This window comes from Trichosurus vulpecula, chromosome 9 (assembly GCF_011100635.1).
Source record: "Trichosurus vulpecula isolate mTriVul1 chromosome 9, mTriVul1.pri, whole genome shotgun sequence".
NCBI classification, from domain to species: domain Eukaryota; kingdom Metazoa; phylum Chordata; class Mammalia; order Diprotodontia; family Phalangeridae; genus Trichosurus; species Trichosurus vulpecula.
In genome coordinates this window covers 207,367,956-207,512,134 of record NC_050581.1, presented here as the reverse complement: position 1 = coordinate 207,512,134, position 144,179 = coordinate 207,367,956, and the positions used below count along the sequence as shown (strand labels likewise).

The 144,179-nt window shown below is 47.9% G+C and overlaps 1 protein-coding gene and 1 pseudogene across 1 annotated transcript; both read left to right on the top strand.

The window, feature by feature from the left end:
• Positions 1-77,413: 77,413 nt before the first annotated feature.
• On the top strand, positions 77,414-143,266 carry CALCR (calcitonin receptor). Its single transcript, XM_036738794.1, has 12 exons — positions 77,414-77,455; positions 86,857-87,013; positions 88,603-88,713; positions 90,381-90,493; positions 99,686-99,777; positions 113,332-113,458; positions 125,185-125,338; positions 126,905-126,965; positions 127,052-127,118; positions 130,834-131,052; positions 132,427-132,468; positions 141,584-143,266. The coding sequence occupies exons 1-12, from the start codon at positions 77,423-77,425 to the stop codon at positions 141,806-141,808; spliced, it is 1,401 nt and encodes a 466-aa protein (XP_036594689.1). The 5' UTR covers positions 77,414-77,422; the 3' UTR covers positions 141,809-143,266.
• On the top strand, positions 136,906-137,785 carry LOC118831089 (annotated as a pseudogene).
• Positions 143,267-144,179: the final 913 nt, after the last annotated feature.

The window sequence follows — 144,179 nt, the reverse complement described above, 5'->3', positions numbered from 1 at the left end:
TGAGCCCAGCACTTGACTCTGGCCTTCCTCGGCCTTCCTTGGCCTTCCTGAGTCACTGACTGCTGGAGACTGGCCTGAAGTGTTTCCCTTTCCCTTAGCCAAGGGCCTGGGAGACACCACCTCCATTGCCCCAGGATTGATAGCTCCTCTCAGTTTCCTTAGGGGTCTTATTAAGCCTGCCATAACCTTGGCCCCATCTCCACTCCCTTTGGCTGTCTTCTTCTCAGCATCTCTTTTCTCTCTGGACAATGTGTCCTGCCACTGACCTGGCTTCTCTGAGAATCAGACATTCACCAACAAATTCAGCATTTCCCAGGCTGGATTCCCACTGGCTACCCTTGGGAGCTGGTGGAGAATTAACACTTCTGAAAAAAGCAACCCTTGTAAACACCAAGTTTCACAGGATCCCAATGAAGAGATGCCCCTTGGTGGGTCCAGAGATGCCAAGTGGGCTCTGCCAAACTAGAAGGATGCAGGCAGCCCAAGGCATCCTCAGAGATCAATGGCATTGGGGGCACTAGGGGCCCACAGGGGCTGCCCCAGGCACAGAGACAGACAGGAGATGGTACTTGCCCAGCAGCCTCTGGGGCAGCAATTGAGAGATAGGTCACAATTCCTGGAAGAACCCTTTCTTCTGGGATGGAGAGGTAGAGTTCCTACCCGCATGACTGAGTGAGAGCAAGGATGCCCACAGCAATTACAATCCTCCCTTTCCCTCAGATTGACTGGGCAGCCAATGCCCTGAGCTCACTGTGTGCCCGCAGCACCAACCTTGTACCTCAGAGTGGCCAACCCCAGCATCCCCAGCAGCCTCACCTCCAGCAATGCTCGTGGCAGCCTCATTGAGGGACCAGCAAGACTTTAGCACATGCTGAAGTCCTGGTCTGTGGCTCTAACCAAGGCGGGCTATCCTCTCTGTTGGGCACCTTCTAAACTCCAAATACTGTGATTCAGCTGAGGGACCTACAGGGAGAAAACTGGTTTCAAGATGGATAAACTGCAGGGGCTTTTTAAGCAGATGTGTGCAGGATGGGATGGATGCTCACAGTTCATTTTAAGAGGATTCCTGCCCTCGTCCAGCTTTCTCCTCCAAAGAATGAAACCTGGAAAATCTCCACAAAGAAAAGAGGGTGAGAGTCCAGTCTGGAGATTTCCTTGCAGGTTGCTGTCTCATCCAATGCCCTGGGCCTGGATCTGTGCCTCTGGGCATCACCTCCAGGAGAGAGGGTTCTTCTGAGTCAGCTGCTCAAGGCTTCTGAGGACCTCAGGGGTTCTCCAGCTTGTTTCCACTGAGCATGAGCTACTGCCTCCATATGTAAAGGACATATATGTAAATTTAGGTCCAGACGTGTTTAAGCATATGTGCAATATATACATCCAGATGGTACATGTGTGTGCACTCAGATACATAAGCAAAGGTGCCCATAACACACACAAACACATGATGTGCATAAATAGTGTGAGGCATATGCATGTGTTAGCAAGTGTCACGTAGTAAGTGACTGATAAATACTTGTGCTTGGATAAATGAATACCCGTGTGCACATGTACACAGACTACACACGTGATGCACATGAACATGCAGAAACATAAATGTGTGTACCAATATATACAAGCATAGCATAGGCAATCTTGGCCCCATGCCTAGGAGCCTGGGGGGATTTCATCATGACACGGACTATGCCCCCATTGGATGGGGAACCCCTTGAGGGCAGGGACTGCTATTTGTCTTTTTTATTTTTTGATCATCAGCACTTAGTATAGGACCTGGCACATAGTAAGAACTGAACAAGTGCATCTTGACTCAACTTGACCATGCCCATGGTCTGTTCAACGTCTGCCTTGGCCCCTTCTCATGAAAGGTTTTCCACTGTGCAAGTGACCTTGCCCTTGTGTGTGCAGACTCTGTGATGGGGCAGTGGAGGGACTGAGCCCTCTACTAGAGAAGGAATCTTGGCACCTGACCAGCTAGCGCCTTCTGGACATGTCATGTGTCAGAGGACCCTCCTGGCCCTGTGGCCATGGTCATCTTAGCCTCCCCCTCCTCATGCTGACAAGCTCAGGTTTACCAGCAAGGTTTTACATGTGCTGAATATAAGCCCTGAGTCAGAGCCACATGGGTGGGAAGGTCAAAGGTCTGTGTTCTAGTCTTCACTCCACTGACCCAGTGGTCTAGCCATTCACCTTCTCTGGGCCTCAGTAAGGGGTAGAGTATAAGCTCCCTGGGGTCCTTTTGGCTTACTCCACTGGTAAATTTCCTGGCCCAGGTGGGCTTCTGTTCTCTCTGTCTTCACCATGCCTGAGGTCCCCGCATGGATCCTCTGTGGTGCTATAACATAAAGAAAAAGGAATCCATTTGACATTTCTGGTTCAGAGAGTGTGTCAGATGGAGCGAGGTGTTCACTATCACTCTCTAACCAACCAAGTTATTAAGTGGGGACATAGTGAGAGGGAGGAATTGGACCCAGCTGGAAGGCGGGTTCCTCCTGACAGGTCCAATGGAAGCTTCTCCCATCACAGTGTTTCAGCAGACCAGGGGGGGTCTGTCCTGAAAGCCTTCATCTCTGGAAGAGTGACTGAGCAACTGCCAATATTATTGCCCCATCTCCTGAGAGGCAAAGGCACAGGTCAGGGGCAGCATGTGGCATATGTTTCAAAAGAGGGCTTCCATCAAAGGGCTAAATGCACTAACTGCGTGTGAGCTCCCCAAAATCGCTACCTAGGGAGGCACTAAGTAGCTGTGGCTGGGCTGAGGACTAAAGACCCTCAAGGTCCCTGCGGGATCCCAATGAACAGGACTTGGCAGGCAGCAGAGACACAAGCAAGGCTGAACACAGACCAAAGCACCACCAATGAGGTTGTGCCAAAAGAGGGGCATGTGTGCCAAAAGAGGGGCACAAAGGACAGCAGGAAGCTGGACCAGCCATTAGATGCATCTGATTCAACCCTTCAGTGTGTATCCCTCCCCTTCATCCACAAAGATCATAGTCCTCTAGGAATGAAGAGGTGTCCCTCAGAACTCATTGTGGAAGAAAAGTTCATTAGGAATGAAGAGAGAGAATTCTAGGCATGGGGGATAGGCAGTAAGCATGCCCAGAGGCAGGAGATGGCGTGTTTGGTATCCCTCGATTGAAGAGTATGTGGGAAAGGAGTGTAAGGCATAAAACTTGAAAGGCAGAGAGGCCAGGTTATGAAGGGCCTTGAATGCCAAACAAAGATTTTGTGTGGGATCCTGGAGGCGATGGGGAGTCACTGACTCCTTTGAGTAGAGAGAGGGTTGATGTGGTCAAAACTGAGTTAATCAGATTGCTTTGACAGCTGCGCATCTGGACGGATACAGGAGGAGAGATCAGGAAGATCAGTCATTGGATTGTTGCAGTGGTCCAGGTGTGTGGGGCCTATACCAGGATGGACTGCAGTGTCAGAGGAGAAAAGGGAGCAACTGAATATGGGGGCAGTGAGAGAGTGAGGAACTGAGGATGATGACACCTCATTATGAGCCTGGGTGGTTGAAAGGATGGGGGTACCCGGGACAGCAATGGGAAAGTTTGGAAGAGGGGAGGCTCAGGGAAGAAAGTGATTTAACTATGGAAACATTGAGTCTACAGGATGTCAAGTTCAAGAGATGTGACAAACAGTGACAAAGAGTGATCAGATAGGGGGGAGGGGAGCCAGGAGAGAGCAGGCTCATGAACAACTAGAACGAAGAGTATCAGGCACAAGAGAGTGCCTGAATGTGACTGCAGAGGTCAAGAAGGACAAGGGGAGAGCAACATCCCTTAGATGTAGTCATTAAGGGGGTCATTGGCAACACTGGAGAGCAGTTTTGGTGGAACGATGAGGTCTGGAATCAGATTGTGGAGAACAGACGAGAATTGGAGGAGAAGGAAGTGGAGGCCTTCACAAGTTGGCTACCAAGGTGAAGAAAGACAGGGAAGGTAGCCAGTGGGAGCACATGGCTCAAGTGAGATTTCTTGCTGATGGGGGCTGTGAGCATGTTTGTAGGGAAGCACCCAGGAAACAAGAGGAGATTAGTGATTAGAGGGAGAGCAGGAAGGACAGAGGGGGCAATCTGATGGAGAGACAGGATGGAATGGGATCAATTGCGCATGTGGATAGTTTGCCCTTGGAAATGAGAAGGGCCACCTCTTCATGGGACACAGGTGAAGGTGGAGAAGGTGGCAGAACTCATCTAGGAGATGTGAGCTGGGGAGGAAAGGAGAAGAGGAGATCTCAGTGAATGGCCACATTTTTTTCAGTGAAATCGAAGGCAAGATCCCCAGCTGAGAAGGGGGAGAAGTGGTGATCCCTGGCATCCACAAGAGCTGAATCCCTCTGCTCCTTGGATAGGATTCCCAGGCTAGTGGAGCAAGAGCACATCCCTAGCCTGCAGGGAGACAATTGGTTAGGTCACTCACAGACAAGATGGTTAGGCCTGTGCTGGAACCGCAGTCAGCTGATTGACTCAGAACTGGTCCAGAGCAGGACCATCAGCACTAGAAGAAAAGACCTTCATCCACCCTATCCAGCAAGCCTGTAGGCACCACCTGCCAGGGACGATGATGCCCCATGGTCAGTGCTTGAGGTACAGAGACAAAACTGTCCCTGCTTCTGGGGAGTGTGTATTCTGTGATTCCTGGGGAAATGCCACAGGGCTCTTCAGTGGGGCTGGTTCTGTCCAATAGTTTTAGCAATGGCCAAGATGAAGGAAGCCATCTTCATGGTGTAGTGAAGTTGGGAGGAGCAGTTGAGGAATGGACTTAGGTTTATTCTGCTTGGCTCTAGCTAGGCAGAAGGAGGAGCCCTGTTTGGGTACCTTTCTGCTCAATATGAGAGAAAACTTCCTAACTATTAGAGCTATTCAGCGTAGAATTGGCTAACTGGAAAAGTAATGAGCTCCCCATCTCTGGGGGTCTTAGAGCCAAGGCTGGATGACTATTTATATGTATGTTGACATGGTAAGTGTTGAGCCAGATGGTCACTGGTCTTTCTTCCCCTTTGGACTTTCTAGGGCTCCAGGACTCTGACAATAAATAGGAAGCATTTCAGGGTCATGCCCAGACACCTTGGTCCCATCTCTTGAAGCAGTAGGTTCCTCCCTGTGCTCAGCCTGCTGCCCTTTCTGTCCAGCAGTAGCCTGCCTTCCCTTGTGGTGATTTCTAAGCTTTAGAATCTAAACCACTACTTGACTTCACATGTCCAGGGAAATGAAGGGCCCATACAGGTCAATTAGAGCATCCCAGTCACTCTCCCAGGCACCTCATAGCTTTTGCCAACCCTGATATGACTGAATGGTTCTTGTGGTATCCAGTGCTCTGTCAAGTCCCAAGTGATGCCTTTGGAATGGAGGCTGGAATGCATCTGAGCTGCACAGAAATGGCCTTGCTTCTTATTCTCATCCTGTCTGGCCTCTCCCTCTTTTCTTTCGTTGTCACTAGTCTCACCCTGTCCTAAGCCTTGAGTCCTCACTTTGCTTGGTCCCAACCAAGGCCATTCTATCTTGGCCAGATGGAGGACAGAGAGCCACCAGACAACTGCAGTCATTCCCTCATTCATTGTTGGAAGCCTCAGCTGAATAAGGCCTGGGAGAATCACTCTCAGTACCTCTCAGTAGCTGGGTCACTTCACGCATCCCCATTCCCATTAGGGGAGTGTAGGGTGAATGTACATACTCACAGAATGGCTCCACTGTGTTTTCTCTGTGCCCAGGGCCCTGCCTGAGTGAATCTGCTGATTTTCAGGAAATAGCCAAGAAAAGAGCAGGATTTCTCCCATTCGTCACCTCCTCTGAAGCAAGGACAGGCTTTGAGTGCAGAGAATGTCAGGGTGGCAGCTATCCAAATACTTCAGCAACCCTGAGTCCAAACCAAAGAGCTTGGATTCCAAACAGATCACCTGTGATTGGCTGTGCAAACTTTCACTGGTCCAAAGCTTCCCCCTTTACCTAGGGGACTCACAGCATTCATAATGCATATTCCATTGATTCTGTCATTTCTGCTTTTCTCTCCTTCCTTATGAGCTGTGAGCTCCAAATGAAAAGTTAGTAGTAAGTTGAGATTAAAGCAATTTCCATCAATGGCTACATATTTTTGGTAACACAATTTTTTGATGATAAAAAAGAAAAGATGCCAGCCTACATTTCTTCGATGTTCTAATAATTATCTTCTTAGGGAGGTGTCTAAGTAATTCCATGAAGTGGCAGTTGCCAGTCAGATAAATGGAAAATAACCCACTGTGACACCCACTTGCACCCTGAAAGCTGTCAGAAGCTGAGTTAAAAGAAATTAGGAGCTAAGATGAGTTGTCAGGAAATGATCATGGCATATCCCTTCCTACATATGGTCCACCTGGATAGAGGCTTTTGCTGTGGTTAAGGATAAGGGTCACTTATCTCCTCCCTGGCTCACAGAATAAGTTCCCTTGTGCTTCCTTTTGTAGCATTGGCTCCCTAGCATGTGAGGACAGAGTCTCAAGGTGGCCCCCTCATATGCTGGAGCTCCCTCTTGGCCATGCCTCTGAATCTCTGGGAGGTTTTTTTTAAATGTTCTTTTATTTAATATTTTTAGTTTTCAGCATTGATTTCCACAAGATTTTGAGTTACAAATTTTCTCCCCATTTCTACCCTCCCACCCACTCCAAGATGGCATATATTCTGATTGCCCTGTTCCCCAGTCAGCCCTCACTTTGGTCACGCCACTCCCCCCCCCATTCCCTTTTCCCTTATTTTCTTGTAGGGCAAGATAGATTTCTATGCCCCATTGCCTGTATATCTTATTTCCTAGTTGCATGCAAAAATAATTTTTTTATTTTTTTTGAACATCTGCTTTTAAAACTTTGGGTTCCAAATTTTCTCCCCTCTTCCCTCCCCACCCACCCTCCCTTAGAAGGCAAGCAATTCAACATAGGCCACGTGTGTATCATTATGCAAAACTCTTCCCCAATACTGATGTTGTGAAAGACTAACTATATTTTGCTCCTTCCTATCTTGTCCCCCTTTATTCAATTTTCTCCCTTAACCCTGTCCCTTTTTAAAAGTGCTTGCTTTTGACTACCTCCTCACCCTATCTGCCCTCTCTTTTATTATCCCCACTTTTTTCTCCTTCCCGCTACTTTCCTGTGGGATAAGATACCTAGTTGAGTGTGTATGTTATTCCCTCCTCAAGTCAAATCCAATGAGAGCAAGATTAACTCATTCCCCCTAACCTGCCCCGTCTTCCCTTCCAATGAACTGTTTTTTCTTGCCAATTTCGTGCGAGATAATTTACCCCATTCTATCTATCCCTTTCTCCCTCTCTCAATATATTCCTCTCTCATCCCTTAATTTCATTTTATTTTTTTAGATATCCCTTCATATTCAACTCACCCTGTTTCCTCTGTCTATGCGTGTGTGTGTGTGTGTGTGTGTGTGTGTGTGTGTGTGTATTCCCTTAAGCTACCCTAATACCCTAATACTGAGGTCTCATGAATTACACACATCATCTTTCCATGTAGGAATGTAAACAAAACAGTTCAACTTTAGTAAGTCCCTTATGATTTCTCTTTCTTGTTTACCTTTTCATGCTTCTCTTCATTCTTGTGTTTGAAAGTCAAATTTTCTATTTAGCTCTAATCTTTTCACTGAGAAAGCTTGAAAGTCCTCTATTTTATTGAAAATCCATATTTTGCCTTGGAGCATGATATTCAGTTTTGCTGGGTAGGTGATTCTTGGTTTTAATCCTAGCTCCATTGACCTCTGGAATATCATATTCCAAGCCCATCAATCCCTTAATGTAGAAGCTGGTAGATCTTGTATTATCCTGATTGTGTTTCCACAGTACTCAAATTGTTTCTTTCTGGCTGCTTGCAGTATTTTCTCCTTGATCTGGGAGCTCTGGAATTTGGCAACAATATTCCTAGGAGTTTTCTTTTTGGGATCTTTTTCAGGAGGCGATCGATGGATTCTTTCAATTTGTATTTCACCCTCTGACTCTAGAATATCAGGGCAGTTTTCCTTGATAATTTCTTGAAAGATGATATCTAGGCTCTTTTTTTGATCATGGCTTTCAGGTCGTCCAATAATTTTTAAATTATCCCTCCTGGATCTATTTTCCAGGTTAGTGGTTTTTCCAATGAGATATTTCACATTGTTTTCCATTTTTTCATTCCTTTGGTTCTGTTTTATAATATCTTGATTTTTCATAAAGTCACTAACTTCTACTTGCTCCAGTCTAATTTTTAAGGTAGTATTTTCTTCAGTGGTCTTTTGGAGCTCCTTTTCCATTTGGCTAATTCTGCTTCTCAACGCATTCTTCTCCTCATCGGCTTTTTGTAGCTCTTTTGCCATTTGTGTTAGTCTATTTTTTAAAGGTGTTATTTTCTTCAGTATTTTTGGGGTCTCCTTTAGCAAGTCATTGACTTGTTTTTCTTGGTTTTCTCGCATCACTCTTGTTTCTCTTCCCAATTTTTCCTCTACTTCTCTAACTTGCTTTTCCAAATCCTTTTTGAGCTCTTCCATGGCCTTACACCAATTCATGTTTTTCTTGGAGGCTTTTGATGTAGGCTCTTTGACTTTGTTGATTTCTTCTGGCTGTATATTTTGGTCTTCTTTGTCACCAAAGAAAGATTCCAAAATCTGAGCCTGAATCTGAGTCCATTTTCACTGCCTGTTCGTGTTCCCAGCCAACTACTTGACCCTTGAGCTTTTCATTGGGCTGTGACTGCTTGTAGAGTAGAGAGTACTTTGTCCCAAGCTTGAGGAGCTGCACTGTTGTTTTCAGAACTATTTCTATACAGCAAGCTCTGCCTCACCAGCACTCCTCCTCTCCCAAGAACCACCAACTGGGACTGCAACTCAGATCCAAGCAGACTCTGCACTCACGCTCTGATCCGCTGCTTAATTCCTCCAATCAGGTGGGCCTGGGGCTGGAAGCAACTGCAGCTGCAGCTCTAGAATCAGGCTCAGAGCTGCACCACCTCCACTGACCCCGGGGCAGTGGCCCAACCGTGAACTCCTTTCACTCTGTCCCAGCAGCTTTTCCCACTAACCTTCTCTATTGTCTTTGGTGTTTGTGGGTTGAGAATTCTGGTAACTGCCACAGCTCACTGATTCAGGGCACTACGGCCTCTTGCTCCTGGTTCCCAGTCTGGTTGGTTCAGGCGCAGCCCACGCTGGGCTCTGCTCCACCCCGCTCCCAGCTCTATGTGATAGACCTTACCCAGCGACCATCCAGGCTGTCCTGGGCTGGAGCCCTGCTTCCCTCTGCTATTTTGTGGGTTCTGTACTTCTAGAATTTGTTCAGAGCCATTTTTATAGGTTTTTGGAGGGACCTGGGGGAGAGCTTTAGGCAAGTCCCTGCTTTCCAGCTACCATCTTTCTGGAAGGGTCTTAATGATTTCTTAGAGCAGGTCTATATCTAGCCTGTCTCCATGACAGACAAAATGGTCTCCAATGGAGCTTCCAAGGCCACCTGGGGCACATCCCATCAATGTCTCTGTTGTGTCTGTGGCTATAGCTGATAATGGCAGCAGGAAGTGTCCCATCAGTGCTTTAGCTTCTTCTGTGGGATCATCCTCCACTCCAGTCAGCTACATCAGGGGCCTGGAGGACTGGACTAGAGTAAGTCCACCTCTGTGTCCTTTGAGCTCATTGCTGAGAGAACAAAATGTGCTGAAGTAAAGCCACTTTTACTGTCCACATAAAGCAGAAGAGCACTAGCTGTGAGTGGCCACTCACTCCCACCTTTCTTATTCATGTGTGTTGTGTCAGTGACAAACCGGGATAGGCCAAAAGGACCAACTGGCTCCAAGTCAATGGAAAGGCCCCTTATGAAGCTCCACAGGCCAGGGGAGTGACCACCACAGTCATACAGGCCTCCTGTAGTGGCCCCCAGCCCTAGATGGGGCCTCCTTGGTGGTACTGATCTCTGCCTGTGCTGCACACAGCACTCTTCTACTGCAAGTTCCTGAAATGAAGAAGGAAGAATAGAGTGTTCCCTTCTCCACTCTCCCAGACCATGGAAATGGCCAAGGATGCCTGAGTCCTGCTCTCCCCAAGGTGGCCTAGAGCCAGACCCAGGCCACCAGCCCAACAAGCCAGAGTTGGGAAGCTCTCCAGGCCTGAGACCCCCAGAGGAAGCCACTAGTTCAGCTCTAGAGGTTGGATTGTTGTTGAAATAGCTAACATAGATGTTTCTAACACAGCAGGAAGCTTGCTGACATTTACAAAATGTTTGAACCTGGAGGTTATTGGAAATTTAATTACAGGCTAGTTCCTTATCAAGTCTTCCTTATCTTTCATTAACAAATCCATTATCCTGAAGAAATTATCACTGATGCAGCTCATGGGGCTCACCTAGTCATGGTAAGAAGACAGACGTCCAGCCCTCTCCACTAAGATGCTTCTCTCCATGGGAGCCTATGCAGAAAGGAAACATTCAGCAACTCCTGGCTTCACTTTTTGATTAAATGCTATTCACATTATTTATAGGAAGGAAACACACTTTGGCAAGCTGAGATGCCTCCTCCTGGCCAACATCATTAAGTCAGGGATAGGACAAGGGGGCAGCCTGATCAGAAGGGCTGTTTGGTAAGGTGCATGAGTCATGGGATCAGGGCAAGAGCTGGGCCTGGCAGGGGCAGAGCATGGGGCAAGGAGTGAGCACCTACTCTAAGGGAGTCTGTGCAATGTCAGTGTTCTGGCAGAGACCCTCAGCACACTGGGAAGATGCAGACAAGAGGTGCCATGGGTAAGAAGGGAGGGACAGTATACAATCTGTGTTCCTGGAGGGAGAATCCACATTGATGAGATCCAAGACCTATCAAGAAAACAAATTAAGCAAATGTAGACTCCTCCTCTTTGACAGTATAGATGTGGCCTTAGTGGTAAAATACAGTGAAAAGATCACCAACACAAAAAGAGAAAAAAGCTCTCCCAGACAGCTGAGACAAAGGCCATTTAGACATCCCATGGGAAAGATAATCAGCTCTTGACACACTTGATTTGGGCTTTCCACTTTGGGGTCAATGACATTTTGAACAAAATGGAAAGAGGCCTATAATGATGGAGAACTATGTTCCTCATGAGCAGCCACTCATGCAGAGACAGACACCTTTCACCAAGAAATGGAAGGAAGATGAGGACTGATGGTGACCCAGCCTGGGCATCGGGCTGCTCAGAGCTGGGCCATCACCAGGCTTCTGGCCAAGGTCCTGGAGTTTAGCTACCACCCCTGCTGCTGAGGGTCACACCAGAGAGGCCCAGAGTCAGGAAGTAGGACCCACAGTGAAAGAAGGTTCATTCTGGGGGATGTGCCTGAACCCTGGGAAGAGGCTTTCCAAGAGGTCTAAGGGGAAGGCAGGAAGCAGTGCCCAATCTTGTTCAAGGAATTGTTCTGCTCTGTTCCCCAAGCATTCATGCTTTTGACCTCTGAAACCCAGGTAGGACATTCTAACTGTGCTCTTCTTGTTCCCCTGATTGAATTTTTATCTGAGGACAGCACCCACAAAGCTAGAACATCTGAATGCCAGTAGATAACCCAGAAAATCTCTGAAGAAGGGGATCAGGTTGAAATAGCTGTGTCTCCACTCATTTTATTTCAGTTTAGAAAACAGATTTCTAAATAAATGGCATGCAACAAAGGGCACAAACAGGGTTAAAGGTGTTGCAACATAGAGATGTCAGAATGAAGTCTTCTCTGTGTGGAGGCAAGAGCAGGGCTCAGCCTAGAATGATGCCTGGTATGGAGTGGCCATTTAAAGAATACCAGGATGGATGGAGGAAGTGGCGATGTGGTCAAAGTAGAAGAAGTCCAGAACCAGGAGGCAGGACCTGGATTCCTTGCTCTGCCACTAATTAGCCATGTGTCCTGGACAAGCCACCTCCTTTCTCTGGGTGTCTGTGTCCTTATATAAAACAAAGCAGCTGGGCAGGTTTGGTTCAGCCCTGACATTTCCCCCACCCCAGAGGTTAATGCAGGGTCTGGCTTGCACACACCAATGGTTTGGAGAGTCTAACTCAACACACCCCATTTGCAACCAGGAAAGGGAGCCCAAGACACACTCTGCAGTGGGCTTCTAAGCATTCATACCTCACCTGCATTGGCAGCTCACATCTTAGATAATGAAAAAGTGGAAATAAAATTCCTCTGCTCCCACATGGCTCCCCCACCTCTGAAGTCCTTTGAGACTGTGGGTTCTGGTTAAAGACAGAATCAGATTCTGTTTCCAAGGTCTTCAATGAATGTATTTTATAGAGGGAGAAGAAATAAACACTTTGGCATCACAAGGCATCCTCAGTAACCATGAGCCCCAAGGGAGGGACAATGTCAGCTCTCATGGCCTCAGTTAAGTTGCAGGAATGAACATTGGGTTGGAAATAGGATGGGGAGAGTACCTGAAGAAACCTGCCATCAGGATAGTCTTTATACCAGCCGAGGCACAGCATCAAACTGTCTCTGACATGTGACAAGAGACTCATTCCTTAGGCCCTAGCATTAAAATATGTGCATTAAGAGGATATTTAATTAAAATTAACTGCTTTTCCATAATATTTACTCTAGGCCATTGGAGATGGCTTTCACACACACACACACATGCATACATCTGTATTAATATTCCATAATGTATTACAATATAGAACACGTGGATTTACTCAGACAGCCCCAGGATGTCATCTGTGTGAACATTTCCTCCCCTTGTGAGAGTCCAGCCCACTACGGAGCCCACAGAGCCACTCTCTTCCCTACTCAAGTCCTCCGGGCTACCTGTGACTTCATCAGTACAGGAATCCACTCCACTAATGTCAATCATGAGTTGCACACCCTGTCACATCCACACACTCCCCAAAAGTCACTCTTGGACATCCATCCACCAGGCTGGGAGCCTTCCTCACCTTCTCCCAAGCTTCCTCGTGGGTACCAGTGAGGCCTTCTAGCCAATCTCGCTGCATGACCACTCAGCCTTTCTTCCCATCAGACGGTCCCTTCTTCTTGCTGTACTTTCCTCTTCTTCTTAGAGTTCCTCCTTAGTTAAATGGCATAGCCTGCTCGTCTTTAGTTCATACAAGATAACGGTGTTTCACATCTCACTGTCATGCAGCAACACTGGTAAAACGACTGTACTGAAAATATGGGCCTTTGCTTTCATGGGAAACTTGGGGTCAGTAATCCAACCCACATTCATCCCTCTTTCCAACTCTGTGACCAGATCATTGTCCATCTATCCTGTCTGTCACAGATATACATACTGTTGGGCAAACTCTAGAGGGTGTTCATCCAAATGCATGTTGAAATCTGGGAAGTCAACATTCTTCATCCACTTGATCTTTCCTGTGTGGATGGCCATATGATCAAAGATCTCTTACAGGAGTCTCTGTGGTGGCTTAGGGTTTAACAGAGAGTCAAGTCATCCTGGACTCTGCACTGAATCTCATCCATCTCCCCATTTTACACCTCACCTGGCATTGTTAGACGTTGAAAAGAGTTCTTTCTATTGTTGCATCCTCAAAGGTCCTGAAGGTCTTGCCTGTATTGGAGGGCAACACTTTACTGTAAAGGAGCCTGTCAGGAAGCATTTGGGTTAATTGAATCTTTTTTTTCATAATCAACAAACAATAAGCCCGATTTGAATCCTATACTCTCTATACCTTTCAATGAGCGGTGAAATGGTAAAGAAGTAGTCCATGGCTGAATGTTTGTCTCTTACTAACACCATCATCCAACATAACTCTTGATTCAGGGACAGATGATCCCCATTCCGATTTTGTAGGAGTGAAGAGCAAGCATCACAGGTGGTATTTGTTGGTGTTCTCTCCATGGCCCTTTTGTTGGTATTGATAAAGACGTTTGCCCTGTCTTTGGTATCTTTCCTCCTTCAGAAGCCTCAGCATCCCCACAATAGCATCATCTCCAGTACAGAACTCTTCTATAGACTCCAGTGGTGAAGTCAAAATGTGTGGCTCCACAGTCTTTGATTGCCCTGAAATGTTTATTTTGTGAATCTTTTCCATTAAGACTGCTATGAAAATGATAACCTTTCCATCATTCCTCCACAGAAAGCAGACTGACCCCTCCTGGATCTTCCTTTGGTCCAGGGTTACCAGTGGAGCAGCCCCCAAACTGTCCAGCTGTTGTCTCTTGTCCTAGATACTTGAGCACTCTCACATCCACGTGCGTGTCTCTCAGGGGACCTAGAGGAACCCCTCTTTAGGAGAAGCTGTTCACAATTTGAGGTAACATGAATAATCCCATTCATTTACCTCAGAGAGACTTCTTGGGATTTAAAAGTGATGATTAGAGGTTTACCAGGTCTTGAACAAGTGGGAGGCTGGACCTGGAGTTGATGACTGGGCATCTTCTGGACACATGGGGCTAAAGGAAGCCTGCTTTTTGAGCACACTTTTGTGATGCCTGAGAATGTACAACTTGGGACTAAGTGGGAGAAGCTCTTGAGAGGAGGTCCTCAGTCAGCTGCTGTCACTGAATGGTGGATGACCAGAACAGAGCAGTGTCTCCTTCCTGCCCAAGCAGCCAGAGGACGTTCTGGAGATCATCCCCTCTGTGCCCAGTGACAGCCATGGGCTCCTCTGGCAGAGCAATCACCTGGGAGGAATGCCTGGCACCACCTTCTGAGAGGGGCAGACCCTCTGCATGGCCACCGAAGGAGCCAGTAGGGAAGAGCAGTCAAATCTGACTCCATCTGATGGTAGACATTGGAATTGCAGGAGATCTACTGTCTAATTTGTCCTTGGTGTGTCTCCCAGCTCCCAGTGCTGAGGCGGTCATGGGCCATCACTGTTCCAAGGACATTGCAACCAACCCCAAGAGGAAACCTATGTCTTCTGACCTTAAGGTTCATGAGGTCATTACCTGGTCACTGTAGGAGGTGGAGGAGAGAGAAAGAAAACCCCCCCAAAAATGCTGTCTCAGGGGGTACTTAACCACCACTCAGCTGCCCTGCTGCTCCCCATGGCCTTAAGGGAGGCATCTCTCCTGCTCCCCACTGTCTCCTCCCCTCCTGGTCACTGTGCAGCCCCTTCCCCCCAGGTCATTCCTCCAACAAAAGATATTGATTTGCTTTGAGTGGATCAAAGGATTGAGGCCACAGAAGATAAATTTAGTTCCTCCTTCCCTTCTGATTCTTTAAATTCCTTTTAAATCTTTAGCCTTTCAGGGCATTTTTGTCCCATTTGAGCTGGCCTTGTTTTTTCTTTTACTCTTTGATTTATTTTTCAAAACAGTAACCTAAATATGTAAGAGAATAGATTTCATTACTTAGTCTTTTCTTGTTGATTGTATTTATTTAGGGTTTCTCATTTGGAATGTTTGCAAGTCAAAACATCTGCTCCCTTTGGAGCCACACACTTAGGAAGAGACTGGAGCCACACGCTTCTCTTAGGAAGAGGTCGCCCTTCTTGCCAAGGCCACCCCCTTGACATGCACAAGTGGTCCCTTCTATCCCATCTTTTCCATTGTTCCCCTCTGCCATACCCCCTCTCAACGATCTCCAGTCTTTCCCTGTCTACTGGCTGCTTCCCTACTGCCTGCAATCACGCCCATGCCTCTCCATCCTCAAAAAATGCTCATGACACACCCATCCTTGCTAATTGTCATCTCACCTCCCTCCTCCTTTTTATGGCTAAATGCCCCAACAAAGCAGTGGATAATCATTGCTCCCATTTCCTTCCCTCTCACTGTCTCCTGAACTCTTTACAATCTCATTACAGACTAATAGACTCTTAATCAGCAAATCCAATGCCCTTTTCTCAGTCTTGCTCCTTTTCAACCTCTCTCTGCAACCTTAGACACTGTCAATTGCCCTCTGGTCCTCCATACACTCACCTCTCTAGGTTTCCATGACACTGCTCTCTCCCGGATCTCCACCTACCTTCTTTCTCAGTCTCCTTTGCTGCAGCTCCATCCATCTCACACTCCCTAACCATAGGGGACCCCTAAGACTCTCGCTCAAGGCTTCTCTTCTCCCTCTATACTATTTTTTCTTGGTGATGTCCTCAACTCCCCATGGATTCAATTATCATCTCTAAGCTGATGATTCTCCACTCCATTTAGATGGCCATAATCTCTTTGTCCATCTCCAGGCTTGCATTACCATCTGACTATTGGATCTCTTGAACTGGATGTCCCATAGACATCTTTAGCACAGAATGCTCCAAATGGAGTTAATTCCCTTTCCTCCCACATCTTTCCACCTTTCCTTTCTGCCCTATTATACAGAGCACTGTCATCTTCCCAGGCACAGGAGTTCACAACTTTGCTGTTACCCTCGACTCCTCAATCTCTCACCCCCCAAGTCCAAGACCTCTCAATTCTACTTTTCAACATCTCCCAAATAGGTCAGATGCTGCCACATCTCCCCCAGATGCCCTCATATCCTCACACCTGAACTATGGTAAGAGCTACTGGGGCTCCACCTGCCTCAGTCCTCCACTCCAGTCCATCCTCCATCAGCTTCGAAAGAGACAGGTGTGATTTTGTCCCCCTCCCCCTTACTGAATACATTCTAGTCACTCCTTATTACCTCCAGAACATCTTTGTTTTGGTCTTAAAGTCCTTCATAACCTGTCCTTTCCTACCTTTCTAGTCTTCTTACATTTGTCTCCCTTACTCTGCCAATGGCACTGTGTAAATGAATCAAAAGAACTTAAAGATTAGCTTTGGTGGGGTAGGGGTGCAATGAGCTCGGGTCAAGGGTCACAGCCTTCAGCTGAAGGAATTAATCTCTAAGCTAGACAAGCTGAAGGCAGGAGATAAATATGTGGATAATCATGAGTGGGGGCAGGGGCATCATGCTGTCTTCCAGACTTTTTGCCAGAATGGAAACTATGGGGATTGTCAGATAATTGGCTGCATTTTCCTCCTGGGAACATCACTTCTTGCCAAGGTCCTTTGCCTTTGCCAAAGAGGGCTCAAGGTAGGGCCCAACCAGCCACTCCTTCAGACCACAACCAAACTTTCAATCCTGCCACCAAAAGGCATCAGATGGTATTGTCTAGTTTAGAGAACCAGGTCCACATCTGGCCTCCAGGCTTCACACAGTCCTCATCTGAGTGGCACCTCTGGACTACTGTTGGCCAAGAAGAAAATTGTATTCCCAGGCTGGATTTCTGACTCCCACATGACATCCCACACCTCATCCCTCACTGCTTCACAGACTCAAGCTTGGAATGCACCCCCCTCACCCCTACCTCCAGAGTCCTTGTTGTCTTTTTGGCTCAGCTCAAATGGCCTTTCCCTGATGGGCATCCCCACCACCCTTTCCTCCTCCCCCCACTGATGCTTACTACTTTTGTTTATTTATTTAACGGTGTCCTTCAGGGGCCAGCATCACCTCAGGGTAAGGTTGAATTCCCAGAGCTTTATCCTCCATCCCCCAATCGCAGGGCACCTATGGGCAGAAGACACAGCAGCCAGGCTCCAGGGGAAGTCTGAACATCCAGAGGCTCTAAAAGAATGGTCAGTTTGGTAAGGGGGACCCTTGGCAAGGATTCAGAAGCACCAGTCACAGATTGGCCACAGGAAACCTAGCATAGACTATGGGGCCATGCTCTTCTCTTCCCATCACACCATTGATGAGGCTGGGAAGAAGAAAATGGGCTTTTCTAACCCTTTCCTCCCCCCTCTCTCCCTGACATCAGTATTTGTTGTCTTTTTTCCACTCTCCACCACCACCCCTCCAAGAATGTGTAATAAATTGTTATCAACTCAATAAACATTGATTAAATACCTACTGTGTGCAAGGCTGAGGGAAGGAAGATAACAAATGCCAACACTTTCTACTGAAGGGTCCTCCCCAGGGAGTGGGGGACAAAGCTCTGGGAATTTAACCCCAGAGGAGACATGGCACAGACAAGTGTGGGGGCGGTCTGCCCCAGGAAAAGCCCCTTTCCTTCTACACTTTGTGCCCTGAGACTGCAGGTTGTCTCTACAAACTGGAAGCCTGATAGCATCCTATTGCCAGCAGATCCTACATTGGATGCTGTTGTCATGGCAACAGGTTAGGCATTGATGGTGGCTGAAAGGGCCCGGCAGGGCTGGTTGCCTGAATGAGGAAGACAAGTAGAAGGAGAGGGAGCTTGTGCTCAGATTCCCCAGAGGTGGGGGTGGGGTTTGGGGGGGGGGGAGGCTTAAAGGCATGCAGTGGTGGGGAGGGATTGGCCCTTGGCTCAGCTCACTTTCCTAGACCCCAAGTGTGACTTGTGTTTAACTGCAATTGGAGCAAAGCCTCCTCTGGGAACATGGAGGAGAAGCTCCCATGCCCCAGTCTGGGCCTCTAGGCCACAAGGCAGGGCCAGTGCCCCAGGAAGCACCCTTTTTTCTGTCCCCCAACCCCCATACTCTTTCTCTGTCACACAGCCTAGCAACAAACTGCCAGATCTAGTCACTGTAATGAATTCAACAGGGGGAAAAGGAAGTTAAGAATTAAATATGTAACCTGTATCTGAATAGCTTTCTTCAATCATCTCTCTCAGGAGCGTCCTTTCCAGAGGCCCTGAAGGTCACTCGTTGACCCATCCAACCAATCGACAATAAGAATCGACAACCAAACCCCCAACCAAGTCCTGAGGTCATTCTGTAGAACGGCTAGCAGAGAGCTGGTGCTCTGAGCCAGGAACCCTTGAGAATCACAAAGCTCCTTAGTGGATTAAAGGCCTCCAGTCATTGGGCTTGCCACCAAAAGTACCATTGAAATTGTGCTGAGAAAGGTGGCTGATCTCCCTGGGTTTGTGTGAGCCTCACTCTTGATGCTGCACAAAGACCAGACCACGCTGGGAGACCACACGGCCTTGAGGCAAGGGAAGAGTCAACCCCATTCAAGGAGGATGCCATGGGCTCTTCCTTCTGCCCCTCTGCTCCCTGGGCTATGCTGGGACACCCCGCCCTCACCTGGCTCAGAGCACCAGCCTCATTTCTGCTCATTTCCTTTGCCTTTCATGAGGCAGCTCTGCACCTCACCCTGATGATTTAGGTTGTAGAAAAGCTGTCGCCAAGAATGGCTATCACCATCAAGGAGGCAACCATCCACACAAGGACTCTCTCTCCCACGTGCCAGCCCCAAGTCACCACTCACCTATCGGATATTTCCACCTGGGTGTTTCATGAGCATCTCAAACTGTCCAACATAGAATTATCATTTTTCTCCCTAACTAACCCTTTTTGTTGTTGTTCAGTAGTTGCTTTTCATAACCCCATACAGAGTTTTCTTGGCAGAGACACTGGATTGGTTTGCCATTTCCTTCTCCAGCTCGTTTGACACATGAGAAAACTGAGGCAAACAGGGTGAAGTGACTTGCCCAGGGTCATACAGCTAGGAAGTGTCTGAGGCTGGATATGAACTCAGGTCTTCCTGACTCTAGGTCCAGGACTCTATCCACTTCACCACCTGGCTGCCCTATCACCTACCTTGTAAACAAATACAAACATCACTGTTTGCCATTTGTCACAATCCAGCTTCAGGCTGATTACATGTCATTGCATTCCATACACTCATCAGACTCTCCAGGCCTAGCTTTCCATATTCTATCTTCCCTCCTCTGCACAGGCTCTCCCCCAAACCCAGAAGGCAATTCTCCCTGACCCCAGCCTCTTAGAATCCCCAGCTTCCCTCCCAGCTCAGCTCAGGCAGGGCCCCCTCCCTCACATCCTTCCTGGCTGCCTCATGGCTGGAGCCTTTCCCTAAATCACTCTGTATTGACTTTGTCTTTTTAAAAATTTACCATATATGTGCATCTAAGCACACCTGGAATGGCAGGTGGGGACTATTTCATCTTTGTACCCCCAGTGCCTGGTCTCAGGCCAGCTTCTGTCGAGGCTCAAAAGTTGATTTGTTGGTTGTCTGAATAAAAAGCAATAGGACGACTCCAGTAGGATTTTTTTTGCCCCAAAGATAATGCCCATCCTAGTAAAATCTCAGCCCCTCCTTTTAGAATGTCAAAGTACCTATAACATTATCTTTCCAGTTATTCTTTCAAATATTCTAGAAAAACAAACCTTGTAAAGTGATTTAAGTCACATGCTGTTGCCAGGTGTTAAAAAGAAAAGCAGTCAATACTACCACTGGATGAGAGTGAGAGACAGAGACAGAGAGACAGAGACTGAGTGAGAGGCCCTCTGTCTCCCCTGCCTTCCTGTCTCCCCTGCCTTCCTGTCTCCTCCACCATGGCACTCTTTTCCCTTAGCCCTTTTCTATGCCCAGTGGTCAGTCTTCCTCACTCAAGTTCCGTGAGCAGCCGCCTCCTTGGCTGGGTAGCTGTGTCCTTGGTGACACCTTTTCTGCTGCCCATCTCTGCTACTGCCTGAGGGAGGCCCCTTGGGACACCAACCAAGATGGTGGCAGTCTGTTCCACAGGTCCATGGCCACACTGGGGAACATCAGTGCTAGAAATAGGTTCTGTGGTAGCTGAGGGTCATTCTGAGCATGGCATAGCCAAGCACAGTACCAGTCACTCAGCCTGCTCTCCTTTCCCCATTCAATTTTGGGCTGAGGGAGACAGAGAAAGAGAGGTCAAAGAGACCAGATCCCAGGGGATCCAGGAGAAGATAGGACCAAGAGGTCTTGTAGAGGGCTGGCCTCAGCAAGAAGAAGGACCAAAGGATGGAAGCCTTGTGAGTGATGTAGAGGGGGCTGGAAATATAGAAGAGGGAGCTTGTGACTGGTGACTCCTATTTTCCAGTGTGATGTGGGGCCAAGTCCTCTGCTGAGAGGAGAAGGGAGGCTGGAGATGAGCAGAAAAGATGTGGATGGACACCACTGTGGGGAGTCTGGAAAATCAACCAGAAAGGAATGGAAGGATTGCCCACAGCAGAGAGGGCCCATTGAGAATAGAAAACCTCAATACAAAGAGGTCCCCATCAGCAGGGTTGGGGGCTTCCTCCAGCTCTGCTCAGCAATAGGTGAGTCAGGGGAGAAGGCTTATGGCCCGGGCCCATGAAGTCAGAAGAAGCAACACAAGGATGCTCTCAAGATCTCTCTGAAGAACTTTGGAATCCATTTGTGACATGGGAGACACTGGCCCTGGATGGGCCCTTTCTGGTCTCTTCCACCATGGAAAGGGCTCTGAAGAGGGGCATAATGGCATTGGAGCAGTGTGTTGACCGCTTCAACAAGCACTTATTAAGATCCTATTGTGTACAAGGGCCCATATAATTCACATATGATTGCTGTTTCCCCCAAAGACCCAGAAAAGCCAGCAGGGTTTTCTCTTGAGTTGGGAGGCTCAGCCACCAGTAAGTACATGTGTAATGAGCGGATCTATTTCTCAGGGGTTGTGTGACCATGATTGCATAGCTCTGTGCTGGTGCTTTCTCAGTGGGGACCATTCTGTTCCATTTTTTCAGTCTTTTCATGCAAGTTTACACTTCCTCATCATATACCCAAAGCTAAAGGCCCGTGCATGCCCTTGGAGACCTGCAGTGGCTCCAAGCGGGGCGGTTGTATTGAGTGATGACCCTCCAGTGAGGTTGGCCTCTTGTCGATGTCATCCACTGGGCTCCACTGTGGCCTCCCTCTGCCATGGGGAGGCCAGAGGCTACTCAGGAAAATTAATGAAGAATTGGGAAGTTTCCTTCCTCTTTGCTCTCTGTTCCAGCCTGTGTGAGAGGTGGCGCCAAGCTTCAAGGGGGAGAAAGAGACAAAGGCAAGGAGAGGTAGTGTCCCAGGCATGGAACCCATTCAGTCCCAAGGTGTGGAGAGAGGGGAGGGAGCATCACGTATGAGACTTCATGTGCAGGCCAGCTCGGCCAGAGCAGAGAGTACAGATGCAGGGAACCGCAAAAGTGAAGGGGGACCAGGCAGGGGAGTTTTTCTTTAATTCTGAAGACACCCCAAAGATTTTTGGGCAGGGAGGGACAGGGTCAAACCCATGATTTAGAAATATCTCTCCAGCATCTGAGGGGAAGGGGCATGGCATGTAGACTGGGGAGACAATGAGGTGGCTTGTGCACTATCCCAGATGGCAAGTGACCCATTGGGCCCCCATGTGACTGGCCCTTCTTTCTCTCCAGTTATACATTTCTCTAATGACAGCTCACTGGAATAACAACAGCAATGAAGGTGTTTCTGTAAGGACTCTGATTGTGCTTGTTTACCTGGAGAACATTTAGAAAACAGTGACCAGATGTGGGGAGGGCCTCCCCAGAAGAACAGCAGTGAAAGAAACTGGGGATGCTTAGCTTGGAAAAGAAGAGCTAAGGAAGAGGGCAGCTGCAGGGACACAGGGACTCCATTCAAGCATTTGAAGGGTTGTTTGGGGGTGAGAGGGCCAACTCCATCTTTCTGACCCAGAGGGCAGAGCCAGGAGCAGTGGGAGAAGTCACAGAGGCAGATCGAAACTGATGTCAGGAAAAATGCCTTGGCAGAGTAGAAGGCACTGCCTTGGGAGGTCGGGATTCACCCTCCTTGGGGGCTTCCAGGTGGAGGCCCGATGGACCCCCATTGGACATATGGGGGGCTCTTATGTGGCTCTGAGCTGGACTAGAGGCCACTGGGAGCCTGAGCTACATTGGCATTGAGACTCAGTGAAAGCCACAAGGGTTTTGATCACTGTGCATATCCCTGAAATTGAAAGAGTGCACAAGACAGTGGGTGTCTTTGATGGTTCATCCTCTGGAGTTTGGGGGTGTTTGAAAGCATGGTCCAATCCTCCATCTCTGCACATCCTCAGGAGAGCACACAGAGATGCCCTTGATGGCTTTGCTTTAAGGTCAATCACCCACCATCTGAGCCCATAGAAGGTACCATTGGCTAAACATGGGAAAACACATCTGAGCCTCTGTGTGAAATCTAGGTGGCTGTTCTCTCATTCTGAGAGGCAGCTGCCTGATCATGACCCTTCTGAAGCTACAGAGTGCCTGGCACCCTCTGCCTGGGACAGGATGAAGCAGACTCAGGACTGGGCATGCCACCACTGTGCCTCTTGGGGACCCCCGTATCACCCACTTTCAGGGACATTTGCTCATTTTTAGACTTGCTGGCATCACTTAGTGACAGCCAGTCAGCAATATTGAAAACCACAGAGAACAGCTCGCCTCTAGATGAAAAAGTCCTTTGAAAGATCACGCTTCCCCTGGGTCCTCCTCCTGCCTGCGACTGCTGCTTTTCAGTCTCCTCTGATGGTTCTGTGTCCATTTCCTGCTCTCAGAGCACGGGGGTCCCTGGGGCCTCATTCTCCACTGGCAATCTCAGCTTTTCTCATGGTTCTCTTCTGCTCCAGAGCTCAGGATCACACATGTGCCCAGTGGCAGCTCAAATTCTCCTTCCTGACTCCCTGAGCTTCCGTCACAGGTGATGGCACCACTGTCCTCCCCATCACCCATCCATCCCCCTCTTCTCTCCTCCAAACCTTGTCTCCTATGTCTTTCTTGTCAATTCTGTACCCACATTCCTCATAGTGCCCATGTGGCCATGACCAGGTCCTCCCCCATCTACTCTCAGCCAGACTCTTCTGGTAGACTGGTCTCCTTCCTCCACTCTCTAATTCACCACACACACACACACACACACACACACACACACCCACACACACACACACCACTCAATAAACTCTAGGATCAAATGGAAAATCCTCTGTTTGACCTTCGAAGCCCTTCATAACCCAGCCCCCTCCTCCCTTTCCTGTGACCCCAGTCTCCTGGCTGATCCATGAATAAGACCCTCCATTTCTTGGCTCTGGGTATTTTCTCTGGCTGTGCCCCACACTGGGAACCCTCCTCAGCACCACCTACTGACTTCCCTGGCTTCCTTTAGGTCCCAATTAAAATCCCATTTTTACAGGAAGCCTTTCCCAACCTCTCCTAATTCTAGCACTCTCTCTCTCTGTTAAATTTTTCCTCTTTATCCTGTAGATAGCTTGTTCTTATGTATTTGTTTGCATTTGTCCCCCCCATTAGATTGTGAGCTCCTTGAGGGTAGGGAGTGTCTTTTGCCTCTTTTTTATCCCCAGCACTTGGCACAGTGGCTGGCACCTAATAAGTGCTTAATAAATGTTTGTTGATTAATCAGTTAATTGCTATGATCCTGAGCCATCCCCTAATAGGCAGAGAGGTGGTCAAACTATGTGAACAGTTTTCAAAAGATATGGAAAGTAGGAATTAGTATCGCAAACGTGCTCTGGATCATTCAAAGTAAGAAGAATGGAATGCAAATTCAAACAGCTGGAAGCTCTCACCTCCCTTCCCTGCAAATTGGGAAAGATGGAAATATCCAACATGGATTGTTGCAGGATGATAGACACACATTCATTGTTGGTGGAGCTGTGAAGTTATCCAGCCATTCTGGATTTCAGTTTAGAGTCATGTAAGAAAATTGACTGAGGGCCTCAGGGGGCAGAGCCAAGATGGCGGCTGGTAAGCAGGGGCTAGAGTGAGCTCTGTACCCGAGTCCCTCCAAAAACCTATAAAAAATGGCTCTGAACCAATTCTAGAATGGCAGAACCCACAGAACAGCAGAGGGAAGCAGGGCTCCAGCCCAGGACAGCCTGGATGGTCTCTGGGTGAGGTCTATCCCACTCGGAGCTCGGAGCTGGGAGCTGGGAGCTGGGAGCTGGGAACGGAGTGGAGCAGAGCCCAGCCTGAGCGGCATGGACCATCCAGACCAGAGGCCGGGCGGAGGGGGCCCTAGCGCCCTGAATATGTGAGCTGCGGCGGTTGCCAGACCCCTCGACCCACAAACACCAAGGACTGCGGAGAAGGTTAGTGGGAAAAGCTGCAGGAGTGGAAGGAGTTCGCAGTTCGGCTTCCAGCCCCAGGGGCAGCAGAGGTGGGGCAGCTACAGCTGTTGTTACTTCCGGCTCCAGGCCCACCTGGTGGGAGGAATTAAGTGGCGGATCAGAGCAGGAGTGCAACAGCCTGCTGAAGATCTAAGCCCAGTCTGGACTGGGGGTTCTTGGGGAAGGAGGAGTGCGGGTCTGACAGAGCTGGCACCTCCCCCACAAACGTGGAACATAGAACTCGTTAGTCTACAAGCAGTCATACCCCACTGAAAAACTCAAGGGTCAAGTTAGTTGGTTGGGAATATGGCCAGGCAGCGAAAACGCGCCCAGATTCAGTCTGACTTTGGATTCTTTCTTTGGTGACAAAGAAGACCAAAACATACAGCCTAAAGAAGACAACAAAGTCATAGAGCCTACAACCAAAGCCTCCAAGAAAAACATGAACTGGCCCCAGGCCATAGAAGAACTCAAAAAGGATTTGGAAAAGCAAGTTAGAGAAGTAGAGGAAAAATTGGGAAGAGAAATGAGAAGGATGCGAGAAAACCATGAAAAACAAGTCAATGACTTGCTAAAGGAGACCCCAAAAAATACTGAAAAATACACTGAAGAAAACAACACCTTAAAAAACAGACTAACTCAAATGGCAAAAGAGCTCCAAAAAGCCAATGAGGAGAAGAATGCCTTGAAAGGCAGAATTAGCCAAATGGAAAAGCAGGTCCAAAAGACCAATGAAGAAAATACTACTTTAAAAATTAGATTGGAGCAAGTGGCAGCTAGTGACTTGATGAGAAATCAGGATATTATAAAACAGAACCAAAGGAATGAAAAAATGGAAGACAATGTGAAATATCTCCTTGGAAAAACCACTGACCTGGAAAATAGATCCAGGAGAGATAATTTAAAAATTATTGGACTACCTGAAAGCCATGATCAAAAAAAGAGCCTAGATACCATCTTTCAAGAAATTATCAAGGAGAACTGCCCTGATATTCTAGAGCCACAGGGCAAAATAGAAATTGAAAGAATCCATCGATCGCCTCCTCAAATAGATCCCAAAAAGAAATCTTCTAGGAATATTGTCACCAAATTCCAGAGCTCCCAGATCAAGGAGAAAATACTGCAAGCAGCCAGAAAGAAACAATTTGAGTATTGTGGAAACCCAATCAGAATAACCCAAGATCTGGCAGTTTCTACATTAAGAGATCAAAGGGCTTGGAATGCGATATTCCGGAAGTCAATGGAGCTAGGATTAAAACCTAGAATCACCTACCCAGCAAAACTGAGTATCATGTTCCAAGGCAAAATATGGATTTTCAATAAAATAGAGGACTTTCAAGCTTTCTCAGTGAAAAGACCAGAACTGAATAGAAAATTTGACTTTCAAACACAAGAATCAAGAGAAGCATGAAAAGGTAATCAAGAAACGGAAATTGCAAGGGATTTACTAAAGTTGAACTGTTATGTTTACATTCCTACATGGAAAGATGATGTGTATGATTCATGAGACCTTAGTATTAGGGTAGTTGAAGGGAATATGCATATATATGTATGTATATGTTTATGTATATATACAAGTGAATGTGTATGTATGTATATATCTATGTGTATATGTATGTATGTGTGTGTATGTGTATATATATATATGTGTGTTTATATATATATATATATATATATATATATATATATATATATATATATATAAAAGAGAGAGAGCAGACACAGGGTGAGTTGAAGATGAAGGGAAGATATCTAAAAGAAATAAAATGAAAATTAAGGGATGAGAGAGCATCATACTGAGAGAGGGAGATAGGGAGAGATAGAATGGGGTGGATTATCTCGCATAAAGGTGGCAAGAGGAAGCAGTTCTGTGGGAGGAGGGGAGAGGGCAAGTGAGGGGGGAATGAGTGAATCTTGCTCTCATCAGATCTGGCCTGAGGGGGAATACCATACATACTCAGTTGGGTATCTTACCCCACAGGAAAGAAGAGGGAGGAAGATAAAAAAAATAAAAGGGGGGGGATGATGGAGGGGAGGGCAGATGGGGGTGGAGGTAATCAAAACAAACACTTTGGAAAGGGGACAAGGTCAAGGGAGAAAATTCAATAAAGGGGGATGGGTTGGGAAGGAGCAAAATGTAGTTAGCCTTTCACAACATGAGTATTGTGGAAGGGTTATACATAATGATACATGTGTGGCCTAGGTTGAATTGCTCAACTTCTTAGGAAGGGTGGGTGGGAAGGGAAGAGGGGAGAGAATTTGGAACTCAAAGTTTTAAAATCAGATGTTCAAAAACAAAAAAAGTTTTTGCATGCAACTAAAAAATAAGATACACAGGCAATGGGACGTAGAAATTTATCTTGCCCTACCAGAAAGGAAGGGAAAAGGGGATGAGAGGGGAGGGGGATGATAGAGGGGAGGGCTGACTGGGGAACAGGGCAACCAGAATATAAGCCATCTTGGAGTGGGGGGGAGGGTAGAAATGGGGAGAAAATTTGTAATTCAAACTATTGTGAAAATCAATGCTGAAAACCAAATATGTTAAATAAATAAATTTAAATTAAAAAAATAAAAAATAAAAAAATAAAAATTAAAAAAAAAAGAAAGAAAATTGACTGAATTGCCCAGACTCCTTTACCCCAGAAATTCCCTTCCTAGGCACATACCCAACAAGGTCAAGACAGAAGCAAAGATCCAATATATGCCAAAGTATTCTTCCAGCAAAACATTTCTATTTGGGCTGCCCTCCCAGGGTGCACCTAAGATTGTCATTGTCCTTAACCACAACCCCAATGCCTGAGCACAGTGTTCCCTCCGGATGTGGTCTGATCAGGCAGAAGATAATGTAGGCATCATGACCCCTTCATGCAGTCCAAGGATCATTGTATTTCTGGTCAGTTTTGTCCTTGATGAACATGACACAGTGCATGGACACTAGGCTTAGAGTGAGGAAAACCTGGGTTCCAATCTTGCCATAGACAGTCACTATTTGTGTGGCCCTAGTCATTTCACCTCTTTATGCCTCAATTTCTTCATCTGTAAAATAGAGTTGATTCAGTGACCTTCCAAGGTCCCTTCCAGCTCCACATCTAGGGTTATTGCTTCCTTGTCTCAATATTCGCTACTCTTCTCTTTAATAATCCATTTTAAAATCTTGGTCAGAATATGCTCCACTCTGATCCAGTCCAACAACCTTGGTTTTGTTGTGTAGAAAAATAACAGCAAGACAAGACCTGAGTTCGAGATCAATTTAGATGTGGATTTATTGCTCAAGCAAGCACACGAATACCTGGAGTATGCACTCAAATCAGGCAGTCCCGAACTGAGGGACTACAATGCTTATAAAGGCAAAAACCACAATTACACAATTAGGGAGGGTTGCTAGCCGAAGCAATGACATACAGAAGCAGAGATCAGCCATTGGTTGGATCCATGGCTCAGGGCTAATTTGGGAATATGGCGCAAGGGTACAAGGGTGCAACCTTCCTGTGACAAGGGGGTCCCTCCCTAGAGGTGGGAGCTTCCTAGAACAGGGTGGAGGGACATGAGGCAAGGGGCAATGGAATTCCCCAGAACAGGCCAGGGTCATATTCTGGGTGAAGGGTGGGGGACTTCTGTACCCTCTGCTTGATCAGCTATGTTCTGGGTGGAGGGACCTAGCTTGGTCAGCAGAACAGTTGCACCATAACCCAGGGTGTGGGGACCCTATTTGGTAACAGGGTGGTCTCTCCTTAAGATGAACTTGTACCCTTACCTTGGGATCTCCTTAAGATGTACATAAGGCTGAAGTAAAGGAGAATACAGAATGCTGATTCAGGAGAAAGGGGGGTGGGTCAGGGGACTAGCCTTGGGCAATCTACCCAGAACTATGCCTTAAGCTGTTTCAAGCCATTACAGGGTATAGGACAAGGACAGAGACAAAAATATAAAGGGAATTAATGGTGGGCTCCAATTTGGGTGTAACAGTTTCACCCCTCCTATGTGTAATGAATGGTGCTAGGCATTGGTATTAAAAACAAATCAACCCTTGACCTCAAGGATCTTGCACTGTATTGGGGGAATATGCAACATGTATACAGAGAGAAGTACTTGCAAGAGCATCTGAGAAGGGAGAGAGCCCAACGAGAGGAAGGCAACAAAGGCTTCCAGGATCAGGTGTGCCATGAAGGAAACTTGGGTTTCTAAGAGGCAGAGGGATGGAAAGAGGGCACTCCAGGCAGAAGAGATAGGCAAAGGCATGGGGAGAGGGAATGCCCTGCTTAGAAACAGCAAGAATTCCAGATTGATTGGCATGTTAGGGTATGTGGAGAGGAGCAATGAGCCATAAAACTGGCTAGGTGGCTGTGGCCAAACACAAAGAAAGATTCCACATGCCTTGCTGAAGAGTTTGTATTTTATGCTAAAGACAGAGGCGCCACAAAGCTTCGTGACTTTGAGTGAATCCAGCCTGGTGGAGAGATTGGAAAGGAAAAAGAGTGTAATCCAAGAGATGGGTGCCATTGTCCAAGGATGCCCCACAACAGTGACCTGTGAAGAAGGGGAGCTAAAATGGCAGGTGTGAGATGTGTTTGGAGGCGACGTCAATAGGATGTGGTGAATACTTGGATGGGTGGGACATGGAGCAACAGAGTCAGATATGATACAAACGTTACAAACCTGTGTGACTAGAAGGACAGAAAGAGGGAAGTCTGGGAGAAGGGGGAGTTAGGACAGGAGAAAGGGTTCTGTTTTGGCTGTGGTAAGATGCTCATGGCACAACCAGGTGAAACTGGTTCTGGGTAATGTGGGACTAGAGCTCGGGAGAAGACAATTTGGAAGTTGCCGTTATAGAGATGTTAACTAAGAGAAGAGAGGTCGGGAGAGAACACACACCAAGTGGGCAGGATGTGGAGGGTGATCTGCTAAACTGAACTGAGGAGGTGTGGTCAGACAGATGGGGAAGAACAAGGAGGGGCAAGTGTTAGGAAAAGTCAGAGAGGGAGAGTGGCCAGGAGAAACAGGAGAATCAAAGTCAAGCTCACTGGCCTACAGTTTGCAGGCTCCATCATCTTCCCCTTTTTTGAAGGTTCTCCATCATCAAGCACCTCATGAAGGATATGCTAAACCTGTGCAGTTTGTCTGGGATAGGTGCCTCATACACATCCAGTGTCCTGGCTGTCTCCTCCTACATAGAGCCCCCATTATCTATTTCACTTTCTAGGCCAAATATCACTCCCCTTGGCGTTAAAAACAGAATGAAAAATATGAGTCAAGCACCTCTCTCTGCCATTTGTTATTACCCCACCCCATTTCTCTCTGCCATTTGTTATTACCCCACCAACCCTCAGCCGTACATCTAGCCTTTATCTTCTTTTGCCCAATAAAGCTTCGTTTTTAAAGCAGCTCTTTTGTGGTCCTGGTTTTCCTGCACCAGAATCAACCCATTTGGAACTTCAGCGCCTGACACTTTCCTTAAGAGATTATGACACTTTTCAGAAATTCATCCATCTTTTGTTACCATCCGAGTGGGCTGGTCAGTTCCCCATCTATTCATACATTTACACCAAAACAGCTTTCATCAAAGCTGTTTACATCTTCAGAACACCATTGCTGGGATGTTCTCTTTCCCTTTGGGTCCAGGAGCTTCTACCTGCCTCCTCTGAAGTCTTCAGTGTTGCTCCCCCAAATGAAGGGCATTTGTTACAGATTTCCTCAGCTCTGCTATTACTTCTGAGATTGAATTAGGGTCACTTTCCACAAACATCCCTATAATTTATACTTTAGCAGCCAGCTGTCCTTTGTTGGTTAGAATTAAGTTCAATATAGAAATTCCTCCCACTGTTTCCTCCGTCCTTTAAAGAACAGGTTCTTCTCCTGAGCTTCATGAACTTGTTTTGGTAATATTTTGCTGACAGCGTTACAATATAATTGGTTTCCTTTGCAATCCTACATATTCTGTTTTATGCACTTAAAAACATGATTGAGAGAAGAAATCACAGGCTTCACTGTACTGTCAAGAGTGTACATGACAGGAAAAAAAAGATAGAGGACCCATGTTTTAAAGGATAAAATTATCTTTAAGGAAAATCACCAATATCACACCTGCTCTGCTTTTTACAGAAAGCTCTGGAAGAGAGTAGAAGAACTGAAGCTTCTGACCACTAGTATATCATGCTTCTGTATGGTCTGTAGTGCACTCTCAGGATGATACTGTTTCTGTTTCCTCCTTGATCTTCACCCAAGCGCACTCTTATGTCCCCTCATGGACAAAGCTACTTGCTCCACCCTACCTCAGAATTTGCCTCTTTTGTTTCTTTTTTAAAGAAGTTTTAGTGTTGCGTTTTTCCATTACTATAATTTCCCCCAGTATCCTTCCCCCTCTCAGGGAGCCATCTTATATAACAAATAGTATTATTAGAGATAAGAAAGAAAAAAGAGGAAAAACCACTATAACCGATCAATACATTGAGAAAGTCTAAAAAGGCATGCAGCGTACTTGTGGATTTTCCATCCCTACAGAGGGGTGGTTTTCTGTCACTTCTTTCATTCCATGCTTCTTCTTTATGATTTTGCCATATTCATTCTTGATTTTTTTGTGGTTGTTCTGATTTACATTGTAGTCATCATTGTGCATACTGTTTTCTTGGCTCTGATTACTTCACTCTGCATCAGCTCATGTAGATTTTCCCAGGCTGCTCTATATTCATCACTGTCATCTTTTCTTACAGGACAGTAGTATTCTATTACACTCATGTACCACAGTTTGTCTAGCCATTCCCCAATCAATGGGCATCTACTTTGTTTCTACTATTTTTTTGCTATCACAAAAAGTGCTACCACGACCATTTTTATATATTTGGGGACTTTCTTCTTTTGGTGTATAAGCCCAGTAACAGAATCTCTGTATTTAAGAGTATGGACATTTTAGTCACTTTATTTACATAATTCTAAATTCCCATCCAAAATGGTTGTATAGATTCACAGCTCCACCAACAATGAACTAGTGCATCTATCTTCCCACAACTTCTCCAACATTTACTATTCCAATCTTTGCCATCTTTGCCATTTTGGAGGGAGGGAAGTGAGACCTCAGGGTGGTTTTGATTTACATTTCTCATTACTAGTTATTTGAAGAATTCTTTCATGTAGTTTAATTGTTAGCAATTCTTCTTTTGCAATGTTTTAATTCTTTTAATTCTTCTTTAATTCTAATTGAATTCTTTGATATTTCTTGGTCATATCCTTTGACCATACATCTATTACAGAATGGCTCCCAAATATATAGATATGGATATGGATTGTGCATATATATGTGTATGTGTGTATCTGATAATTGTTTATTTTGGACAACAAATTCTTCAGAGAAATTTGATACAAATTTTCTTCCCATTCAACCACTTCCTCTCTTATCCTGGAGGTAATATCATCTCTGCAGAAGCTTTTCAATTTCATGTAATCAAAGTGATCTACTTCATCTTTTGTAATGCTCTCTCTCTCTCTCTCTCTCTCTCTCTCTCTCTCTCTCTCTCTCTCTCTCTCTCTTTCTCTCTCTGTTGTTTGGGAAAGAATCCATCTCCTACCCACAGCTGTGAGACATATATGATCTGCTTTCTTCTAATTTTTTTCATAGCGTGATCTGTAATATTAAGGTCATGTGTCCATTTAGAATGTATCGTGGAATATGGTGTACAGGACTGATCTAAGCCTAATTTTTGCCGACTGCTTTCTAGCTTTTCCAGCAATTTGTTATCATATAGGGAGCTCTTTCCTAAGTAATTCATGTTTTGTGGGTTTTTTTTTTACTTTTTAAAATTTTATTATTTATTTAATATTTTAGTTTTCAACATTGATTTCCATAAGGTTTGGAGTTACAAATTTTCTCCCCATTTCTACCCTTCCCCCACTCCAAGATGGCATATATTCTGATTGCACCATTCCCCAGTCAACCTTCCCTTCTGTCACCCTACTCCTCCCTGCTCCATCCTCTTTCCCCTTACTTTCTTCTAGGGCAGGATAGATTTCTATGCCCCATTCCCTATATATCTTTATTTCTCAGTTGCATGCAAAATCAATTTTTTCTTTTGAGCATCTGGTTTTAAAACTTTGAATTCAAATTCTCTCCCTTTTTCCCTTCCCATCCACCCTCCCTAAGAAGGCAAGCAATTCCACATAGGCCATATATGTATCATTATGCAAAACCCTTCCACAATACTCATGTTGTGAAAGACTAACTATATTTTACTCCCTCCTATCCTGTCCCCCTTTATTCAATTTTCTCCCTTGACCCTGTCCCTTTTGAAAAGTGTTTGCTCTTGATTACCTCCTCCCCCTATCTGTCCTCTCTTCTATCATCCCCCGCTTTTTTCTCCTCCCCACTACTTTCCTGTGGGGTAAGATACCCAATTGAGTGTGTATGTTATTCCCTCCTCAAGTCAAATCCAAAGAGAGTAAGATTCACTCATTCCCCCTCACCTGCCCCCTCTTCCCTTCCCACAGAACTGCCTTTTCTTGCCACTTTCATGTAAGATAATTTACCCCATCCTATCTCTCCCTTTTTCCCTCTCTCAATATATTCCTCTCTCATCCCTTAATTTTATTTTATGTTTTTAGATATCATCCTTTCATATTCAACTCACCCTGTGTCCTCTGTCTATATATATGTATATTCCCTTCAACTACCCTAATACTGAGAAAGGTCTCATGAATTACACCCATCATCTTTCCTTGTAGGAACGTAAGGAAAACAGTTCAACTTTAGTAAGTCCCTTATGATTTCTCTTTCTTGATTACCTGTTCATGCTTCTCTTGATTCTTGTGTTAGAAAGTCAAATTTTCTATTCAGCTCTGGTCTTTTCATTGAGAAAGCTTGAAAGTCCTCTATTTTATTCAAAGTTCATATTTCGCCTTGGAGCATGATACTCAGTTTTGCTGGGTAGGTGATTCTTGGTTTTAATCCTAGCTCCATTGACCTCCGGAATATCGTATTCCAAGCCCTTCGAGCTGCCAGATCTTGGGTTATTCTGATTGCGTTTCCACAATACTCAAATTTTTCCTTTCTGGCTGCTTGCAGTATTTTCTCCTTGATCTGGGAGCTCTGGAATTTGGTGACAATATTCCTAGGAGTTTTTGTTTTGGGATCTTTTTCAAGAGGTGATCAGTGGATTCTTTCCACTTCTATTTTACTCTCTGGTTCTCGAATATCAGGGCAGTTTTCCTTGATAGTTTCTTGAAAGATGGTATCTAGGCTCTTTTTTTGATCATGGCTTTCAGGTAGTCCAATAATTTTTAAATTATCTCCCCTAGATCTATTCTCCAGGTCAGTGGTTTTTCCAATGAGATATTTCATCTCGTCTTCCATTTTTTCATTCCTTCATTTCTGTTTTATAATATCTTGATTTCTCATAAAGTCACTAGCTTCCACTTGCTCCAATCCAATTTTTAAGGTGGTATTTTCTTCAGTGGTCTTTTGGACCTCCTTTTCCATTTGACTAATTCTGCCTTTCAAGGCTTTTTGAAGCTCTTTTGCCATTTGGGTGTTTCAACAATCCGGGTAGCAGCTTCTGTGGGGGTATAAGATTCACCCACAGCCAGAACCCAGAAAGCTGCCAACAGCACAGGTTCTTTCGATCTGCTTGATTAAGGAAAGCAAGGTGAAGGGGTTGACAAGCTTACTTTTAATTCAAATATCATTCAGTTAGTTCAGGGGGGAAAAAACCAGCACCCTGAACTTCAAAACAAAATGCAAACAAATTACAGACATCAACAGACTTTGTCTGATTCAAGTCCCAACAGATAGTTACCACAGTTCAACAAAGTTTCAACATCCAGGTTTACAAGCTGGAGGGCTCCTTAGCTACAGCTGCCCGGAGTCTCCTCATCAACACCATCTCCAGAGCCCCACACAAATGGCTCTGTCCTCCCTTCTTATAGGGCTTCAGACATCAAACATCATCTGAATCACCAGAGCTCAGGCTCTGGTGACTGGTTCTTGAGTTGGCCCTTCCCCTTAGGACCCTGGAAGGTTCACATCCACATGGATTACATTAACACCTGATGGGGTTTGGGCCTGGGGCTTAGCACCTAGTAAAGCTCACTGAGATAAACTGAGTCACTCAAAGAAAACAAAGACAATTCTGGTTACACTCCACCCCTTTTTCTAGGATACATAATCTAATCAGCCATGTATCCTAGAACATACATTGTGATCCAATTACAAAGAAAACTAAAACATATCGTTCACAATAAAGCAAAACATATCATTCAGTGACATTCCCAAATATTGGTTTACAATTCAAATGTGACCCACCCCAAGGTCCCAGTAAGATAATTTCTTCAATCAATCATTCCCAAAATAATTGTTAACTATTCAAATGTCCACCCCTAGGTCAAAGCAAGTTAATCTCTTAAACTCATAAAGTGTCCAAATAAAGTGCTTATTCAGCAGCACACTGGCATTGCAGGCTTCCACGTGGCACCCAAAGTCCCAATTTCAAAGAAAGAGTTCAAACAAAGTTCTTTTAGGGTCTGTTCTCCCCATTAAGTTCCAGTCCCCGGTTCCAAGTCCGGAGGGTCTGCTGGGCAATAAAGCCAACAGGGTGGGGTCCCTGGGGGTCCAAGGCACTTCCCCCACCCCAACAAAAACAAATCCATGCCGCCCTCCTGGATCCCAAGCAGCCCAAGCTGAAGGGACCAAAAAGGCAGACTCAGTGCCTTGCTGCAAAGTTTTCATCTTGCCCCAGGGCTGGATTTCAGGCTCCTGGGTTCCAACTCCAGCTGGCCTCACCTGGCTTCTCCTGGAATCCTGATGTAGGTGGCTCCCCATCTTTGTGCTCACCTCACCAAAGTCAGCTGGAAAGCAGCTCACTGCTCTCACCTTTCCAAAGTTCTTATGCAGGCAGTCTCTTGGATCAATATTTTGGCAGCCGCTGTCTGCTTCTTCTTTCTCCTCACAAGCCCCTCCTGCCAAATCTGTAGGAAGGCCATTCTCCAACTCTCCAAGGCCATTCTCCACTCCTGTTTCAAAACTCCATATACAATATAATCTCAAGACTTTCACCCTTTCAGCACAGTCCTCCAGGGCCAGGCTTATCAGCTTAAGCCCTGGGAAGAAGGGATTATCTCCTGTTCTGGGCCCCTGGGAAACTATACCCAGCACTTCCACCAGCCTGTTTTCCTTCAGGACTTCGTTGCTCCTGAGGCTGCACAGAACCATAGCCACTACAAGTACAAAGAGCAATCCAAAAACTGGGAAACATTCAACCAACCTAGTACCCCAACACGCCATGCTTCCTTGTTAAAGACAGATCCTGCCGACTACGCCATATGTGTCAACAACCCGGCTGGCAGCTTCTGTGGGGGTATAAGATTCACCCACAGCCAACACCAGAAAGCTGCCAATAGCACAAGTTCTTTCGATCTGCTTAATTAAGGAAAGCAAGGTGAAGGGGTTGACAAGCTTACTTTTAATTCAAATATCATTCAGTTAGTTCAGGGGAAAAAACCAGCACCCTGAACTTCAAAACAAAATGCAAATTACAGACATCAATAGATTTTGTCTGATTCAAGTCCCAACAGATAGTTACCACAGTTCAACAAAGTTTCAACATCCAGGTTTACAAGCTGGAGGGCTCCTTAGCTACAGCTGCTCGGAGTCTCCTCATCAACACCATCTCCAGAGCCCCACACAAATGGCTCTGTCCTCCCTTCTTATAGGGCTTCAGACATCAAACATCATCTGAATCACCAGAGCTCAGGCTCTGGTGATTGGTTCTTGAGTTGGCCCCTCCCCTTAGGACCCTGGAAGGTTCACATCCACATGGATTACATTAACACCTGATGGGGTTTGGGCCTGTGGCTTAGCACCTAGTAAAGCTCACTGAGATAAACTGAGTCACTCAAAAAAAACAAAGAAAATTCTGGTTACATTGGGTTAGTCTATTTTTAAGGTGTTATTTTCTTCAGTATTTTTTGGGTCTCCTTTAGCCAGTCATTGACTTTTTTTCATGGTTTTCTTGCATCATTTTTATTTCTCTTCCCAATTTTTCCTTTTCCAAATCCTTTTTGGGCTCTTCCATGGCCTGAGACCAGTTCCTATTTTTCTTGGAGGCTTTTGATGTAGGCTCTTTGATTTCATCAACTTCTTCTGGCTGTGTGTTTTGATCTTCTTCGTCACCAAAAAAAAGATCCTAGAGTCTGAGTCCAGATACAAAGAAGTTCACATCTGACTGTTCTCAGCCCCAGTCAAACTTCATCTGGAGGTTTGGGGCATCAGGGCTTAAGAAAGTCACTTAAAGTCCCTACTCACTCCTGCCAACCTCCCTGGTTCAGCTCCAGGGAACAAGATGCCTCTCCTAGGATAAGTTCATCACCTCTAAACTCACCACCATATTGCTAATGCAAGCCTTGGTTAACTCCACCTCCCTCAGACTCTTCTCCCCTCTATTTAAAGGGCTGGAGGGCAGAGTATCAAACTCCTCCCAATGCCTTCTTTTGCAGAAGGCTGAATGAAGCTGGTTTCCCAGATCACTCCACCTTGAATCTGCTGTACTGCCTGGTTCCAACTGCACAGAAAAAGGTGCCCCTGCACCAAGTACACCTTGGTTTCTATCCTCTGTCCTTTGCTCTCATTTCCTGCCTCCTTTTCATGTTATCTTTCCCCTTTAGATTGTAAGCTCCTTGAGGAAGGAGACTTTACTTTTTTTAAGTGTATCCCTAGCACTTAGCATCATGCCTGGCACATTATGAGAGCTTAATAAATGTTTACTGGATACTAGAGAGTATGCCAGATGTTGAGTCCATGTCATAGGAAGATCATCTGAAGGAAACAGAAATGTTTAGCCTGAAGAATGGAAGGCTCAGGGAGCACCTGGTAGCTGTCTTCATGAATTTAAGGGGGCATCATATAGAAGGACTGGGCTCATCTCTTTTGTCCCCAGAGGGCCAACCAGGAGTGCTTGAGGGCAAAGAGGACTGCAGAGAGGAAGTGGGAGCTCAATGTCAGTGTAATTCCAGCTTTTTGAGAGTGAAACAGCTGCCCCCAGAGGTGGCTCATCCCCCCTCCTTGGGGATCTTCAAGCAGAGGCTAGACAGTCATTTCTCTGACATGTCCTTACAGGGGGCATCTTTTGTATATGGAGCTGGACAAGAGGTTACTGGAGGCCTTCCAGTGTGGACATTCTGTGATTCTGTGAACTTACTCAAACTACCTATAAACATGGCCACACCTGGCATGACTAAGTAATCATGGTCCTGCTCCTGCTGTCACCAGGGCATGAGAAATCAGAGGTAAGGTCTGCAAGGTTGAAACCAACAGAATCCTCAAAAAAGATAAGAGGGAAAGTAAGGGCATGGGAGTTGGACTTTGGGTGAGGGTGATTCTGACTGTGATAACATTTGTGACACATTTTTAGAAATGACCTTTGGAGACTGCTTTTCTATTTGTTTTAGTTCAACTAACATCACAAGTCAAAAAATTAACCACCATTTTTGACAACAAACTGCAGTCCAGCCTATCTTGGAGGATTTGGGAAGTTCCTTCTCTGTGGAATTATTTGGGGTAGAGTTGGAGATAATTCCATTTCTAGGGATCCTAGCCCCAGAGTTGGGGAAACCAGCTGGAAGGGCTCTGAACATACGAGACATCACTGAAAATTGAAAGGTCCCAGATCTTGAAGCTTCCCATGAAGAAGCAATGGGAAATGTCCAGTGACTTCCTCTCAGGTCAGGGAGCCGTTGAATTCTGCTGCCTGCCACCTCAGCCAAAACAATCTCCTCAAAGTCTTTAAAGGGACACATGGGTCCCTGTCCTGCGTGTTGGGGTTCTAGACTTCATTGCATGGAGCCCCTTTCCAGGAGCCAGGATCAATTCATTATAACCAAGGGAGAAGCCTGCTTTCCTGACTTAACCACTTGTGGTCCCTCATCTGTGTCAGGAGACACACCATATCATGGACTTAGCCTCTGTCCTTCTTACTCCGGGAGCCACTGGGAACAACAGGGTGAAGATGAAGGGTTCACTGGAGCAGCCCCTCTGGAGGTGATCATGTGATTCCTCAGACCATCACCACCACCCCTGCTCCATGCTTTCATTTTGCCATTTGTCATCTGTCAAAGCTTTTTAATGGATCCTGAGCTGACCAAGTCTTTAAGCTCACAATGGCTTTTCCAACTTTGGAATATTAAGATTAGAAAGCAGAGCACGTCTGATCAAGACAATGATCCAAGACAATTCCACAGGACCCATGATGAAAAATGCTGTCAGCTTCCAGAGAGAGAACTGATGAACTCTGAATGCAGATTGAAGCAGACTTTTTCTTTTACTTTCTTTATTTTAATTGTTTTATTTTGTTTGTTCTATCCTTTGCGACATGGCTAATATGGAAATATGTTTGGCATGACCTCACATATATAATCAAAGTCAAATTGCTTGTTTTCTGGGGGGAGGGCAAAGGACAGGAAGGAGGGAATTAGGAACTCAAAATTTTAAAAGATGATTGTTAAAAAAATTTGACATGTGATTGGGAAATATTTAACAAAATAAATAAAAATATTTTTTTTGAAAAAGAAAGAAAACATAGCATGCTTCCCACCAAACAAGACTGCAGTCTTTTCTCTTACCTTGTTCAGAAACATTGATGGAGTCTGAAGTAGATCCTATTGAGTCACAGAAGATAAGAATTCAAGAGGGAGCATTTAGCTACTATATGATAACATTATAAGCTCAGTAGTGCCTCAAATAGACGTGTCATTATTCACTCTTCACCTGAATCACACGCACCACACACACACTCATACACATACATCTACTCAAAACAAATCCAACAATTCCTTTTACAGAGTCGACATCTCATTTAAGCAAATTGTTTCAAATGGAATTAGGCTATGATTTATGATAGTTATATAACATGGAAAACATCATCCCAAGTCAAGAATATTAATAAGGAAAAGTTGGGCTTGGCTGCTACCTCTTCCCATCTCTTCTCATTCTCATCCCACCCTTGGGAATCCCCCTTGCTGCTGCCCAGGATGTTTGCGGCCCTTTCCTTATGGCCCGATGGGAATATGGTTACCCCATGCCCTGTTGCTTTGCAAACTGTTCCTAATTGGACTATTGACCAATTGATTAATTATTTGATATTGATCAAATAAGTCACCCAAAGAAAAAAAAGATAACAGAGCATGTCATTGGCCTCCTGACTGGTGCCAGCTCACTCATGTTGATGATAGAGTAGGGTTGGAGAAACATCTTTCAAAGTTATTCCATATTATTTGTCCACAAAGTCTCCTTCCCCTTTGGGATGACTCTCCTTGTCATCAGATTTTCTTGCCTTTGTCTACCCATCTTTACAGAGGTGAGGGGCTATGGGAGGGAAACATAGCATACATAGTCAGATAAGATGGTTGGGATGTTGGGTTAGTTTTACTGAACTGCTTTTTCCCCCATTTTTTATTTAATATTACTTAAAAGGGTTGGCTCACTGGAGAGGGAAATGAATAACAGTAATGAAAAATAAAAGGTATCGACAGAAATGTTTTAAAGAAATAAATGAAGAACTGTAGAAATAACTGTAGAAACTGAGGTTTAAAAGTGATTTGAAAAGTTTTGAGATTTCTGATCTGATTGCAGTAGAGACCTTTCCCAGCAGTGAAGATTTATTTCTCTGAGTGCCTGTCTACCCTAGGTAATTCTTGGGTGCCTTCCTCTGATTCACTTTTACTGCAGGGACACCAGTGGGGGAGACCATCACCACCCCTCACTCTTGGCTCACTTTCTCTGGGTCCATGCTTCTCTGATGACATCACTTATTCCTCTTCTCTTACATGATTTGTGGCTGCTCGCCTGGGTCATCCTGCCACCCTCTGAGTGACCTGACACTCCAATCTCTTAGTGCCTGGTGGTTGCCACAGGGCAGGCATGAAGGGAAGAAAGTTTTGACCAGGTGGGGAGGGAAGGCAGGAGCCAGATTGTGAGGACATCCCCTTAGAAGTGGGCAGCAGGCAAATGGTGATGGAGCTGGAAGTTCAGGCTAAGGTCTGCAGCTGGGCATTGACATGTAGAGGTCATTGGCACAGAGCTGATAGTTAAACCAATGGGAGCTGATGAGTGTGCCAAAGGCAAGAGTGCAGAGAGAAGAAAAAAGAAGAGAATCCTGGACAAAGTCATGGGAGCCTAGATCCTCTGAGGCCTCCACCAGGGCCATCACGGCAACTCTGTCCAGTAGACTGACTCCATGGGCAGTTTGTCTTGGATACCTCCCAGCCTTCTCTCTTGGTAGCCCTCCATGATTGTGAGCCACCTTCCCCTTCCCCATGCCTCAGCACCTTCCTGATGCCCACCACCAGGGGAGTGGTGGAGAGGGAGGCCATCCGAACACCCCATCTGGGCAGCGCCTCCCCTTTGTGGGATCCTAGTCCTCCCATCTCTGGAGGAGTCATTGCCATTTCTTGCTGCATATTCAGAGAAAAGCAGGATTTGCTTCTAACTGATCTTTCTTAGAAAAAAGAACTGGGGAGTAGTTGAGGACATCTGGCAGAGAAGGGACAAGGGTCTGGGAATGTCTGACTTTGTGCTAATTTTGAATAATGAGGGGGAAATTGCTCATGTATATAAATACAGGGAGCCTGGAAATGTCTAATGTCTAGAAGGTCGTTGGCAGAAGCTCTGGGAATCAGGGGGTCAGGACTGGACGGGCATTGTCCGTGGCTCAGGAGACTTTGAAAATCTGCTTGAATCTGTAAAAATGACACAAGAAAAAACATTCCCAGGAGGCCTGGTAAGTATTTCCTGCCTCCTCAGAGCCTAGCCAGAGCTTCCTGGGAAAGCCAAACTGTCTTGTCCGTGTCCCAGCCAACAGACTTGCTAGGCACATCAGGAAACACACAGAAAGGTACCCATTTCCTGGTGCTATGGCTCCTCACCTTCAGGCGGTGGGTGCCTATGGATGGGACTGTTGGCCCAACCACCATGGGATCCCATGTTATGGCGCAACTGGGCACAGCCTGGCATTAGGGATAGTGAAATAGGCCTTAGTGGTTTGTGTAGGCATTGGGCATATGTGACCACACACTACAGGATGAACTTTCTTCTTGGAAAGTTGGGGCATTCCTGTCCTGGGTCCCAGATCAATCATTCAACATTTATTAAACACTTTCTATGTGCCAGACACAGTGCTTAGCCTGCATTTTGCTTTCCTCACCACTGTTCGGACCAATCACATCAGAGGGGCTACGCTGTCTGCCCTCCCCTCCGCCCCTCTTTACGCTTCCCTCCAGAACTGACAAGAGCAACCTCCAAGGCTTCTGGAGTCACCCTCTGTAGGCCTTGGGAACAAAATGACCTGGCGGGAAGATGATCGTGTGGACCTTAGGCCAAAAGCCGGTGCCCCATGGCGAAAGTCGGTGAGGTAGGATTCAAATCCTGACTCATCACTAATGTGCCGCGTGATGCTGGGCGAGCTACGCGCCCCCACGCCCCAGCCCCACCCCCCAACATTGACGCTAACGCTTCACGGTTCTTCTGGAGGAGGATCCGGGGCCCCCAGAAGTCTCCTTCTTCTGCAGCTGAGCTGTGCTCCCGAGGGCCCTAAGGGAGTCACGGGATCAAAGGCTGTCTACGCTCAGCAGAAGGGCCTTGAAAGTCTCCTGCTCCGCCAGGTTCTTTCGAATGTCAGGTCAGAAGAGATTCTGAAGCCTGAGAAGTCTCTGTGGCAAGGCCTGGCAGGCACCGACCAGAGGAAAACAACTGCTTTTGATTCGTGGTGGCAGAGCGCTACATCCCTGTGCTGGGCGAGGGCTCGGGATTCCTGGAAACGGAACGTGCCAGGCCAATGGCCTCCGGGCGAAAGCTAGGCATGGGGCAGAGGCGCTTGGTTCTGAGGCCAGGGCACTGCATCCAAGGGAATGGAGAGAGGGCGGAGGCAGCCTCCTCCTTGGCCAATGGACGCTGAGGCTGAAGGATCATTGCCTTCTGTCGCCCGCGGCAAAGATGAGCCTTGTTCTCGGCCTCGCAGGAGTTAGCCTACAGCTCTGGGGCAGAAGACTGAAATCCTGCATGACCGGACACATCATCCCAGAAGAAGCCACGTCCTGGGAGTCCGGAGACGGGAATCCAGGCCAAGCTGGAAGACCTTGGACATCTGGCTGCATCTCCCAGTGGAGGAACACCAGGACCCGAGGACAAGTACTGTCTTCTAGTGCAGCCGCAGCACCGAGCGCGCCTGGCGTTCGGGCGCCTAGCACATGGGCCTGGTTGGACCGACCAGTCCCTGCCTCCTTGGGTTGCATTTGCTCATAGGTCAGAGGAGGGATTTGGACTCTGGATGAGTCAGTAAAGATAATATTCGTCATCATCGATCATAAAATAGTGCAATTTACCTAGCGCTTTGAGGCTTACGAAGTGCTTCACAAATAATAGCTCATTCGGTCCTCACAGCACCGCTAGGAGGAAGGTGTTATTCGTATCCCCGTTTTATAGGTGAGAAAACAGGCTGAAGTTGTGACTTGTACAAGGTCACATAGCTCGTTAGTATCTGGGCCAAGATTTGAACTCGGGGCTTCCTGACTCTCCAGTTGTTGCATCACCCCACCACCTCTGTGAGAATGGATTTCAGTCTAGGGAGAACCATAAGGGGCTTAAACTGTCTCCCTGAAAAAGACAACATTTCTGGCCAATAGTTCCTGGCATTACTGTGCGTGTAGCACGTTCTTCCTAGGGTGGAGTTCCCTTGCGGACATCGGACATCGAATACTGCTGGCGTTCTTACTGCACTTGGCTCTGTTTTTATGTTTGCAATACGTGAAGTACGCAGAGGAGTGTGGCGCTAAATCGAAGGCTCTTGTCTCACAAGGCAGGAGAAAGGTAAGGGTGCCCACTTGTGACCTCACGCATAATGCCTCTCCCACCCAGGTAACAGGTCAGCACACTTATCCTCAGCTACTATATTGTTTCTTACAAATGTTTATCGATTATTTTTAATAATACAAACTGGAAATACTGTACATGACATACGTAAATACAGAATTGGCCTAGAATTGGATTTTGGTAAAATATCATAGATTTAGTGCTGGAAAAAATCCTGGAGACCATTTAGTCCAACCTCCTCAGCTGGGGAATACCAGAGTGCATAGAATACCCCCGGCCTGGAGTCAGGAAGACCTGAGTTCAAATCCAGCCTCAGACACTTCCTAGCTGTATGACCCTGGGCAAGTCACTTAACCCTGCTTCCCTCAGTTTCCTCATCTATAAAGGGAGCTGGAGAAGGAAATGGCAAACCTCTCCAGTATCTCCACCAAGAAAGCCCCACGTGGGGTCACCGAAAGTCAGACGTGACTGACAAAGACCAAACCTCATTTTATAGAGGAGATGATGGAGGCTTTATTGGAAGCGCTCCCCTCCCCCCTCCCTTCCCTAGTGACATCTCTCTCTTTGGCTGCTTCCTCCAGGGAATGAAGAGGCCCAAGCCCACTGTGTCTCCATTCCTCTCCATCTTGCAGTCCTGACTCACCCGTGGGGCTCTCTGTACCAATGTTCTCCTGGCTCCAGATGTTTATATTCCTACTGTCCTCTTCAGCTCCCTTCTCTACATTATCTTCTCCAATAGAATTTAAGCTCTTTGAGGCAAAACTGCCTCTCTTTCTTCTTGTATTTGAATTTCCAGTGCTTAGCACCGTGTCCAACAGGCCCCTAAGTAACTTGACCAGGTTCTCACAGCTTGTCAGTATCTGAGGAAGGATTCAAACTCAGGTCTTCCTGGTTCCAAGTCCCATACTCTACTGCGCTTCCTCAGGGCCTGCTTTAGTAAGGATGTGCTATTGTTTGGGCAGCTGATGAGGGGCCTGCTTGGGGTGGGGTGGGTGTGCACCAGTGAAGATAAGACACCTAGACTATTGAATGATGGACAAGAACTTAACGGGGAGGGGGAAGCAGTACCCTCCTTTGTCATGAATTGTGATGTAGATTAGAGGTGTTCATCTTGCAGCCTGCTCTAGGTGTCTGGGCTCATCTGCTTGAATCTTGAGTCAGTGATAGCATAGCAGGACTGCCATGAACATCAAAACTGGTTTGACAAAGATTATGGGGAAAATCAGAAGCTGCCAGATGAAAAACAAGGACTCCGAGTGGAGCCAAGATGGCAGCTGGAAAGCAGGGACTAGCATGAGCTCCCCGCCGAGTCCCTCCAAAAACCTATAAAAAATGGCTCTGAACCAATTCTGAACCAAAACAGCAGAGGGAAGCAGGGCTCCAGCCCAGGACAGCCTGGATGGTCTCTGGGTGAGGTCTATCCTGCACGGAGCTGGGAGCAGAGCGGAGCGGAGCACAGCCCAGCGTGAGTGGCGTGGACCAACCAGACCAGGACCCAGGTGGAGTGTGCCCTAGCGCCCTGAATCAGTGAGCTGCAGCAGTTACCACACTTCTCAACCCACAAACACCAAAGACAACAGAGAAGGTTAGTGGGAAAAGCTGCAGGAGTGGAAGGAGTTCACGGTTAGGTCACCTCCTGCCCCTCGGGCAGCGGAGGTGGGGCAGCTACAGAACTACAGCTGCAGTTGCTTCTGGCCCCAGGCCCACCTGGTGGAAGGAATTAAGTGGTGGATCAGAGCAGGAGTGAAGAGCCTGCTGAAGATCTAAGTCCAGTCCGGGTTGGGGGTTCTTGGGGAAGGAGGAGTGCTTGGAAACACATCAAGGTCAGTTATTGAAGTGATGATAAATTCTTCAACTTGAAAAGACCACAAGCCAAGATTAAAGTGGAAGGAGAGTCGGTGGGTGACTTTTTGGTCTCAGATGGCTGTGCCCTCAAATCAGCCTTTGAAGCTAAGGTGCAAAAAAGCGTGGATTGATTCTCTGCCCGTTGTGCTAATTTTGGCCTGACAATTGACACCAAGAAAACACAGGTGTTCCACTTATGCACATAGTTGTATGAAGGTTGTCTCCCCATTAGACTGAACTTCCTCCTTAAGGGCAAGGACTAATTTTGTGCTCTTCTGTTGTATCCCCAGTGCTTAGCACGGTGCCTGGCACATAGTAGGTGCTTCAGAATTCCTTACTGACTCACTGACTTGATTCTCAGTGCCCCCCACCATGACCCATGTCAGTGGGCTGGCAGAGAGAAGGGAGCTGGAGCAGGTCTTTGCCTGCCTAAGTCCTGAGTCTCGAGTGCTACTGAAGGTCCAAAAGCTCCTCTTTATGTCTCATGGTCTCTGGCTCCAAGATGCCTCCCCTCTGCCCCCTGCCCTGTGTCCAAATGGCTCAGAGGACGGGGCACCCAATGAGAATCCTGCCGGCTTCCAGCCGCTCCCTGGGATTCTGAAGTGTCTATGACTGAGCCTGCCTCAGGGCTGCTTTTGTCCTGAACCTGATGAAGACATGACTGTCTCTGTTGTTAACAGGTGCTGATCGCTGATCCACTCCAACCACAGACCCGGTGCAGGAGGAACCTCAGAGGTATCAAGACTGACCCTCCCTTGTCTCTGAATTCCTACTCTGACATCTCCTACACATAGGGATGCAGCCACTGTGGAGAGCCCTCCTGTGATGGGCCCTCACTTACTCTGCCTTGGGTGAGTACAAAACTCTTCCAATTCTCTGAGCTTCCTGCCCTGAGACCTCCTTCCATTCCATTTGGCCTATAGTATTCGAAGAGGGCTGGAATTAAGTCTTTGCTTCAGGTGTTAAGAGGTTCCTTCTCCTATCATCTTGCCCTAATTATGAGTAACAGCCACACAGCAGGCCTTCCTCTCCCTGAGGGATGCCCAGTTGTCTGTCCTCCTGGCTCTCTGGTTAATGGGGTGAGTGTGGTCAGAGAGCCCAGGAGGCAGGTTCCCAAAGAAGAACATGGACCACCTCCATCAGGGCTTGTTCAAGGTGGAGGACCCCAGGAGCGGTTGGTGACAGGCAGCCATTGTCTGGACTTGAGGGTTGTGACTGGTGTGCCAAGAGAGCCATCGAGGGTCCAGCTCAGCTCCATCCCATTCAACATCCTCTAACAAGTATCAAGTGTGTGTCCAGGATACATAGAGGAAAGTCTATAGCAGGTCCTTTGAAGGTGTAGTGAGCCCTAACAACAGGGGATTCATGGAGGGCTTCCTGCAGGAGGGGCTACTGGACTGGCCTTTGGAGAAAGCCTATATTCTGTAATGTGGAAGCAAGACAGGAGAACATTCCAGGCATGGGAAATAAATAACCTGGACAAAGGCAGGGAGACAGGAAATGAATGGTCACATGACAGGAACAGCAGAGGGTACATGAAGAGGAGAGGAGTAGACAAGACCCCAGAAGGGCCAGACTGAGCAGACAGGCCTTGAATGCCAGACTAAGGAATTGGAATTTTATCCTCACCTACATAAAATATGGACTCCTCAACCTGGCCTTCAAGGCCTCCGAGACCCAACCACAGCCTGCCTTTCTTGTCTTATTTAGTCTGAATCCCTCTTATACACTCTAGGTTTCAGCGAAGCTAAATTGTCAGTTGTGCCCTCCCTATGGGACCCCCCCTTCCCCATTCCCCATAGGTCTCCCCCCTACCTACTCCCCTCACCCCATAGGTCTCCCCCCTCCCCCATAGGTCTGGCCCCCTCCACTCTCCCCATAGGTCTCTCCCCTTCCCCCTCCCCCATAGGTCTCCCTCTTCCCCCCTCTCCCATAGGAGAGGCCATGAGCCAGGCCACAAACACAGAGTGGGGTCTTCCACAGGTCCTCTCTGGCCAGATGCTGGTGATTCATGGAAGGGGAGGGGGCAACTATCTGAAGCTTTGCTTTACATTCTCAGAGTCAAGGAAGGCCACTCATGTGGGGAAGCTAATTGAGGGGGTGTAAAGAAAGCTGGTAGAGAAAGAGATGGTAGGGAGACCCATTCTCCTTGGACTTTCTCTTCTTAACTGCAGGGGGAAAAACAAGTATTTCCAGCTGCTAGGGTTGGGGCTGTACCAGCCAATGTGAATTTTCCCTTTTCCTTGTGGTGAATACCAGGAAAGCCTGGCTCTAGAAATCACCCCACCCCTGACCCTCCAACCTTGGGGAGTCCTGGGCTGCTCTCCAGGCTCTAACTCCCCTGGGGCATCCCAGGGCCCCTCTGTCCTTCCTTGGCCCCCGGGCCCCGGGACTCCCCAGATCCTTCAAGAGGCCTGATTCGATGCCAGGACATCAGGGAGGACCGTGGCTCCACGCCATTCCTACAGGGACTCTGGGCTGCCTGCCTGGCCTTGTGTCTTCTTCCTCCTCCACCCTGCTCCCTTAGTGTGGGGAACCACACTCGCTCAGTTCCCTTTTCCCCTGGACCCTGAGCCTCAGGGAAAGAACATTTGTATCTATTTTTGTCTCCAGGACTGGGAGGAAAGAGTGAATGGTCAGGGGCTCCAGGAGGAAAGGGGAACCACTTACAGAAACCTCAAACAGTAGGGCCTGTGTCCCCAAATCATGCCTCAGAATCAGAGTCACTCGGAGGTGGATGGGACCTCTGGATCCTAGCCCCCCGCCCTGTGACAGTCTCCAGGAGGAGGCACTTCACCCCAGAAGCATTCCTGCTCTGTTCTGGGACCCTTTTCTGGCTTGGTGGGATGTCGGAAGGAATGGAGTAAGAGGAGGTACCTGCCACCTTCTTCTGCCCTCAGGCTTGTCAGCCACATAAGGAAGAGACAGTATTTCATCCCAGTGTGGTCTCAGCCCTACCCTACATGTGTCTAGAGCCCTGTGAGGACATCCTGGCATCACTGAGTCCTAGCTCTCCCCTCAGCCAGAGGGGACCTCAGAAGCCATAGAATCTGGCACCTCCACAATATCTCTGACAAGCGGTCACATAACCTCTGGAGAGCTCCAGTTGTGGGCACTTCCCCACCCCTGAAAGCAGCCCACTCACCTGCAGGACTCCTGTCACTATTAGTTCGTTTTTCTTTGTGTCCAGCCTAAATCTGCCCCCAGGGCCCACCCTTTCCCTAAACTTTCTCTTCTTCAGGGCAAATGTCCCCAGATGGAGACTCGCAGGCATGATCTCAAGATGTCTCACTCCTCTGGTTGTCCTCCCAAGTCCTTCACCCACTTATCCCCATCCTTCCCACACATGACTCCTAGAATTGAACAAGATGCCAGATGCAGGACAGAAGCCAGTGGGACCAGCCAGTGCCTCCTTCCTGGAAACTCGCCCCACTCCAAATGCAGCCCAGGATATCAGCCTTCTTTGGTGGTCACATCACACAGAGGACTTTGACGAAGCTTGCTGTCCTCTAAGAACCCCTGATCTTCTTCACAAGGTTGTTGTAAAGGAGAAAACAATCCCCCAGAAACATGCAAAGACTCTCCCATAATTGTAAGAATGTTCCGACCGTTTCAGAGAACATTGAGTGATGGCCCTCACTGAGGCAGGTGAAGTCTGGCCTCACCGATGTTACATAGCATCCCTGTGGAGCTGGTGCTCAGGCTGGACCCAAGATCACTCTTCCCTATATGGAGAGAGACAGGCTTTTCACCTATGCATTCATTGCTCAGCCACTTTCATTCAATACCACTCCTTTCATGTGACTCCAGCCCAGTCTTCTCTCCTCCAAGCTGGCCCAGTTCTCTGTGGTGACTAAAAGTTTCTGCATGTGATCCTGTTCTTTCCTTTTGCTTCTGAACCTGACCCCGAACAGCAGTGAGCTCAGACACCCCTTCAGGGCAGTAGCTCCCTGCCCTCTCTCACACAGATTCTCTCAGGGTGATTTTCTATCTTTCCATAGGATGGAGCTGGGGAGGAGGCTGAGGAAGATGGATATACAAACACATACACATCCCCTCCCCCCATGCTGAAGGTACCCTGGCACCATGCCAAGCACCAGGGATACAAAGAAAGGCCCAAATGGGGGCCATGCCCTCAAGGAGCTTACAGTCTAAAAAGAGAAAACGTGTAAATAACTGTATACAAAGAAGCTGAGAAAGTGGCGGAAGGTAATCTGAAGTGGAGAATGAGTTGGGCAAGACTTCCTATAAGGGGTAGAATTTCAGTTGGGATCTGAAGGAAGCCAGGAGGCAGAGGGACGGCCAGAGAGAATGCTCAAGCCTAGAGATTGAGGGTCTTGTTCGTGCAACAACCGGGAGGCCAGGACCCTGGAGAGGGGAGTGTGTGCTGGGGGAGTGAGGGGTGAGAAGACTGGAAAGGTGTGGGGGAGGGGGAGGTTCTGAAGGGCTCTGAAAGCCAAGCAGAGCGTTTATTATTGGATCCTGGAGGAGAAAGGCAACCACTTGCATTCATTAAGGAAGAGAGTGACCAGTCTGACGTACGCTTTAGGAAAATCACTTTGGTGGCTGAGTGGAGGATGGACTGGAGAGAGAGAGAGAGAGAGAGAGAGAGAGAGAGAGAGAGAGAGAGAGAGAGACCAAGAGACCAGAGGCAGGCAGCACCCTCCCCCTTCCCCGTCCCCCTCAGCAAGTGCCATAGTCCAGGTGGGAGGTGCTGAGGGTCTGCACCAGGGTGGAGGCAGGGTCAGAAAAGAGAAGGGAGCGTGTCTGAGAGATGGTGCTGAGGGTAGAAGAGTTTGGGCTGGGCCTGAAGGATGACACCAGGGCTGGGCACCTGGGGAACCCCGCCCCCAGCCCCCGCCCCTCTCGGAGAGCCGGCCCTTTCTAAAAAACAGTAAGAAAAAAGACCCCTTCAGCAAAACAAAGAGTACTCTACTGTGCACAGTGCTCCACACCTGTAGCCCCTCTGCTGCCCTTCCAGCGTCCCAGCGACAGTCTCCAGGATCTCGGGGATATCTTTCCCTTGACCTCGCCTCCGTCTCTGTACCCCGGGTGTCTTGGCTCTGCCGGCTCCCCTCGTTTCTCCTCCTGGGCTTCTCTGGGGCCCGTCACATTCCTCATTTCGGACAGCCCAGTCTTCGCACATCCCCTGGTCATCATTCCAAGGGCAGCTGCTTCCTGCCGGCGTCTGTGGAGTCCCTCCTTGGGGACTGCGCCTATCTGGGGGATTTTGGTCAAAGGGCGCCCATTTCGGTCTCTTTCTAGAGTGAACCTTCCCGGGACCACAGTGGGTATGCAGGCGACACCCTGGAGGTTCCTTGTCTGGGGGGACCTCCCCCCTTCCCCGGGGTGTTTTTCTTCTTTCCCGGTCTCTATCTTGGAGTCCCCGCAGAAAGTCGGCTTCTCCTGAGGTCTCCCTGGGCCGCATCTCTTAGATTCATTATCTGTGATCTGGAACAATCACTCCTATGGTTGTGGAGCTTTTGCCTTCTTGGGGGGGGAGCTGTTTGCTCCCACGCATTCAACCATTCCATCCACCACAGGATAGAAGAACAAACCTTGGCCTGAAAGACTTCCCTGACCAATATGCCCAAGCCTGGGCTGACCACCCCAACCACGAAGTGGCAGCAGGAAGCTGCGTGTCCATTTCTGTGGCACCCTCATGTGATGGCCAGCTCAGCTTGGGGGTGGGGGGGAGGAGGCATGATATACCTGCAGGCCTCTCTGCTTTGGGTTGGGACAGGTTGAAGCTGCTCAGCCCCTGAGGCCTATGTCATCAATGAGGAGGCTATTTCCATTCTGTTCTCAATAACTTCTCTGTTGGTTTACCTGCTTGTTTTCAACGTTTTTTCCCCTTGAGATCTCTGGTCATTTCTATCTTTCCCCTTACTTTCCCCTTACTTTCCCCTGTGGCTAACCTGACTCTTTTTAATGGTGGTTTCCCCTGAAGCTGGACCCCAAAGCTATTTCAGTCACCTCATTTCACTGGCCTGTCTCTGCTCCAAGTGACATCTGTGGGGGAGGGCAGGAACAGAAGTGGCCCCAGTTGGGTGCCTCTCCCTGTGCTTCAGGCCCAGTGGATTCACATACAGGCTGGTGTCCTGCCCCCGCTCCCTCTGTAACTCAGTTCTCAAGCAATGGGCTGTTCCCGGCCTGGCCCGGCCAGAGCAAGCTTCAGCAGTACAAGTTGAGGAAGGGAAGCAGAGCTGAGTTCTTTCTATTTCGAGCCCAAGGATAAGCTCATGAAGCTCTTGGAGAGCATAGGGCTTAGGAATCTGCCTTCTCCAATGTTCGCTCCTGGGGCTGTTGCATCACGAGGGTTCTTGGTGACAGCTAGGATTACTTTATCTCTTGATCGAGAATCTTATTTTGGAGAAGTCTGAGAGATTGTGAGGACCAGAGGAAGTGTCCCATCTGGCCCTGTGACTGGAATAGGCTGCCTTGGGAAGTGACAGGGGCTCCCCAACCTGGAAAGCAAGTTCAAGTAGAAGCCTGATAACCATAGCCAAGATGCTATGGTGAGGATTTCCTTAGTGGACGGGTTAGACCAGGGGTAGGCTGGGTCTCCTCTAGCTCTCAGACCCTGTGATCTGGTGTAGGTATAATGAGGGCAACCAACCAAACTGCACATACCCTTTGATCCAGCAATACCACTGCTACATCTGTATCCTAAAGAGAACATAAAAAGGGGAAAAGACCCACATATACAAAAGTATTTATAGCTGCTCTTTTTGTGGTGGCAAAATACAGAAATTGAGTGGATGTCCGTCCATTGGGGAATGGCTGAACAAGCTGTGGTATATGAATTGTAATGGAATACTATTGTGCTATAAGGAAAACCGGGAAAGACTCATACCAACTGATGCAAAGTGAAATGAGCAGAACCAGGAGAACATTGTACACAGGATCAGTAGCACTGTGTGATGATGAACTATGAATGACTCAGTTCTTCTCAGCAACACAATGATCCAAGACAAGGACAAAGGACTCACCAAGGAAAATGCTCTCCACATCCAGATAAAGAACTGATGGACTCTGAATGCAGATCTAAGCATATTTTTTTCATTTACTTTATTCTTTCTCGTGGGCTTTTTTCCTTCCGATCTGTTTCTTCTTTCACAAATATGTGACTAATGACTAACATGGAAATATTTTTATGTGATAGCACATTATAAACTATGTCAAACTGACCACCATTTTCAGAAGAGGGGAGAGAGGAGCAGGAGGGAGAAAATTTTGGAACTCAAAATCTTGTAAAAATGAATGCTAAAAATTTTCTTGACATTTAACTATGGGAAAAAATAAAATACTATTGAAAAAAACAATAATGGGTGAACCAAGAGCCGCTCCTTGTACCCCCTGCTCTGGCTGATGCCAGCAGCCAGTGTCCACCCAGGGCTCACTTTGGGTGATGAACAAAGTTGATTCAATGGTGAGAGCCAATGGCAAACCTCCCACTGGCTGGGGCCTCCATTCATTTCAGAGCTTTCAGAGAAGAAGCTAAAGTGACTCCCAGAGTATCCCATGATGCAGCCTGGTGCCCCCTCAGCCATGTCCAGCCATGAGGGTAGATCTCCAGTGCCAGCCCCAGCCTCTCAAAGGGCCTTGGACCCTGCCACAGGACCATGCAAGGTGGCCTATGTCCAGGGCTTTACATTTTAATGTGTCCTCTTATCATTCTCCAGACCCAGAAGGCCTAGTTCAAATTCCATCCATCACTGACCACCTTGCAACCTTGGATAAGTCACATCCCCTCTGTAGCCTTCAGGTTCCCAATCTGGCCCAGATCCCATCCAGGCCCTGGAGGCCCAGTGGAAGAAGACTCCCATTGCCTCCTCATCCCCTGCCCCAAGCCCCCCAGAATCAAGTTCTGGGGAAGAAAGCCTTCTGTTTCCATTTCCTACTCCAGGCTGGATGCTGACCCTCTATCCCCACCTGAGTCCTTGCTACTTGGGCCCCTGCCACCTTCCCACTAGTGGGGGCCAGATTGCTCCAGCCCTCCCCACCTCCATCCCCCCAGACAGATCTGGCCACTCCCAGTTCTTGGACAAGCAGGGACAGCCTCCTACCAAGAGGGAGCATTCCCAGGCCTTGCCAGGTGCCCTGACAGCACCCTCACTATGCCTTCCAGACCTTGCCGCTCTACACTCAAGGCCACCTGCCTGCTGAGAAGCACGCCCTTACAGATCGTCCCCCCCAGTTAGAAAGTGAGCTCCTCAAGATCAGGAACTGTCCTGCTTTTCTATTTCTTGAGTGTGTCTCTTACCCTCTCTGGGACTCCATTTCCTTTTTTGTATAGTGAGGATTTTAGACCAGGTGATCTAAAAGTCCCTTTGAAAGTCCAATGAAGGCATGAGGCTAAGGGGATGCTCAGGGGGCATCAAACTATTAAGTAGAAGGGAGAAATGTACCATTAAATAGGAAATCTACCCCAGAAAGAGGGAGAATCTTGGGAGGGAAGTCTGGCTCTGACCTCAGACCCATTGTGCCTTCATCTGAATTGCTGAAATAAACTATGCTGGAGAGCACAGGACCAAGGTGGGAGCCCCAAGGCACTCCACTGGAGACCTCCAGCAAAGTCCATTTTGGTCCTTTCCTCCAGAATCCACCAGCATCAAACCTCCAGGCCTCCATCTTGCATTGCCCTTGTATTTTAGTAGCGACTCCACCATGGAGCCTGCCAAAATCCTCCAAGGAAGAAGAATCTAGAACTAAAGAGCTTGTCATGTGTTATCCTATTTGGTCTTCACAGCCAATGAGGGGGTTAGATGTTATAATGACAGATGAGGGAACTGAAGCTGAGAGGGGTGAGTGACTGGCCCAGAATCACACAGAGAGCAGCCATGTCAGGGCAAGATTCAGATCTTCTGAAGGTAGGTCCCGCCCAGCAGCTCCTACTGAACCTCCCTGCCTTGTCCCACCCTCCCTCCCACCACCAACTCCGTGTGTGTGTGTGTGTGTGTGTGTGTGTGTGTGTGTGTGTGTGTGTTGGGGGTGGGGAGAGATACAGGGAAGAGTCATCAAGGCTGACGGACACCAAGCTTGGGAGCCTGGGAAACCAGGAGACGGGACCTTTCTACAGAAACCTGCCCTGTCTGTTGTCTCTCAGTAAATGGGGAAACCATTTTTTAATCAACAGGTCAGCCAGCAGAATACTTTTTCTTCAAACATCATACTCTTGGTGGCCACAGGAAGCCAATACAAATGCTCTGTTATGAGGATTTGGGTCAGTGAAGAAAAGATGTTTCTTTCTGTCAGTTGAAGGAAAAACTCCATTTGTTTTCCACCTTCCTCAAACCTGGAAGAAGTGTGTGCCTCACCAACAATGGGTGAATGCTGCTGGACTGAGAGATGCCATTCAAGAGAAACTGGTCAAGTCCCTTCCTCTCTCTGGGCAGCCTCAGTTTCTTCTTCTGCATAAAGAAGGGATGGGGCACAATCATCTCCAAGGGCTCTTCCTTGGGGAATCTAGGCCCATGAACAATTATTTCTCCTAAACTGTGAATTTCCAAAGCCAAGAGAACCATCGTGTCTTGGCCAAAGCCGAGCCTCCAGAAAGTCAGTGTGGCAGAAGCTGAAGACCATTAGGGACCCTCTGCGCCTTCTGAGGCTAGAACCCAAAGGAGACTTACTCAAGAAACTCAAGTGTGGGAGAGTGAGTGGATGGTTCTTCCCTGGACCAGGGAGGATGTGCCTACAAGCACTCTAGGAGTGGGGGAGGGGGCTCAGGTACAAACTCCAAAGGCACTTCCTCAAACCCCCTGGAGGCTGGTCCCTCAAGCTGTGCTCAGAATGGCAGAAACGGGATTAAAATGCACACAGCTGCCTCACAAGACTGAATGCAGAGCAGTACTGGGCGGGGGTTGTTTTTTACTTTAAAAAATGTTTAGCAAGTCTAAGCAGCCAGAAAAACAAAGACGTGCTTCATTTTTAAAGTGGGCATCTTACTGGACAGCATTGGCTCTGCTTCAAGATTAGAAAATGGGGAGGTTTTTCCTAAGGCAGTTGCCATGGGGATGTCATAACCTGGAGAAGGGCTGGTGGGCTGGTGCTGCATCTATGTACCATATTTGGACCTGAACCAGGGCTGCTCTTGGGGCCCATGTGGACTCCTCAGGATTCAGGACAGGCTTCTCAAATATCACCCTACTGAAGGCTCTGCTTGGGGCTACAGGTCTCCTGAGCCCTGGCTTGCTAATACATTGGACCAGGGGTCAGCTGCTGATGTTCTGCTCTCTTGGGGATCCATAGAGCCCCTCCTAGAATAGACAGGTGCTTGTTTGACTTCCAAAAGAGAGGAGGAGATTGTGGAATTCAAGGAGTGGGGGCACAAAAAGCCAGAGGTCCACTGTGACCTTAGGCTACAGGGGCTAAAAGTTAGGGATTCCTCAGACAGTCCTCACTTTCCTCGGTGTTGACTGTGTTTACTGTTTCTCCGTATCCCTGAGTATTGACCAAACATGCTGGGAATCTGGTCCTTCTCTAGGAATGAGATTTGGCAGCAGGAATGATGAAGACTGAAAGCATGTCAGGCATGAAGAGACAGACTATGCAAAGGTACAGAGGTGAGAAATGGAGACCTGAAGGGAAGCAACGTGTAACAATCTTAAAACTGGAGAATAGAAACAGGTTGGGAAGGGCTCTCGATGCTAAACAAGTCAGCGAGCATTTATTAGGTGCCTGTGGTGTGTTGGGCCACCATGCTAGACTGAATAAGCTTCTGTTTGATCCATAAGGAAGGGGACAGGTGAGGGACAGCTCCAGATCTGTACTATCATAAGGTTTCCAGGGGCTGTTATCAGAAGGGAAGATTGCCAATAATTAAAATTAATCTCTAAATACAACTATATTGAGTATTTCTTTCAGGCAAAGCTAGTTAAGAAGGAAATTAAAATCCTTTTTTGTTTTGAATGTATTTACTCTCCACTAAAATCTTCTCCACCGTCTCATCATGGGGTTCAGGAGACTCAAAGGTCTTGAAGCCTCTGGGGGATACTTCTAAGCTGGCAAAGGATGAGGCCCAAGGAGAAGCACAGTGACTGGGGACTGAGAACCAGCCTAGCTAGGGATTGAAAGCAGTGGATATTTTAGTCCCAACTCACATAGAAAGCCCTCCTGAGGCACACAGGGACCTCTGTCTGGGTGAATCAAGAGAGGAATCTCTCAGGACACTGGGCCACAGTGGCTGGACTCCCCAGAATCTCTGTGGCTTTGACCTGGAAGTGTTGGCTCTGCTGTCTGGGGAGCTGCACACATTATGATAAAAAGAACTGCAGGCCTTGTGCCAGAGGCAGAAAGCAACTGCTTCTGAGATGTACTGAGGAAATATGTGTTCTGATTAACACCATCAGACCCTGCTGTGCACTAGGTCATAACATGATAACTGCACCAAGGGAGGATTTTATCTGATTTCTAAGATTCACCCTGGAGAACTGCTGGCCAGTGACTCCTGAGGAAGGTTTCTAGAATAAAGGTTCTGGCGGTGAGCCAACCAGGCCTCCCCCAACTTTATCTTGTCCATAAGCCATAAAATGGGCCTTCCAGTGTCTTTAGAGGAGATTGGGAAGGAGGAGTGAGGAAGGCTTCTAGCTCCTTTTCTTCCTGTCTTCCCATCTCCTTAGGGCAACTCGACTGGATAATGGGACCCTCCTTTCCACCCCCAACACTAGGCATTCCCTTCCTCTCCCCTCCCAGAAGTTGGGTAGACCAGCAGCCTCACCCTAGGTCCCAGAAACAGCCAGCTTTCCTTGCAAGATATTCAGTCTGCACCAATCCAAGATGGCGAAGGTGGAAGGGAAATTGTTTGCAATTTGATAAAGGTCCTGGGGCTACAAAGTGGAACCATCTGTGGCATCAAAAAGCTTACATCTTACCAGAGGGTATATGACATGCACACAGATAACATGAAGCTGCAGGAGCCAATGACAAGGGGAGCCAGGGAAAGTCTCGTGGAGGAGGTAGCGGCTTACGAGCCAAGCCTTGAAGGCAGAGAAAGATTCTGAAAATGGACCTGAGCTGTACGTGCATTCCAGGCATGGGGGATAGATAGGCATGCAAAAGCATGGAAGGGAGAGATCACTTTTCAAGTTCAGAAAGCAACAAGTCAGGAGAATGGCCAGAATATGACATGCAGGAATTGAGTCTGGAATTAGGGTTGGGGTTAGAGCAAAGTTGTGAAGAAACTTCAACTCCAAGTTGGCAATTTAGACTTCATCCTAGAGGCTGTAGGGAGCCACTAGAGTTTCTGGAATGTGAGGGCAGCCTACACTTTAGGAAAATCCCTTTGGACGCTGAGTGGAAAGGGCAACTGAAGTGGGCAAAGATTAGAGGCAGGGAGACCAATCAGGAGAATACTGTCATTGTCCAAACAGGAAACGATGAAGGTCCAGAGAAGAACGGTAGCTGAGTGAATGAAAAGGAGGGGGCCTATATGAGGGACACTTTGGCCTTGGCCATGGATTGGCTCTGGAGTGTGAGCGAGGCTCAAGGCTAACCCTGAGATTGAGCCTGAGTAGCTGGTGACCCATGACGGAGGCTTGAGAGATGAGCTCGAGATGACTCCAGGCCATCTGGGGGCACCAGGTGACCTGGGACTCAGTTAGCCTCGTTTGTTCCCTGGAGGCAGCCATCATCTCAGTGGCATCATTCCTGGGTCTCTGCACAGTATACAGAGGCAGCCAGGTGGCTCAGTGGCTAGAGTCAGAAAGACCCAAGTTCAAATCCAGCCCCAGACACTTATTGGCTGTGTGACCCTGGGCAAGTTACTTCCCCTTTTTCTGCCTCAATTTCCCTAAGTGTAAAATGGGCATAACCATAGCCCCTGCCTCACTGGGTCATTGTGAGGAGATAGCATTTGTGAGGCACTTAGCACAGTGCTCGGCACAGAGTAGGATTATATAAGCTGCTGTTCCCTTTTGCCTCTCTTCCACTCTGTGTGCCTGCCTGGCCTCAGTTTTGCCTCCTGACCTGTTCTAATCCCAATCGTCCCACACACTATTTTGCTCAATCCCATCATTTCTTCCCACTAGAGAGCACTCGCAGATTCTTCTTGGTACACAGTAGGTGTCAATAAGATGCTTGTTCCCTTCCTTCCTTTCCTTTCTTCTCCATCTTCATCAAAGACCTGGCCTGCTAACCCTTACTGCCATCACTGTCCTAGGAGACCATGAGCAGAAAAGAAAGAGAGTGACCTGGAGAATGGGTGAGGCCCTTTGGTGAAGGAGAGGATGCCTCAGAGGCCTAGAGGCTTGCCCATGGTCGTTCAGCTGGCTGACCAACCTGGATGCAGAGCCAGTCTGCTGCGACCTGGGCCTTCCTACCACCTCCCAGCACCACCCACCCTGCATACACCCATGCTCTGATAATCAGATCCCAGTGCCCGGGTCCACATCTATGTCTCTGCTCTGCCATGGGACCTCGGGCAAGCCTCCACCTCCTCCATCATCTCTGAGTGAATTGCCTTAGGAGGCTTTGTTGAAATGGATGAAATAAAGCACTTTGAATAAGGTCCTCGGTGACACAAACCCTGGTCCTCTCCCTCTGAGCACCTCCATAGGCCAGAAGGACAGAGCCAGAGACAAGCGTTGACCCTCCAGGCCTCAGCACCACCCATCTAGACTCGATCTGAACCTCTTTGCCAGGCGGACCTTCCAGAATTGTCCCACAGCACACATCCTGGAGCACTAGGACTAGCACCCAAGTGCTAGGTCAGACAGCTGCTCTCAGGCCCTCAGGCTAGGAAGAATATGCGCACACTTCCAAGAAAAAGTCACTACCCCTGTCCTTATCTGCTCTGAGGTCCTCTCCTTCCCCATCAGTCAGCTTCAGAAGTGGGCACTCTCCTATGGTGGTTCATCACTCTGAGTGCCTAAGAAGGGTAATGGCCCAGGAATCGCCACCAGGGAGGTAGGGACCTCCTCGGACTGAGCATATCCTAAGTCGGCTCAGGCCAGACTGAAGGGGGCTCCCTACTCCCTGACTCAGCCCACAGAATTCCAATGAATGGCTGAGTGGAGGGATCCATTCAAGGGTTGGGGGGAGCCCCAGAATCCCTGCTCCTGTCTATGGAGCTGAGGCCACCTAGAGCTGGGAAAGGACATGGGAGAGTCAAGAACCACCTGTTGATACCATTCTGCTGTCCTCCCACGGAGGTTCGGGCCTGGCCCCCTCGCCATCTTCATCCCTCCAACTGCCTGCATTGACGGGCATCCACACCAGGAAGAGGGACAGCCATAAGGAGTTCTAGGGAAGAGCTCAATGATAAAGCAAAAAAAATAAAAATAGAATACATCTTCTTCCTCTCAGTTCTCCACCAGCAGCATCCTAATCTGACTGACAGCCAAACCCCTGGCTCTGCCCCTCAGCCACAGCAAAGCTCAGTGGAAACAGTGTGGCTCCGTGGCTAGGGCACTGGACTTGGAGTCAGGAGACTCGAGTTCCAATCCCACCTCAGATGCTAGCTGGCCTTGTGACACTGGACAAGTCCTTTAACCTCTTTTGTGCCTCAGTTTCCTGACCTGCAGAATGGAGGGAGGAGAAATGCAATGGCCTCTCTGGTCCCATTCGACTCATTGGTACAGCCCACTGTGTGGAGGAATGTTTACAAATGCCCTACAGAAAACCTTGTCTGAGGCCATTCCTAAATGAAAAATGCCAGCTACTAACAGCCATAGGAAAAAATGCTCCAAATCGCTAATAATTAGGGAAATTTAACTATAACAACTGTAAAGTTCCAACGTGCTCTTGCCTGATTCACAAAGATGAGAGAAATGAGAGTTGTTAGAGGGGCCGTGGGAGGATGGGAGTGCCACTACATGGTTGATGGAGCTGTGACATGGTCTGGCCATTCTGGAAAGCAGTTTGGAACGATGCCCTCAAATCATTGAACTGCTCCTGTCTCGTGACTCAGTGACTTTACTGAGGCAGGTGTCCCCACAAAGTCAGGGACAGAGGGAAAGGACCCATGTGGAAAAGAATATTTAGAGCAGCCCTGTTTGTTGTAGCAAAGAATTGGAACCAAGACAGGTGCCCATCAACAGGGAAAGGCCAAACAAGTACTTGGATGAGATTGAATTTAACGCATGATAAGAAATGAGGAATATCGTGGACTTGGGCAAACAAAGAAAGACCTGCGTGGATTGTGCAGAGCGCAAACGTGCAGCAGGACCACAAAAAGTGACCATACAATTCTGACAATAAAACATGGAAGGAAAGAGCCCTTCAAAGACCTCAGGACTCAGCAAAGCACAGCCTAGTCATGACTTCCAAGTCCTACGGAGCCAGTACACACCTGCCTCGCAGGATGGGCAGAGAGGAGACGTCCAGACCCACCAAACCAGTGCTGAGTCTTCCACGTGACCGGGGCTAGATGGTTTGGTCTGACTGTAGCTATTTGTCAGGATGGAGGATTTCTCCTAGAGAGTGGGGACAGGGTATGGTTTGGTGCCTGGTTCTAGACATGGAAGTGGGGGGGAACATTATGGTATCTCATACATCGACTAATGAACTGTGGTTGGCTACCAGACCAGGGAGGTCTTATTGATGTTTACTACTAAGTTTTCCACAACGCGTCTCCTTTGTCAGGCCAGATGTGGTGAGGCTTTCTGCAAAGTGTGTGCTTGGTCTGCCTGCTTAGACATTGCTCCACATCGGCGGCAAGAATGCAAACGTGATGCTGGCTGCCGATCCGGGGCATAGACTTAGTGCAAGAGCTTTGGAAAGCAAGACCTTCCTTCTTTCCTTGAGTCACACAAAAGAAACAGCTCAAGCCCCCCACATGCACACATGTGCACACTTCATCCACTGTACTGCCCCATTACATCCATGGATATCCTTAATTCAAGTAGAAGAGAGGATGGGAAACCATGAACAGGCTGCACTATGTCACCTGTGAGTACCGCCCATAATGGTCAGCGGCCTCCTCAAGAGAGGTCCCCCACTGGACCACCCAAGCACTCCAAGGCCCCCAGCATGGAGGTGCACCCTTCTCCATGCTTTGTGAGGGGCCTCACAGGATGTACAGGCCTAGATGGGCTGCACCATCTCTGAGATTGGTTGGAGTATCCACCTTATTGAGATGTAGACCTGCCAGAATATTTTGGTACAATAGATGAGTTTCTTGTTTTGAGGTAGGGAGCTGTGGGAACAACACTGAGGACTGCTAGCCTGCCACCACCACCACCCCCCTTGCAATCTGCACCAGCGGAGGGGGTGGTCACCTCAGTGGTGAGTCCCCAGGTCTGCGGAAGTACTGGCTCTGTCCCCTCTGTGAACTGTCCTGGGTACCACCACTGGTGATTCCCACCCCACGTTACATGCATGTGTGTATGGGTGTGGAGGGGACCCAGGAAGATGTCCCTCCTGGTCTCCTGTCCTGGGCTCAGCCATGGAGACCTGCCTCATTGGTGGTCCTGGGTCTGAGCACAAAGGACACTAGCCACAGGGTGGACAGACTTTCAGACACATGTTATTCTTTTAGCTCCTAAGCAATGTCAATAAACCAAGTGAATGGCAGGTCAGGCAAGAAGAGCCGCTGAGCTTGTCCAGCTGCCTGAGGCAAATGTGATTAGGTGGAGATGTGACCCCTCTGTAAACTGGCCACAATTAGGGTTTTTATTCCTTCGATGTGATTTAATTTAACAAACAGTAAGGAAGCCCCTGCCATGTGTCCCTGGCAGCCTGCAGCTCCCCCAGAAAGGGGAGGGAGTGAATCCCCCACTTTCGTTTCCCCAGAGGGGCACCTGAGATCTTGGGTCCTCACACCTCCCATGGCAAGAGTCCAGGAAGGGATGAGAGGAGGGGGACATCACTGGTGTTCAGGGAGTGCTGCTGCTTTGAGGAAAGTGTAGCCAACCAGTTTCTTGGGCAGATAGGGGTCAGAACCAAGGAGAAGCAGGCCCAGACAGAGCACCAGATGGATGAGAAAGGCCTAGCACCACAAGGGTCTGAAGAGAAGATGGTTCAAACAGGTCCAGGACCAGAGCAAGGAGGAAGAAGAGGAGTAGGGTTCAGGATGCAGCCACTGGGAACTGGATGAGGAATGAGAGGTCCCGTCAGACAAGTTCTCTCAGGGTAACATGTTGGGCTGGACGTCTGCCAGGCCCCACTGAGGCCTGAGGGGCCCTAGGCCCATGACCCCTTCATGGACAGGCAGGAGATAGATGGGACATGTGGAGAAGCACCACCTGCATGAGTCTGTGCAAATCCAAACAAAGAAGTGACAGCCCACGGGCCTCCCACCCAAACTTGGGCCCCCTAGACAGCTGCTGAAGCAAGGCAGGGCCAGGCAGAAACCCTGGAGCTGGGAGTAGGAGGCATTTCTCCAAGGGATGTCTCAGATAGAGAGGCTTCCCCAGGGCAGCAGCAGGCCTCTCTGGACAGCTGGTCCTCCCACAGGACAGCCCTGGAGAGTCTTGGGCCTCCTTCTGCCTTCTCTGGAGGCCACCAAAGACCTGTAGGTGCTTTGAGATCCTTTTCCACAAATCACAGGCTGGAAGCCCCTGACTCGGCTTTGACACTAGCCTGATGGCCAGGTCTCATTCCCCTCCGTCCTCAAGGAGGGCCCAGAGAACAGCTGCCAGCTTCCTGTTCTTGTGCTCCCTGGGTAACCTGAGTGGTCATTCACCCTGGGCCACGTGGACATGCGTTGGGTCCTCATGGTCACAAGAAAAGGACCAATGAGCTACATGGCTTCCTTCTGACTCATGGAAAACTTCCCTTGCATTCTGAAACTGTTCTTAAGACTCAATCTTCCTCAATTATTAAAGGGTTTCTCTTGCCAGGGTCCAATTAGGCTGCAGACATAACCCAGCCAGAAACAATTGTCTTCATCCTTGCCCCAACTCTGCCCTTTCACAGAGGGCCGGGCAAGGGAAGAGGCCCCTGGGGGGCAGGCACTGCCTTCAGTTCCATCCCTGGGCTCACTGGCCCTCTGAAGCCACCCTTGTGCTTACCAGGGTATGTGTTGGTAAGCAAAATGGGCTCCTTAGCACTTAGTTCAACCAAGTGCCCTTGAAGAGTTTGGCTTTTGTTCCCTTCGAGTAATTCATTGAGCCTTCCTAGGTGCTAAGCCCCAGGCCCAAACCCCAATTAGGTGCTAAGCCTATGTGGGTGTGGATTGGCAACTAAGGTGGGGCCCAAGGTGGGGCTAACTCCAGGGAGGGCCTAGTTTACATGTCTGGGACAGCAGAGGCTTTTTTTAGACCACCTGGGTTTAAGTCACCTCTTTGTGATGATTCTAGGTCACGTGGGTGAGTCGCATGTGTGACTCACCCCTGACCCTGAAAAAGATATAAAACCAGGGGTTGGCTTTCTCTTCTTTGGAGCTCTTTGCCGCAGCAGTGGTGGCGCACATGAATCTGGGCCAGCCCTTGTTCTGAGCTCCCGGGCTGAACCTAGATGTTGGTAACTATGAATTGTATTGGGTCTGTCTGTTTGTAATTTGTTAAGGGCTCTCACTCGCGCTGGGCAGCTGTAGCTAAGGGCCCTCCAGCTTGTAAACCCCGATGCTGAGACTTTGTTGAACTCTGGTAACTGTGTATTGGGATTTGAATCAGACAAGGTCTGTCTGTTGATGTTTGTACTTTGTAATTTGCTCTGAAGTTCAGGGTGCTGGCTTTTTCCCCTGAACTGAGTGAGTGATATTTGTAGGCTGAATTAAAGTAAGCTTGTCAACCCCTTCACATAGCTTTCCTTAGTTAAGCAGATCAAAAGAACCTGTGCTTTTGCAGTGTGCTGGTAGCGTTCTTGTTGTTGGGCTTTCACCCCCCACAACAGCTGCTAGCCAGATTGTTGAAACAGGGTATCCCTGGGGGGCCTGCCCATGAGGGTGATTAGCTGGGCAGATGGGGGCAGTGGCAAGGCTATGCCCAAGCTGGGCACAAGGCAAAGAGGTGTCTGGTCAGTTTGATGTGTGTTGGTTGGGTTGCTGGAGCTCAGATTTCCTGGAGGGTTTGGGTCAATGATGGCCTGTGAGGAGCATCCCCCCTGCTGGCTGGGCATAGGCGCCATCCTGGGATAGTGCCCAGCTGGGTGGGGGCACATCCCAGGGTCCCCAGGGGACAGAGCAGACGCAAGGGGCCAAGCCTGGGGTCAGCCCCAAAGCACAGTAACAAGGCAGGGCCTGGCAGAGCCATGGCTAAGCCTGACTCTCACCTTCTTCAGTGAGTGCCCCTGGCCCACACAGGCCCAGACAGCCCCAGGAAAAGTAGATAGAAGCTCTGGTTTGAAATGGTCCTACCGTGGGACCAGTGACCAGTGGACCTGCTCAGAAAGGCAGCTATTGCCACGGGAGGGATGGGGCAGTCAGCACCACTCCCTTACATGATGAAGCACATACTGTGGGCAAACACTGGGCTAGTTGCTAGAGATGACTGTTCCAGTATCAACATGCCAGGGTGAGCCAGCGATCTCAACCCTGTGGACAATCCCTCCAGCGATTGCAGGTTGCAGCTCATGCTCGCCTGCGCATCCTTGTCTGTGGGGGGAGGGGGAGGGGAGAGGCCCCCTCGGCTCTTCAGTGAAGCCCCAGAGGATGGAGGCCTGAGCCCTTCCTTTTTGGGGCTCAATCCGAGCTGCTTTGAAATCTCCAAGTCAGATTTCCAGGATTAGGAATGTTTGCTTGGCTCTCCAAATTCCATCTCCATTAATGCCTCCAGTCCATGTGATAACTTTTCTGGCCCCCTGATTGAAAAGGCAAATGAGAAAAGCTGGAGGCCTGAAGGTGCCCTGGGCAGTGCAGACATGGGGAGCAGCAGGCTTTCCCTTCAGACCCTCCCAGGGGGCTCTGAGAGCCACCCTCAGTCCCCGCCCCGGACGGACAAAGGCCCTGAGCTGAGCTCAGCCTGAGAGTTTGCTGAAAAGTGGCCACTGCTGGGAACCCATCTGTGGAATGGCATCTCTCTGTTCTGCGTTAATTGCTGGCACTGGAGGCATCCAGCTTCTTCTTTCCATCCCAAATGTGATTAAGAGCACTCATCCTCAGTGCCAAGTGTCCTCTGAGGGGCTCAAGACATGGGCCTGGGAAGCTGGAAACTGTCCGGCCATCGATCCATCCACCCAAATGTGGGCAGTGCGCACAAGGTAACGTTTGTGGCCACGGTGCTCAGATTTCAGGCAGGGGGACCCTCCCCTCTTTGGGGGGAAGCGGAGGAGGCTCATGGGTCCTGACGTGGCAGAGCTGGATGCTGGACTGTGCTCTTCTGTGTCAGTAACCCAGATAGGAAAGCCTGCTGCCCGGCACCCTCTCCTGCTCACCTTGCCCCTTTCCCATGTGAAGAGCAGGTCAACCCATGTGTTCCTTTGTGATCGTCTGGTGATGCTCATGGGACAGAGGTAGGCATGTGGGAGCCAGAAGCCTGTGTGTGGTGGTGTCCCAAGGAAGCTGGGACCAGGCCTTCACAGGCAGCAACAAGAGCTCCACCGGGTCTGATCTCCTATGGGAGGGCAGGAAGGGAGGGGGAGGCACTGGTCATGAGGATGATGAGGAAGGGGAGGAGAAGGGAAGCTGGAAGGGGCCTCAGAGGCTTCCAGCCCACAGCCCGGGGCAGAGGGCATTGAACGAGAAAGCAGCAAGACCAAGGTCTGTGTCCTGGACCAGATGCTGCCTGGCTGGCTGACTGTGGGCTGGCCATGTTGGCCAAGCCCGTCCGAGTCTCAGCTCCAACTTGTGCAATGTCGTCCCTGCTGTAGAGTGATTTGTGAGTCTCAGATGAAGTCACAGCAGGATTGGTGCCCTCTGGAAGTGTTAGCTATCTCTGTGATCTCCACATTGATATTTTCCCAAGAGAGATCTGTGACTGCATATCAGGGAACAGCCCTATCTGTGGGGAATCCAGACCATGACAGAGCCCCCAGGGGAGCGAGATGCACCACAGAGGGCCAGAGAGTGCGACAGGCTGGAAGAAGAGTAAGCCCCTGGAGGGGGCGGTTCAGGCACAATTGGTGCCAGGCTGGGGAGTGCTAAACAGAGATGGTACTCAGGTGGCACAAGGAGGACCCACCGGTGGGTCCTAGAAAATTTCAGGGTTTTCAAATGATGTTACAAATGGTTGGATTTGTAGACGCATCCTGACCCAGTGGGCTCATGGGAAGTAGAATTTGTTTCTGGAAGAGGCTCAGAGCTAGAAGGACAGAAGTGAGGAGGGCCAGAGCTTAGAGATGGGGCATGCCCAGGCCACTGTCACCATCCCCACTTTCCAGCCAAGGCTCAGGCAGGTTGTGACCCACCCAGGGTCACACATCGAAGAGGTGTGTGAAGCAGGATTCCAACTCAGGCTTTCCTGACTCTAAGGCCAGGGCTCGCTGTGCCCACTGGACTATGTGCCCTGCTCCTTCCCTCATCCCACCCCTGGCTCCTGAGTCCAATTGAGATCAAGGTTTAGAACAAAAATCAGGGCATCACCACCTCTGAGGTACTGGCTGAACCTTGGGACAGCCTTGAGCAGGGGACAAAGACAACCAAGGAGAGCCCTTTGAGGTCACTGTCACAGAGAGGCCAGGAAAGGGACAGGTGAACAAAGGGGCAGGGAAAGAGAGAGGCTGAGAACTAAGAGGGGACAGGAAACAGAGAAGGGGAGGGGAGGAGAAGCAGGAGGAGGAGGAGGTCCAGGGCTGAGTAGGAAGCAAACTACAGAGAATCCTTGCAGGGTGAGACAGGCCTGACAGAAAATTTCCTCCCATCAGTGCCAGGAATGAAAGCTCAGGGGACCCAGGTAAAGGAGAGGGCAGGCAGTGAAATTGCAGGTGTGGGTGGGGCTTCTCAGTGTCAAGACCGAGGGAAAGGAGGCAATTGAGGCCTGGGAAGGGGGCTTTCCCTGGGGCCCCAGGGCTGCCCAACACCTTCCCCAGCCCCAGCCCCCTCCCTCAGCCAGATTCTGGGCTGAACTGAGGAGGAGCCCAGGACACAAAAACCTGCTTGGCAGGTCCTGTCTCCAGCTCTGCCTCAGACTCTGGGTGTTTGGCCACGCCCTTTCATTTTTCTGTGTCTTAGCTTCCTCATCTGTTAACCGAGAGTAAGACAGATCAATCCAGAAAATTCCCTCCAGTGGAACTATGAATGCTCCCTGCTCCTGCGCTCCCGCGCACTCTGAGAGTGATAGTATAGCAATAATTCTCAAGAGATCTTTGGTTTCATTCATACCTATAGTCCCTCTCCAACTCAGATCATGCCCCTCTCTGGCCTTGGAGACTCGGGCTACATGAGTCACTGGGACCACCCTCCCAAAGAATGAGCTCTCCAAACTTATGCAAGCTGGTCCTCAAAAAAGACAACACAGTCTGTTATTGGGGCTGTATTTAGACCTGTCCAGTTCAGTAGGATCTGTCAGACAGACACAGATGGATGGATGGATGGATGGACAGATGGATGGACAGATGGATGGATGGGTGGATGGATGGATGGATGGATGGATTGATGATGGATGGATGGATGGATGATGAATGGATGGATGGATGGATGGACAGATGGATGGACGGATGGATGGATGGATGGATGGGTGGATGGATGGACAGACGGACGGATGGATGGATGGATGGATGGACGGATGGATGGACAGATGGATGAATGGATGGATGAGTGGATGGATGGACGGATGAGTGGATGGAGGGATGGGTGGATGGACAGCTGGGTGGATGGATGGACGGGTGGATGGACGGACGGATGGATGGATGGATGATGGATGGATGGGTGGGTGGATGGATGATAAATGGATGGGTGGGTGGATGGATGGATGGGTGGATGGATGAGTGGATGGATGGATGGATGGATAGGTGGATGGATGATGGATGGATGGATGGACAGATGGATGGATGGATGGATGGATGATGGATGGATGGATGGATGATGGATGGATGGATGCCCCAAGCAATCCAATCACTGTGCTAACTGCTATAGAAAGAACAACCAGAAAACAAGATGACCCCTGCCCTGAAGGAGCTTACCTTCTAAAGGCAGAAGACAAAACATGAAGGGAACTAGGAGGAAGAGGGAGCAGATGAGCTGGTGTGGGAGAAGAGCAGCCTGGAGAGTGAGATGTAGGCGCAGGTTGCACAAGTGCGCTGGGTCCTTTGAGGCCCTCTTAAATTCTAGTCCTTCCTTAAGGATGAAAAGCAGAAAGACAACCTGGAAGACTTTGCTACATATTTTCCCAGACATGGTCTAAAATTGGCTGAATTTTGATTGTCAGGCCATCAATAGTAAGTAATAGCCATTTGCCAGTGAAAGAGTGAGTCTCCTCCAGTCATGGTGAAGGCCATTCATCAGACTGCCATATCACCCAGTGAGTCTCTAGGGCCTATTACAATCTATTACAGTTGATTACAAAATCAAAACATTTGTTAGCTGGACAGGGAGCTTTTCAGGGGAGAGTGATGGGAGCTGTGCGTTGGCCTTTTCTACCATTGGCCGGTCCCTCTCCAAACACATTGCCTCCTGGATATTCCCCAGGGTGTCTCTCCTTAAAGACAGAGCTTGGAGGGGTTCTGCTCCAGCCCTATCTTCTGCAGATGAGGAAACCAAAGCCCAGAGAGAAAGGCCCCTGGAGGCCTTGACATCCCAGATTAGGTGAAGGTGCTGGGAACATTTAGCCAGAGGAAGAGAAGGCTGGGAAGGACTGGACACTGTCTTCAAGTACTTGAGGGTTGTCAGTCATGGGGGGAAGGGGTAAGCCTTGCTCTGCTTGGCCCCAAAGGGCAAAACCAGGAGCAGGGGGAGGGGGGAAGAGGCCAAAAGCCCAGTTTAGACTTGATGTCAGAAAGAGCTTCCTAAGGACTGGAGCTGCCAAAGGCATTCATCCTCCTTGCTGGAGGTCTGGAGCAAAGGCCAGATGCCCCTAAGGACTGAGCTCCCCATCTGCCTACTAGGGGATTCTGAGATTCCATGAAGGTCACCCACTTTGGTAGAAGATCTGTGAGCTCTCCTCTCTCCTGTACCACACCACATTTAGAAAGCCCTCCCTAGAGAGGTGGCCTAAGGCCTCCTCAAGCTCTGTTTTTTTTTCTCTTTTTTTCCTTTTAAATTATTTTATTTATTTTACTTTACAACATTCAGTTCCAAAAGCTTTTGAGTTCAAAATTTTCTCCCCCTCCTCTCCTCCCCCCTACCCCCCCCAGATAGCATGCAATCCAATATAGGTTCTACATATATATTCACATTAAACATATTTTCACATTGGTCATGTTGCAAAGAAGAATTATAACCAATGGAATGAACCACGAGAAAGAAGAAACAAAATCAAAAAAAGAGAGCAAATAGTTTGCTTCAATCTGCATTCAGACTCCATAATTCTTTCTCTGGATGTGGATGGCATTTTCCATCATGAGTCTTTTGGAGTTGTCTTAGAATCTTGCATTGCTGAGAAGAGCTAAATCTATCAAAGTCAGTCATTGAACAATGTGACTGTTACTGTGTACAGTGTTTTCCTGGTTCTGCTTACTTCGCTCAGCATCAGTTCATATAAATCATTCCAGGTTTTTCACAAGTCCATCTGTTCATCATTTCTTATAGCACAATAGTGTTCCATTGCATTCACATACCACAACTTGTTCAGCCATTCCCCAGTTTATGGGCACCTCTTCGATTTCCAATTCTTTTCCACTACAGGAAGAGCTGCTATAAATATTTTTGCACATGTGGATCCTTTTCCCATTTGTATGATCTCTTTGGGATACAGAGCTTGAAGTGGTATTGCTGGGTCAAAGGGTATGCACATTTTTATAGTCCTTTGGGCTTAGCTCCAAATTGCTCTCCAGAATAGTTGGATCAGTTCACAACTCCACCAATAGTGCATTAGTGTTCCAATTTTCCCACATCCTCTCCAGCATTCATAATTTTCCTGTTTTGTCATGTTAGCCAATATGACAGGTGTGATGTGTTACCTGAGAGTTGTTTTGATTGGCATTTCTCTAATCAATACTGATTTAGAGCATTTTTTTCATATTACTATAGATAGCTTTAATTTCTTCATTGGAAAACTGCCTGTTCATATTCTTTGGCCATTTATCAATTGGGGAATGACTTATATTCTCATAAATTTGACTCAAGTAAAAAACTACTTGAAATAACAAAAAACTTTAGTAAAGTTGCAGGATATAAAATAAACCTACATAAATCATCTACATTTCTATATATTACTAACAAAGCCCAACAGCAAGAGATAGAAAGGGATATTCCATTTAAAGTTACTGTAGACATTAAAAAATATTTGGGAGTCTACCTGCCAAAACAAATCCAGGACCTATATGAACACAATTACAAAACACTTTTCACTCAATGCAGTCAGATCTAAATAGATGGAAAAACATCAGTTGCTCATGGTTAGGCCAGGCTAATATAATAAAAATGACAATTTTGCCTAAATTAATTTACTTATTCAGTGCTATACTAATCAAACTACCCAAAAATTATTTTATAGAGCTAGAAAAAATAATAGCAAAATTCATCTGGAAGAGCAAAAGGTCTAGAATATCAATGGAATTAATGAAAAGAAATGCTAGGGAAGGTGGTCTAGCCATACCAGATATTAAATTGTATTATAAAGCAGCAGTCCTCAGAACTACTTGGTACTGGCTAAGAAATAGAGTGGTGGATCAGTGGAATAAGTTAAGTACACAAGATACAGTAGTCACCGACTATAGTAATCTACTGTATGATAAACTCAAAGACTCCAGCTTCTGGTATAAGAACTAGCTATTTGACAAAAACCGCTGGGGAAACTGAAAAATAGTATGGCAGAAACTGGGCATAGACCAATATCTTACACCATATACCAAGATAAAGTCAAAATGGGTCCATGATTTAGATATAAAAACTGATACTATAAGCAATCTGGGAGAGCAAGGAATAGTTTACCTGTCAGATTTATGGAGAAGGGAAGAATTCATGACCAAACCAGATAGAGAACGTTATGAAATGCAAAATGGATAATTTTAATTACATTAAATTGAAAAGTTTTTGTACAAACAAAGCCAATGCAACCAAGATTAGGAGGGAAGCAGAAAACTGGGAAAGAATTTTTACAACCATATCTCTGATAAAGGCCTCATTTCTAAAATATACAGAGAACCGGGCTCTGTTGATCGCCTGATCTGATTCTGAGTGCTGCTTGTGTGGTCGGATGGGGCACGCCAGGTATAAAACAGATTTAACCTAGACCACCATTGTGTTCCTACATTGTCATTGACCTGTAATAGAGGAGTATTTCCTATGACCATAGAAATGTACCAAAGTCCACCTAGAAGTACTTTTCCTCTGGAGGGGAGGGGGTGGTTATTTTCCCAGGCCAAGAACCTTTAGGGTCTTGCTAATTTGTGAGTTCCCTGACCGAGGGCCAGTCACAGCCCCTCCGAGCCTCGGCTCCCCACCTGACCCATGTCTGGAGGGTCCCTGCCCTGCCTTCCTCACAGGCCAACGAGGAAGATAAAGTAAAACAGCATGAGCTCACCAAAGGGGGGGTGTACGTCACCATTGCCCAGTGGTTGGGCCTGCAAGCCATTCCTTTGCATTCGTTCATTTACCCAACAAACACCCTTGAGAACTCCCTCTGTGCCTAGTATAGTGCAAGATGCCAGGAAACATGAGGGGACTTTGTGGCCCCTGACCCAAGAAGCTGAGGAGTTCACGGAGTAGATAAGGCAGAGAGAGATGATGTTAAGTCACAGTCTGGGGAGGAGATGCCTGGGAGTCCAGCCATGTGGAGTGCTACAGCCAGCCAGGGCAGCAGGAACTTGAAGCAGGGTAGGCTTCGTGGAGGAGGCAGCTTGAGTGGGCCCTTGAAGAATGCTAGAAGACCTGGGGATGGAGAGAAAGAAGGAAGCTGTTGTGGGCATAGGCTTTGTGAACTTCGCAGAAGCCCAGAAGGGGCCTCTTCCCCTCCACAGCTGGTCCTGGAGCCATTTCTGAAAGATTCCAGCCAGGGAAGCCCCAAGGCAGCCCTTCCCCTTGGGGAGAGCTCTCCTCCCAGGAAGTTTTCCCTTAGATCCAGCCCAGCTTGTCCCCCTCCCTTTTGGCTTAGCACTTGAGGCCAAATAGCGCAAGGCTATTCCCTCTTCCAAACATTGGCTTCGAGATCCTGGAACAGAGACCGAAATCTCACCCCATCCCCGCCTGAACCTTCTCTCCTTCAACATGGACTTCAGGCCCTTCCTCAGACCTGGCTGACTTCCTCTGGACACACTCCAGCTCCTTGTGCCAGGCCTGGAGCCAGGTGTGAACAGGGCAGCGTGCCTGAGGCACCACCTCCTTGTCACAGTCCGTCAGGGCAGCCCATGGTCACCACAGCCCACTCCACTGAGGCTTATGGAGATCAAAGCCCCCTGAAGCTCCCAGGGCCATTTTTAGATTCACAGCTGTAATTCCATCTGTTATTGTTGTTCAGTCATGTCCTACTCTTCATGACCCCATTTGGAGTTTTCTTGGCAAAGACACGGGGATTGTCTACCACTTCCTTCTCCAGCTCATTTGACAGATGAGGAAACTGAGGCAAACAGGGTGAAGTGACTTGCTCAGAGTCACACAGCTACTTAGTGTCCGAGGCTGGATTTGAACTCAGGAAGAGGAGTTTCCCTGGGCTTTGCAAACCCAAGATGGCCTCCTTACTGGTGAGCATTTTGGAACTTTTCAGAGTCCTGATGCGCGAGTGCTGAGCAGCAAGGACGAGTATAGCACCAGGGATGAACCTCTGTTCCCCGGGTCTTGTTCTGAGCTTCTGAAGAGCATGGGTCCAGGCCCAGCAGTGAAAGGGCAATGTGCAATGTCATAACCCTCGTGTATCGCCAGATTGCTCCCGCCATTGCAGTGCTACCAGCAATGTAGGAGAGTACATGTTTTTCTACAAATTCCAGTAGCCTAGGTTTTGCCTATTTTAAGGGGTGCAGTGGTCCCCATTTGAGTTTCTTCGATGGCCAGGGAGGCTGGAAATGTCTTCGAGCAGTTCTGTAGCATGTGTTATCCCTGATTGAGAATACTCTAAATACGGTTTGGAAGGGACCATGGGAGAGATGTGCCATAGAAAGCAAGCTGCTCAGCAGCCTGGGCCCTCAAGGCTTTCATAGAGAAATGCTTTTGTTTCAAAATGACGTTATTTTGATTCTGCTCCTCTCCCTCCAGTCCCCAAGTTAGAGCACTCTGCAGTTCATGGAGAAACACTCCTCCACCCTATTGGTTCTGGCTGCTTGGCAGGTCTGGTTCTCACCAGCTGTGCCTACTCACAGCCTGATTCACATTTGCATTTTTAGTGTGTGACCCGAATGAAGGCATTCTGTTTGGGGTTCTGCATTGTGTTTACAGTCACATTGCACACTAGAAGGTCATCTCTATTAGGGGAACAGCTTCCTAACAGGTCACTGATGGAGTCACCATGGAAAGCCTGCTCTGGGGGCACACTGGGGCTCCCAAAACCTCTCGGATGCCAAATTTTCAGGACTGTGTTCAACAGACCAATTGCCAAGTTCCCATCTGGAAAGAGAACCTGGTGACAAGAAACCACAGCTGTCTCCAGCTCATACATAGCCAGGGCATGAGATGAGAGATTCTGAAAGAACAGTGACCCCACCCACCTAGGAACAAAAGGCTAGAGTCCCAGGGTGTCAGAGCTGCAGGGGACCTCAGAGATGGTCTAGCCCCTCAAGGGAAACTGAGGACTAGCGGATCAATTGGCTGGCCTGGCATCCAGGATTAGCCTTCCTGTGTTCCCCTGGGAGCCCATACTGAATATTGTTCTCAGTTTTCTGTCTATGAATGCAGCCCTTGTGGGAGAAGATGATCCTGTCAGCAAGGCTGCCACCCAATAATCACTGAGGAGAGCTGTCTGACCCAGTCCCAGCCCCCCGAAGCCCTGTCTTTCCCTCTGTTCTGGGCCCCCCCAACCTCCAATTTGGCTCCTGGGGGGAAAGCACCATGATGTTTGATCACCCCAAAGGTTATGGAGGTTTGTGGGGCATTGGCTGTACCTCAGTTTATCTAATCCTTACAACAGTTTGACAAGGAAAGCACCACAGTCATGGGGATCCCCATGTTTCAACAATCTGGCTGGCAGCTGTTGTGGGGGTGAAGAGACCAACACAAGCCCAACAACAGGCATGCTACCAGCACGCTGCAAAAGCCCAGGCTCTTTTGATCTGCTTTAGTAAGGAAAGCAACGTTAAGGGGTTGACAAGCTTACTTTAATCCAGCATACAAATACCATTCACTTACTTCAGGGGAAAAAGCCAGTGCCCTGAACTTCAGAGCAAATACAAACAAATTACAAACATCAACAGACAGACCAAATACAATTCATAGTTACCAACATCTAGGTTCATCCCGGGAGCTCATAACAAGGGCTGGCCCAGAGTCACGCATGCCACCACAGCTGTGGGTAAGAGCTCCAAAGAAGAGAAAGCCAACCCCTGGTTTTATATCTTTTTCAGGGTCAAGGGTGAGTCACACATGCGACTCACCCATGTGACCTGAAATTGTCACAAAGAGGTGACTTAAACCCACATGGTCTAAGAGCCTCTGATGTCCCAAACATGTCATTCAAACTCATGTGTAAACTAGGCCCTCCCCTGAGGCAAGGAGGCCACCAAGGACTCCCAATCTAATCAAGGAAACAAAGGCCTAACTCTTCAAGGGCACTTGGTTGAACTGAGTGCTAAGAGCCCATTTTGTTTGCCAACACATCTATACATGCAAAAACTCAGACTTGGCAGCTGTCCTGCACCCACACAGCTAGCAAGGGTCAAAGGCAGCTCCAAGCCCACCTCTGGTGACCCTGAAGACAGCCTCCATCCCCTGGGTCAGTTCTCCTGGGAAGTCTCTCTCTAGGCTTTTTCTCTTTGTCAGCCTCCTGTCTCCCCAGCCCTAACTCTGCCCAGCCTCGGCTCCTGAAGTCTGTGGGACACTTTGGACCCTTCACAACTGTGCCCCAGCCTGCTCTCGGAGAAGTACATCTCAGACATGTTCTCAGAACCACATTGCTAGAGAAAGCATTCCCCCTTCAGTCCCGGAGTCTGCACAGGAGCAGATACCTCCTGGATCTCCATCTCTGACCCTAATCCTGTCCCCAGTTTCAATTCTCCCTCAGCAACTACCTGAGAGATCTCTCCATCCAGAAGCCCCCACTGCATCTCCAACTCAGCATGCCCCAGATGGGCCTCATGGCCTCCCACCTTTTGCCTTCCCTAAATCTACCAAGCTCCCCTCACCCAGAGTTGCCATGCTGAAGGCATCCTTGACTCTTCTGTCCCTGCCCCCTCATCTCCAGTCTGTTGCCAGAGCTTGTCATCTTTCGCACACATCCCTCCTCTGCACTACCACAGCTGCCAGCCCAGTTGTGACCCTCTTCTCCTCCTGTGGACCATTGAAATGGCCTCCTAATTGGCCTCCCTACCTCAGGACCTCCCTTCTCGAGGTGCACACCCTGGCCCAGGAAGCCCCAGGCAACCCTCCTGCCTTTAAGCTAATATGTGGGCTTTGCCTCTGGCTTCTAGAGAGCTTTACAGTGGGGTTTCTACACATGAATCTCCTTCATGTAGGATACGTTTCAGCCAAATTGGCTTACTTAGGGCTCTCGGCAGATGACAGTCCCCTTCCCCTGTGCCTCCACCCACCCAGAATGTACTTATAGCCCCTCACCTCAGTCCGTTGGAATCCCTAGCTTCCTTAAACATTCCAGGAAAGTACCTCCTCCTCCAGGAAACCTTCCTGATCTTTCCTCAATGCTAATGCCCCCTCCTTAAATTACTATGGGTCAGCTTTGTGTGTATCTGTACCTAATTTTCTAGGTACATGCTCTTTCCTCCAGTCGAATGTGAGCTCCTTGAGGCCAGGGACTGTTTTGTTTTGATTCTGTATCCCCAATACCTAGCCTGGTGCCTGGCACATAGTAGGCACTTAATGCATGTGAATCGGATTGGGTTGGAATGCATTGGTTTGGAAAGGACAGAAAGAAGCTTGCTGTGCCCCTGCAGCTTCCCCACCACTCCCCATTGAGCTCAACTTCTCAGTGCTCACCACCCCCCAGTCGCCATCTGTGGGATGATTTTAAAAGCCTTAGAGAACCCTTTTAAGCCATGGGGCTCCCTTAGAATAAGTGGGACCCTGCAGGGAAACACTCCATATCTCCTTCCCCTACTCTGCCTTTGGCAAAATGCCACCCTGTCTCCTCCCTGCCTCTTCACTCCAAAGATGATTGGGAGCAGAAGGGCTGGAAAAGCTTGAACCCCAACCTGGCCTGGAGGAAGTGAGCTCCCTCCTTCCATGGGTGCATCCCTGCCTCAGAAAGCATGGGATGTTGGACATTGCTACCTGTCACTATAAGAGCCTGGTGCTAATTTTGTCTGTACAAGTCTCCTCTGATTCCTGCCCCATCCCCCAACCCCCACTACCTGGTGTTCATCCTGTATCTTTGGCACACCCTGGCACAGGCTCCTCCCCTGGCCTCAGATAGGCTCCTCCAAGGCAGATGCTGCTTTGGCCTCTACATCCCCAGGCTGGTGCCTCATCAGCACCCTCTGATGGGGCCCAAGAATGTCAGAAGGCCTCAGAGAGAGACCTCCATCAATGAAGAGTCTGTGGGAAGGCTTGGAAGAGGGGCCCAGAATGAGGACCAGCCTCTCCAGTGGGGGTGGCAGTGATGGCCCAATGATATCCCACATCTGCCGAAGATGCTCTGCAACCTCCTAGGCAGGACCCAGAGATTTTCCAGGGGATGTGGTGGCCTAGTCGGCCTCCTCCTATGACCCCTCCACCACCTTCACTAGACATCAGAGCTTCCAAATGTAGAACCATCCCTGGGACAATAAAAAGTCAGTCCTGGGAGGGCAGAGCCTCTGTCTGTCCCACTCTGTGACCCCCAGAGGCCAGCCAGTGCCCAGGGACTCCTCTGAGGAGGGCCAGGGGCAGAATCATCCTGGAAGCTGGGAGTCAGCTGGGTCCTTAGCTGGGCTCCTATAACAGAAGTGAAAGATGGGGGTGGGGTGGAGCAAAAAGATGGGAGTGGGCTTTGCTCACAGCTCCTGTGTCTCTTTGCTTTTCCAGGAGAATCAGTGCCCTTAGGACACTCACCATGGAGAAGTTCTTGTGTGTTGTCCTTCTCACTGTAAGTACAAGGGAATGGTAGGTGCTAGTCCCCCCACCCTTCGAAAGTGAGGCAAATATTGTTGGGTTAGCTTTCAGTGGTGCTGACAAGGATGGCCACTGTCTACCAGAAATGTCAGAACTGGGCAGGACCCAGCAGCCACTCAGTCCAGCCCAGACCCGCTGGAAATCCCCCCACAACACGCCCAGTAAGTGGCCATCCAGCGTCTGCTTGAAGACTTCTGAGGTGCCGGTTCTCTTTAGACTTTTTATTGTTAGTGATGTCCAGCCTAGATGGGTCTCCACACCCAGTGCTCTTAGTTCAGGGCTGAGCAGGATTAGTCTGATTCCTCCTGCACATGAATGAATGAATGAATAAATGAATGAGCATATGAACTGATGAATGAATGAAAAAGCATCTATTAAGTGCTTGCCATATGCTAAGCACTCAAGATACAAATATTAGCAAATGAGCCCCTGCCCTCAAGGAGTTTACAGTCTAACTGGGGGAGACAGTACATAAAGTGACCACACATAGACGTGCCCATAAGAAGTGGGGGGAGGAGGGGAGTAGAGCCGGGAAATGTCCAAGAAATGGCATGGAAGCTGGGTGCCCCTCATATACCGGAATGCTAAAGCCAGAACTGAACATAATGCCCAGCTGTGGCCAGAACCGAGCACATCTGGCCTGAATCCATCTGCTTCTCTGAATGCAGCCCAAGGTCATGGCAGCCTTTTGGGTCCTCGCCTCACCAGCCTGAGCCTGAAGCCCAAGAAATGTCTGGGTCTCTTTTGAGAACAAGACAAGACACTGATTTTTTGATCCCAAGAGCAAGACTTTCAATTGATCCCTCCTAAATTTCATCTTACTAGATTCAGCCAATTCTCTAGCCTGTCCAGCTCCTTTCGGATGCTGACTCTATTATCCAGTCAGTCAAGCAACAAAAACTGGCTATCTGCTAGACAGCAGAGCTCCAAGAAGAAAAGGCCAAACCTGCCCTTGCCTTCAAGGAGCTCAAAGTCTAATGGGGAAAAACAAGAGGCAAATCACAACGTCTGCACCAGGCAAACTCAGTACAAACACGACATCATCTTGGAGGGAAGGCACTGGGCTAGAGAGGGGAAGATGGCATTTGACCTGAGTTTTAGAAGAAGCCAGGAGACAAGTGAAGAGGGGATGGAGTTGGGAAGTGGAGGCTGGCATCCTGGAGCCTAGCAGCGTGAAGGGGAGGAGGGAGGATGATGGAGGAGACTGAAGAGCATTGAACAGAGTTGTGACCCTCAGGGGGAGATTCAATTGACTGCTAAGTGGAGGATGGACTGGAGCGAGGTGGGCAGACGACCCGGCAGTGATGGCAGCAGTTCAGGTGCGAGATGAAGGACCTGCATGAGCCGGGAGTCATCAGAAGAGAGGAGGGGACTTGTGCAGGAGATACTCCGAAGGGAGCTACTACCAGCTTTGAAGACACAATGGAGCTGGCCTGGGTCTTGAGAAAGATGGCAGTGCCCTTATGTGGTCTACAGATGGGATGAGCCTGACACCCGTGCCTACATCTAATTCATTGATATTTAACCATGTTAAGTAGCGCAACGCCAAGCACAGATGGTGTGGACTCTGGGCCTGAGTTCCAATCCAGTTCCAGATGCTTTCTAGATGTATGGCCCTGGGCAAGCCATTTAATTTCTCCCCACCTCAGAGTCCTCATCTGTAAAGTGGGGGTGCTAATTGCACCTCACTCACAGAGTCATTATAAGGACAGAAGGAGCTGACATCTGTAAGAGGCTTTGTAACCCTCTGGGAGTGCGTGCCATGATCACCAACACGGTCCTTGTTGTCACTGCTCTCCTGCGGACGTCCTGAGAGGGAGCTGCTAATAACAGCTCTTTAGAGCTGGCCAGTTGGTTCTGAACCCCTGACGCTGCTGTGGTCCAACTAGCCCGCTTCTCTCTGGCCTTTCCACAAGAATCGCATGAGGCCTTTAGCAAAGACTCTGCTGACGTCTGACAAGCTCTCTCCACAGAGTTCACCTCACCTATTGGCTTAGTTGTTTGGTTGTTGTTCAGTCCCATCTCACTCTCCATGACCCCAAGTGGGGTTTTCTTGGCAGAGACCCTGGAGTGGTTTGCCATTTCCTTCTCCAGCTCATTTTACAGATGAGGAAACTGAGGGAAACAAGGTGAAGTGACTTGTCCAGGGTCACACAGCTAGTAAGCATCTGAGGCTGGATTTGAACTCAGGTCTTCCTGATCCCAAACCTGGCACTCTGTGCACTGTGGCGCCTAGCTGCCCACTAGTAATCTTGTCCAAGAAGAGATAGCCAGTCCTAGCACTGCCTGATCTGAATGAAGACACTCTCTCCCCCTCTTCCTGTCTCTTCAATTACCACATCTCTTTCTTGTCATTCACTGGTTATCTCTGTAATGATCCATACTAAAACTTTCCCAGAGATCAAAGTCAGCTTTGTAGATGTCCAAGAAGCCTTTGAATGTAAAGAGGCATGGTTTGAAATTGTGCATTTTATTCAAATGAGGGTCAGTTTGTCTTACAAATGGACAAAGGTCATTTTAGATTCTCTCAACCAAGATCAACACTACTACCAGCCAATCCAGGTTTCAACTCTTCCTGTAACTGTGGGTCACTGGGTGAGCCTGACCCCAGAACCACGTGAGCCTGGCCCCAGAAAGAAGGGGCTAGCCTGGCCCCAGAAGGAAAGGCTAGCCTGGCCTCAGGCCTGCATGAGCCTGACTCCAGAAGGCTGAGCTGCCTCTTTATAGAGCAAGTCCCACCCAGCTGACACCTCGGCATGTTTACAAAGATTCTCCTTGGATTGTCCTGCCCTTTTAGTTCCCAGACTTTTCTCAGTAGGTTCAGCTGCATTCAGCTGATGAGATTTTACAGAGCAAACAGGAGCGAGCCAGTCATTTTCCACCCTCTGACTTTAGTCCCTTTGGGTCTTTGCTTTCCCCATGCACAACTGGCCATCCGGATAATTTAGTGCCTGAAGCAGTTGTCCCACCCAACCAGAGCAGCCTAGCCAAGACTGGCCAGCAGGGTCAGCTTCTCCTCACTCCACTCTCAGTGACGCCTTCAAGTTCCCACAGATTCTCCTAGTGATGCCATGGAGTCGGTGGAGGAGATGCAGTACACACAGGCTTTTGCCCAAACTTAGAAACTAATGAATGCGGCATCAAATCGTTTTGTCCCAAGCTGTCCCACGATCATCACCTACTGGGCCCTTGTTCTCTTGGGAAACAGCCTTATATCTTTCAGCATCAGGGAAAGCAACAGCTTGACTGGCCTGAAATGGAATGGCCATGTCCCAACAGGGGGATGAGGAGAGGGAAGAAGACATTCCTGCAGCTCTAGAAATGGAAGATTCCCCAAAAGAGAAAGAGAAAATGGAGGGGCAGCTAAGCCCAGCATGCCCAAAGGTCAGTCCCTGGCAGGTGAGCCCCACCCAGGGCACTAATTCTCAGCCACTCTTTCCCAGGGTGAGTCTGCATTTCACTGGGTTTGGCAGCAGAAAATTATCAGCAGTGTCGATGCAAGGCATGAGATGCTTTTTAACTACAAAGATTCGGGCCCATTGTCTTGGAATAGCAGGAGTTTTGCCTACCTATTCCAGGCATGAGAATGCAGGGTTTCTTTTGACTTGTTCTAAACATTTCTAAGAACAGAAAGGATTTCACCTACTTCCCAATGCACAGGAAAGGACTCTCAGAGTCTTGGGAGGGGTGCTCTGCTTCCTGCAGCTCAGAGCTCTTGGCTTTTGCTTTATTCACTCCCCTTGGGGACCCCCCAGCCCCAAGCTTGGGCAGGTGAGTCTCCACGCTGCTCCTGGGGGTACTCAGGCTTGTTGGATGTGTCCCCCAAGCCACCCAGGTAGGTTTGGAAGACTGAAGAAAGCACTGGGACAAGCCTTAGGCTCTGTACCAACATCCACTATCATAGTCATTTGCACATTTATGGAGTTGTATCACCTTGGACCAATAGCAGATGTCACAACTGTTTTCCAAGACTCTTTTTGGTCATTAAGATCACATTGGTCTGGGATCCCTCTGTCACATCTTCTTTGGCGTCCTGTTTCCCACATCCTTGGACAGAACCGGGAGCAATTGGGGTAGGAACAGAGAGGGCATTGAGTTGCATAGAAGCACAAGGGTGGGGTGGAAGTCAGCAAGAATTTCCAACAATGAGCTGTCCCAGAGTGAAGTGAGCTGCCTGGGAAGTGGTGGCTCCTTCCCCCTTGGAATCTCCAACCAGAGGCTAAAGACATACTGGTCATCAGAGTTGTGAAACTAGTTCTCTGAGGTTGCATCGGTCTGGATGAGAACTGAGGCTGGTACTTGCCCCTTCCAGCTCTGAAATTCTGGGATTCCTGAGTCTATGAGAACCTAAGTGTCTATCAGTCCAGAGTCCCATGAAAACCCAATTCTGAGAGCATGGATTGCTCTCAGATACCTTCTTGGGACTGACTCTCTGGTGCCTCTAAATGCTTTCTCTGCCCTCAAGGAGCTTACAGTGTAATGATGGAGACAACAAACAAACATATACAAACTATAGAAAGGATAAATACAAAATAATTGACCAAGGAAAGGCAATAGGATTATGGGAGGTTGGGAAAGGCTTCCTGTGAAAGATGAGACTTGAGGCCAGGGAATCTAGTCTACAGAGATGAGGCAGAGCATTCCAGGCATGGGGGGTGGCCAGAGAATGCCCAGAACAGAGAGATGGGCTAGGAGGCCACTGGTGGAAGAGATCATGGTGGAATATAATTCTAAAGGAGACTGGAAAGGTGGGGTGAGGGGGTGAGAGAGAGGTAGGTTTGAAAAGGCTTTAGAAGCCAAAGAGAGGAGCTTCTATTTGATCCTAGAGCTGAAAGGGAGCCCCTGGATTTTACTGAATGGGGGGCGACGTGACTGCACCAGACCTGGGCTTGACTCGCCCCTCAGACATCTACTATCTGTGTCATCCCTAACAAGTTCCTCCCCCTCACTGACCCCCATTTCCTCATCTGTAAAATGGGTCCATAACTTCTGGAGTCACAACACCCCAGAGGTGCTCTCCAGATCTAAAGAGCATGTTAGCATCTGAAAAGTACCCCATGGATGCCAGCTCTGATCAAGAATTCATCCCCATTTACCTTTGGTTCACATTTATCTTGGTCCCCACACTGGGACAAGTGGCAATGCCTCCTGGCAATGGGCTGTGCAAAAAAGAGACATCTCTCACCTTAGGAAAAATCCCTCTTCATCCAAAGGACTGAGAGGTGCAAATCAGCAGAGTCCTGTGCCTCTATGGTTCATCTTCACCAAAATTGTGTAAATGTCTTGGGCATTCCCATCACACCCATGGGCACGTTGGCCTGGTGTGTGCACACACATACACATCTGTAGGCACATGCCTGGGCACAGTTACACATACACACACCTGTGTGCATATATGCACATAGATTCGTATACGGATTGCACACATGTACATTGTGTGTTCACACACATGCACAAGGCACATATACACATTGTACACATTGCACATAGATATGCACAGGTACATCCACATACACACATGCACGTACATATGCACACAGGTATGCACACTAACCCTCAACTTCAAATGAAGACAGATGTCCAAGGTCTGCAAAGCGCTGGATATACACCACCCCATTTTTTTCTGATCCCCACTGTATTTGATGTAAGTGACTGGACCAGGACCACACAGCCACAGCTGTCCATGTATATGGGACCAGAGACCCTCCATTCCACCAACCCACAAAGACTGATGGCCACAGACAGTGTCCTCACTGAATCTGATGGAAGGACTGCATGACCAAGTTGCCATTGGAACAGTCCTGGGCTTCCACCTCCAGCCTTAGGCAGATGACTTCACAAACTTCTGGGGACACACCTGGGGTGCTGACTTGTTCCCTGAGAACTCAGGCACTGGCTCCGCACTCTCTCCTGCACACCAGGACACCAGGACACACACGAGCCACAGGAGCTAGGCAGCAGCTTGGCAATCTTAGGCATGACGTCATTGACTGGAGTTTTGGGGAATGACATCATGTGCTCGGCTGCTAAACTGCTGTGTGGGACACCATTGAACAGCTCTCTGCTGAAGACCCAGACGGCCTTGGGCAGAGCAGGGCCACAGTCTCCTGAGGGACTCCCAGCCCTGCACCACACTCAGAAACAAGGCAGCGAAGGCCAGCTTCTGTCTCCACTTCATAATGCACAGAATCCCATTTGGGGCCCACGCCCCAGCAGCTCTGATGAGGGGACCTGATAAGGGCTAAATGGTGCCCTCTGTCAGGCAACTCCAAGAGCAAGAGCAGGTGTCTCAAATTCTGTCTCTCTGGGTCTGATTGCTCTTGCCAGGGATGTGCCTTCCCAGACTTCCATATGGATGGCCAGCACCTCTTGGCAGGAAGGTCACCATGATGCATTTATCCAAGTGCTGTGTCATTTAAACCATTCATACATGCACACACTCACACACACAACTAGGTCATAATTGATGTGAATTCCAATAATTCCAAGTTTTATTTCATGTGGATTATAAAATATCAGGTCACATTTAATATGAGCCCAAATTCAATTAATGTAAGGAGTGTGAGCTAGTTGAAGGTTTTAACACTTGAATACATCGCCAGGCCACACTTGCATGGGTGTGATGGGCTGCTCTTATTACCCTCTTACCAATAGTTGTGTTATTGATTTTAAAAGAGCCTTTATCAAAATGGACCACAGAAAGAATGCTTCAGATGGAGAAGTAGCCAGCACAAGATCAAAAAAGCAGAATTTTGTTGTCACATTAGAACAGAAAGGTAATGTGTTAGGACAGCAGCACAAACGTGGTTGCAGTAACGCTAAAAAGAATTTTACAGGTCCTATTACAGCAGTCCATGGTCCTCTTGGAATGCTGATGGGTGGTGTGGAACATGGGCAGAGAGGCAGGAGGAATCCAAAGAAAGGCTGCATCTCACCAGCTGGTGGCTTCGCCAACAGCCACAAGGAGGAGGAGGTGGCGTGTCACAGTGACAGCAACGGGTGCCTCAGCTGTGGCAATCCAAGACTGCCATCACATGCGCAGCCTTCTGGATAAAAGCTCCAGCTTACTTCAGACGGTGAAAGGAAAGGGCACGAGGTGATAGCAAAGACGCTTTTACCGCAAGCGTTGGTTGCTTCTGTTCCTTTAAAAAGCTGAGACGGCTGGAGCAATGGAGAGGCAGCCGCTGCCGTGCGGAGGCACGTCTCACTGGGCAGGTTTTCTGTCAGAAAATAATAAACCTGGGAAGAAAGCTTGGTTTGGAACAGCTAGAAAATGGCAGCCTGGCAATGAGTCACCCTCAAGAGAATGAGCTGGTCATCTCGAAGGATCAAAGGGTGTGCAGATGGAGACATTTGCCCTCTAGGAGCAATCAGAGGCTGGCTTCCTAATGGAAGAAGGCCAAGTATTGTGGATAGTGACCCTGACATCAGTGACAGCGTGCCGGTTCTCCAGGAGTGGATCAGGCTCTCCGCACCTGCCAGCATATGCATGAAGATTTAAAGAAAGGGAAGGCAGTTCAGTCTAGGCTGCTAACATACTTTAAACAAAAATAATGAGATTTTCATCATATCAGGTAGGCTTATCTTGGGGTACAGTGTTCGGCAACTTCAAATAATTTTTAAACTTTAAAAATTTTGCTTTCTATAACTGCTTTATTACTTTGTAATAAGTTTGAACAGAAATAGTATTTTATTGTTTGCTGTTGTATCACATTAGTAAACAGATAAAACTTATTCTTAAAGGTTTTCATTGAATAATTTCATAGAGCTAGAGCTAATTACTTTACCTTACTTACAATTATAACTGAATAGTGTGAGTCTGAATAATGCAATCACCTCATAGGATTCATTATTCACACTAATCAGGACCTGACTGTAAACTCCTGCATATACAAATACACACATGTACATTCAAGCATTTATATACATGCAGCCCCCATGCACACCCACATATACAGTCATGCCATCATAGACACTCTCATACACACACACATCCTATACACACTCACCTTTTGTAATGAACTGAGACCATCACACCATTATTTGAGGCTTGTGATCCCAGAAGGGGCTAAAGTTAAGACCATAATGCTTTCAGAGGGAGGGTCCAGTGTCCTGCCAATCAGCTGTGACCAAAAGCTGCTTCCCTGGGCACCATGTGCTGCTGGGGCCCAGGTAGAAAGAGAGACAAAATGCACCACTCAAGAAAAAGTGTAATCTTGGGCATAGCTGCTGTGTATAGCCTGCTTTAAGGTCCACAAAGTGTATTAGAGACAGTTTTTATTTGATCTTCCAAAGCTGAACTCATTATCTTTTCCTCTAAACCCTCCCCTTGCTACTTTCCCTACTCCTTTCAAGGGCACCTCCATGCTCCCAGGCTCTTGGGATCCCAAACTAAGAGTCATCCTGGACTCTTCCCTAATGCTCATCCCCATAAACAATATGGTACTAAAGCTTGTCAATTTCACCTCTGCAGCATCTCTCAATATGTGCCCCCTCTCCTCTGACACCCCGATGCAGGCCCTCATCACCTCATGTCTGGACTATGACAACAGCTTCTGGGGTGGGTGTCTTCCTGCCCCATTCCCACACAGTCTGCACACTATTAATGTCTACATTTTTACTTCAGCATAAGCCAGATTTGTAACTTTTAGTTGGTAGGTCTGATTATCAAAGGTAGGTGTTTGTGAATATGGGTTTAGGGAGGGGACTGAGTGGACGTGAGTTGGGTGAGTGTGTAAGTAGATGGGACTGGGAACAGCAATAACCAAAGAGAGGCAAGCTCTCCTCAAGCTGCCATGGTGACTCCCCCAAAATTCAGCTCTGGCCATGTCTCCCTCTTGTCTTGAACAAGCTTCAGCGGCTTCCTCTGACCTCTAAGATGAAATATAAAGTCTTCTTTGGAGCGTTTAAAGCCTTCATATCTGCACCCATCCTCCATCTCCATCCATAGTAAGGATTATCTCTGCACACACTCCAGTCCAGCCCGAATGGCCTTGCTCTTCCTCACTCACCACGTTCCATCTACTTCCTCTACTTTCCAGCACCTGCATGAAGAGTAGTCGCCTCTTCGGCTGTCCCAAATGTTATAGCCCAAGCAGCTCCCCATCCTAGTCAAGTTGGAAACTGAAAGTGCAGCACCTGGAGGAGAGGGCAGGGTACACCTTCTTGGGTAACAGTGTTTCTGTGCCATCTTCCAGGGGAGCCACGAGCCAGCTACTTTGGTGGTCCAGGACCGAGCTGTTTCCTTAGCTTGGGACATCCTCAGCAGATATTGAAAGGAAGAAGGAGAGCTGAGGTCTCCTAAACCTGTTCTGCCCTTCTATCCAGACATGCCCAGACTCTTCTGCTAACTAACCCCCTTTCCTTTTTATATAGACACTGTCTTCTGGCCTGGCCTCCACTCTTAATGACACAGAGCCAACCTTGGAGCCCGAGTTCATCACGGACACCTCTCCAGAGCGTCAGAAGATTGTGGATGCCCAGTTCAAGTGCTTTGAGCGAATGAACAGCAAACCTCCCTACAAAAAAACAGGTAACCCTGGGAAGGTGGATGGGGTGGGGGCTTGTACCAGGCCTGTCATTCCCCCAGCTGCCCTGGGGCCAAGAAGTTGTGAGGTCAGGAAGGGGCCTCCCTCCCACCATGGTGCCCCAAGTTGTCTGTGAAGCCAGGCCTGAGATGTCGAACTGAGCTCCTCAGGACAGTCCTTTCCTTTCCTCAGATCTCCCCCAGATAGATACAGAAACCAGAAGCCTCCTTCCAGACCATGTGGCTCCTGGGGCATAGTGGCTGGAATCCAGGGCCCAGCTTGCCTTTGAGAGGGTAGGGTTGGGGCAGGTCTGTGAGGGTTTGGGGGCTGGGGGTGTCTCCAGGCTTCATTGGGCCAAGTTCTGCTGCTCCTTGGGCCAAGGCATCCAAGTAGGGGAGACTTGCAAAAGGGAGCTCCAGCCAAGAGGAAACAGGAGGCCATGAGTTTCCTTTCTTATCTATGGGGCCATGGTAGGACATCCTTCACAAAGCACACTGGCCCTGCTGATGGGGTAGAACATGCCCTGGGCAGACACATGGGTTGGGGCAGCATCTTTCCACACCCTAATTTGTGGCTCCAAATTATCTCCTTTCATTTTTCAATATAATCCAGATTAACAAATTCTTGCCAATCTGACTCAAGCCAGTTGTTGGGGGGAAAGGGGGACACACAAAGAGAGACAGACAAATAGATGGGTGGACAGAAAGACAGCAGAGACAGACAGAGTGAAGCTAGAATCTGACTTCACATCCAGGGTCAGCCAGAGCTGGACTCGAGAGACTGAAATTTGGGATCAGGAAAACTTGGGTTTAGATCCCTTCCCAACTGTGTGACCTTGAACAGTCGCTCAACTTCTCCCACCTTCAGCTCCATGCTGTGTAAAAGGGGGTGACAGTGCCTGGAGCACCTCCCTCCTAGGTTCACTGTGAGGCTCAGCAGAGATCATGAATGTGCCAAGAAAAAAAAACATGGCTTGACAGGACTCCTTTGTGGCAGAGGGTTGGGGGGTAAAGGGGGGACCCCCCTTCAAGTATCTGAAAGGCTGTCATGAGCCTTGCTGTGCTTGGTCCCAGAGAATACAACTGGGGAGACATCACAAAGAGGCCCATTCAGGGTTAATAGGAGAAAAATCCTCCCAAAACTGAGAACTATCCCAGAGTGGATCAGATTACCTGAGAATCAGGTAAGGTGAGGATCAGATTAGCTCCTCCTCCTTATAAGTCTCCACGAAGCACCCCCTGTGTTGTAGTGGGGGCTCCTTGGGAGTCATTAGAGCTAGACTAGAGACCACTGGGATCCTTCCCATTCATCCTCAAAGCCAGCCTGACCCCAAGCTACCTGAACTCCCAGAAGAAAGGGTAGCCCAGAGTGGAAGGAGCCACACCAGCCCCCACTGGTTGGACCTTCAGGGGGACTCTCTTGGGCCCCAGTCCATCCCTGGCTCCAATGAGAAGCTGTAGGAAGTCTTTGCTGGGGCCCCTCCAGATAGGGAAGCTTCAGTCCCAGCCTTTGGCCATTTCCATCATCTTCCCTGAGGCTCAAGATATGGGGGCTTCAGGTGGTTTCTGGATGCTTGCTCTTTCTGCCTTGCTAGGTCTGTTCTGTAACCGCACCTGGGATGGATGGCTCTGCTGGGACGACACACCTGCTGGGAAGGTCTCTGTGCAGAACTGTCCTGACTACTTCCCTGACTTTGACCCGACAGGTAAAGGATTTCTTTTCACTGCCATATTTAGCCAGTTAGATTTTGGAGACCTCAGGCAGAGGGAAAGGGAAACAGAAGTGAGGGAGAGTGGTCTAAGAGTGATTCCACTCTCCAGAACCAAAGCCAAAGAGTTTCCAGAAACAACACTGATAACTAACCAAGAGATGAGCCATGAGGTCTATGAGTGTTGAGGGCTCAGGTGATCAAGGTCTCCCTTTGTTCTTGGTGTTTGATGTCTGTCTCACAGGGAAGAAGGAGGGGAAGGGCAACTGGCTGACTCCCTGACTCCCTACATTTGTTCCTGACTTGGCCAAAAAGGTTGGAGGGTCAAGCTTATGGAACTGCTCTTATACAGGGACCATTCTGCCAGGACCTTTAAGGAGAAGAGTGCCCATTGCCCTTATCACCTCCTACACTCATCCAGCCCTACTGGAGAAGCCATGGAGTATGGGCGTGCAGGGAGGGATGGGGCCAAGAGTCATGTGGGAGAACTTGAGAGGGGACCCTGGCCCCTGGGCAGACCCAGGATCCATGGAGGGAGTCTGCAAGAAGTCAGACTTCAGCTAGAGATATGCACAGGCTTCCTCCTGAGGAAAACTGTCCCTACATGGAAGGAGTCAGCTCAGGATGCCCCCCACTAGAAAGCTTCAGGCTGAGGCTGGGCATACCAGGTGGGCACCTTATAGAGGAGATGCTGGCTCAGGTCAGGGGCAGACTGGATGCCCTGAGGTCTCTGCTGACTCTAAGCCAGAGAGATTCAGATGGTCTTGGGAGTGACCGTGACACAGAAGGCAAAAAGCAGCTGGGCCTTCCATCCCAGAGTCTCCCTGGGTGGTTAGTTGCCAACAGGATGGTGAGGGGGACTAGGACAGACTTAGCAGAAGCAAAGGAATGCCATGCTTTTCCCTTGCTGAGAGACAAAGACACAGAGAGGAGAAGAGAGACAGGTATTTGGGGCAGGCTGGCCCTTGCTTTGGTTTCCACTTGACTCCTCTGAAAGCCGCCATGCTAATAGAGGAGCCTCCCAATCCCCAAGCCTTTGCCTGTTCTATGCTCTTCATATCTGTGAGAGGGCAGAGCATCCCCATCCCAGACACTGTCTGAGCCTGCATCCTGTTGTCATGGACCTCTTGGCTCACCCCCCACCCCCAGCCCCCTCTCAGCTTCTCAGCCTGGAGAACTGAGTTCACTTTTCTGTGGGGGTGGCTGTTGTGTCCAGCATCACCCAGGACAGGGTTCAAGCAGGGTCCCAAAGGCAGGGTCCCCCACAATGACCCCCATTGAATCCCCAGGACAATCAGAGAATTGGGCAGCAGAGGAAGGCCTTTTCACTGAGGCTATCCTCCAGAGTTCCTTCCAGAAGGGAGGGGAATGGTTATGGGTTCAAGTGGAGGAGAGGCCAGAGGACCAACCTCTGACATCCCTGATGGGTTCCCTGTCTTTGTACTAAAAAGGGGCAGTCCTAAAGAAAGCCCCAATCAGTGATGCTACTGTCCCTGGTGCCAACCCCAAAGTCACCATGGTCTGGGAACAGAGGATGGTGTCTCTGCCAGCCTTGCCTCTGGTCAGTTTGGAAGTGGTCACACTCAGGATGCCCCTTGGAGCAAGTCAGCTTCCCCTCCTGGGTTGCTAGGGACTAACTTGTTCCTATTGTTTCATTTTTATAGAACAGGCCTCCAAGTACTGTGATGAACATGGGAACTGGTTCCAACATCCTGAGAGTAACCGAACCTGGTCCAACTACACATTGTGCAACTCATTCACATCAGAGAAACTGAAGGTGAGCTCAGTCTCTAGCCCCCAATGGAGGTAGAAATGTGGAAGCTTGTTCCCTCATTGTGAATGATTGGGCATCTCTGGGAGGCCTCAAAGATGCCCAGAGTTGACTGCCTTGGGAGTCTGTTGTAATGCCTAAGAGGGACTTGTCAGTAGGGATGGAGAGGAAAAACAAAGTACAGAATTCCCAGACTGGACACTCCCTCTCCCCGACCCCCTCCGCTGAAGATAAGAAAGACTTCTAACAAGTACCTCCTGGCCTAGGCTGCATGCGGGCATGGATTGAGGGGGCCAGAGCCCATCATCTGCTGGCATAGTGTTCAGTGACCCTTCAGAAGCCAATTGCATTAGATCCTACTTCCTAATGGAAATCTATTTAATTCTTCTGGTCTAATTGAAATGGCGCGCTCCCTGAGTCATCATGTGCTGATTAATACGCTGCAAATGACAAGAGTGACGAAGTTGAGTGCGCAGACTTCTGGGACTGTTGGCGCACAGCTCCCACCCCAGGCTTCACTCCACCTGTGCTCTTCACATGCCAATCTAGTACTCCTTAGTAAGAAACACAATGCAATGAACCCAAGAGACCCAGTCCCTTGGGTAGCACACCCTGTGGCCTGGCCAGAGAGCTCCCAGGTCCACTTCCTTCATGCCTTCTGGCACAAGAATGAGCCAGAAGCAACAAATGAGCGACCAATTGCCCATATAATCCCAACAAGGATTAGTCTCACAAATAGATGCATGAGCCTTTTAATGAAATTCAGTTATGAAGAGGATGCAAAGACTTTCTAGGATTTAGACTGTCTATAATGGACTTACTGGTCACCTGAAACAAGAACTTTGACCAGTGGCCATGGGGCGGATTCCTTCATGGAGGAGGAGATGAAACATTGCCCCATTGGCATTCTCAGGATGAATGAAACCAGGAGAAAAAGAAAGCTGAAGTTACCGCTGGTGGCAGGATAGAATAAGAGGGTCTCCTCAGAGGGGGAAAGGAAGAACACCTCAGAAGCAGCAAGAAGCCTCGCTTCACGAGGTGTTTGGCCATCTTCCCTGGACTGGACAACAGGAGAAGCTTGGGGGCACAGGGGATCTGTTCCAGGGGAGACAGAAGCCAGTGAAGCACTCAGTGACCCTCCATACCAAGCTCTCTCCCTGCACCCATCTTGACCTTCAGAGCCTTCCATGCAAAGGCAGATGCACACAGACAGTGGCACAATGGGCTGAAGGACATGGTTTGGAACAAAGAAACTAAAAAGGCTCCAGGCTTGTGGCTGCTGCAGAAGTCTCATATGTGTAACTTTATGAAGGTTTGCTTCCAGAGAAGAGAGAAACAGCATTGGGCATGACAAACATCACAAAAATGAAATCGATGATATCTGAGCTGATCAGAAGAGACCAGGGATTGATAGGGGAGCAGTCAGAGAATGAGCTGTCTGGCCATAGTCCTACATCAGTCACTGAGAGCAAAAATCAAAGCCAGCACCATCTCAGAAGAAGGATGGAGACAGGCCAGGCCAGAATATCTCTGATCCCCAACCTCCACTCAAACTGGACTTCCAAGAGGAAGGAAGGTAAGGGCCCCAGCTGAGGGAGGACAGACCATACTACCTTAGGAGAAGAACAAAGACAGTTGGGTAGCAGAGTCTCTGCCCAGCTTGGACATTGACTCTTGGTGATTTAACTGCAAGGATTGAGGGAGGAATGTGAAGTGGGGCCTCAGGTGAGAGAGAACAGACACCAGGACAAGCATCTTGTCAAGTGGATAATTGCATGGGACCAAACACCTTCCCTCTGTTGAGAATTGCATGCAGTAAACTGTTCTGAAAATTGACCTGTGAAAAAAGCCTTGCTTCACATGGATGTCTGGGGTTCCAAGAGTTGCAGAGGAAAGTGCATTGTAAATCTGAGTCCTCAAGGAGGAAGATGGGGCCATAAGGGTCTGGTTTTTTTAAAAATAAATTTATTAGTGGCTTCCACTAATACATTATAGAACTTATTAGAGAAATTTATTATTTATTATTAGAGAAAATATACTACTGGCTTTGAAACTTTGATATCTTCAGATAAAAATCAATTATTCCCATGGCAGTGAACCCACCAATGAAAATTCTCTGAACAGTGATATGGCCCAGTTATCTCTTAAGAGGATAGGAGCACAGACTCCTGTTGCCTCTGGCACGCTTGACCTGGATTGCACAGAAAGACAGGGAATTCCTGGCCATTTGAAATCCCAAATTGTGCAAAGGCAGTAATGGTCCTGCTGCTCAACCACTCCAGAGCAGGAACCCGCTAAAGTCATTTCCAATGAGGGTGACTTTTATGGAAGTAGTGTCTTCCTCCAAGAGATCAGAAGAATCTCAATCAACAGTACATGAATGGGCACCATGCTAAGTGGCAAAAATACCAAAAAAAAAAAAAGGTCAAAATATGATCCCTCAAAGAACTCAAAGGCCTCACACATTCAGATGGGGGAGATACGCAAACCTTTATGGACCAGCAAGATCTATACAGAGCAAATGGGAGACAGTCTCAGGAAGCCAGGACACAAAGGAGGGAGAGTGTTATGGGGGAGACAATGTATAGAATCAGGATGTAGAGTGTTATGGGGGAAGAGCAGTAGTAATATTGGTGCCATTGTATCACAGAATATGGAGGAGAGCAAGGTGTGAGAGGACTGGAAAGGTAAGAAAGACTGGTTGCGAAGAGCTTGGAAAGCTTTATTTTTGGCTTATTGAGTAGGGTGGGGTGGAGCATGAGCAGATCTGTACCTTCAGGAAGTCGCTTTGGCAGCCCAGTGGAGGATTGACTGGAGTGGGAAGAGATTTGAGACAAGATCAGCTAGCAGGTTATCACAACAGTCCAGGTAGGAGGTGATGGGGCCTGGGCCAGGATTATGACAGTGCCAGGGGAGACAAGGGAATAGAGAAGAGGCATAGTGAAAGGAGAAATAACAGGACTTGGTAGCTAATTGGTTATGCGGTGTGAGATTGAGGAGGTGAGACTGATACCAAGGGGACTGAGAGACTAGAAGGATGGCGGGGTCCTTGATAGTGGTAGCAGATCTGGGAAGAAGGGAGGTTTCAGAAGAAAGAAAAATTTGCTTTGGATACGTTGAGTTTGAAATAGGAAATATAGTTCAAGAAATCCAATAGGCAATTGGTAATGTAAGACCAGAGGCCAGAAGAGTGGTTAAGGCTGGATAAATAAATCTGAGAATCATTTGCATAGATAATTGAACCTATGAGAACTGATGAGATCACCAAGCAACACAATGATGGAGAAAAGAAGAGGCCCAGGACTGAGCCCTGAGGGGCACCCATGGTTAGTGGGCACAACCTGAAGGAAGACCCAGCTAAACAGTCAGATAGGAGGAAAACCAGGAGAGAGATGAGAGGAGCAGGAGAAGAGAGCGATTGACTACATCAGAGGCTGCCAAGAAGTCAAAAAGGATGTGGCCTGAGAAAAGGCCGTCAGGTGGGGCCACTCAGGTCATTGGTAACTTTGGAGAAAGTAGGTTCAACTGTGTGATGAAGTCAGATGAGCCAGAAGGCAAAGGTCTTAGAAGACAGTGAAAGGAGAGGGAGTGGAGACTCCCAAAGGAGCGACTGCTCATGGAGCATTAAATGCCATGCTCATGGAGCATGAAAAGAAGGAGAGATACAGGACCGTACCTAGCTGGGATGGGCAGATCAAATGAGGAGGGCTGAGAATGGGGAAGACAGGCTGTCGTAGGCAGCAAGGAATCGGCCAGTTGACAGGGAGAGACTGAAGACAAGCGAGAGGTCATAGGGGACATAGAGAGAGTCATAGGGGACAATCTATTGGAGGAGATGGGATGGAATGGGATCACATGTGTGTGGAAGTGTTTGCCTCAGCAAGGAGAAGGGCCAGCTCCTCATTATGAGACAAGAATGAAGGAGGAGATGGTGGTGGAAGGCATCTGGGTATGATGTGCAATGAGGAGGAGGAGGGGAGAAGAAAAACCATTCAGCTCTATTGATATAATTCAGCCTCTTCTGCAAAACTATGAGCCAACCCAGCTGTGTGGGACAGGAGAAAAAGGTCAAGGCTAGGATTCGAGTCCCGGGGTCAAATCCCATGTCAACCACTAGCCAACTGTGTAGCCTGGGCAATGAATGGCAAAGATGGCATTAGCTATTTGGGCAGCCTCATCAGTCGATAAAAACCCCAGATCTCTTTTCGTACAAACAGATTTCCAACCATGATGCTCCCATATTGTGGTTGTGAAATTGTTGTTTTAACCCATGTGTGACTTTCCTTTTGTCCCTATTAAATGCCATTCTCAGATCCAATCCAACATTTTAACTTGTCAAGATCCTTCTAGATCCTGACTCAGTCATCTAGCTTGGTGTCATCAGCAAATTTGATAAGCATGACCTCTGTCTTCTTACAAGTCATTGAGAAGACTGTCAAGAGTCCTTGGTATTCTACTGCCCACGTACAAGTCAGACCATTAATGACCATGATGTAGACTCAGCCAGTCAGTCAATTCCAGTCAACCCAAGTGAACCGCTATCTAGCCTGCATTTTTCCATCTTTTCCCAAGAATAGCATAAAATATTTTTTAAATTTATTTATTTAACATATTTAGTTTTCAGCATTGATTTTCACAAGAGTTTGAATTACAAATTTTCTTCCCATTTCTATCCTCCCCCCCACTCCAAGATGGAGTATATTCTGGTTGCCCTGTTCACCAGTCAGCCCTCCCTTCTGTCACCCCACTCCCCTCCCATTCCCTTTTCCCTTCCGTTCTTGTAGGGTAAGATAAATGTCTATGCCCCATTGCCTGTGTATCTTGTTTTCTAGTTGCATGCAAAAACTTTTTTTTTGCTTTTGAACATCTGTTTTTAAAACTTTGAGTTCCAAATTCTCTCCCCTCTTCCCTTCCCACCCACCCTCCCTAAGAAGTCAAGTAAGTCAACACAGGCCATATGTGTATCATTATGTATAACCCTTCCACAATACTCATGTTGTGAAAGACTAACTATATTTTGCTCCTTCCCAACCCATCCCCCTTTATTGAATTTTCTCCATTGACCTTGTCCGCTTTACAAAGTGTTTGTTTTTGATTACCTCCACCCCCATCTGCCCTCCCCTCCATCATCCCCCCCTTTTTTATCTTCTTCCCTCTTCTTTCCTGTGGGGTAAGATACCCAATTGAGTATGTATGGTATTCCCTCCTCAGGCCAAATTTGATGAGAGCAAGATTCACTCATTCCCCCCTCACCTGCCCTCTCCCCTCCTCCCACAGAACTGCTTCCTCTTGCCACCTTTATGCGAGATAATCCACCCCATTCTATCTCTCCCTGTCTCCCTCTCTCGATATATTCCTCTCTCATCCCTTAATTTGATTTTATTTCTTTGAGATATCTTCCCTTCATCTTCAATTCATCCTGTGTCCACTCTCTCTCTCTCTCTCTCTCTTTATATATATATATACATATATATATATACACATACACATACACATACATATATACATACATACACATTCACTTATACATATATATACATAAACATATATATATATATATATATGCATATTCCCTTCAGCTACCCTAATACTGAGGTCTCATGAATCATACATATCATCTTTCCATGTAGGAATGTAAACAAAACAGTTCAACTTTAGTAAGTCCCTTGCAATTTCTTTTTCTTCTTCTTTTTCTTGATTACCTTTTCATGCTTCTCTTGATTCTTGTGTTTGAAAGTCAAATTTTCTATTCAGTTCTGGTCTTTTCACTGAGAAAGCTTGAAAGTCCTCTATTTTGTTGAAAATCCATATTTTGCCTTGGAGCATGATACTCAGTTTTGCTGGGTAGGTGATTCTTGGTTTTAATCCTAGCTCCATTGACCTCCGGAATATCGTATCCCAAGCCCTTCGATCTCTTAATGTAGAAGCTGCCAGATCTTGGGTTATTCTGATTGGGTTTCCACAATATTCAAATTGTTTCTTTCTGGCTACTTGCAGTATTTTCTCCTTGATCTGGGAGCTCTGGAATTTGGCGACAATATTCCTAGGAGATTTCTTTTGGGGATCTATTTGAGGAGGTGATCTGTGAATCCTTTCAATTTCTATTTTGCCCTGTGGCTCTAGAATATCAGGGCAGTTCTCCTTGATAATTTCTTGAAAGATGATATCTAGGCTCTTTTTTTGATCATGGCTTTCAGGTAGTCCAATAATTTTTAAATTATCTCTCCTGGATCTATTTTCCAGGTCAGTGGTTTTTCCAATGAGATACTTCACATTGTCTTCCATTTTTTCATTCCTTTGGTTCTGTTTTATAATGTCTTGATTTCTCATAAACTCACTAGCTTCCACTTGCTCCGATCTAATTTTTAAGGTAGTATTTTCTTCAGTGGTCCGTTGGACCTCCTTTTCCATTTGGCTAATTCTGCCTTTCAAGTCATTCTTCTCCTCATTGGCTTTTTGTAGCTCTTTTGCCATTTGAGTTAGTCTATTTTTTAAGGTGTTGTTTTCTTCAGTGTATTTTTCAGTGTTTTTTTGGGTCTCCTTTAGCAAGTCATTGACTTGTTTTTCATGGTTTTTTTGCATCCTTCTCATTTCTCTTCCCAATTTTTCCTCTACTTCTCTAACTTCCTTTTCCAAATCCTTTTTGAGCTCTTCCATGGCCTGGGACCAGTTCATGTTTTTCTTGGAGGCTTTTGGTGTAGGCTCTTGCACTTTGTTGATTTCTTTAGGCTGTATGTTTTGGTCTTCTTTGTCACCAAAGAAAGAATCCAAAGTCTGAGACTGAATCTGGGTGTGTTTGCGCTGCCTGGCCATATTCCCAACCAACTAACTTGACCCTTGAGTTTTTCAGCGGGGTATGACTGCTTGTAGACTAAAGAGTTCTATGTTCCACATTTGGCAGGGATGCGCCAGCTCTGCCACACCAGCACTCCTCCTTCCCCAAGAACCCCCAACCCGGACTGGACTTAGATCTTCAGCAGGCTCTTCACTCCTGCTCTGATCCACCACTTAATTCCTCCAACCAGGTGGGCCTGGGGCCAGAAGCAACTGCAGCTGTAGCTGCCCCACCTCCGCTGCCCCGGGGGCGGTGGCAGAACCCTCGAACTCCTTTCACTGCCCAGCTTTTCCCACTACCCTTCTCCGCTGTCTTTGGTGTTTGTGGGTTGAGAAGTCTGGTAACTGCCGCAGCTCACTGATTCAGGGTGCTAGGGCCTGCTCCACCCGGCTCCTGGTCTGTTTGGTCCGCGCTGCTCACTGGGCTCTGCTCAGCTCCACTCCCAGCTCCCAGCTCTGTATGGGATAGACCTCACCCAGAGATCATCCAGGCTGTCCTGGGCTGGAGCCCTGCTTCCCTCTGCTGTTTTGTGGGTTCTGCAGTTCTAGAATCGGTTCAGAGCCATTTTTATAGATTTTTGGAGGGACTCAGCGGGGAGCTCACGCTGGTCCTTGCTTTCCAGCCGCCATCTTGGCCAGCATAAAATATTTTGTAAAATGTCTTACCAAAGACTAGAATAATTCTTTCCTAAAGCATCCCCCTCATTTACTCATCTACCATGAAGAGGGGAAAATAGTTGAATCTGCCACACCCTGCTTGGAATGAAGCCACTCTTTGGGGTCACTGCTTTCTTTTGCTGGAGTTCACCATTAATAATCTGCTCAGGAATTTTCCCAAGAATCAAAATCAAACTCACTGACCCATAATTTGGAGATTCTGTTCTCTTCTCTCTCTCTCTCTCTCTCTCTCTCTCTCTCTCTCTCTCTCTCTTTCTCTTAGAAAATTGGGGCCCTATTTTCTGAACCAGCCTTACCATTTAAAGCTTGAAGCAATCATATCTGCCACTTCTTTCAGAACTCAAAGATGTCATTAATGTACCTGGGCCAGGTGACCTGATCTCACCAAGAGAACTCAGGGTTCTTCTTTGCTCCCCCCTTTTATTTTGGCTAGCAATTCCCTATTAAGGCTTTTAGTTCAGTCTTCACTAGACCAAAGATCAATCTCCTTGGAAGACAAAAAGAAACCAGCGAGCAGCTCTGCCTCCTCCCCATCCTCCCCAGCCATTGCACAGTGCAGCCCAAGAAGCCTCTCTCTGACAGGTTTAAAACCCAGCTCCACTTGGTGGAGAAGATAAATGTCCTTGCAAAGCTGGGGCTTAGCCACGTGTACAAGAACTGTTCCACTGGGACCAGCCTCTCTGTTCATTCTTTCCACTGAAAGGACAGGAAGCTGGAAGAGGGACCACAGATCTGGAGTCTTTAGGAGCCATCCTGGCTAGTACCTTCATTTCACAGAGGGTGAAGCTGAGGTCCAGAGAGGGGAAAGAAGGGTCTTACCCAGTAACCTGCCAGGGAGATGTGTTTCCTCCCCAACACATCAAGGTTGGCTTTAAGCCCATGGAAGGCAGTAAGTGGCCTGCCTTAAGGGAGCTGCAGAAGCTGATGGTGGGCCAACGAGCCCCAGAAGGGAGTGCCCCCTTCTTCTCCCCCGCCTTCCTCCTCCACCATGAGGCACTGGTGCCACAGCAGGGAGGGTGATGGGCTTGGTTCCACTAGCAGCTGTGACCCTAGAGAGTGCCATGGAGGAATGGTCGAGGACGGAAAAAACAAGACAGGCTTTTAAGCCCACTCACATCCAAGTATGCAGGAAGAAATAAATTGAGGCCTCTCTGGCAGAACAGAACGAGACTTAATGAAGAACAGCTGAACTGAGAAGCCCACTTCACCCAGAGCCCCAGAGTTCCACAGCTCTTGATCATTGCAGCCAGCTAATTCATGGGTTCAGCAAGGGCACAGCAGCCTGTGACCCCAGACAAGGCTCCTCCATGCCTCCCTTCTGCTCCCAAGCAGGACCTTGGCAAGACATCAAGACAGAGGCAAAATGGTCTGCCAGTGCCAGACCCTTCTCTGCAATCCAAGCATGCCCTGCTGGGGCAGAGTAACGTGAAAGTCAAAATGGCTTTTGCAAATTCTTTAGGGAGTGAGCTACTTCCCCCCACCCCGGGCAGCCTCAGAGGGGCTATGCCCTGCAGGCAGTCACAAGAGACACCTATTTTTCTCTGGCCACAAAGGGATTGAGTGATGGTAGCCCATAAGGTCTCCCTAGGAAGGGCTGGGGTCAGGACTGCCCTTCAAAGGGTAAGGCCCTTAGCCAAGAGGCTGGCAGGATGGACAGGCAGGAGTGACTGTTCTCTTCTCTTTCAGGTAGCATACATTCTCTATTACATGGCCATTGTGGGACATGCCCTGTCAATCGCATCCCTCCTTGGCTCCCTTGGAATCTTGTTCTATTTCAAGTAAGTACTTTCCAGGGTTGGGGAGGGGGATGGCAAGGTGACTGGGAGGGGGCAGGGGGAGTGGGAGACCACAGTGCTATATTCATCCTTCTTTACCTTCTCTTCTGCCTTGTCTCCTCTCCTCGATATGACTACAAAGGGCAGAGGAGACCAGGAACAATTCTAGGAAGGACCTTGGTGAGCTGAAGCCCAGGGTGGAAAGGGGCAGCTGGATGGTTTGGCTGGATGTTTATAAAATCTGAGGAGGAGAAGGCTAGGCAGGGGATGTACAACAGCTGTGATCAAGTATCTGCATCGATGCAGGGATTAGCTTTGTCCTGCTTGACCCCAAAGGGCAGAATGAGCGGGGTGGGACAGAGAGAGAGATGCAATGAAGCAGATGTAGGTTCAGTGTCAGGAAAAACTTTCCAGTGGTGAGAGCTATGCCCATATGGAAGGTGCTGCCTGGGGAAGGGGAGGGGGAGTTCAAGCAGAGCCTGGATGAGGAAGCTCCCTGAGGGCAGGGAAGACTTCATCTTTGTCCTTGTAGCCCCAGTACCTGGCGGGCAGGGCTTGGTCCACACTGGGAACCTGACCCACATTGGAATTGTCAGAGTTGGAGGAAGGAAAGTGTGCTTTGGGTGGGATTTGGCCTGAGAAGCTGCTAGAATCCTTTCTAAGGGATTCCAAGAAAAAGATTCACTAAAGAGAAATGCAGAATTCAAAGAATCTTGTCATTGTACGTGAATGAAGAACACAAGTGTTTAAATAATGTTGAGTATGTTGGCCATGCCTATCTGATTTGGTTATTCTAGATTTTGGTGAATTTAAAATATTGATTTCCTGATTCTAATGAAGGCCCCTCCCAGCTTCACATGGCCAGAAAAGCAGTCTCTGTCCTGGTTTTCGGGTGTCTCTTTGCCCCTCTCCCTGAAAGCACCAAGAGTGTAGGCGAAAACACATGAGGAAAACCCCCAGACCCAGTATCTGGAAGCAACTCCCCTACTGGCCAGGCTGTGCAACTTCAGAAAGCACAGAGCCATTCTCATTTACAAAGGGCTTTGGAATTCCACAAGTCATTAGAGAGAGTTCTCCATTTTGCAAACTCCCCAGTTCCAGATAAATGCACAAATAAAGAGTCAAAAGGGCCTCTTCGTGAAGTTAGCCTTGGAAAGTCAAAAGCTTATAAAGCAAATGACATGGGGGATTAATTACGCAAATTACAATGAGAGAATTTTCAATAATCACGACCAGTCTGGAGTAAAGTGCGCAGGTGAAGTGATTCATTTGGGATTCATCGGGGAACATGGCTCATTTTTCACCTGTACTTTATAACAATGAGCAAATAGATCATTGTGGCTTTCGCACATTTTCTATTAAAATCCTGTCACTGAAGTCTATTATTTGGGCTTTCACAACAGTCATGAGAAAAGAGGGCAGAAGAGGTTGGCTCTTTGCCCACGGTTGCCTGGGGATATTGTTCAGGCTTTAGGGGCAAGAGGGAAAGGTGCTTCTCCAAAGACCCATAACCATGAAGGGGCGTTTCCTGTACTGTAAAGGAGAAATGGGCTATGGGGCACCTGGAAGAGCGAGGTAAAGAGCTTGTCTGTTTCCAACATACCTTAGGATGGAAGAGAATAAGTCCCACGGGGTGATCTTGGTGGGTCACACACTCAGTCACTTCCCGAGCCCACACACCTGCAACTGAGATCTTTGGAGGGGAGAAACGGGTCCCTGAGGAGGTACAGTGGTAGTATTATCCTTATTTTCCTCCTCTTCTCTGTATGACCCCAGAAGCCAGAAGAGACAAGGAATAGTTCAGCCTTAAGTATGTAGGAAAATGCCTATCTGGATCTCCCTCCAGCCTTGGAAATATGGGACCCACTGGGCTTCCCTAGGCAACGTGGTGGCCAAAAACAGGTCATGCAAGCCTATGCTGCCTAGAAAGAAGCCCAGTGCCCTGAACAAGACATGCTTGAGTCTGGCTGTTGTCTGACCATGGCTGGAGGAGGGTACAGAGAGGACAGTGACCAGGATGGGGAGAGGACTCAAAAGCAAATCGTGCAAGGCTTGGCTGAAGGTTGAAGCGATCGCTCCTGATCGGTCTAGGGGATACATGACAGCTGCCTTCAAGTATTAGTGGAAGAAGTCTTAGACCTTCCTGCTCCTCCCTGGAGAGCCCTCAGAAGAAATGAGTGGAAACTGCGATGAGGCAGATTTGGGCTCTACGTAAGAGAAAACTCCAAACCAATTAGAGCAAGGCAATCGTGGCACAGGCTGCCTTGGAAGCTCTGAGCTCACCACCAAGGGCGTTCTGCAGGCAGAAGAAGGGTGCTTCAGCCATTTGTTAGGATGTTGAAGGAGCAGCCCCTTCCCAGTCTGCAGTTCTGTGATCCCTGAGTCTGGTACCTGTTCTGTGGGCCCATGTTAGCAACACCAGAAGAGGATCAGGTATTCCAAGCACTTAAAATTGAAGAGGAAGCTTTACAAATGCTCTTCCAGAGTCACAGAATGATAGCTTTAGGGATGAAAGGGACCTCTCAAATGGTCTTGTCCTACCTTCTGGTTTTTCTGAGGCCCAGAGAGGTCAGGTGAGCTGCTAGCCCACACAAGGTTGCAAGAGGCTTTGGTAGGACTCCAACTCAAGATGTCCAGTTCCACCTGCTGGGCTCCAGTCTGCTCCACTTACCTTCCTGAGGGTCTTCGCTACACTAAGAAAGTCAGGTGATAGAAGGGTTTCCTGCACCCAACCTTGTGAAACTTTTAGATCACAGGACTCATTTACATTCTTAAAAAATATTGAGCTTTTGTTTATTCAGGTTGTACGTATTGATAATTACCATATTAGAAATTAAAACATCTTATGGTTATTGTGAAAACTGTTTTGGCCCCATGGACCCTGGGAAGGGCCTTAGGGACCCCCAGGGGTGCGCAGAGAACTGCTGCTCTGGCCCTTTCTAGGTAACCTCATATCCTTATGTTCCATCCATGCATAAATGCAGATTTCAGAGGCATTGAGGGTCAGGAAGAGAAGTGGGAGAGGGGCGAAATTCTTAGTTATCATTGCATCGCCACCTTTATTAATGCCATTGTTTCCATGGGGATCTGAATAAGCTCAAAATGTATCTTCTCTAAAGTTTCTGGGTTCAGAACTGATTGCCATTGGTCTGTGGACTGAAGGAGTCTGGGACAAGCTGATGTTTAAATATTTATTGTTTGTTGCTGTTTTGTATCGATTGGTTGTATTTATTGGTTATATGCCAATAGGAAAGCAAGAGGGTTAGGGTTAGGTTTAGGTTTAGAGGTGGGGTTAGGGTTGGGGAGGAGCAACTCCACTGTGGCAAAGTCACATGACCAGGACTCCCTGAACTGTAGCAAGACCAGGGGAGAGAGGCAGGATGTGCCAGAGGTGGCTGCTGTGGTTTGAGCATCCACACCCTGCATGTGTCCTCACAAGAGGCAGAGCCTTTGGAAGGAAGGTCATCCACAAGGGGCTGCAGCTTCCTCATTGATGCAAAGGAAGATCTCTAAGAAACTGTCCACATTTCAATTCTCCGATTCTGTTACCTTTGTTACCACTCACAATCTCAGGTCACGACAGAATTCCAAAAGGATATCTAAAGTGTCTGGACTCAGAAATGAACATGTTTCAATGGAAGGCAGGCTTGGGAAAGTCATACCTAGAACCTTCGTTTGAGATCGGGGTCGGCAGAATCCAAGGGTGAGTGAGCACATTAGAGCCATGACTTAGATCTGCAGCTCTCCTGCTTCTTGGAGCACCTGAGTCCCTTGCTGAAGTCACTCAGGAAGATCAAAGCTAAACACTAACAACCAAAATTCCTCCACCGGTTACCTAAAGTCATTTGGGGCACAGAGTCATGTCGGATACCATGAGGAAGAGATGCTAGTTTAGCCATCTCTGCAAACTAGAAATGGTTTAGATGGATTAATATTAAAATGAATAAGGATTATTTTTGGCAGACATGCCTAAAACATAAGCGCACGAGCGTGCACGCGCACACACACACACGGAAGATGAAAGCTAAGGAGCATTGAATGGCACCCTTACAGTTCAGCTCCACACAGGCAAAGCCTTTATGTGAGCATGGAGTTCTGCACCTATCAGGTACTTACAGGTTGGACTAGTGGATCAATGACAAGTGAAAGGACATGGAGTCAAAAGCCCCCTCTGTGGTTAAGTGTATAGTGAACTGAGTGGATTTGAGTTGGCTCTGAGACTGGGGAAGGTGCTGGTCACACGGATGAGGTCCCTAGCCGAATGGTGGTAGGATAAGCCATTTATGTTTGTGATGGGTGCCATTGATTTGTATTTATCATGGAAGGAGACTGGCATTTTACACCTTTCTTGTATTAAGCTACAGCCCTTGTGATGCATAGAGAGAAAGGGGTTCTTTAGGGGCATGTCAAGTCTCCCACTCAACCCCCTCCATACACATGTACTCACAGGGCTGGTTATTCCCAGCAGGGATTCAGAATAGGCTTCCCCCTGCCCTGAGGCACTCTTGGGGAGGCCTCTTTGTTCTTTTTTCTCCTCTTTTCTTTCTGGCTCTGAACATCTCTGTAATTATGCTATGTTATGTAGGAGGGAGGAGCAGCATTCCCAACCCCAGGAGACAACATTGATTTCTACAATCTGCCAAACAATGCAGATATTAAAATACCATTTCCTGGGTCTTCAAACTTGTTTTCTTCAACATAAGGAAGGAAAATATCAATTCCAATCACTTCAAGAAAGATGCTCACACAGGATTCAAGCAGTGAAAATCATGATGTGGAAGAGTAGCCCATAGGCAGCACGTGGACCAGACCACTCTGCAAAGTGCCAAAAATGAGCCCCTCACTTCACTGGGACCCTCGACCCCATGTCATCCTCTAAGCTGAAAGGGAACGTCACTGCTCACGAAGCTCTGAGCTGCCATTGTGGGATGGACTTAACCTCGTAGTGGATACACCACTGTCCCACCTTGCTGCCTCCCAGAAGTGCCCAGAGCTAAAGAATGGCACAGGGACTAACCAGAAATGCATGCAGCAATAAGGCTGCCTAGTCCTTTGCATCACCAACGATATCTCCATAGTGCTTGACCAACAAGAGTTTCATGTTGGCCTCATGACAGCAGCACCCCTCCTGCACTTCAGGTAGGCAACCACAGGAGCCAAGGCACCATCCATCTCAAGGCACGTTCACAGGCAAGAGGGTTTCAGACTGGAACGTGGCTGCAAGATGCAGTTATTGGATCAGACCCTCCCTTCAGACTCTCCGTGGCTGAATGCCTAGTGAGTGTCATTTCAAATAAGGGAGGAACTGAGAGCCAGGAGAGGCTGTCGACATCAGCGCTCATTTTACAAATGAGGAAAATGAAGCTCAGAGAGCCTAAATCACTGCTCCAAGGTCAGATACCTTGAGAAATTGTGTTCCAGGGCTCCCAGTGTCAGCTCACCTGCTCTGAAATGAAATGGGAAAAAGAAAATTACCTCTTTATGTCCAAGAACTGAGTCTCATAGAACCACAGCATCAGGAGCATAGCAGGGAATGCCCAGAAATTCTAAGAAGACAAAAAAAATCAAAGAAATAAGCCTGCCTCAGATCTCTGTACACAAAGGCACTGAGTAGAAGCTGTAAACAAGTAAATCAGGCTGACTGGAATATGTCTCAGGGAGAGTTTAATTTATCCAAAAGGAACACACTCAGCCAACAAGCATTTATTAAATACCTACTATGTGCCAAGCACTATGGTAAGTGCGGAGGATACAGAGAAAGCAAAAGATGGTCCCTGATCACAGTCTAGGGAAGATGTCATACAATGATGAGGCAGCCAAGTGGCACTGCAGATAGAGTTCAGGGTCTGAAGTCAAGAAGACCCAAGTTCAAATGAGACCTCAGACACTTACTGGCTGTGTGAGCTTGGGCAAGTCACTTAACCTTGTTTGCCTCAGTTTCCTCATCTGTAAAATGGAAATAACCATAGCACCTACGTCCCAAGGTTATCGAGTGAGATCATGTTTGTAGAGCCCTTAGCACAGTGCCTTCTACACAGCAGACAGTAACAACAGCGTACACACATGACACGACAGGCTGAACTGGAGATAACCAGCAAAGGAAAGGGATTAAGGGAGATTATCGCAGAAAGTGGTGTTTGAGCTGGAGGAAGCCACTCATGTGGCCAGCCCAGGACTGCCCAGTCGGGTCCTCCCAGTGGACAGCAGGGCCAAGGGGAACAGTACCAGGATAGTTTAAGGAGCTCTACAATAAGAGTTTTTCATCTAGAGTACACAGACCCCAACGGCTCATGGATAGACTTCAGAAAGCCTGAGGACTTGGAGGAGGGGAAAAGTGACATCTTTATTTCACCACACATAACTTATCATGTATTTTATTTTAAGTATTTAAAACCCGAATTCTGATGAGAAAGGCCTTGAAGACATTGCCAGCCTGCTGCCCAAGGCAGGACACATAGAAGGTGAAGAATCCCTGCTCAAAGGAATAGCAATGCCGCAGGAACTCCCTGCACAGCTTTGACTTTTAGGAAATACACCAAAGACAGCACCAAGTAGAAGTGATGGGGCACATACAAAAGCATGGCTCCGGGGGCCAGAATGTCTGGAGAATTGAAGCTAAAGATGAGCTGAGGCTGCCACGGAGAGGGAGGGGCAAACAAAATGGGGAGAGGCTGGGAGCTGTGTCCAAACAAAAGAGAAGCATCTCCAGTTGGGTCGCATAGCAGGCCTGCAGAGACTCAGACTCTGACCTGGGCAGAGGCTTCATTGTGCTTGGTTGGGGTGGGGGGGAAGGGTGGAATTTGTTTCTCTTCTATTTCCTGTTCTCCTTCCTGTTCCATCCTTCAGTACCATTAGGGTGACTTTCCTTAGTTGAGTCTGGTACTAAGCTTTGTTTAAACTGTTGTTCTCTCTCTACTGTTTCTCTCTACTTTATGAGGCAATACTCAGGGAATCATCTTTCTCCATCAAAGTTTACCAACAAGTTAAATTCTAACCAGTATTGCCTTTGGTTCCCATGTCTGCTTGTCAAACAACCCAAGTGCTGGCTAACTAAGATACTTTTTTAGGGCCTTAGTGCCTCTGTTAAGGCAATTGATTTGCATCATGGAGTTAACGTTTTGTTATTCAGTCATGTCTGACTCTTGCTGACCCCTTTTGGGGTTCCCTTGGGAGAGATACTAGAGTGGTTCACCATTTCCTTCTCCAGCTCATTTTACAGTTAACATAGTCTGTGTATGTGTCCACTCATATCTATATCCCATTTTTCATCATCAAAATAGATTGGGTTGGAGTTGTTTTGGAGATGGAGATGCTATTTTTTCCATGTTTATCTTTTTTCTAGCTTTGAGCTGATTTTGAGCTTTTATGAAGTCAGTGGAGTTTTCTGGAGACAGTGCATACATTCAGGGTTTGCTCCCACAAGTAACAAGCTGTTTCCCGTGTATAAACTCAAACTATAACAATTTCACAGGGAGAAGACGTGAATGGTGTTGGGCACGCTGCCTCCGGTGCCTTTTGATTCTTGTCTCAGAATGCTCATGAGGTGCTTCTGGTTACCCTCAAGGCTGCCCTGAGTCCTCGTTGCTGATCCATACTTCCCAGACTCATTCATCCACACCTACTCCCATCTCTCCACGGGAGTCCCTGTCAATTACGTGTATGTGGATTTCACTGGAAGCAGACAATCCAGCTCTTTTTAGTTACTCTGTCCAGTCCATCCTCCACAGCAGGTGTTGCTGCTGACGCTGAAGTTGCTTCCTTGGTCACGTTCCATGCTGACCAACTGTCCCATGACATGACGCTTCTTTTTGCCTTCATCAATTTAGTCAAACTGGTTCTGCCAGGCCCCACACTTGATCCCCCAAGGAGAACTGGGGAGAGCTTTTACCCTCGCACCAAGTTACTACTTCTCTCTTCTAATTTTGTTTCTAGTGAAAAGGCCACAAGGCATATAATTTCCTTCCTCCAGTTGTGTGTCCACCCACTAGAGACTGGACAAAGACATCTAGAATTCCAACAGTTAGGTTAAAGTTTGTCACTAGTCTGATTCTGAACATCCCCTGGCCCCTTTTCTGCCATTGTGCTGGCACCACCTCCCAGAAGCAGGAGGGGCCCTGCAGGACTGAGAGTACTTGGGATTTTTCTTTGTTTTATGCATTGACCAGCCAGAGTTCCTCACTGAGTGGTCAGTTGGCTGGCAGTGGGCTTTCCCCACTCAGTTGAGCTGGACCTCAGAAAGCAGCTTTGTCTGCCAGGAAAAATGCACTCAAAGCTTTTCTAAGCCCTGTCCTAACAGTGGAGCCACCCAGTGGTTGTATACTTGTGGCAGAGTCTTCAACAATGCAGCCTTTCTCCACCCCACAGTCAGGCAGCAGCATGGGATGTGGAGGAGGCTCCGCAGCCTAGAAGACTGACCCAAACCTAATGAGATGAAGGTTCATGTAGACAGTGTAAAGGTTCACGCATCCAAGGTGGAAGAGGCATGGCTAGATGCAGTTTTTGATCTGGGGGTTTTAATGAAAGTACTAGGCAGAAGAACCAGGGAAGAGGGTGCTTGTTCCCCTGCTCTCTGCCCTGATCAGAGCCCAGCTAGAGGGGTCGGTTGGTCTAGAAAGGCCATTGAAAAGCCAGACAGTTTCTAAGGGCAGGTGATCAGGAGAGGACAGATCTCTGTAGTTGGCACAGAGTAAGCTAGTAACGAAGGCTTGATTGTTGACCATCTAAACCACTCCCTGGGAATCTTAGTATCTGAGTCCCAGCAGAAAGCAGGTATAATGCTCAGCCTGCACAGAGATTCATGGTGCTGGGCTGGACATAAGAGCCAACTTCCAACTTCCAGGCGTGGCAGGCAAGGGGTGTTGGGCTAGCTCTCTTTGGGTGCAGAGGGCAGAACTGGGGCCATGGGAGCATGGGGAAAGGGAGGTGCCAAGAAGCAAACCAAGGTTCAGAGCAAGGTAAAACTCTCCAACAATGAGTCAGCCTAAACTCTGGGTTGCCTGGGAGGAAGGGAGGCTGGCCCACCACTTGGGGGAAGGGGGTTCAAGAGGCACAAGAGGCTCGGTTAGATCAGGTGTCTCTGAATGAGGTCCCTTCCAGTTCCACAGTTCTGTCCTCTGGCCACACCAGGCTGCTTGTACAGACTTTTCAGGTTCCCTGCCCATCCCCCATGTTGTCTTGAAAAGCCTGGTCCAGGGAATTCGGCAGAGTTCCTAGGTAATGATTGGCTGTGTTCACAAGGTCCATGTGGCCAGAGAACTGAAGCTGAGCGCCTTGGAGACACAGAAGCAGGGAAGCTCCTGGGGACACTTAGTAGTGCTGGTGAACAAGACCAACCTGGGCTCCCCAGACCACGAAATGACTATGAGCCGTTCACTGAGCCTGTGACCTGACAGGAGGCATAGACTGTGCTGCATCTCTGCATGCTACATTGTAGACACAAGGTGGTAACATTCTGTAACATTTGTGGTATGAGGCCGCGGACCAGGAACAATTCATGTGGTTCTGTATGCATTACATGGCCGCTAGGTGGCGACAAAGTGCATAGAGAGCCTAGAGCTTCGGGCCTGGAGTTAGGAAGACCGATCTTCCCGAGTTCAAATCTGACCTCAGACAACTACAGGCTGTGACTGGCCAACTTCACCCTGTTTGCCTCAGTTGCTTTCCTGTCAAATGAGCTGAAGAAGGACATGACAAACCACTCCAGTATCTGAGCCCAGAAAACCCCAAATGGGGCCGTGTAGAGTCGGACACAACAGAAAACAACACCAAGTAGGCATTCCATTGTACATCGTGTGTGTTACGTGTGGCTGCTTGTTGTCGGGAGCTGACATGTCCAGCGATCCGCAAAAACAGCATCACAGACAAGCATGGCAGAATTACAGGACTCTGAAGCTAGTGGGGACTGAAGGAATACCTAGTCCAACCACAGGTGAAGCCATGGAGGGATAGAGACTTGGCCAAGGTCACACAGGCAGGAAACATCAAAGGTGGGAAGCAGGCATCGCCCCACTGGAGGGACAGACGTATCTGCTGATCTGTGACTGTATCTTTCATTACTGAAAAAAGAAAAGTACTCTTCCTCTATCAGCGGGTCCAGTGCTGAAACGTTTGCCTAGGGTACTGGCTGCCATCAGATCTCAGCTTATTGCCCGACTCCATCCATCAGTAATCCTGAGGCCAAGCGTTTGCCCAGCACCACGGTGAAGTCGTCACCACCCCTGCTCTCTCACCTAGCACTTCGCTCCACAGTACTTTGGGAGACCCTGGCCTTGCGAGATTCTTACACTTCATGGGAACACAATGCATGTGGAAAGCCCCGGACATCCGTGAGAATGGCCAGGACTGAGGGAAGCTCAGCTGGCGGCTCTCGTCGGGGCATCCTGAGGCTTCCTCCAGATGCTGGCGATTTGTGCTGGTCCTGGCACGGCTGGCTCCCAGGGTGAGGTCATGGCTGTTTGCTTCCCAGGCAAGAGGAGCTCCGGGTGGCCTGGGTTTGTGAGGAAGGAGGGGCTTGCCCAGCTGCCTTGGGAGCCCTCAGCAGCAGGGGTACAGAGAGGAACGCCTGTGGTTCCAGAAATGATCTGCCTGGCCACAGCGCAGCGCAGCAGGAAGCCCCATCTACTGCCCAGAATAATGATAATCGATAACACTGATGGAGCGCTTACTCTATGCCAGGTGCTGCGCTAAACTCTTGGTAATTCGTATCTCATTTGATCCTGCCGCAGCCCTGGGAGCGGGTGCTCCGCCTTGAGGATGGATGGGGGTGTTTGTCTGAAGCCTCTCAGCTTCCCCCTCCCCCGCCATGTGTGCCATGGGAGCCCCACTGCTTTCCCTGCACTTGGGTCTTGCCAGTCACACTCTACCCCTTTGGAGCCCAAATTGCCACTGATTGACAGGTCTGAGCTGGGAAAGGGCTTCCCAAGGGAGAAGTCCATTAAGCTTGGGTTGCCCGGGACTGGCTCAGTCAGACACATCCTGGATTCTTGCTGCCCAGCTCCCCTCCCACCCAGTGTGATCTGTGGATGGGAATGGAAGCTTTTCCTCCTTCCTTCTCATTGGCTCAGCCCCATAAAAAGTCTGGAGGGGGTGGCAGGATCCCTGAAATGACAAGGTTAAGATAACATCCAAGAATGGTCCAAAGGACCCTCCATGTGAATGCATGGAGACAGTGGTAAGTATGCCTGGGTTCAAATCCCAGTCTTGCCCCTTACTACCTGTGCAAATTTGGGTCTGAGCTTCCTGATCCATACAAGAAGGAGTTGGCTCCTGCCAATTCTGTCTTATGGGCCTGTGGTCCACGGGTCCTCTTGTGCTCTGACAGAAACAGTTCTTCCCAGTCAGAGGCCAGATGTGACATTCATGCCTCCACCATTGCCCAGGCTTAAATATTGTGCCCCTGGTGGGAAGGGGGGGGGGTGTTGCCCATGCCCATCCCCTCCAGGCTTCACACCTTCCCTGTCACACATGCAACTGGAGGTTGCAGGAGAAAGGAGAGAGAAGGACTTAGCAAAGCTCCCTAAAGGTGTATTTCGAACAATGCAGTGCTCCTCTTCAGAATCCTGTTTCTTGCCTGAGTGTCTGGCCATCTTGGCCAACTCAAATCCCGGCAGTGTTCCGTCCTGGCCCTAACCCAGCTGACTCTGTCTCATCTGGGCTGGGTGCCAGCGCAAAGTCTCAGGCTGTCTTCAACCGGTGGGTTTGGCAGGGCAAGGCTCCTCGGGGGGTTCAGTTCTTCCAGTTTGGGCTTCCAGCCTCACTGTGGGAATGACAGATCCGGGCTTGAGGTGGCCACTACTTATTTTTAGGGCAGCTAAGAGAGAATAGTGGTTAGAGCTCTGGGCTTGGAGCCAAGGTCTGAATTTGAATCCTGCCTTAGACTCTAACTCTGGAACAACAAGGCAACTCTCTTAATCCCTCACAGACTCAGTTTTCTTATCTGTAAAGTCAACATCATAATAATGAGATCTCTGAGAAATTCTTTGGAGGTGGGGGAAGGAGGGAGCTGCTCCCCCATTGATGGGGGCTTTACCTAAATAAAATCTCCCATCTAGATGGAGGAAGCATCTCTAGTCCTTAGGAAGATGGGCCTGCCACTTCAGACCTTTTCTCAGACTTCAAACGTGTATATGCCCTTGTATGTGTGCATGCATACACACACACACACACACACACACACACACACACAGAGTCCTTTACCTCACTCCTCCTGATGTGTTCATGGCATCGTGGGAATTAGAATGGGAAGGGGCCTTAGAGGTCCTTGAGTCTGACCTCCTCATTTGACAGGTCAGACATCCAGGGCCCAGAGAGGGCAGGAAGTCACACACCTTCTACTTAGCAGGAGAGGCAGGGGACTGAGCTCAGTTTTTCTGGCTCCAGAATTAGCAGGGCAGAAGGGTGCAAGGGAGGGGTGTCCACATTACCTCCTTTATTTACAATGATCTCAAGGATTGTCAAGAAATCTTCAAAAGTAATTTGCATATCAACCTCATGGAGCTGGAATTTTATCTGTGCATATTAGTCCAGGTATGGAAGTTCCCTCCACTGATATAGTTCAGCATCCAGAAGACCTTGGAGTCCTGAAGAGGTATCTGGGGCACTTGAGAGTGACCTACTCAGGGTCTCTGAGGCAGTTGGAGGGATCCATTCAAGACCAACCCCCTATCCCTTGCATCATGCCACCATATGTGTGTATGTGGGTATGAATATATGTGTGTTCATGTAGGTAGGACATGCATGTTCATGTGTGTGTCTGTGCCACAGACCCTGTGGATCACACACACACATACACACACACACACACACACACACACACACACATCATATAAAACTCACATAGTCCATAATGGCTATATGTCTGAACTTTTTTCTCTATTAGAGAAGTTCCATTTCTGGGATGTGACCTCTAATTAGAGATAGCTCAGGCTATCACACTACACATAGATATGCCCAATGACACAGAAGGTGTGGCCGCACATGCACACACACACACACACACACTCAGGTGGGAAGGGCTGACTGCCAAAAATGAGCTGCCCTCATGATATGGGGACTTCTTTATTCAAGTTACCTTCCTGATTCATTTCTGGACATTTATGTTGTTAAGTTCATGCTCTGTTCCTTCACCTTTGGTTTCTGAAGGAAGCAGGGTTGGGAGCTCAGAGCTTGAGCTGCTCATGTGCATTTCAGCAGGGCATCAGAGATTTCAGATGGAGAGCAGGAGGGGTTCAATCCTCAGCCTTTACAGACTCTCACCACAGACTTGGGAAAGGGGCAGGACACGTATAGTTTTCATTCTCCCTCAAGACTATGAAGTCCGCGAAAAAACCATGGCCTGAATCTGGGTCTGCTGATTCCCAAAGCCGGATTCTTTCCTTCTCAGCATGCTCTGCTGCTCAGATTTCATCCTCAGAACTGGGAGACCCCTTGAGGAGCCCATGGAAAACTCTGGCCCAGGCGCTGTCTCTTTTCCAGACATCTGCAGGTCAGGCAAGGGCCATGATGCACTGACCTCAGCAAGCAGACACTAACGCAGCCCCCATGTTGTCTGTCTTTCAGGAGCCTCAGCTGTCAGAGGATCACACTGCATAAGAACCTGTTTGTCTCTTATGTGCTGAACTCTCTGTTCACAATTGTCCACCTCATCACGGTGGTGCCCAACCCTGACCTCGTGAAGAGAGACCCCGTAAGCATTGCATGTTCCTGGATTTACTTTGTGAGATGTTCCTGTGAACAGTTCTCAGACCTGAGGGGAAGGGGAATGCAAATAGAAGCTTCTAGCTTTTAAACCCTGCCAAGCCCTGCCCCATTAAGATTTTCCCAGTGTACCGTCAGGGATACCCTCTTTCATTCAACTCTGCCTGAGAAGCTACCCCAGATTCAAGAAATCCTGTGAGTCCACATTCATTCAAAATCATTGTTTAGGAGCCCCTACTAGAGTGTTTATATTTATACATCAGTCCTAGGATACGATTAATTTAAAGCAAAGGTATTTAATGAACTGGCACAGAGGGAACTTGTCAAAAGAGCATTTTCTCATAAACCTGGGACACACTCTCCCGTACATTGATATACCATTAGTAGGAGAGGGTGTTTCAACAATACAGCTAGCAGCTTCTGTGGGGGTGTAAGATCCACCAACAACCAGCACCCAGAAAGCTGCCAACACAGGTCCTTTTGATCTGCTTCACTAAGGAAAGCAATGTTAAGGGGTTAACAAGCTTATTTTAATCCAGCATACAAATATCACTCACTTAGTTCAGGGGAAAAAGCCAGCACCCTGAACTTCAGAGCAAAATACCAACAAAGTACAAACATCTACAGACAGACCTTGTCTGATTCAAATCCCAATACATAGTTACCAGAGTTTAACAAAGTCCCAGCATCCAGGTTTATGAGCTGGAGGGCTCTTAGCTACAGCTGCCCTGAGTCTCTGCATCATCTTGCCACCAAGAGTGAAAGCCCCTGAGCAAATAGCTCTGTCTTCTCTTTTTATACCATTTCAGATGTCATCAAACCACATCTGAATGACCAGAACTTAGGCTCCTGTGATTGGCTCTGGAGTTAGCACCTCCCCTTAGGACCCTGGGAGCTTCACACACACACAGGCTTAGCACCTCACCTAATAGGGGTTTGGGCCTGGGGCTTAGCACCTAATAAGACTCAATAAAATACACTGAATTACTCGAAGGAAACAAAGCCAAACTCTTCAAGGGCACTTGATTGAACTGAGTGCTAAGAGCCCATTTTGCTTACCAACACAGAGGGGATACACCTAGAAAACACATGTTGAGAGACATCCATTTAGAGAACATATATGGCCAGGATATAACTGGGGAAGGAACATCATGGGCTCTGTGTTAGAGGGTCATGGACATTTTCTGGTGATGTTTTCTGGTGATGTCCATTGTAGGTGTGGTCTGCTAGATGTTCATACACTGATCTTTAATCCCTTCTCCCATTCATGGTTTTGTACCTATGGATCTTTTCTTGCTGTTAATAACTTCCTTGGAGCATAATCTCTAGTTGAATTTGGCTGTGAACAGTTTAATAACTTTTTTACATAATTGTACATTGTTCACCAGAATGATTACATTGATTGAAAGTTTCACTCAGCAGTGAATTAACCTGCCTATCTTCCCACAGCTCCTCCAATGCTGGATTTTTACAATCTTTTCCATCTTTGCTGTTTTTATGTGTACAAGTCAACATATCCAAATTGTTTTAAATTGTGTGTTTCTGTGAAGATATTGAATAATTTTTCACATGGCTGTTGGCAGTTTGATTGTTGATAGTTTATATTTCTTCTTTTGAAAACTGCATATTTTGGAGTCATAACTATTGGAGAAAGGCTCTTGCTCTTAACAGATGTGTGTCAATCCCCTATAGAGTTTTTATTTTAAAGCTATATAGAGAACCTATGTGCAAATATTTTCCCATTCTATAGGGTTTTTTTTTTCATTTAATTTACTTTTAGTGATTTAATTTGTGCAAATGCTTATAAATTAGACAGAAGGAATTGATTTTACCTTTTATTTTTTGTTGTTCTTTTTATTTTTGGAGGGGAGAAGGGAAGGCGATTGGGGTTAAGTGACTTGCCCAAGGTCACACAGCTAGTAAGTGTGTCAAGTGTCTGAGGGCAGATTTGAACTCAGGTCCTCCTGACTCCAGGGCCGGTGCTCTACTCGCTGCACCACCTAACTGCCCCGATTTTACCTTTTATAATTGCTTCTACCTTGTATGGTTAAAAAAAAATCTTCCCCTACTTATAGGCTATAATGAAAGAATAAAATCAACCATTCTTCTACAAGAATTTTGTTTTAATAACAATTTATGGATTGTTTATCCATTTGAAGGTTACTCTGGTATATGGAACAAGACAGTGGTGTCAACCTCGTATATAAAGGATACCTGCAGGCCACATACTGACAGTTTTAAAATGCGATGTTTTGTACTTTTATTTCTTTTGTTGAATAAACATTTCCCTCAGGTTCAGGCATGGGGGAGGGCTGCCAGTAGCAGCTGCCTATTGGGCTCCTCTGGTATAAGTGGCTGATCTCAATCTCTTTTCCACTCAAGTGCTTTCCAGCTTTCCCAGGCCTTCTTGTCAAATGGGGTGTTTGTGTCCTTGGGTTTACCAAACCCTGGCTCGTTGTAGTATCCATGTCTAGGCCTTGCTTCTCTAATCTAGTTCAATAATTTCCTCAGCTGTTGTCTCTCCAGTACAAGAAAATATGGGTAATTACTGATCGGTAATAGAGTTGAGGTCTGCCATGTCAAATTCCATTCCTACTTTTTTGCTTTATTTCACTTGATATTCTTTTTTATGTATTAGTGATTTTATTTAATATTTTAGTTTTCGACATTGATTTCCACAAGATTTTGAGTTACAAATTTTCTCCCCATTTCTACCCTCCCCCCCTATTTCCAAGATGGTATATATTCTGATTGCCTCATTCCCCAGTAAGCCCTCCCCTCTTTCACCCCACTCCCCCCCCATCCCCTTTTCCATTACTTTCTTGTAGGGCAGGATAGATTTCTATGCCCCATTCCCTATATATCTTGTTTCCCAGCTACATGCAAAAAATAACTTTTTCAAAATCTTTTTAAGATCTGCTTTTAAAACTTTGAATTCCAAATTCTTTCTCCTCTTCCCTTCCCACCCACCCTCTTTAGTAAGGCAAGCAATTCAACATAGATCACACATGTATCATTATGTAAAATACTTTCATAATGCTCATGTTGTGAAAGGCTACCTATATTTCCTTCCATCTTATCCTGTCCCACTTTATTCATTTTTCTCCCTTGACCCTGTCCCTTTTCAAAGGTGCTTGTTTTTGCTTACCTCCTCCTATCTGTCCTCCTTTCTATCATCCACCCTTTTTTATCCCCTTCCCCTTATTTTCCTGTGGCATAAGATACCCCATGTTATTCCCTCTTCAAGCTGGATCCCATTAGAGTATAATTCACTCATTCCCCCTCACCTGCCCCCTCTTCCCATCCTGCAGAACTTCTTTTTCTTGCCACTTTTATATAAGATAATTTACCACATTCTATCTCTCCCTTTCTCCCTCTCTCAATATATTCCTCTCTCATCCATTAATTTTATTTTCTTTAGATATCATCCTTTCATATTCAACTCATCCTGTGCCCTCTGTCTACATATATATGTATATATATATATATATATATATATATATATATATATATATATATATATATATATATATATTCCCTTCAACTACTCTAATACTGAGAAAGGTCTCATGAATTACACACATCATCTTTCCTTGTAGGAATGTAAACAAAACAGTTCAACTTTAGTAAGCTCCATATGATTTCTCTTTCTTGTTTACCTTTTCATGCTTCTCTTGATTCTTGTGTTTGAAAGTCAAATTTTCTATTCAACTCTGGTCTTTTTGCTGTGAAAGCTTGAAAGTCCCCTATTTTATTGAAAGTCTATATTTTGCCTTGGAGCATTATACTCAGTTTTGCTGGGTAGGTGATTCTTGGTTTTAATCCTAGCTCCTTTGACCTCCAGAATATAATACTCCAAGCCCTTCGATCCCTTAATGTAGAAGCTGCTAGATCTTGTATTATTCTGATTGTGTTTCCACAATATTCAAATTGTTTCTTTCTGGCTGCTTGCAATATTTTCTCCTTGACCTGGAAACTCTGGATTTCGGTGACAATATTCCTAGGAGTTTTCTTTTTGGGATCTTTTTCAAGAGATGATCAGTGGATTCTTTCCACTTCTATTTTACTCTCTGGTTCTTGAATATCAGGGCAGTTTTCCTTGATAATTTCTTGAAAGATGATGTCTAGGCTCTTTTTTTGATCATGGCTTTCAGCTAATCCAATAATTTTTAAATTATCTCTTCTGGATCTATTCTCCAGGTCAGTGGTTTTTCCAATAAGATATTTCACATTGTCTTCCATTTTTTCATTCCTTTGGTTCTGTTTTATAATATCTTGGTTTCTCATAAAGTCACTAGCTTCCACTTGCTCCAATCTAATTTTTAGGTGGTATTTTCTTCAGTGGTCTTTTGGACCTCCTTTCCATTTGGCTAATTCTGCCTTCAAGGCATTCTTCTCCTCATTGGTTTTTTGGGTTAGTCTATTCTTTAAGGTGTTATTTTTTTCAGTATTTTTGGGGGTCTCCTTTAGCAAGTCGTTGACTTGTTTTTCATGGTTTTCTTGCATCACCCTCATTTCTCTTTCCAATTTTTCCTCTACTTCTCTTACTTGCTTTTCCAAATCCTTTTTGCACTCTTCCATAGCCTGAGCCCAATTCATGTCATTTTTGGAGGCTTTTGATGTAGGCTCTTTGACTTTGTTGATTTCTTCTAGCTGTATATTTTGGTCTTCTTTGTCACCAAAGAAAGATTCCAAAGTCTGAGTCTGAATCTGAGTCCATTTTCACTGCCTGTTCATGTTCCCAGCCAACTACTTGACCCTTGAGCTTTTTGTCAGGATATGATTGCTTATAGAGTAGAGATTACTTTATCCCAAGCTTTAGGGTTCAAGCACTGCTGTTTTCAGAGCTACTTCTACTCCACTGTCACTGCAGGCTCTGTCACAGCAGTGCTCTTCCTCCCCCAAGAACTGCCAACCAGGACAGGAATACAGATCCAAGCAGGGTGCAGCAAGAGAATCTGCCTTTGTGCCCACAAAGTGCTCCTTGTACTCCCACTCTGATCCACTGCTAGATTCCTCCCACTGTGTGAGTCAGGGACTCGACTCGGGAAGCAGCTGACACTGGTGCTCTGGAAGAAGCCTCAGGCATTTCCTGCTGCTGCTGCTGCTGCCATGGCTGCACCACTTCCTCCACCCCCAGAGCTGACAGACCACTCTGAACTCAATCCCGCAGTTTCCCCCTAACCTGCTCTTTGGCGTTTGTGGGTTGAGAAGTCTGGTAACTGCCACAGCTCTATGTTTCATGGCCCCAAAGCCTGTTCCAGCTGACTGACTCAGGGTCTGGTCTGTATCCCAGCCAGCACCATGCGATAGACCCTTCCTGGAGACCATCCAGGCTCTCCTGGGCTGGGGACCTGTTTCCCTCTGTTCTTTTGTGGGTTCTGCAGCTCTAGAATTTGTTCAGAGCCATTTTTACAGGTGTCTGGAGGGATTTGGGGGAGAGCTTAAGCAAGTCCCTGCTTTCCAGCCACCATCTTGGCTCCACCCCCCACACTTGATATTTTATTCCTCCATATCTAAAGGGTAGTTTGTGGTTGCATTTACTACAGCAACAAGAACACACATTTACTATGTGCCTGGCACTGTGCCAAGCACTGGGGATGCAAATACAAGCAGAAAGAAAGACAGCCCCTGCTCTCCAAGAGCTGATATTCTAGTGAGGAAAGATGACACCTAAAAGGGGAGGGAAGGAGGTGTGGGGAGGGGCAGGGAGCAAGGGCAGCCAGCACCAAGTTGGGGCAATAGTAGAGAGAGTTTGGAGAGCATCCTGGAGCAGAATGACATCAGTCTCTTCTGTCTTAATAGGTTATTGTCAGATGTTTGATGAATTTTGTTGATTTAAAGGGAAATTCCCCTTCTAGCCTTTCTCTGTTTGCAATGTACAGAAAACTGGTTATGTTGTAGAGTTCTTTTGTATCCTGGGACTTTACTGAAGCTATTCCTGGTCTCAGGAGGGGGTGGGGTTAGTGATTCTCTAGAATTCTCAGAGTGAATCTTTCACTACGCCTTCTGCAAATACATAGAAAACTTTGCTTCTTCTAAGCCAACCCTTATGCCTTCGTTTCTTTTGCTTGTCTTATTAGTCTAGACAGCCTTGCTATTACTATGTTTCAAAAGAATGGAGAACATTGATTTTTTTTGCTTCATCCTGACCTTATTGAGAGGTTCCTCCTGGTTCTCCATTGCAAACAATGCCTGCCCTTAGTTTTAGATAAATGCTCTTGACCATATTAAAGGTCCTTTACTCCTTTTTTTTCAGTTAGTCCATAACCATTTATTAAGCACTTTCTATGGCGAAAACATTGTAATAAATACAAAGACTACAAAAAGAACCCCAGAAATGCTCCCTGCCCCCCAAGGAGATCTCTAGCATTTCCAGTTCTCAACAGAAATTAATCTTCAGGATTTGAGAGCGAGAAATCAGAATTCCTGGGCGTTCCCAAAATTATATTTTTTGTTATTTTATTTACATGTTTTAAAATAATAATGAGTGACCATAATAACAAATAATGAATCATTTTTCCATGGTAGGGTTATAATAAAAATTTCAGAGAGTTTCTGAAAATATCTAATAATAAATGCATGGCTTTTTATTATGAGTCACTATATTATGACAATGATTTAAAACATATCTGGCAATGAGCTGACTGATTTCCTTTATTTTCCACCATTCTTCATACTCTTTACTCATTGTTATGGATCTCCAAACAGTATTTAATAAGAAATATTAAGTTTAGTCATATTTACAAAGAATTGTAGCCTATAACAAATAATCAAATGGTAGAATACTCCAGCAACGATTACTGGGTAGAATAAGCATGTTTGCAGCCCTCTCTGTTGGTGAGTGGTTCTTGCAAACAAAATAAATGTTAATAAGTAAACAAATACTATGAATAGTGTTCCAAGAAATAAGTTTTAGAAGCAAAATAAGTCCTTAAGTTAGCCATTTTAACATGAGATCCTGTGTAGTGCCATTCACTTTGCTGGGAGATATGAATGCTGGATTTTATGAATCCTCTGCATATCACCATTTCCTGTTTTTGCTTTTGACTTAAAGTCAGTGGATTCCTTCAAACCAGCAATGTTTATTGCTAACCTTCAATTCTCACAGGAGAGTTATCCAATTTCCAGACTTTTTTTTTCAGTGGGATTTGGGAGTTAGAAAAACATATAAATTTCCCAAGAAATGCCAGAAAGAAATTCCTTCATGGAAATACTAAAGCGCACAGTGTGACGGGGGAGACAACTATGGTAGTGAATAGCGTGTTATTTCACAGGGAAGGTACCTGGGGGGTACAGGGGGTGAGAAAGGCTTCCTGAAGAAGATGAGATCTGACCTAGTCTTGGAAGTAATTCAGGGAAGCTCAAAGGCAGAAGCAAGAAGGGAAAGCGTTCCAACCATGGGAGACAGCCAGAGAAAAAGCAGGCAGTTAGGAGACAGAACGTCACGTACAGGGGTGTGCAGGGGAATAAAATATAAGAAAACTGGAAAGAGGAAAAGAAGCCAGCTTGTGAGGGCTTTAAAAGCCAGACAGAGGAGCCTCTACTAGGTCCCGGTGATACTAGGGAGCCAGTGGAGGTTTTGAGGAGCTTAGTGACATGTTCAGATCTGCGCTTTAGAAAGATCACTTTGGCAGCTGAGCAGAGGGTGGACTGGATTTGACATCGATGAGTACTGACTGTCGCCAACTTTTTTCTTTATCTATTGGTGTAGTTGCACAATTTTTGTTTTTGTCAGTGATATGACTAAGTATTGTATTGCTTTTTTAAGCCTTTCAAACATTTATAACTAGAAGGAACATTAGGACTTATCCGATGTAAACTCCACACTTTACGAACAATAAAACTGAGGCCTGGTGAAGTTGATTGAACTTCTTGAGGTTGTACACGTAGTAATCTCGGATTCAAAACGGTCTCTCTCATCAACGACACTCGCAGGGGGCACTCTTCTGTTCCACAATCACCATTGGGCGTTCTTGATGACTTAATTACAAATGTAATGTGTTTATAATGAACATTTTTAATATGTAGCCATATCCTTTTGCTAATGACTTATTTACTACTTTAGTATCCATATTCATTAGTAATATTAGTATAAAGATTTCTTTCTCTGTTCTATCACTACCAAGTTTGTGCATCAGGATCATATTTGTCTCAGAAAAGGAGTTTAATGAAGTGTTTCTTTCTCTATTTCTGTGAGCAGCTTATGTTACACGGGGATTAGTTGCTCTTTAAGTGTTTAATTGAATTAACTTGTAGATGCATCTGGACCACGAGATTTTTATTTTGGGGAATTCATTTATAACTTCCTTGATTTCTTTTTCTGAAATGTGATCATTTAGATTCTTTTCTCTCTTTTTGCTAATTTGAGGTTTGTACTTTTTTATTTCATTCAATAAACATTATTAGCTTAATGGCACCTGGTGTATTTAAGGTACAAAGACAAAAAAGTCCCTGCCCCCAGGGAATATTCACTCTGCTTGTAGGATACCACTGAGACATACAAAGTACACACCAAGTAATACAAAGTATTCACATGAGGGCAAGAACACTACTAACAGGAGAAAGAAAGGCCCCATACAGATCTGGTCCCTGAGCTGGTGAGGTTCAGTAAGCCAAAAATGAGTCAGGGCTGTGTTCCAGGCATGAAGGAGGATGTTGCAACAATTCGGCTAGCAGCTGCTATTGGGGTGAAAGACCAACACAAGCCCAACAACAAGAACGCTGCCAGCACAGGTTCTTTTTATCTGCTTTACTAAGGAAAGCAACGTTAAGGGGTTAACAATCTTATTTCAATCCAACATACAAATATCATTCACTTAGTTCAGGGGAAAAAACCAGCACCCTGAACTTCAGAGCAAATACAAACAAATTATGAAGATACATTAGAAACACACCAAATTCAATTCATAGTTACCAAGAAGCCATCAACATTTGAGTTCAGGAGCCTGAAAGCTCATAACGATGCTGGCCCTCCTCCTGTGGCTCAGAAAGCAAATAACTCTGTTCTCTCTTTTTATACACTCTTTAGCGGTCATCAAACGTCATCTGAGCGACCAGAACTTAGGCTCCTACTATTGTCTCAGGTCTTAGCAACTCCCCTTAGGACCCTGAGGGCTTCACCCCCACATAGGCTTAGCACCTAGTAATTAGCAGTTTGGGCCTGGGGCTTTGAACCTAGTAAGGCTCAATCAAAGACACTTAATTAATTTATCATTCTAAAACAGTAAAGAAGTCCCAACTTAATTGATATTACAGAGGACCACGAACCAGCAGACCAGTTGGACTTCCCAGTGTGGGAAGGGAAGCTGTATGAAATGAGACTAGAAGGGCAAGTGGGAATGAGACTGTGAAGGGCATTAAACGTCAGACAGCACATTTATAGATCATCCTGGGGCCACTGAAGAATTTTGAGCAGAGTCAGGTCTCTGTTTTAGTCCTATCAGTTCAGCATCTGCGTGAAGGGAAGACTGGATGCATTGAAGATGACTTAGAAGGCACCAAAATAGTCCAATGAAGACACGAATGATGGGAAAAGTGGGATGAAGGGAAAGAAGGGGGTAAAGATGAGCAAACATGGTGGACATAGGACTAACAAGACTTGGCAGCTGGGAAGATATAGGGATTGAGGGAGAGAGAAGATTCAAGGCTGAGACCTGGTTTATAGGAAGAATGGAGGTACTGCAAACAGAAATGGGGAAGTCTAGAGAAGGGATGTATTTGGAGGGAAACATGAGTATAATTCTGGCTTTTTTCCCCAAATATTTATGTATTTCATTTAGGTTTTAAGATGTATTATGGTTTAACATAATTGTCATAGTCATGTCTAATAATTTTCTCCAGTTCCTCTTTATTTGCTGTGAGGATGGCTTTCTCATTATTGAGAAATTGATCCTCTTTTTATCAAATTAGCTAAATGTTTGCTTATTTTATAGGTCCTTAAAAACAAACAGCTATTTATCTTATCAGGCCAGTAGTTTTTGTTTTCAATTTTTTTATCCCTCCTTTGATTTCTGAAGAGAGGAGAGAGGAGAGGGGAGGAGAGGGGAAGGAGGGGGGGGAGGGGAGGGAGGAGGGGAGGGGTGAGGGAAGGGGAAAGGGGGGGGAAGGGAGGGGAAGGGAGGGGAGGAGAGGAGAGGAGAGGAGAGGAGAGGAGAAGGTAGGGGAGGGGAGGGAAGGAGGGGAGGAGAGGAGAGGAGAGGAGAAGGTAGGGGAGGGGAGGGGGGAGGGGAGGGGAAAGGGGGGGAAGGGAAGGGAGGGGAGGGGAGGAGAGGAGAGGAGAGGAGAGGAGAGGAGAGGAGAGGAGAGGAGAGGTAGGGAAGGGGAGGGAAGGAGGGGAGGGGGGAGGGGAGTGGGGAGGGGAGGGGGAGGGGGGGGAAGGGAGGGGAAGGGAGGGGAGGAGAGGAGAGGAGAGGAGAGGAGAGGAGAGGAGAGGAGAGGAGAGGAGAGGAGAGGAGAGGAGAAGGTAGGGGAGGGGAGGGAAGGAGGGGAGGGGAGGGGAGGAGAGGAGAAGGGAGGGGAGGGAAGGAGAGGGGAAGGGAGGGGAGGGGAGGGGAGGAGAGGAGAGGAGAGAACATTTATACATTTATTAAGTGTTTACTGTGTGCCAGGCACTATACTAAGAATTAAGGATACAAGACATCCTCTGCTCTCAAGGAGGTCACATGTGGAAAGGCAAAACACAAAGGAGAGCTGTAAGGGAGTAGAGGAGAGTGAAGGGCACTAGTGCCAGGATTCAAGGTATGTAGTGAAGAAGCAGGGGAGTCTGCACAGCAAGGTGAGCTAGGAGTGAAGTGAGCAGCAAGACTAAGGCTCCTCAGGAAATGATGATCTCAGCCAAGGACTCACCTATAGGGAGAGTAGGTCCTAGGGCACAGTCATCTGGAAGGGGACAAGTTCATTAATTCGTTTATTAAATTGCCCGTTAAATTGATTAGATTCTCCCCCCACCCATTTGTTCATATGTATTCAAAAATATATCATTTCCTCCAAGAATTGCTTTGGCTGCATTCCACAAATTTTGGTCTGTTATCTCATTGCTCTCATCCTCTTTAAGATAATAATAATTCGTTGTTTCTATGATTTGTTCCTTAACTCATTTATTTTTATGATGTCGTTACTTAAGTACCCTCGGGTCTGCTCCATTTCTTCTTTTCACTCAGGAGGATCACAATTTTATGTTTTGGGAGGTGATAAGCCCTTTTGTCTGTGCATTTTGGTTTCAGTTCTGGAGATGCCAAGGAGAAGGCCCACAAAGGTATCAGTGAAGGCAGGGTAAAGTAGCCAAAGTGCTTGATTCCCTGGCCCAAAAAGCAGGAAGCATCATGGCATCTCACTCTACTGCAGGAGCACCATTCAAAGGAACAAGGATCTGGGAAAGAATGCACCTTTGTCACTAACCCAAATAAGCAGGAAGAGCATCCTGTAGCTCATACAGTCTACCGGGAGTCTGTGGCCCCTCTGTGCAGTAGGCAGGCTTTCCAGTTTTGACATCTGGACCTGAATGATGTAGGACCTCTGCTTCTCCCAGACTTGTTCCATGTTCTAGGCCCTTAGTGGCTGCTCTGCTTGCATGGACCATCAGGGATGCAGAGAGAGGAAGAGGCTAAGGGATCAACCTTCGGTGGGCAAGGACAGGTGCCCAGGGGCAGGGCGCCTGTAGAGCAGCCTTTGCTGGGTCTCCAGCTGAATGTTCTCCTTTTCCTGCCCCTGTAGGTGAGTTGTAAGGTCTTACAGTTCTTTCATCAATATATGATGGGCTGCAATTACTTCTGGATGCTGTGTGAGGGGATCTACCTGCACACTCTCATCGTGGTGGCTGTGTTTGCTGAGGAGCACAGGTTACACTGGTACTACCTTCTGGGCTGGGGTATGTATGGCCACCTCCCCTGGGTCTTCCGATAGAGCAGCCTCCTGAGGCCTGGGCAAGTACACAGAGATGAGCACAGTGGGGACTTCACTTGGGAGGCTGATGCTTCCAAGGACACACATTCAAAGCAGCAAACAGACAGAAAATGTACTCCCTCTCTTAAACATGTTGTAGGAGACCATAGCCAAATTCCGCCATGGAAATTCTTTTTACCTAATATCCTCAGCTAATGAGAAGCAGCATGGGACTGGGAACAAACTCTGAATTTGGAGTCCAAGTGCCTGGGTTCAAATCCTAGCTCTGCCTTCTACTCTCCATGTGATTTAATCTCTACAAGCCTGTCAAACAAGGCGCTGTAGAAATAAACGACCTCTGAGATACTTTCCATCTCGGTGGAAGGCATTCCTTTGCTCTCTCCTTCAGAACTCAGCTGAAGTCCTACCTGTTAGGGTCCCTCTAGATGCTCCTTCCCTCCCCTCAAAATTACTTTGTTGTTATTTTGGAAGGATAGGGAAGGAGAATGACAGACAGACAGACAGAGAAAAAGAGGAAGGGAAACAGAGAGGGAAGAAAAAAATATTAGAGAAAAATGGAGATATGGAGAGAGAAGAGAAGGATGGAGGATGAGGAGGGGGAGAAGGAGAGGGGAGGAGGAGGGAGAGGAAGAGGAGAAGGAGGAAGGGAGGAAGAAGATGAGGGAGAGGAGGAGGGGAGGAGGGGAAGATGGAGGATAGGGAGGAGGGGGAAGAAGTGGACAGAGGGCTAGACTTAAAGACAGAAAGTCCTGGGGCCATGTCTTGCCTCTGACACATACTGACTGTGTGACCCTGAACAAGTCACTTAACCTCTTGGTGCCCCAGGCAGCTCTCTAAGACCGTAAGTTTCATCGAAGGCACCAACCCACCTTAATGGGTGTTTCCTTATCTGGGAGGTCCTAATGTACATATGTAATAACTAATAATAACTACTAGTCTCACTTTATAGATGAGGAAATTGGGGCCAACAGAGCTTAGGTGACTTGCCCAGGGTCACACAGCTAGGAAGAGTCTGTGGCCAAATTCAAACTAAAGTTTTCCTGACTGAAAGCCTGGTGTTCTATCCACTACTCCACACTGCCACATTGTCTCCTCTGCCAGAACAGAAATTCTCTGAGGGCAGTAAGTGTTCCCATTTGTCTTATGTCTAGTGGCTAGTCCTTACCTCATACAAAACAGGCATTTAATAAGTGCTTGTGGATAGACTGATTAAATCCACGATCTGTACTAGACGCGGAGGCTTCTAATGGCAACTTTCCATGGGCTTACATTCTACTAAAGAGGTATTATTAGGAAGGGAATGCTCACACCACATGTGCATGGATGATGAGGACCCACACATTACAACAAGTGTCCTTAACATGTGCATGGATGGTGAGGGCCCGCACAGTGTAGTGACAGTCTTTGAATCCCCACATGTCCATGGATGATGAGGGCCCATCCTTGAACCCCCATGAGTGCAGAAGGGCCTTCTTTCAGGCAAGGGAATAGCAAACAACTGCTGCTACCTTGGGGCCCTCTTCTTTTCCAGGTTTCCCACTAATACCAGCCTGCATTCACGCTGTCTCCAGAACCAAGTTCTTCAATGACAAGTAAGAGTCCCGTTGACCTTGACCTTTGTTCACCGTGACCTCCTCCCATCCCAGAAACCTGGACTGACTTTGTGCTTCCTTGGCAGTTGCTGGATGAGTGTGGATACCCACCTGCTGTACATCATACACGCGCCCATCATGGCAGCACTGTTGGTGAGTCCAGCATGGCTACATTCACTAGTGGGGCTAATTAGTATAACACAAAAAGTCCCTTCCAGCCAGTAGATGATTCCTGGCTGGTGGAACCAGCTGGAGGCTCCCCTTCCCCAGGCATGTCCCCTAGGAGTGTCTGTTTCCACAATCCGGCTAGCAGCTTCTGTGGGGGTGTAAGATCCACCCACCGCCAGCACCCAGAAAGCTGCCGACAGCACAGGTTCTTTTGATCTGCCTTAATAAGGAAAGCAAGGTAAAGGGGTTGGCAAGCTTACTTTAATTCAGCCCACAAATTTCATTCACTTAGTTCAGGGGAAGAGACCAGCACACTGAACTTCAGAGCAAAATACAAACAAATCACAAACATCCACAGACAGGCCCAATACAATTCATGGTTACCAACATCTAGGTTCAGCCCGGGAGCTCAGAACACCACCACTGCTGCAGCAAAGAGCTCCAAGGAAGAGAAAGCCAACCCCTGGTTTTTATATCTTTTTCAGCGTCAGGGGTGAGTCACACATGCGACTCACCCACGTGACCTAGAATCATCACAAAGAGGCCGACAAACCCACATGGTCTAAGAGCCTCTGCTCCCCCAGACATGTAAACTAGGCCCTCCCTGGAGTTAGCCCCACCTTGGGCCCCACCTTAGTTGCCAATCCACACCCACTAAGGTTTTATACCTAATAGGGGTTTGGGCCTGGGGCTTAGCACCTAGTAAGGCTCAATGAATTACTCGAAGGGAACAAAAGCCAAACTATTCAAGGGCACTTGTTGAACTAAGTGCTAAGGAGCCCATTTTGCTTACCAACACAGTGTCTAGACTTGGCCTTGACTGTGAAGCAAGGCAAACCAGGGCAGGTCCCAATGGCACACAAGGATCTCAGGAGAGAGAGGCTCGCAGAGAAGTGGTGGTGAACCCCAGCTTGGAGGAGGAGTGGGTTTTGCTAAGATGACTAGTCTTTCCATACCTCTCCATGGGAAAGTGTGAGCCCCAGGGGTCCAACCCTGTCATTCAGTCTGGAGAAGGGGAGACACCAGAGATTCACTGGAAGGAGCCCAAGCCTGGGCCAGATGGTTCAAATGAGATAACGTTGGTAAAGCCCCTGGCACATAGTAGGGCTATGGAGATGCCCATTCCTTTCCCCTTGATGAGCCTTTCTGGGGTGGGGCCTGCAGGGAGAGATGGGAGGGGAGGGCCAGGGTGCAGGTCTGAGGCCAGGGCTCCCAGCTCCAGCCTGGCTAGGGCCATTGGGCTACTTTATCCACAGGCCCTGGGGCCCCCTGCAGCGAAGCGGCAAGCACCCCAGCCCCAAAGTGGTCAGTCCACCAGCCTTTGTGCATCAGGTAGGAGCTATTGTCCTCCCTTTACAGATAGAGAAATGGAAGCTGAGAGGGGGAAAGGATGTGCCCAAGGTGTATTTTGGGGGTGGGGTCAGCAGCAGTGAATAGAGCACCAGGCCTGGAGTCAGGAAGATCCAAGTTCAAATCCAGCCTCAGATGCTTCCTAGTTGGGTGACCCTGTTCTGACTCCATGAAAAGGGTATAAGAAGAGCCCCTCCCTCCCAAGGTTGTTATGAGGATCCAGTGAGATAAGATGCACAAAATGCAAATCTTAAAGTGCTGTAGAAATGCACTCGATTGTTATCATTACATGTCCAAGGCCAGATATGAGCGCAGGTCCTCCAGACTCCACTTTGGCTGGAGGCTGGCACAGGAGGAGAAGCTGAGGCTCTCGGTGGGTCTGACACCCCCACCTCCCAAGCGCTTCAGGAGGAGAGGCCACCCTGCAGGGCCCTCTGTGTCAGGACCATCACAAGAACCTGGGGCATAGTCCTTCGGGCTCCTGGCAGGAGAGCATCCCAGCAGACAGGGCGGCTCTCTGTGGCCACTACTGACTGGCTCCATTCACTCCAACCCAACTGGCATTTATGAGGCCCCCAAACCCAAAAGAGTTCTTGAGGACAAACTCCCTTCGGAAATACCCTGGTCCCAGATAAACATTGTGTCGATGACCTAGCAGGAAAGAGAACCACGTGATCGCAATGTCAGGTCATCACCCTTCAGGGTGACAGCGGGGGGGTCAATGGTGAGGACAGCTTATCTCCCCAAGGTTAGCCGGTGGCCATCTGAGACCTAGCAGGGAATCTAGGGCCTGTGCCCACGGTGGGAGGGAAGGCTCCTCCACAGAGGAGATAAGCACCTGGCTAGAAGGATGTTAGGCACTGAAGGCAGTTTGCTGACCACAGCTTTGTCCATTCATGACTGTTGGGCACATCCCTAGGTCTGAGCACAAGGTCTTGGGATCTGCCTATGACTCCTTCCTTGACTCTCCCAGAGGGCTCCCCCGCACTCCTGTGCTTAGACGCTCAATAAGAGACAGGGTAGAACTGGTCTTTGTTTGGGATGTGCACTCTGGGGACTTGTTAGCTGGTGGCCCACCAGCCTCCCCTTTCTCTCCTCCCACCCTCTTCTTAGCCCCTTACAATCTAGCTTCTGACCTCATCCTCCCACCCAAACTGCCCTCTCCAAAGTGACCAGTAATCCCTTAATTACCAAACCCAATGGCCTTTTCTCAGTCCCCATTCTCTGCCTCTCTGCAGCCTTGGACACTGTTTCCTCCATAATACTCTCCCCTCTCTGGATTTTTGGGGCACCCCTCTCTCTCTCTCCTGGTTCTCCTCCTCCCTGACAGCTCCTTCTCTTTCTCTTGGGCTGGATCCTCCTCCAGATCACACCTTCTAATCATAGGTGCCCCTCAGGGCTCTTCTCCCACTACAATGCTTCACTGCATGAGCTCATCAGCCCCCATGGATTTAATGACCATCTCTATGCCAAGGATTCTCACATCTGCCTTTTCTTCCCCAATCTCTCTGCCTTTCAGACATTTTGAACTGGATGTTCAATGGACATCTTATACTCGATATATCCAAAGTGGAACTTATCTTTCCCCCTAAATGCTCCCTGCTCCTTCCTTTCCAATTACTATAGAAGGAACCACAGTCCTCTCATTCATTCCCCGCCCCCATACCCAAGCTGTTGTCAAGGCCTGTTGACTTGATTTCTGCAACACCTCTCTAGTAAGCCCCTTCTCCCTCTGACACTGCCCCCCCCCACCAAGGCAGGCTCCCATCACCTCACACCTGGACTATTGCCTGCTGGGGGAGGGGAGCCTGCCTTCCTCAAGTGTCCCCCCTCCAATCCATCTGCCATCCAGCCACTAAAGTGACTTTTCCTAAAGCCCAGGTCTGATCACATCACACACACACACACACACACACACACACACACACACTCAGTAAACTCCAGGGGCTCCCTATCACCTCCAGGATCCAATACAAAATGCTCTGTCTGGCCTTCAAAGCCCTCATAACCCAGCCCCCTCCTCCCTGTCCATTCCTCTTACTCCTTACTCCTCACCACATACTCTTTGACCCAATGGCACTGGCCTCTGGGCTGGGCCTCCAAGACCTTCCATCTCTGGGCCCTGGGCCTTCTCTCTGGCCGTCCCCCAGGTCTGGAATACTCTCCTTCCACTGCTCTAACCGCTGACCTCTCTGGTTTAGAGGTTAAGTGGCATAGGCAGGAAGGGCCTGAGGTCGAATTCGCTGATTCCTCTCAGTCCCTAGGGGCTCCAGGCAGTGGGTCAAGTGGGGAAGGGAGGGGCACTCATTGGCCCATTGGCAACCGCTGATCCCAGGACCACATCTTCCAGGTGAATTTCTTCTTTCTCCTCAACATCGTTCGAGTGCTGGTGACCAAGCTCCGAGACACCCACCGGGCAGAGTCCAACATGTACATGAAGGCTGTGCGAGCCACGCTGATCCTCGTGCCCCTGCTGGGCATCCAGTTCGTCGTGATCCCCTGGCGGCCTGAGAGCAAGCTGGCCGGAGAAGTGTACGATTATGTGATGCATGTGCTCATGCACTACCAGGTAGGGACACGTGCTCGTGCGCCCCGGCTTTGGTCTCCAGAAACCTCTGCTGCACATTGGGGCTTCCCCCGAGACTGAGGACTCACACTCCAAGCCCTCCCCAATCCTCCCAGCGTGCTACAAGTGAGAGCATGTAGCCTGCCAACATCAGCCACTCCAGGCAATAACATTTCATTAGGCGGCAAAGACTATTAAGTTGGAGGGGGAGGGTGGGAGATTTAATTGGTTGTTTCCGAATTGATGAAATGAAATGAATGCAGGGCATTTTAGAATACCTCCTGGGAGGGCTCAGTAATTACTTTTCTGTTTGCCAGAGAAGCTCTGGCATGTCCTGCCATCATCACGGCTGGGGCTATTTACATCAGTGGTCAGGGGGAGAACACGTGCTCAGCCCATAACAAGTTGCAACGTTCAGGAAATGGTAGAGCTTGAGTGGCCGAGCAGTACAGAGAAAAGAGCTCTAGACTCAGAATAGATGCCCAATGCTGAAAAGGCAGGTCAAGAGTAATTAGTGAGGAGGAAGAGGAGGAGGAGGCCAGTCGTGCATTTACACTTACTTTAAAGTCTGCCAAGCATCGACTTCCTTATTGCTCCATCCAAGCTTTGTGACTGTGGACAAGTCACCAAATCTCCAGTAATTCAGCTTTGAACCCTGCCTGAAAGCAGCCCCTTAGAGACTGGTCCCAAATCACAGAATCTGAGAGGTGGCCTGAGCTTGGGAGGTGATCTGGTGCCAGCACAGGCTGAGCAAGAACATACACAGACACAGACACAGACACAGACACAGACACACACACACACACACACACACGTCTCACACTCACACACATTCTTACATACTCACAATCATACACACACACACAATGTACCCAACAAATGGTTATCCAATCTTTGCTTGAAGCCCTCCCTGAAAGGAAACCCATGACCTCCAACAGCTTTTGCTGGAAGGAAGTTTTGTTTGTTTGTTTTCTGATATCGAGCCCCAGTGGCCTCTGCAGCTGGCGTCACTCCTGGGCCTTCCCTCTGGAATGGAACAGAACAAGGCTAATTCCCTTTCCTGAGCTGCCTTTTCTCCAGGCTGACCAAGCCCAGCTCTTGGCCTCCAGGTTATCAACGTCCCATTTGATGAAAATCCAGCTACTGTTCGAATGGGAAGGCACACTAGATGGAAGGTCTCTCTCATTTTGCAGTTGAGGAAACTGAGGCCACAAGAGGTCAGAAAACTTCCTCAAGGCCACACAGCTGGTTAATGCCCGGGCGGGTCCCTCATCCCTCTGAGTCCAGCCGGTTGCTTAAAAATAACACAATGATCTAGCATTCACTGACACCCCATTTCTTGTCTTTCTTTTTCTTTCCTGTTGTTTTTGTGTGCAGGGCTTGCTTGTGGCAACTATTTTCTGCTTCTTCAATGGAGAGGTGAGCATTTCCCAGTGATCCACTGGCTCTTGGCCTGAGGTCTGGAAAATTTCAATTCAGTTCCACTCAGCAACAGTGATGAAGCACTTCCTCTGTGCCTGCCATTGTGCTAGGTGTGGGATACAGAGATGAAAAGGAGAGGGCACCTGCCCTCTAGGAGTTTACATTCTACTAGGGGACAGGCTATGGAAGCACATAGGTAAATCCAAGGTAATTCAAGGAGGGACCACGCTTGTGACTTGGAGGGGAAGGGGAGGAGGAGACAGTGAATAAAGGAAGACTCCATGAAGGAAGAGGCCTGGCCTAAGCCTTGAAGGAAGAGAAGGGTTCTGAAAGCCTAAGGAAAGGAGACAGTACCCTTGAGGCCTAAGGGAGCAGCTCACGGACATGTGCAAAAGCAGCTTATTCTGTCTGGAACAGAAGGCATGAGAAGGAAAACTGTGAAATAGGGCTGGAAATGGTGGGGGGAGGGCTTTAAAAGCCAAATAGAGGCTGTTGTGCTTGAGCCTAGAAGCTATAGGGACCCACTCGCTCATTGATATGGGGAGTGACACAGTCAAACCTGCGGCTTAGAACTATCCTGCAGGCGTACTGTTGAGCCCCTCTTGCCGGAATTAGGACTGCAGCAGTTCCAGACTGTGTGCTGCCAGCCCAGGGGTGGGGAACCTGTGGCCTCAAGACCACTGTGTTGGTAAGCAAAAATGGGCTCCTTAGCACTTAGTTCAACAAGTGCTCTTGAATAGTTTGGCTTTTATTCCCTTCGAGTAATTCATTGAGCCTTACTAGGTGCTAAGCCCCAGGCCCAAACCCCTATTAGGTGTAAAACCTTAGTGGCTGTGGATTGGCAACTAAGGTGGGGCCCAAGGTGGGGCTAACTCCAGGGAGGGCCTAGTTTACATGTCTGGGAGAACAGAGCCTCTTTGTGATGATTTTAGGTCACTTGGGTGAGTCGCATCTGTGACTCACCCCTGACGCTGAAAAAGATATAAAACCAGGGGTTGGCTTTCTCTTCTTTGGAGCTCTTACCCACAGCCATGATGGCGCACGTGACTCTGGGCCAGCCCTTGTTCTGAGCTCCCGGGCTGAACCTAGGTGTTGGTAACTATGAATCTGCATTTGGTCTGTCTGTTGATGTTTGTAATTTGTTTGTAATTTGCTCTGAAGTTCAGTGTGCTGGTCTCTTCCCCTGAACTAAGTGAATGATATTTGTATGCTGAATTAAAGTAAGCTTGTCAACCCCTTCACCTTGCTTTCCTTAGTTAAGCAGATCGAAATAACCTGTGCTGTTGGCAGCTTTCTGGGTACTGGCTGTGGGTGGATCTTACACCCCCACAGAAACTGCTAGCCGGATTCTTGAAACACACGTGTGGCCCTCTAAGTCCCCAAGTACTGCCGTTTTGAAGTTTAGATTCAGTCAAAGGGCCCACTCAAGGACCCAGAGGGCCACACGTGGGCTCAAAGCTGCAGGTTCCCCACCCCTGCTCCAGCCAATCAACCCAGCCAAGGCAGGGGGAGGGGACCCGAAGTCACCAGGCCAACCGCCCTGCCTCCTCCTGCTTCCCACATGGTGCTGAGCCAGTCAGGGGGATGCTGCATGGAGAGTTTACCTGGATTTCAGCAAATCCTTTGGCAAACAGCTGAGTGGCAAGGTGGACAGAATGCAGGACCTGGAGACAGTAGTACCTGAGTTCAGATCTAACTTCAGACTGGATCAATGGGCATTCGGTGTCCACAGCCTTGCAGAGGCTTTGCGGAGGGTGGAAGAAGGAACCTCGCCATCCACCCTCTATCCAAGCCACGTGCGGGGGGGTGGGGCTCCTGCCCAGAAACCCTTAACTGGGGGCTGCAGCACAGCGTAAAATGAATCCCTGATCACTGAGTCCTCACGAAGCTCGGGACAAAAAAAATGCATCAAAGCTCTGGGATCTGGGGTGCTGAGGGCAGAACGCTAAGACAGTGGGGGGGGGGCGCAGCTGTCACCCCCCCAGCCCTGGCACCTGCTCCAGACAAGGCATCGTACTGACCTCACCAACAAGCGTGCTGGCCTGAAGAGCTGCGCCCACGCCTTGCCTCCACTTCTCCCCCCTCTCCCTGGCCTCTCTTCACATCCCCATCCTCCCAAGCTCCCAAGATTCCACCTTCGGGACAGCTACTGCCTGCCTAAGTTTCCTCAACCATAACCTAGGGGTAGGAATCCTACCTCCCAGGGTTGTTGTGAGGATCCAGTGAGATCTTCCTTATTTGTGAAGTGCTTCACACGGTGCCTGGCACACAGCTTGTCCTCTGCCCCCTCCCTCCCAGTTGAAAGAGTCCCGACAATTCACCTTCCACAACACCTCTTACCTCTACCTGCCTTTCGCCCATAATGCCTCTCATCGTCTCTTAATTGCACTAATACAAGAGACCCTTAATGAAGCTGACTCTGAGGTCAGAAGACCGTGGCCTCAGTGGCCACGGGAAAGTCACTTGGCCTCCTTAGGCTTCAGTTTCTTACCCTGTAAAACCAGGGTGTTGGAGCCACTGCCTTTCAAGGTCCCTTTCACAGACCCCTGATCCCAGTTCCATTTGTGGAAAAACAAAACCTCCAAGAAACTAAGAGCTGGCAGCTTTGCTTCCCTTGCTCATCATGGGGTGGTACCAGATGTTTCCTCCCCTTCCTCCAAAGTTTCTGAAATCTGCTGTCCCACAATGCAGGGAGCTCCGGCCTTCTCTCCTTTATCCTTCCCACCTCCAAACCAGAGAGACAGACTAATCCACTCCTGACTCCCTTTGGTGGCTTTCCTGGAGCGAGGAAGTGGTGACAGGCAGGCAGAGAAAGCGCAGTGGCCCCATTAGGGGCTCTGTACACTCCTGCTTTGCTTCTTCTTCCTGGCCAAGTGGGCCACAGCAGATGCCAGTGGCCATGCCCCTTCTCTTTCTGCCTGCCTTGACCTTCATCCTGAGGCTCTCCCAAAGCCTTCAATGCTCTGCTTCCCTGACTTCCCATGAAAATGTCTTCTCAATGTACAAGGTTTCCCTTTACCCACCCTTACCCATCCTGTTTCCTCTGAATACAACATTCCCTTTCCAAATTAGAGAGAGACCTGGGAGGTCAACTTTGGCTCCTTTCATTCGCATCTCTACTATAGTGAAGTCTTGTGCTAGGCACCTGCTGTGTACAAGCCACTGGGCATTCAAAGACAGCAAAACCAGTCACTGTGACATCATGGAAGTCCATGCACGAGCATCTTAGGAGAGAGAGCACCAGAATAACAAGGGGATGAGGACAGCCTCCTCAAGGAAAGAACCTATGAACCCAGCCTCGAGGGAAGCCAAGGATTCTAAGAGGTGAGGAGGAGGAGGAGGAACAGAAAGAGGAGGATGAAGAGGAGGAGGAAGAGGTGCATTTCAGGCCCAAGTGGAGATACTGAGTCAAGAGCTGAGTGCTAAGTTTGGGGAACAGAAAGCAAGCCAAGAGCATTGTGTTATTCCCATCCACAGCACAATCCAGGGCATTGGTGTTAAAACAATCCAGCTAGCAGCTGCTGTGGGGGTGAAAGACCAACACAAACCCAACAACAAGAATGCTGCCAAAGCCCAGGTTCTTTTGATCTGCTTTGCTAAGGAAAGCAACGTTAAGGGGTTGACAAGTTTACTTTAGCCTGGCATACAAATACCATTCACTTAGTTCAGGGGGGGAAAGCCAGCAACCTGAACTTCAGAGGAAGATACAAACAAATTACAAACATTGACAGACAGAGCAAATACAGATTCATAGTTACCAACATCTAGGTTCAGCCTGGGAGCTCATAACACGGGCTGGCCCAGTCACTCATGCCACCACTGCTGTGGGTAAGAGCTCCAAAGAAGAGAAAGCCAACCCCTGGTTTTAAATCTTTTTCAGGGTCAGGGGTGAGTCACACATGTGACTCACCCACGTGACCTAGAATCATGACAAAGAGGCGACTTAAACCCAGGTGGTCTAAAAAAAGCCCCTGCTGTCCCAGACATGTAAACTAGGCCCTCCCTAGAGTTAGCCCCACCTTGGGCCCCACCTTAGTTGCCAATCCACACCCACATAGGTTTAGCACCTAATAGGGGTTTGGGCCTGGGGCTTAGCACCTAGTAAGACTCAAAGACACTTAATTGATCATTTCAAAACAGTAAGAAAGCCCCAACTTAATTGATATTACAATTGGGGAAGATGCTTCACAGCACACCACCACCAATGAGATAGAGAAAATGAGCTGGAAGGTCCTGGAAGCCCAGGCACTGTGCCAACACCATCACCATTTATCATAATCATAGCTGGCTTCATGAGACACTTGAAGGCTTGAAAAGTGCTTTCAGAATGGCGCTGCCTGGGGGCCGCACTTTGGGGTTCACAGAGACCCTCTAGACTGACAGGGCTGCAGCTGAGGAGGTGCTGTACCATGAGCCGCCAGGATTTAAGAGATGATGGCATCTGAAGCTCACAATGATAGAAAACAGAACCTTTTGTATATTGAGGGCCGTTCCATCAATCTTCCCAGGCAAAGGATCTCTCATTTGACTAATAAGAACATGAAGGAGGCTAAGAAATCCCCAAAATAGTTGACTGCTCATATAAACACAATAGTTGGATACTCTGTGAGAAGTCCAAATTGCAGAAAGAGGTATATTACAGAAAGAAAGTTCATCATTATTTTCCAAAGGCTTGTTACAGAAGAAAACACTTCCCTAGAAGGAGGGGCTGTGACATGGCAAATACAGAAAATGAACTGGCTTGTGCCGGCCACCTGCCTGAAAAATATGCCACGAAGGTCACACATTTTTTGCTTAATGCCAGTGACTCTAGTTCTTCACAAACGGAAAACCCATCATCAAAACATAGCAGATTTTTTACTGAGGTTTCTCAGGACCATGAGACAATGGCACAAGTCCTCTTCGGTAGTAATCTGAGGTTGAATGTAGCTCTAACTTTTTGGAAAAAACAAAGTATAATTGAACTGGTGGCCTGTTTGGTGAGGATAGAAGACCTTGGAGTGGTGGTAGATTGCCTGCCTGTGCTCACCAGCAGTTTACAGGAAGAAAAGCAGTACATTTCACTTGGCTGCCACGCATATCTGTTGCCTCTATCACTTAAAAGCAAATTTAAAGACTATGTGATAGTTTGAACTGGATTCAAGCGGTCATAAAAAGATGGTGGTCAGAACTATCTGCTAACACAGAAATTGCAAAAGGTAGAAATGTTCGTATTTTAAAACAACAATTATGTGGATTGTGGAAACAAGGAAACCGTATTACATTGGTTCCAGGATACACTGGTAATATAGCCAAGGATGTAGATGCTTGCTAAGTACCATTACATTGGGAACTATCACCACCTGAAGAGGACTTCCTTATTCTGAATATTCTTGGGCTTTGTAGCTTCCAAAAAGAGAGGTCTCTTCTGAGAACTACGAACCAAGGAGGGAAGCAGAATCTTCCCAAATGCCATTTAATGAAACCACTAATGAAATCCTAGCAATCTACTTCACATTGAAGTGGGAAAACATCCACAAGGAGCATCTTTGACTTCAATGAGGTGAAAGTGCACTATGAAAATTGTTCGCCTTTGTTGTGTTTGGGATTTGTATGGTTATTTGGGGGAAAGTTGCTCAAGTGCTTCTGTGTGTCTTATTGCAGTCCTTCACGTTGCAGAAGAAATGTAATTTATACCGATGTGAAAAGATAAAACGGGCAAGACATTTTGCTAGGAACCACAAAGACCAATTGCCATTAATATTTTTTTAAGATTGTGTTTTATAGAAAAACAAACCCCTAAATTTGTGCAGCTACTTTGTGATCATACTGAAAAGACTTTAAAGATGTTTAAAACAACGTAATGGGTAATTTTTTCACACTGAGACACTGTGTAAAGCAAGATGCCGGAATTATTAGTATGTTTGAAAAAGCCAACATGTTATGTTATTTATATCTCTTAAAACAGCCATACACATAGGCATGAAATCGGGGGTTTTACAGTCATGTAGAATACTGATTTTGGAAGCTTTTTCACACAGTATGAAAAACTTGAGGAGATTTTTCTCTGATTTTTGCCAGAATCAGAGAGTGTGTGTGTGTGTGTGTGTGTGTGTGTGTGTATCAGTATGAAAAGCTGAATATTAATTGGATGAATGCTTAACTGGAAATGTCCTTGGAGTTAGCAAATTTATATTCACTTTTTAAAAATTATATTTGGATTTCTATTCTTTTCAGTTCTGAATCATTTAAACTCCTTTTATTTGAGTAAATATGCTAAATATTTCTCTTTTTGCTTTTTTAAATTAATATAATGTCACTCATGTTCTAAATTCTTTCTCATCACTTGTGTTTTGGATAGTAGTTTCTAATGCTTCAGAAATGTTTATAGCTAGAGTTGACCTGATGTTCTCCATCCAAATAATTGATACACTACCTTCTCTAACAGTTGCTTTGAAATGGGGTTCATATATACTCTTGGTATGTACAAACCCAGTTTTGGTATGATTAAACAGTGGTATGTGTTAAAATTCAAAAAAGAAAAAAGAAAAGTGCTTTCAATTGGTTATCTCATTTGGTCCTCACAGCAGTCAAATGGCTGTCTCAGGGTCCCACCACTAAGTGTCTAAGGCAAGATTTCAACTTAGATCTTAATGACTCTAAGCCCAACACTCTCTCCCCTGCACCACTCATCTGTCTATAATATATCATGAAGAAAGACATGAAAAACTAATGATTAATGCACACTCAGAGCAATCCCCACTCTGACTTCCTCTGGGGACAAATCCCCATGTTATTATAGGGCATATTTCTTTCTATGAAAGTATTATTTTCTAAAATCCCCCAGATGGGATTCCCCCCTCCCAAGATTCATTATCTCCAATTTCTCTCCTCTGGGAATAGTAGCATTACAGACCACCATTGCTGCCACTTGGCCAGGAGGCTCCCGTCCAGCCCACAGTGGTCTGTGTAGCCCAGAAGATGCCCAGAGCATAGAACATCCCACCTCTGGTAGCAATGTTCCTGTGGGAAGATGGAATTCTGGTCTCCCTTAGGGTCCAGTTAAACAGGCCAAGCCAGGCTAGCTGAACCCTGGATAAGACCCACCCTCACCAACGGCCATCCCCCGAAGAAAGGGAGGAAGCTGCCCAGCTCCAGGATCTAGTGCTTGTGTCCTAAGCTCATCACATTATTCCTCAGTCACCAGGGTTAGGAAACTGCAAAGTGACTGCCAGGACAAGCCCTTGGCTGCCACCAGCACTGCCCTCTTGCCTGGTCTCAAGGTGCTGTCCAACCCCTCCTTCAGGTCCAAGGCCCAGCTCCCTTCAGAAATGCAGCAGAGCGACCCTGGATGCTTCCCTGAGCAGCCTTACCACATGAGGAAAAAGAAGACATGTCCAGCTGTCCACCCAACTTCCAGGGCCCCTGTCCGGCCTCTCCACTCTGCCCCCAGCCCCTCCTGGCTACAGACCTCTCAGCAACTTCAGGGAAAATACATGAAGATCAACTGGAAGGACTGGGGATGGCAGAGCATGGGGTCAGATTTCAGCTCAACAAATGTCAGGGAACAGGCCACCTGAGAAGGGACTTGAGCTTCCTGTCCCTGGGGGTACACAAGTCACGGTTAGATGACTGCTTTTCAGGGATTGGTCTTCAAGGATGGGTTAGACCAAATGCCCTTTACAGCGTCTTGTAGAGCGGAGGTTCTGTTTGGTTTGAAGACTCAAGAGACGCTGAGTTCTCTTCAAGCCTGTTGAACCTTGTTGCCTACTCTGTGCCAGGAGAGGCTGATATGGACTGCCAGTGTGACCTCGGGCAGTCACGGGACTTCTCAAGGTGCTGGTCTGCATTCCCTGCATACACCAGGGAAGTCATGGGTATGGACCCAAACCTCCCATCTTTCCTACCCTTGAAGGGCTGACAGAGCCCTAGGGGAAGGGTAGGACTTAGCATGTGTACCCACACAAATGGATGCCAGGGAAGAGGGCAGGGCAAGCAGCAGGATCCTCAGAGTTCACCTGAGGACCCAAGGAGGGAGAGAAGACTCATCTGGGGCCAGGCTCCATCCCTGGATGATGGTACCTGAGCTAAGCTTTGGAGGGACAGAATGGCTTCAGTGGTGGTAGCTGAAGTTTCCACCAGGCCCCATGGGTGTCTCCGTGTAGGAGACACAGCAAGAGAACAGGGAACAGCCGATAGCCTGGTCATCATTGATGGGAAACGAGGCTGCAAATGGCACTGGAGCAAGGCTGTACAGTTCCCTGAATGCCAGGCTAGTTCAGAATAGCACTGGTGTTCACTCTCTTCCACTCTGTTCTCACTCTCTGAAGAACTACTTTGGGAATGCTGAAGCTCATCCTCCCTAAGAAAATGCAGAATGTTTTTTTAACCAAAAGGACTTCCCTGAAGGTCCTCAAGGTCAGCTCTCGCTTGGGATGAGGTGGAAAATAAAGCCCTGGGCCACTTATGAGCTGTATGGCCTGAAGCAAGCTGCCCCAACTCCCCAAGCCTGGGTTTCTATGTCCACAAAGCCTCGGTTGATACTTGGTACTCGATGGCTTCCCAAGGTGATTGGGAGGCTTAGGGAGATACTGTGCCCAGGAAAAAAGGTGTAGAGTGAGGAGGGTTGTTGTTGCTGCTGCTGTCACTGGCCTCTCTGCAGTGCTGGGTGTATTGTATTTATTAATAATATCTAACACGAAGGTGTCCCCAGGGACACAATCCCAGAGGCAGCTCGGCCAACAGCAAAGTCACAGGTTGGGCTGAGGCGCACACACCTCCCCAAAGTGCATGCTTAGTGGTTCCCAGAAGGCAATGCATTTCCTCCCTTGAACTTGTGCCTTGAGACTTGCTTCCTGCTATTAAGTGTAAGATTTAGGGAATCCAGAGCCACTTCATTCATCCACTTAGGGCTAGAGACCAGGCAGCAGCAGACTGCCAGCCTCTGGGCCTGAAGGCTGGTGGACACTTGCGCCACACATTGGCTCCTCCTTGAAGCGGTGGCCCAGCCCTGAGAGCGAAGACTGTCCTTTTCTTTCACCTCTATCTTCCCCCCAGCAAGACTTCACAAGGTGGAGAGGGGGTTCAGAGATGCTTCTGAATGTCACTAATCCCAAACCTTCTCCTTTTCCAGGTCCAAGGAGTGCTGAAGAGACAATGGGCACAGTGTAAGACTCAGTGGGGCCAGCGACGAAGGGACCGCTGCTCCACCCGCTCCACCTCCTACACAGCCACCTCGCTCACCGAGGTCCCTGTTTACCTTTACTCTCCTGACTCCCACAACGAACAGCTCAATGGGAAGTTTGCCATGGAGGACTCTGAGATCTCTGCCCTGAGGTCTGGAGAGGGGTCCACTTGATTGGCTACAAAGGAGGTGTGGCTGGTCATTTCGGTTTCTTCTTTTTGCCTCTTTTCTTCTCTCATCCTCTTCCCAGTAGACTCCTGGGAACAATTTCAGTGGCCAGGTGAAGACTATTTCAACTGACTTGCACATGCACCTGCCCAGAGTGAGTGTCTGGGGAGAGTCAGCAGCATGTTTGAATCCACAGTGCTGTGTCAGAAAACAGGCCTGAGAATGGGAAAACACACAGCAATGTTTCTGACTTCTCCCAACATTAATCGAGGACCTAGAAAGAATTCTGTCATAGCCACAGGAACAAAGCCCACAGGAAGTGCAGAAAAGTGAGGGGTTTGGGAGACAGGGCACACACTCCTCTTCCCTCTTGAGCCAGGTACATACATCACTCACCCCTGAAGAATGGGTCTCTGTTCCCATGGCTCACCAGCTTGAGGTTTCAGACCACAGACTTTCTTTCTGAGAGCACAATGCTGGTTTCAGAGCTATGCTAGGCAACATCACCTGGGATGACTCATTCACACATGAGCTACACGTGGGAGTTGGGAATCAAAGACTTTGCTGGCAAGTAAATACCAGGTTGGAGCAAATGGGAAGGACTTGGCTCAAGTCATTGGACTGGCACATTTTTAACCCCTTTCTAAAAATGCCTCCAGAGGTGCCACCTTCCATGAAAAGTTGGGCCTCCAGGGTCCATACCACCTTATGGACAGCTCCCTAGGTGTGGTGGGGGACTATGTCCAGAGCCACAGGTTTCCATGAATGGAGGGGCCTCCAAGCTCCATGCTTGCTTTGTGGATAACTCCCAAGGTACAATGAGGAACTGCGCAGAGCTGCCACCTTTCAGGAATGAATGGGCCTCCAAGCTCTATTTATGCTTGCTTTGTAGACAGCTCCCCAGGTATGACAAGATACTGCTCCTAGAGCTACAGCCTTCCATGAATGGATGGACCTTCATGTTCACCTTGTGGACAACTCCCCAGGTGCAGTGGAAGATTTTGCCCAGAGCTACCTTCTATCAGTGGATGGATCTCTAGGATCTATGTTTGCTTTGTGGTGATGGTCTCTGCCCGGAACTGCCATCTTCCATGAATGAATGGGCCTCCAGCCACTATGTTTGCCTTGTCAACAGCTTCTCAAATATGCCAGGGCACTGAGCCCAGAACTGCAGCCTTCCCTGAATGGCTGGGCCTCCAGACTCATATTTTTTGCCTTGTGAATAGCTTCCCAGGCAAAGTGGAGGACTTTGTGCAAAGCTGGCATGTTCCATCAACAGATGGCTCCATGCCTGGCTTGAGGTGAGGGACTGTGTCCAGAGCTGCCACCTTCCATGAATGGGTACCTCCAGACTCATTGCTCTCCATCCCTGCCTTGTGTCCAGCTCCCCAGGTGCAGTGGAGGACTGTGGCCAGGTGGTGCCCACCATCAGGGGAGGGTATTAATTCTCTCTCTCCCCTTTAACAGAAGCTAGTTTTTCCAACTTTCCTTAACACCAGGGTTTGGAAGAGCCATTTAAAGTGGTCTCCATCTAGCAGAAGAGCCTCTGTCTGACTTCCCTGTGATTGACAGACCAGAGGCCCAATGGGCGTCTCCATAGGCTTTGTCCATGCTTAGGGCAAGTTTCTGAGAGAAGGCTTCTCTAGAAGATTCAGCACTGGACAGTTCCCATTGGGCCTAAACCAAAGCACTCTAAGGTGCCCAGATTCACACAGAGACACAAGCTGCCCTCCCCATGAGGCTCAAGACATGCTGGTTGATACTTAGAAGAAACTGGCAGTTTGCCAATACTCACATATTTGGGGGTTAAAACTCACTGGGTTCCTCCAATCCTTAACTAACCAACATGAACTGAGGCAGGACCAGCCAGTGTCCTGAAGGGGCAGGGGGCATCACTAGGGCTAGGAAGGAATCAGCGAATCCAACATAGCCACTAGCGATCTGATCACTGTTCAATGGGCATGCTGAAGGACTCTGAGGGCCAGGCTGCATGGAACTCCACGACATGCTGCTTCATTCACCCTATCTTTTAGGACAGAGTTAACTGAGCTGAGACTGAGCGGCCATATTCAGACACCCCTGCCCGAGTTTCCCTCACTAGATGCAGGGAAGTATAAGGATACTCTCAGGCCCCAGTGTTTTGTGTGGTGCTGTGTGTCACCCCACTTTGTTAGTAACTTTGGGAGATGGGGACCCAAGACCGCTTCAATGTATGCTGATGCTGTGACATGTGTCTGAACACTCTGGATGCTCCTGGTGCTTTTAGTAGAACTGAGAAGCTGAGCCCTGTGGCCACCTGGGAAAACAGGACATCTGAGAATGGGACAGCAAGTGTCCTGTTCACTGTTTACAAATCCATCTCCCTGCTTATGGATGT

What these genes read in the sequence shown, in the direction of transcription:
- CALCR (XM_036738794.1), top strand. Translation starts at nt 77,423, where the DNA reads ATGGAGAAGTTCTTGTGTGTTGTCCTTCTCACT. An exon ending in ACCTCCCTACAAAAAAACAG is followed by an intron (nt 87,014 to 88,602) that starts GTAACCCTGGGA and finishes CTGCCTTGCTAG; the next exon opens with GTCTGTTCTGTAACCGCACC. An exon ending in GTACTACCTTCTGGGCTGGG is followed by an intron (nt 125,339 to 126,904) that starts GTATGTATGGCC and finishes CTTCTTTTCCAG; the next exon opens with GTTTCCCACTAATACCAGCC.